Source organism: Theobroma umbraticum, unplaced genomic scaffold (genome assembly GCF_002168275.2).
Source record: "Theobroma umbraticum cultivar Fairchild unplaced genomic scaffold, ASM216827v3 scaffold_20.0, whole genome shotgun sequence".
Taxonomy (NCBI): Eukaryota; Viridiplantae; Streptophyta; class Magnoliopsida; order Malvales; family Malvaceae; genus Theobroma; species Theobroma umbraticum.
The window spans coordinates 5,806,408-5,913,278 of NW_018397266.1; the positions used below are offsets into that span (position 1 = coordinate 5,806,408).

The following is a 106,871-nucleotide window of genomic DNA, read 5'->3' on the forward strand; positions in this document are numbered from 1 at the left end:
AAAAGATATAATACTTAAAAAAATCACCTTCCAAAAAACTATTTAAAAAATCTCTTAAATACATTTTTTATTCTTTTATCGCATTAAATTAAACTCTTATACTTTTAATTTAAATCAAATAAGCTTTCAACATTATTGACATTGGTCAAAACATCATTTTTAATTTTATGCCACTCAGTGATGAGATTTTATAATGGATGGCTATATAATATGATTACATGACCATATGATAATTTTTACTATTCACATTAATATAATGTGGGTATAAAATGATAGGTGGTGTTTTAATTTATGGCAACCTTTAGCTATAAAAGTCTATTTTACTAGAAATAAAAATATATAAACTTACTTAAATATAATAAAAAAATAAAAAAAATTAAATTTTTTTAATAATTTAGAGAATTTCTAAAGTATTATACCAATGGAAAAATGAATAATTTTGTCTACCATTACCAAAATAAATGAATTTATTCTAAGATGTATTCTTTGCATTAAATTCTTAATTTTTATAAAAATTGTAAAATATAATATTTCTATTGTTTGTGCTTAATTTCTAAAAAAGAAAATCTGCATTTAACTATCAACTTTGGTGAATTGTGTTAAGAATACTTATTTTAAAAAAAGTGTCTATTTGGATTTATATTTTTTATACATAAAAAAATCATACATGGCATTAAATGTTAATTTAATAAACTTTTTAGTGTCAATAATAATTAAATTTTGATCAAAATACTCACCAAGTCCCTAGACTCATGCATTTTGTTTAATTTAGTCCATATACTCAAAATTGAAGTAATTTAATTTCTTAATTTTGAAAATTACTCTAATTTAATCTCTTTCCTTAACGATATCTAATTTTTTCATTAAAGGTGGTAACATAGCTCTGATGTGATACTTTGATGACATTGCAATGACATGTTGCATTGACATGATGATGTGGCAATGTTACATGGCATTAACATGATAACGTGGAATGCTGACATGTTGGTGCCACATGGCAATACTAATATGGTAGATTGAGAAAAAAAATTTCAAAGATAAAATCTATGCCACGTCATAAAAATTAAATTGAATACAAATTATAGTATAGGAATTAAATTGAATAAAATAAAAATATTTAAGGACTAAATTAAAAAAATTAAAAAATATAAATCTTTAAGTAGATGATACATATACTTATTAATAAGTCAACTATTTAAGTGTAAAAGATTTATGGTGTTAAAATATATATATATATATTTTCTTACTTTATTATTTGATTTCAAAATAAGTACATTAATTTATTTTCTTTTCAAAATTAAGTTTGAATTCCCTTTATATAAAAAAATTTCAATATTTCAGAAGCAAATTAATACCTAAAGCTAGATTTGGATGAATAACTTGCATTATATTGAAATAAAATAATATAAAAAACTAAATAAATTTTCCTTTTTGTGTTATTTATAACGGTATAAAAATTTAAAATTTATATTCTAATTTGACTTAGTTTTTAACTTAAGCTAAACTCAAATTAGTAAAATAAGTTAATTTAGTTACAACATTTACAATTTACAAATATCCATTCTTTTGGAATTATTAAACCCTTATCCAATTTACTTTTTACTTAAATTTACCTAAAGATTCTTATAAAATGATTTTATTTAAGTTTAAAAACCACAATCAAACTTTACTAAATTTAAATTATTAATTTGAATCTACAGAAAATTCATAAATAAGAAGTCAAATGGTACAAATATTTACAATTATATTTAACTCTATCAACTATAAATGCAGTCTTTAATTTAAAAAATTTCAACCTTGAAAATATAATCTAAAATATTAAACAAAATGAAAACAAAAAAATAAACGAAAAATTGAAAGGTTGAAGTAGGTCAGATTCTACGAGTGTAATAAAAGGACTTTGATCCCCAAATTGAGCAAATTAGAACAATGAATATTTTTATAATTCTTGTTAAAAAAGAAAAAACAAAAAAAAAACCAAGAACAATGAGGCTCATGTACACAAACGTCATTATGAGGGAGCTGTTTAATCTTTAAATTAAAAAATTTTAAGAAAAAAAATCCAAATCAAAATCGAGAAACATAAATATATCATTATTGTCCTAATTTCATAACAGTTAATTGATAAATTAATCTTTTAATGAGAAAAACAAAAAAAAGGAGAAGAAGACTTAGGGGTGGTTAAAGAGAAAAATAGTTGTTGCCTTTTATAACTACGAAAACAAAACCCTAGTTTTGAGCGTTTTAAGGGTTTTATGTAAATGATGATGTTGTCTTTTTATAAGTATATATTCAATATAAAATATTAGAATTTTTTTATAGAAGGGGAATTGAAATTTAATTTTTGTAAAGAAGATAAATTAATGTACCTATTCTAGAATCAAATAGTCAAATAAAAAATATATGTATATTTTAATGTCATAAATCTTCTATACTTAAATATTTGACTTATAAATAAGTATATATATCATCCACTCAAAGATTTATATTTTTTAAATATATTTTCATTTTAGTCCCTAAATAACTAAATTTTGTTCAATTTAGTCCCTATATTATACGTTTTTGTTCAATTGAATCCTTACGACGTGACACAAATTTTCTTTTGTACAACTTTTTTTATTAATCTGCCATTTCAACTTTGTCACGTGGCACCAACACATCAGCATGTTAGTGCCACATCAACATTGCCAAATCATCATGTTAGTGCCACTTGGCATTGTCACGTTATCATATTAGTGCCAAGTGGCACTACCACATTATCATGGCGATGCCATGTCACCAAAACTGTCACGTTAGTGCCACATCAACGTTGACATCATCACCTTTAACGACAAAATTGGATGTCATTAAAGAAAGGGAATAAATTGAAGCAATTCTTAAAATCAAGAGACTAAATTACTTCGCTTTTGAGTATAATAACTAAATTGGACAAAATGTACGAGTATAAGGACTTTGGGTGTATTTTGACCTTAAATTTTCAAATGTATGGAAGGCTTAAACTTTTATCAAAATCCTAAAGCTAAAACAAGCCCATTTTAAGTTTTTTGGGGCTTAATCCACATAACTTATGTAAGTATTTGACAATGAAGATGAGATAAATTTTCACAACACGTTTGGTATGGGGAATAGCTAAGCTATTCTCTCTCTATTCCTAGCTACTATTTGCTCTTCTTGTTTAGTTAGCAATTTGATAAAGAATAAAAATTCTTAAGCTTTACCTATTCCTTAAAACCAATAAAAAACCATCTTTAACTAAACCCAACCCCCTTTGGTATTAGTTATTCTATGTCTAATAAAATAACTTTCAGAATCATTAAGATGAAATTACCCCTTGTAAGTTTGTTGGTATCAAAAAGAGTGTTAAAGGGGGTGAATGGCAATTAAAAATATTTTTGAGCATATCTCTTAAAATTTAAAATCCGTTTGGAAAATTTACAGTGGATGGTTTGAAGACTTGTTGAGGTTGGCAAACACTAAGTAAAGAGAGGTCAAGAGAAATGGACTAAAACAATTTTTATAATGGTTCGGTCCACCTAACTTACATTCACTATCTTGATCTTCCCAATGAAGGATTTGCAACACAACTTTACTAGAACTAGTGGAATTAATAGCTTCTACCAAGCTTTTATAAGGTGAGTTTCTAACCCAAGTTTCAAATCTTTTACAACAAGTCCTAAGCTTACCCTAGCTTAGACTACCTTTTAAGGTGTCTCGCATATTTTAAATAAATAAGAAATAAAAGATAGAAGGAGGTATCACCTAACTGGTCTTACTTGTACAAGTTTCAGCTTAAACACTTTCATAAAGATATAAGTGAAGTACAAGTGTAAAAAAGAAGATTTGTGCTTTTCTAAGCTCTTCTAAACTCTTGGTACCTTCTTTCTATCATTTTTGACTATTAAAGAGGCTTTAAATACTTAGGAGATTAATTTTGGCTATTAGAGATAGTCTTTAGCCGTTATGTTGTTCTCTAACAGTTAAATTCAAATGTGTTGGTAATGATCCTTTAACTGGTTAAAGATAAGCTTTAATGAATTAAGCTCTCTCTGACATATAGTCTATTTCTTTGTATTAACTAGTTAATGGTACCTTTAACTGATTAAAAACTTTTTGTTTTCAAGCAACATTCTTCACTATCCTTTCTTTAATTGATTAGTCCTCCTTTTAACTGATTGAAGTTTTTTTTTCCTTTATCCTTAACTGATTAAAATAGGCTTCAACCAATTAAGAATTTTTCAACTTAAAATCTCTTGGTTTGGTGTATTTGAATGATTACTATTACTTTGAATTTGGATTTTGGCGCTTATAAGTACTTCAAACTTGTACTTTAATTGGTTAGCCCTTTTAATTAATCGATTAGCAACCTTTTAGGTTTAGTTTCTAGTGCCCACTTATTCAGTTAAGCCTAGTGCTAATTGATTAAGGCTTCTTTGTCTTGCTTTTATATAGTGCCCAGCTTTACCTTAATTGGTTAAGTTTTCACTTTAATCAGTTAATAATGTTATGTTTTCACTAATCCCTTTCTTCTTTCCCTTTTTAACTGATTAACTATTCTAATATCATGGCAAACTTCTTAACTTGCTTTCAAACAACATTTTCATTAAGGGATTCAATCTCAATCTTGCACACTTAAAAGTGAAGTTAGTCATCAAAGAATGAGGAACGGTTTGTTACAATAAAAAACATATGGAGTCAACATTCTCTATTTCTTATTTTTTATGATAACAAAACACTCCTAGATTAAGAGTACAATGTATATGTTTAGTATGAATGTTTTAAATCTTTATGCATAATGGGGATTGCTCCCCCTTAGTTAATATATCTAGTTTTCTTTAAAGATTTCTAATAAAATATTTATAATATCCAATTAGCTAAATAAGATATACAATATCTATAGTAACTAAGCAAGATATATTGAATATCTATAATAACTAGCCCATAATATTCAATAAAACCAAAACTAAGCAGCATACATATCAATTAAACATAAAGACCTATCAAACTCTATTTAACTTAATCTTCCTTCTCCCCCTTTTTATCATCATTAAAAAAGATATTCAAAACTCTCCTTTAATGAGTACATCTAGATTTTCTTTTAATTTTTAAATAAGACTTTAATGAATGGGAATTATAAGCACTCATACAACTAAGTCATACAAGCTTACAGATATAGTTCAATAACTTAAAAAGTTAAGCTTGTAACTATATAAGAACAAATGTATGGGAGTTAAACATTTCAAAAACTTGTTAAAGATCACTCAAATAATGTTCAAGTAAATTTAATCATTTTGTCATAATAAAAACTATAATAATTTTAAAGCTACCAAAGTTTAAAACATTACAACCTTACCCATATAAAATCATTTTTTCTCTCTCTTCTTCCTCTCCCTCATTCTTTTCCAGTCGCATTGTTCTCTTCCACCGCTTCCAACTCCGTTAGTCGTCAATGCCTCCCCTTCATCCACCTTTCCAATTGTATTACTCTTATCCACTATCCACTTTTCCAACTCAATTTGTAATCAGGTACTTGTTTGATGTATAGGAAAATGGGTTGAATTGAATATGCTCTAGTGCCTTGTTTTTTTGTTCATTGTATGATGTTCTGGGCTTATTTTGTTGCTGTCCTATTTTTTGTTCTTTGTTTAATGTCTTGGGCTTGCAACTATCTTTATTGAACTAACTAAAATTATTAAAAGGTGCATAACATTCAGCATAATGGGAAAAAACTTTTTATTTTGTGAGTTTTCTTTTTATCAAATATTGTACTTTAAAAAGATTTTTTGAAAGAAAATATTGCTTAGATAAGTTTCTGGAACCCTCAAAAAACTTCTCTTTCCTTTTTGTCTGTGCCAAGGTCGAATTTTGCATTAGAATAATAAATACAATGTGTTATTTTGATGAAAATAAATACTACTATAATAAAAAATATTTTTATCTTTCTATCACCTATTCTTTCCTTATTCAAAGTTATTTTTATTAATCGAATACTGTAATAAATCATAATAATAATTCCTGTTCTATTCATTTCACTAAATTGCATAATAACTACTCTATTCTATTTTTATCTTTTTTTATTCCCACATAATAACTATTTTATTTCATTTTTATCTATTTCGCTAATCAAATGTACCCTCAAGGTTTTAAAACAAAAGTTATAATTTGAATCTTGGCAAGATTAACCTCTTAAAGGGAGATTATGAGTTATTGAGTTGAATTGTGTGTCTCCAAAAATACTCATTAAAAAAAATAATTGAAGAACAAAATGCAAATATATATATATATATATATATCCATAAGAGGAATAATTAATTTAAAAAGATATAAAATCAATTAGTTTTACATTTTTTAATAACTCATGTACAATTAATATTTTAATAAATGGATCACTGGTTTAACCAATTATTCATAATGTATGTATTTTAAGTCAATTCGACGCCTTTATAATATCGATCGAGAATATTATCTTTTTTAATATATTTATAATGATCGAAATTTTATTCTGTAAAATAAATAGTTAGACATTTTTATATAACTTAAAATTTAGTGTGCATGATTTATGTGAATAGATTATGAAATATAATGGTTTGATACTCGAATAAAAATATATAAAATTAAATTAATTTTATACTGATATAGATAGATATCTTCTTTGTATTTATATATATAATTATAATGTCTGAACTTAAAAGTCCAACACACTTCTGGGCTCAAATTAAGCCAAGAGTTTTTTACATCCGAACTTGACTTAATCTAACTTTAAACCGTTTATTTTACTGAATAAATAACATATTTGATTAAAAATTTAATTTGTAAATATACTTGAACACCTTGTTCTGGAATTTCTGTGGAGATTTGTCTGAGCCTATTTTAGAGAAGTTTGATCATTTCATTGACAGCTCTAGTATTTTGATCAATTTTTTTGAGTTTTTTATAAGGGTCAAAGAGAGGGACTTATGATGAAAGAGGTGGAAAATCAATCCTTGTTGTTGGTGGTTCCTCTGGTGGTGGCAGAGTTCGAGTGGTTAATCCAAATGGATCATTTCGGTCTAGTGATGGAATCTATTTGGTTTCTTGGAGTAGCTTTTTCTAGGACCTGAGCTTCTATGTTTCTATTTCTTTTTATTCCTTATATAGTTAGAATGGAACACCTTATTCTGCGATTTTTGTGGAGACTTATCTGAGCCTGTTTTGGAGAAGTTTGATAATTTCATTGGCAGCTCTAGTATTTTCATCAACTTTGTCTTCAATGTTTTGGATTTTGTTTTGGATAATACTGACCTTTTGGTTGATTTCTTTCAAGAGAGAATATTGAGTAATTGAATTTGCAATTTACCAATCTAATGTTGCTTCTGCGGCATTGATTTTGATTGGTCTCCCCATTGCATCTGTTTGGAATGGAGTTGGGATTTTATGTATGTGCTTGAATTCTTTTTCTGTGAATTCCTCAAGAGGAGGAAAATCTTGGTCATAAGAGGGATCTGAGGGTTCAAACATATAGACTTGAGAGATTAATTGGGGAGTCTGGATTTATTGAGTACAATTTTACTTTTGTATCCATTTTTTTAATTTTTTTGTAGCAATGGAGGATAGGCTTTTGAGGATTTTGAGGTGATTGCTTTTGAAGAATCGATTCTGATAATGGCAATTTTGTCCATTTTGGGGGAGAGTATTTGACCAAATACTAGTATTTTCCTCTATCTTGTCCTAAAAGTACAACTAAGGGATCTCCATCTTGAAATCTTTTGTACATTTCTTGGTCAGAACATCTTGATTTCTTTTTTGACTTTCTCATGGATTCTTTGTCTGGCTCATAATTTGCTTTCAAGCTTTCTTCTTGGCATCCTTCACAATTACAATTAATATCCCATGGACAATGTTCACTGAATGGGTTTGTAAAGTGAAAGATAAGACTCCCTTTATGATCAAAGCTTTGGATGATTTGTTGTTCTGGGCTTGGTTCATATTCTGATGATTTGATCATGAGCATGGTGAAAAAAATTGGCGGTGCCGACTATTTTTTTAAGTGAGAGTGGTCAAATTTAATTTCAACCATTCCGTCCACTTTTTTAGTGAAATGGGTTTCTGTGAACTAAATAAAAGTTGTAACTTCTTGAAGTTTTTCATAATTGGTCAACTATTTTTTAGGAAAAAGTTTAACCAAATCATTTTTTGGAATTCTTTTAGGAATAAATAAGCAAATAGGGGCCTATGTTGTGTTTATGGTTAAAACTAATGCATCATCTGAATTAGTCTGGAGTTTGGAACATTAATGGCATGGTCTTGGACCCTGTAAACTATTTGGTCGTGAAAAGTAGCTATGATGGCTGAAGGCACTTGTGGAGCCTCTATGATTTGGATTTGAATTTTTAAAGCTGAAAGTATGTTGGGATCACATAGGGCTATAGTGAAATTTGGGACTAGTGTCACCATTACTGTTTCTGTGTTTATAGGGGGTTCAACAATTTCGATACATGCATGTTCATATTTGATGTACCCGGTATCAAGTTAAGCCATTCTTGCAACAATTGGTTGTCCATCACGTTCATGATAATTCAAGGCTAGTCTGACCGCTCTAAAGTGGATATGGGAGTATCCATGCTAGATCCATTACTAAGGACACTTAGGAAGTATTTACAGTGTAACAAACTGCTCCGCCTAGTCTCTTTGAATGAAATGTTTGTCAAACCTGGTAGATTGAATATATTCCTTTAGTGCTTTTAGAGAATGCCTTATGAGAGCTTTTTATGGATCTAACAGGCGAAAATGATGGTTTTGCATAGGCAGAATAGCGATTAGCAAGAGGAAATTGTGATTGTTGGGTTTTTTCTTCTTCAGGAATATAATCTACTTCATGCCCGTTTGGCATAATTTATATTTAACTAATTTACTGCTTAAAAGTAAAAGCTGGGCCAAATAGGATTTCGTAAAAAACTCTTAAAGAAAAAGTAGGTTTTTTTAAAAAATAAAATCTAAAAGAAAAAGTTAAAAGAAAAAAACTCCAATTAGAAGCTTTTTCTTTTTTTTTTTTAAAAAAAAACATGTCAACTTATTAACAAAGCTATTTTTTCCTTTTAATTTCCCTCTCTTCTCTCCTTTTGTGAAAACCATCATTCTAAGTTTTTTTTTTGTTCTTTAAAAAATTAAAAAAAAATAAAATTCAAAACTGCATTCAAATATTATTTCGACTTTCTATTTGGTTTTTATTTTATTTTCTATCTTTTTTTTTAGACTTTGAAAACTCTCTTTATTAGTTGATATTTCTTACTTTATTATTTGATATGACAGTTATGTGATGTTTATTTATTCTTAATTTCTTTATGGTGTATATAATATTTGGTGATTATGATTGAAATAATTAATTAAATAGGTTAATGGTTGTTGAAATAAATTAGATGAAAATTGAAATTATATTTGTTGATTATGGTTGTTGAGATCATATTGTTTATGGAAGTGAACTTTGTTGATAAGGACATCAATAACTAAATGTGATTTTTCTGAATTATTATTACCACCTTAAACTTTTCTTCTTCTTTTATGAGTTCTCTTCTATTGTTAGGGTTAAGGATTTTAGTAGTTGACTTATTACTTGTTTTCATCTATTTTTTTATTTAATTTAAATTTTCTCTTGGATTTATTTATTTATTATTATTTAATAAAAAATTATTTATGAATTATGTATTACTTATAAATTATTTGTTGAACTCTTTTTTTATAATTTATTATTAATTATAAACTTTATGTTATATAAAAATCTTTTGTATATTTTCAAAAATTTATTTTAAATAGATAAAAAATAAATTTAATTTTTTATTTTGAATAAAAAAATTTATGATTAATAAAAAGTTATTTATAAAATACACTTTATGGTAATTTTAACTAAAGTTAAAGTTTATATAAGTTATTTTGCCAAACAACTTATCTATAAAAAGAGCATATAAAAAGTAAATTTACCAAATAACTTTAATTTAATTCTAAAAGTTATTTTTTATAAAAGTTTTATAATAACTTTTAAGTTAAAAAAAAGCAAGTCGAACATACTTTTCATATAAAAAATCTAACTTGGAGATAAATTTTCTAATAAGGTATGGATCTAAAGAGATTGAAGCATTATTAATAATAGTAGATTTTTTAGTAGAAGAAGTCATAGAATAAAGATCTTTCTCAAGTATTATTAAAATAAATATCCACCAGTTCAAGGAGATTGGCTCTGATACCAAAACTAAAGAATGAAGCTGTGATTTGAATGAGTAGTATAAAGACAAATGAATTATTTCTAATAAAAGGTATACATTGGTCATACACGACCCTTTTGAGAAAGAATTAAAAAACATTCATAATCTAGAAAACATATTTGAGAAAACTCAAGGAAAAAGACTAATACCAAAAGAAGACTAGACTCCACAGTCAAGACAAAAAGTAAGAGCTAAAAACAATGATAATCAAAGTTGACAACTCTCTCACTTTTTTTTTCAAAGGATAGACAGAAAGTGCTATTTCAAAAATTTTTTCCATTGAACTGATATCGAAAGAAGATTAGACTCTGTGTACAACAACATTTATTGCCACGTTGGAATAATCTTCAAATGAGATTTCAGAACACGACCAAATCCTTCCACCCCGAAAATCGATAAAAATTTATGGCAGCTGATTCAGGCATAAAAGTTGAAAAAATGGATGTCGACAATGATCCTACATATATTCATGTTTTTAAAAGATCAGCAACACTAGCTGTTTCCAAATTAACATTTACTATTGATGTCATTCCGTCAATACGATGGGTAGAAAAGTTCCAAGAATTCCACTATTGGTTAAAAATCAAAAAGTTATCAAAAGACAGCTATTACACTATTCTAATAGAATTTGTGTCAAGATGTACATGAACATTAAGGAATTGGTGGAATACTGCTAACTAGGTGAACCAAATGCAATTTTTGGTCTTATAAGATTTTGAACAAATTGTCCAAATTCTCCATAGATACTTTCTTGGGAATCCTAATGACGTCAAAACCTTGCAAAGAAAAGAATTTTTCCAAAGAAAGTGCTGCTCCTTCAAAAAAGGTAATCTTGACATACATATTCAGAAGATGCAAAAACTGTTTTATGTTCTTGGTGCCCCTGCAAGCTTAAAGCAAGTTTTTCTCTTTTCATTACTAGATACAGTCTAGATAGCAGTCATCAGAGCTCTTCAACATCAAAGAAAAGATATTTTTGCCCTTACTCTTAGAGAAATACAATAAGAAGTTCATGTTGCTCTATAAGATATCTGTCATAAAAGAAATGTAGTCTAAGATTACCTCACAGGAAATAAAGAATTAGACAAAGCTTGTAAAAGGACAGAATGACAAATAAAATGTCTCAAAATTTAAGACTACAACTACAAGACAAAAAGAAAAAGGCATTTCAAAAAATATAAAATGATCAAAGCTTATCCCCCAAATCACAAATATAAGACTAAGTGGAAGTATCTCAAGAAGAGACACCTAGGCAAAAGAATGAAATCAACAAGGTGTTTCATCTATAATCAGTAAAGGCATTTTGTCAAACAATGTCCTGCCAGTAAAAAAAGAAGTGCAAAGATGTTCCAAGACATCCAACAGGAGACTAAAATCAATTTAAATGAAGAAGAAGATCTCGAATCAATTTTCTCAGTGGAAGAAGAACCCTCAAACAAGACCTTATTTGCCATCCAAGTTATCACTCTTGACTCAGACACCGAGACTGAAGACTTTTTTATGATACAACCCTAGCTTAACCTTCCTTTCCAATTGAAAATCCAAAATCTTTTCGATCCACTAGTACCCTCCGTACCAATTTTCATATACCCATCAAAATACAATCAACCAATCCCTGCAATAGATTTCTTTGACATTAGTGCAATAGAAACAGTAATAAACTCAAAAATACAACCCAAAGAATTTTGAAAACCCTATGAAAGGCATTTCAAGACAGCTTCAAACTAGACTTTTACTACTCATCTGATCAGCAAGCCAATCACTATCCAGTTTTTCCCTCAATGCTCTATCACAACTTAAGTACTTGTGTTAAGGCTACTTTGGAAAAATATAATCGTTGGATTTGACATTTATCATAAATGTTAGCATTTGAGAATCCTTCCAAATGGGATCAGTTACAAATACACTTTCAAACCCTTTGTTTTGATCTCAAAGTTCTATTCCCTCCAACAACCAAGAGAGCAAAGCAAGATGATAATTGAGGTCCTCAAACAAAAAGCATGTGCTAACTCCCACTTAGGATTTCTTTTGAAATGTGACAATCCTCTTTGGAAGAATCTTGAATTCTTTGTTAAGCTTCCATTCAAGATTAATGAAGATATTAATTCCACCAAAACAAGTCATTCACGCATGAATCCGAAACAACAAAGCTTAGCCGAAAAAGAATGTAAAGAATTATTACAGTAAGGATTGATTGAGCCATCAGATTCTCAATAAGCATGCCAGGCCTTTTATGTTAACAAACAAGCAAAACAAGCAAAAGGCAAACTTGATGACAAGTTTCCTTTACCCAACAGGAATTCACTCTTCTCAAACTTAGTTTAAGCAAAATTCTTTTCAAAATTTGACCTCAAAGTAGATTTTTGACAACTAAGAATCAGTCTTGAAAATAGGCCAAAAATCAAACTATGCATACCCAATCATTATTACCAACGGACAATTATACCTTTTGAGCTCAAAATGGCACCATCATAATTTCATAAGGCTATGATCAAAATCTTCCAACCTATTTTATGCTTTGTTCTTATCTACATAGATGAAATTCTCTTATTCAGCCTAATAGAAGAAAGCCATAAACAACTATTTTAGCAATTTTCAGAATTGGTTTTCAAAAATGGAGTCACGCTTTCAAAAAAAATTGCAAATATTCAAGTCTAAGATAGACTTCCATAAAATGCATACTTTAAGAAAAATATCAACCAAGCCCTTACATTTCATAACTGCTAAAATTTCTAGATCAAAACCTTACAAAAAAAAGTACGTTCAGTAGTTCCTTGGTATATTAAATTATCTTAGAGATTTTGTCCCCAAACTCTTAAAGTACACCAACTCTTTGAGAAAATTGCTTAAGAAAAATTCTTCAAACTGGGGACGAACCCAAACCAAAGCTATTTAGGATCTTAAACAAAGGTTACAAAAATTAGAACCACTACAGATTCCTTCTGATAGTAAAAGAATCTTGCAAACTGATGCTAGTGATAAATATTGGAGATCAATTCTCTAAGAAGAAAATAAAGGAAAGAGGCACATTTATGCATACAAAAGTGGAAAATTTTCAAACTCTTAGATGCATTATCATTCAACTTTTAAAGAAATCCTTGTAGTCAAGAAGGCAATCACGAAATTTGAGTTTCATCTTATTAGGCATCACTTCTTAGTAGAAATGGATGTCTTCTTTTCTTCAAATGCTGAAATTCAAACAGAAAACACTTCCATATCTCCAATTACTAAGAGAGGTAGAATGGTTTTCAAAATATTCTTTTGAAACCAAACACATCAAAGGAAAAACAAACCATCTTACAGATTTTTTGTCTAAATCCTTCCAAGAACCTAGAATCATGATGTTCAATCCAAAACCAAAACCATCCAGCTTTACACCAAAACCAAGAACATACATTATTGGGTCATCCCCCTTCCCTATCCCAGTAGCTCCAAACCTTCATCCTGACTACCTTCTTGAAGTTCTCCGACTAGTTCAAGAAGGAACATATCACAAAAAGCTAAGCAGATAATTTTTGAGTATCAAATTAAAATTTTTAGATAATATGGTGATCTTATCCTAAAACTTTATGGTCTTCATCCAAAATACCCTTTCATCCATCCTTTTCACTACGAGTTTATGGAATTTTCTGATGAATTAAAATGGATATTTTGGTACCTAACCCATAAGTACTACATTGGTATCTAGCTTCATATTATGGATTTTTTAGAATTCATAGAAAAAAAAAATGAATCAAGAAATTGAGGCATGGTGGAAGAATTTTATAGATATGTTCACATGGTTCTATACACTCTCACATTGGAAGGAATTAGCCATATCAAAAGCAAGAAAGAAAAAATAAATGGTCATCTTTATCTTTTATAAGCCACAATATTTTCTCACACATGGAAAAGCCACTCAACTTGGCACCATTCCCTTAGCATGGACATACAAGTCATTCCTCTGCAACATTAGAGAAATTGACAAGCAATACAAGGAGTTTCAAAAACGTATCTACCAACAAAATAGGATCATCCCAAATCATATCTAGCACTCATCAAAAGCAGAGATATCATGGGATTATTTTCTCGAGACCCTTGGATCTTATTATGACCAAATTATACCAACATTAAAAGAATACAATGAAAGAATCCCAAACCCTCGTGAATGTTCTCAAGACCTATGAGATTATGGAGAAATCAATGAAGATAAGATTGCACAACTCTCCATAAAGTCATCCGAAGACAAAATTGCACACCATTCGAAACCACCTTGTGAAACTTGCAAAAGACATTATGATATAGACCCAAAAGACTTTTCCCTGCACATGTATATTTGCACAGAAAAATAATAACAAAAGATAATGGAACTCAATCTTACCTCTGACCCAGAGACAGATTATGACTAAACAAGGCACTATAAGTCAATATGATAGCCTATCTATAATTACTGTCTTAACCTTGTTTGTCTTCGTCTTTATCTTTTCAAGATGTACAATAGGGATGTTTATCTTTTTACTGTAAGCAATCTTTATCCTTTTACTGTATAGGTTCTGTTGTGACTAAGTTCCTTTGCCTATAAAAGCAAAAAATCTCTTGTAATATGAGGTAGAACGCCTTCAAAAATAAGACCTATGTGTTTTTTCTAAATACGAGTCTCTAAATCTTCTCTCCCTTTCATAAAGGTTATTGTAAGAAAATATCCACAGTTCTCTCATAAGATCATATCCTTGAGTATGCTCTGCACTTACCATGTTTAATAGACCCTATGCATTAGAAAGAATTCTATTATCAAAGATGATAGTAAACCAGAATTGATAAAGTTGAGCAGTGAGGGGTCATTACTCTCTTCCCCATAAACCGGCTTATAGGGGTGTGCAGCACACCCGCTTATAAGGAGCCCAAGACCTCCCGTTCCTGTCTGATGTAGGATAGAGGTATTTTCCTTGTGACACTTTCACCCACTCGAATCGGCAACGCTCCCGTTGCCGTTGGCCACCCTGCCTACCCCGTTGGGCCCCACTGGACCAGCCCCACCGGGCCGGGCACTTGGCGTGAGTCAGAATGATGATCGGTCTGCTCTGATACCACTTTATCACGGGGTCATTACTCTCTCCTCCATAAACCGGCTTATAGGGGTGTGTAGCACACTCGCTTATAAGGAGCCTAGGACCTCCTGTTCTTGTCTGATGTGGGATAGAGGCACTTTCCTTGTGACACTCTCACCCACCCGAATCGGTAACGCCCCCGTTGCCGTCGGCCACCCTGCCTACTCCATTGGGCCCCATTGGGCTAGCCCCACAGGGTCGGGCGCTTGGCGTGAGTCAGAATGATGATCGGTCTGCTCTGATACCACTTTATCACGGGGTCATTACTCTCTCCCCCATAAACCGGCTTATAGGGGTGTGCAGCACACCCGCTTATAAGGAGCCCAAGACCTCCCGTTCTTATCTGATGTGGGATAGAAGTATTTTTCTTGTGACACTCGTTTAGAATCATTTGAGTTGTACGGTTAAATAAAAAGCCAATACCACTTTTGAGGCTAGAAAGGCTGTGAATTGTCAATGTATATTTTTTATTCAAAATAATTCATTTATCTCCACACTATCTGTCCAAATCACAACTTTAATATTTTAAGGCTGACTTGGGTAGCTCCCTGAGCTTCAAGTCCAAATTAGAGTTGGCTGGAGCCTGTCCAGGCCCAAGCTTAATTCTCTTCAACAAATCGTTAGGCCATCCCTTAAGAGGAGGTCTTCCATTTCTGGGCAAGTGGCTTAAGTCTATCAAGACGAGACCATGATCAAGCGTATCAAAGCCGAAGAATCAGATCAAGAAATCTGGCGGTCCCAATCGCACTTGTATTGCAGGGTATATGATCAAAGTTAGCATAGAACACACCTGATCCACAAAGAAATTTACAGGAATTCTCTCTCCCGTCTTTTTCTTTCTAACAACTTGTTCTACAAGTATAGAAAGAAAAAAAGCCCATATTTATCTGTCTTGCTTATACTAAAAGCACTAGAGAATACAGGAGTTCTGATCATCGTAATCATAATTATGGCTTTGCACTTGTCTTCGATCACTCTCTTCCTTCTCATCAGCTTAGGTAAACCAATAATTTCTCTGCATTTGTTTTCCATGATAGACGCCGTTATTTTTAACACTCTCTTCCTTCTCTTCTACTTTTGCAGTTTCAAGCAAGATAATACTGGAAGAGGGGTACACGGTGACCACAGTGATTGATGGCCACAAGCTGAAGATAAATCCATACTCAGTCCTTGCTCTTCCTGGCTCCTCTGATTTGCTGGTCCTTGATTCTTCCAACAGTCGACTCTACACTGTATCATTTCCCCTCTCTAATGGTACTCATCATCATTCATCACCAATCCTACCGTTTTCTTTTATATATATAATTTTTGAAATAATAAAAAAGAATAAAATGGTTCATGAATATCTTAAAAATTTAAATGATTTTTTTCATTAAAAAAATGCAGAAAGCGAGGTAAAACGGATATCATCAGGAGAAGTAAAGCCGGGTCATCAGGACGGAGAATTGGGTCAGGCCCGATTCAATAACCCGAGAAGCTTCGCACTCGACGCTAAAGGCAACGTTTATGTTGCTGACAGGGGCAACCACGTCATTAGGAAAATCACCCCCTCAGGTCTCAGTTTTTTTGTTGTTTTTTCCCATCCATAATTAGCGATCCGTTTTCTTATTAAAAAATTTGAATTTTCTTTTTTATTTATTTTTTCTTTAATTTTGTAAAATCTTTAGGTACCGCGACGACGATCGCCGGCGGTTACTCAAAGGCAGTAGGCAACAAAGACGGGCCAGCGCAGAACGCAACATTTTCTAATGATTTTGAGTTAGCTATAGTCGCGGAGAGATGCATTTTACTGGTTGTCGAACGCGGCAGTCAATCGGTTCGCCAGATTGATCTCAAGCCGGCGGATTGCGCCACAAGCTCTCCATCAGGGCAAATTTTCGGTATCAATTTCTTGTTTTAATTGAAGCGCCTTCATACGCAGAGAACATAAATTTACTGTTATAAAGTTGCTTTGCCGATTTGGTTTACAAGTTTATGCTGCCAAAGCGCAACCTTTCAGTGATTTCAAAGTGCGATTTGGTTTACACGGTTTGGTCCTTTCTTGTCTAAATTAGGGACCATCCACTGCCTGACTTATGTGTGTTTTTTCACTAACATTGTTGTTTTCGATAAGCAACAGCTTGTTTGTGTTCTTTAGCTGCCAAGTGTTTTTTGTTGTGTCTGCAGTAAGATGGATTTTTTTTTCTGTCTTCATCTACTTTTGTTTTCAGTTAAGGATGTTGCTGTCACGTCTGGCTGGAAAATGGTTTTTGTTTTGTTTCGGTTGACATGTTTTTGGATTATTTAAGTTTTTAAGGATTAGTGAGTTCTATCTTTTATCATTGCTTTGAGGTAGATAAAGAGAGACAATGAACAGCTTAATATATGCAGATATTTGATTTTCTCAAGATATGCCAAAAGGTTGTGGTCAGTGAAATCTTTGAACATTTCAACCATCATGGATTGCATATAATTAGTTGATGTAGATGCAAAAAGTGTTTGTATTTGTATGCTGTCCATATTCATGCCCCATCCACATCCGTCCATAGCCCTTTACGTGTCAATGCTTCATGAAATTTTTACAATTTTTGTGTAAAAATGCAACTTGATAACATCGTTTATGGAAGAAAAATTATATGTTATAGCCATGCTTTCTGTAAGAGCGCATACCAAAGATGCTTATGTGTCCTTTGTGGCAGTGTGCATGAGATGCACTTGCATTTAAGCTCACTTGGGATCCCAATTTTTGTATTTAACTCAAAAAATCAAATCTCAAAATGGTACAGTGGCTCGTAACATTTTCCCCCCTTGGGCAACATGTCAATAGCTCTTTATCTTTTCATTATTTCTAGAGAACTAGTGTTACAGGAAGGAGAGTCTGCCCTCTTGTTGAGAATTATTCTAACTTATATCAGATGCATTAATATTTAATACCAGTACTGACTTTAACCTGAAGGGATAATAATTTATTGTTTGTATATTTTAATTTTTAAGGGCTTGGAGCAGTTACAATTTGGACCCTGGGTCTGGGACTTTCATGTTTACTGGGCTTATTTATGGGGATTTTACTTCGCCCTTATATCATCCCCCATGTAAGTATCACTCATTACCATGTTATTCCACAGTACCAAAGGATTACTTACACCTTCTAACCAAGCTCTGTAGACAGGAAGGCTTCACCCTCATCAGATTCAGCGAGATATGGAAGCATTGCCTAATCAATTTGAGGAAACAAGTAGTGACACTCTGCTACGACATCAAAAGCGCAGTCGCTAACTCCAAACTTTATCTATTTACGCAGAAGCTCTTTTGGTTGTGCCTTTCTCACATGTCTCTTTTGTTTAGTGTTAATTTTGTAGAATGTCAAACTTCAGAAAAGGATTCTGTTTCTTTGCTTGATTCTGATGACTTTAGTAATCCTGAGGTAAAAAAGTCTCAGATATGTTCTGATCAACTGAAAGATTTGATCTGTTGTGATGAAAACCTAGAGTTGCCATACTCAACTGAGTTCATTTTCGAGCAAGGAGATGCGAATCAAAATGGCAGTACCGTGTTACCTAACTGCCATGGAAGGATAGACACATTGATACAAGCTAATGTTATGGAGTTTGCAAACGAAGCTGAAGAAACTACTGCACTAGTGAAGCCAGTTGCGAGCAGCTCTCGTCTAGTGAAGAGAAGATGAATGAGGTAGGAATGTAAATTCTCTATCTTAGATGCTTAGGTATAGTTATGGGCTTTGTAAAAACGAGAATCGGTGATTATCCTTAATAATTAACTATCTAAACATGGTTGTGGCCGATGAAACTAGTGTATATATTGCTAAATATCATTGGGTTTGCGCTTGCAAATTGCATTAGTTCATGAGGAAACGCATCAATTCGATTGATGTGCTTGTGAATACTCTATGTATGTATGTATGGTGCGTCTCCCACTTTCTTTTCTGAGCGGTGAAGCCTGGAGGGATAGGCAAAAATTATTCAGTGGTTTGAATTAGAAGGAAAATAATAAGAAAGAAGAAATGCTTCCAATATTGATTCAAATAGACAGGTGTTCACACTGTTAATGGGCTGCAGTTGAATGCAACTCATTAATGATGCATTTTTTCAACAGGATATGGGTAATGCATGTTGCCCTATACTATATACAGTAGCTGGGGTCGATGTGTGTATGGATAGAAAGTATTCTCTAACAATGTGATGGGTAAAGTGAGGGTATAATGTAGGTATATCCTTCATCATGCCATGATATAGTATTCCCCTTCAAAAGACTAAAACATGGTGGTGGATCTTCAACGGTCTAAAGTAACATGATTGTTTATACATATCCAACATATCGACCCATAATGAAATCACGTGCACTGCAAGTCTAAGACCCTCAATTTTTGTATTATTAAGTATGAGATGCTGTTCCAATATTTCTACCCCATAGACTGAACTCATTTGCCACAAAAAATTGCAGAGACAATTGGACAACTTTTATGAGAAGCTGAAGAATGAATTAGAGAAAAGAGAGTTTCATGATATTTTATACCAGTAGCCTTACAGTATTTAGGCCGGCCGAGACTGAACCCCAGGTAGCACTAAAGCTGCTCCACAGGCCACACACACTCATTTCTCCCTCAACAAATCTTAACTGCTATATCCTAAATTTTTAAGGACCAATATCATGCTTCTAATGAGGTAATTACTCCAAAATCTCTGTTGCTTGTGATTAATAACCCCCATTGTAAACCATGTTTGATCGGAAACGAATGTTGTGATGATCATACGTTTGGTCTCCATAATCAACAGGCTTTATGGCCACAGCTTCACACTTTCCTTCTTGTTCTTGAACTGCCCCAAAAACAATCTCTTTGGTTTTCTCATTGCTCTGCTCATAGTAAGTATGCGGGGTGGATGACCGATAGCGATGATGATGATGATGCTGCTGCTGCTGCATATCGGTATCCCATCCACTGTAGAAGGCCCGGCTTTGACGCAACTGATGGATCTTTTCTGCATCCTTGGACATGAAGGGGTACATTTTCTGTGGAGTGGGGGTTCGTGTATCAATTGAAGGGGGCTCATCTTCATCTGGTATCACAAAGCTCTCTTGTGCAGGCCAGGACATTGGGTGTTTCTGTTGTTGCTGGTGCTGGCTCTGATATTGATAGCTTAGTGGCTTCTTTCTAAGACCAGGAAATACTCCTCCCAAAATTTCTAAAGCAGAAACACCAGCATTGGCAAAAAGCCTCCCAAGGGATCCAAAGAAGCCTTCTTCTTGCTTCTCTGGTTCATCTTCAGTTGGGATTAAAGGTGGCCTGACTGATTTCAGGGGTTTCTGATATGGACTCGATACAGCAGCATTCACTTTTACTGATTCCTGATCCTTCATGGGCATAGTAACAAATGTAAGAATTTCACTATGTTTTAGAAGATTTTTAATCTTAATTTTAGATGACAGTCATTTTGCCATTTTAGTAATGAATTACACAATGTGAACTAGGGGTGAATTTCTTTTCTAACAAAAACAAAACAGCTATCATGAAGCCAAAAAAAGGAGGGGGGGGGGCGCCGATGTTTGCTGTCCCTCATCTTGGATCAAGCTTTGATCTCAAGCATCTATTTCTTCTGTTATAGAACAAAGCTTAGGATTGAGGAACACTTTCAGAGATTAATATTTTACATACAAGTCTCAGCCAAAGCAAAAGTCAAGCTAAAATATGCCCAAGGAGAATCATAAGTAAAGAATTTGCATATCAAAAATAACACTGAATACTCACATTCTGGGAAGATACAATGGTGCCCACTCTACGTTGCAGCAAAGCTAGCATGTAACCAAAGAAGCCAGCTGCGACAAGTACTGCAACTCCTGCAATGATGGAAATTATGATGTATAAACCTCCTATACCAACAACTAATTAAAGATCTTCGGGTGGATTATTTTACCAAGAGGAAAACCACTTCCATACTGATAAGCACAGTCATCAAAATGGAGTTGAATCTCTCTGATAGCTTGATTTCCTCTATCTATCACGAGAAGGGAGCAACTGCTTCCAACATAGACCACATCAAAATCATTAGAAAACTTTGCATCTTCACTTGGTCCATCTACATGTCCCCCTCCCCGGCTCCATTTCCCACCAGCAATTGTTGTAACACCTGAAGAATATTCCACTTCTATCAGCAATAGTTGACAACCATCCCTATTTTGAATGCTAGTACTGACAGCATCCTTTGAACATTATAAGACATTGAGAAAGTTTAAAAGCCACTAAGCTTGCCAGTAAAACATAAATAATCCAATTAACATTTTCTAGAAACATGATGGCAAATGTTTAGGACACAGAACAGTAGGGACATGGAGGTAAGAGGCAAGGAGCATAAAGTATATAAGACTCATATAGTCAAGTCAAAATAAGAAGTGCACTAGATATTACTCTTTAGGACAACTCGGTGATTACATTTCTTACCTGCATCACTTATCTTCCTGATTGCCATGTTCATAGTGTCTGCAATATAAATGTTCCCTCTGTCATCTATGGCTAGGCCTTTTGGATGGTTCATCCTTGCCTCTCTGGGCTTCCCATCTACATGTCCAGGGTATCCTTCAGGGGATCCAGCAATGAGCCTAGGTCTACTATCTGCAGTTCTCCCATAAATTTAAATGAAATAATTACAAGAAAAGACTTGGCCATGGGAAAAATCAAAAGAATAGCATGACTCTAGAATTGTATGAGTAGACACCTATACCTTTACACATGATCAATCTTAACAGAGGTTTTAAGTATGCACTAGAGTGAAAAAAGATTAAAATGTTTGAGATGTCACACAAGTGGACATAAAAATTGCAGTGAATGGGTTACTGCATCAAAACAATTTAATAATAATAAAACTGAGCAGGAGCGCAATAAGAAAGTTCCATTAATTCACCAACTGTCTATGATAGATAGAAGGACAGCATTTACCATTTACCAGGTTCAGATAGAAAAAGTTATAATCCTCCAAACGACAGAACTGCTTTCAGTGATAGATCTATTTGTTGCCATCTTCTTTCCAGCAAAATGTAATAATATTGATAAAACATCGGTAGAACAATTATACCATTTTTCTAAGGTCTGACTAATCAATAGTTTTTCTACTGGAATGTTATCTCTTATCTGGATCTAACATTCAAAACTTCAAATATAAAAATAAGCCAAAATGCATTTTGGATTACATTAAAATGCTTGACACATGAAACAACTAGCCCTAAAAAGGCCATGAAAATAAAAAATTGCACTGACGACTGAGATGGAAATGGGGAAGGTATAACAACTAGGCAAAAACGTGCACTGTCCTTCATGAGGCAAGTTGAGTGATTGGACTTGACTGCCAACAGATGCAAATACCTCATGTGTTTTCCATCAATAACAAGACTTGGAACATTCAGTAACCGAATATAAAGTAAAGAGCTCGATTAAACAAACAAAGCAAAACATTCAGCTACTAAAAGGCAAATGAAACAAAATTAAAACAAAGCCAACCATTTGAATAATATCCCAAGAAAGAAGAACCCACTTACATAGAGATAAGGAAGCAGAAATCCGATAAAGGTTGCTATTAGCAGAGTCCAAAATCAGCAGCTCACCACTAGGCAAAACCTCAACAGTGTGAGGCTCAATCCCAAGCTTACTTCCATCAAACACAGTCTCCACATTGTATCCACCCTCAAACTTCATCATTGGACGGCCAGTAATTGCTATATGCACATAAATCCCATGGACGCCACTCTATCAGATACCAATCTCCAAAGCCAAAGACCAAAAAAAAAAAACAAAAAAGGATATGTGAGTTCTATTAGTCGGAGATCTAAACCTGTTTTGGTGGTAGTTTTGAGTGACCATAACCATTTCATAAAAGCAGACAAAGCATTAGAGAAAAATCCACTAACGATCTCTGCAAAAAAAAAAAAATCAAATGCCATCAAAGCAAGGATTTAATATAAGCGTTAAACTAAAAGCAGATCAAAACGAAGGCAAGCTTCTTTTTTTTTTTTGTTTGGAGCTTACTTGCAGGTGAAGAAGTAGTAGGAGCTGAAGAGACACCTCCAAGAAGGAGCAGAAGTAAAAGTGCAACACCCAAAACCAGCACATTTTTAACCATTGCGACTTTCAAGTTTCAACAAGAAAAATGAAAAACCAACAAAGAGCCCTTAGATATGAAAAGAGATTCACGCTTTACAACATTAAGAAGAAACCCAAACCCTAGTAGGAATCTGGGTCTTTAGCAGAAAAGTGAATGGACACACTGTGAGCAATAGAAAAACAGTATGCTTTTTCAATGGGTGTTTTTGTTTTTTTTTTTTCCTTCTAGTTTTCAAAAACCAAAAAAAGGAGAGGGTGAGAGAGTAATGCGTATAGAGTAGAGTGAGTGTGAAGAGGAGGAGAGAAGGGAAAGAAAGAGACAAGAAAAGGGAGGAAAAAGCAGTGAGAAAAAAAAAATAAGCGAAAGAGGCAAAGGGGACTCACTGTGACAGTGAGAGTAAGAGAGACAGAGACAGAGAGACAGAGAGAGAGAGAGAAAGAGAATCAACATGATGTGATTATGTCTTTGAAGGCTAAAATGCTACGGAGTTTGGCTTTGTTACAGAAAAAGAGAATGGTTTAGCAACAACGTTACATTTATTCTCTACCTAAATCCCCGGTTGTTTTTTCTTTCTTTTTTTTGTGTGTGTATTTTTAATGGGCATTTTTGTTCATACGGCTGGCACTGATGTTTTGCTTCGTCCACCTCTCTATACACTTCCTTTCTCTTGTTTCTTTTATAGAAATGAGTAAAGAAATGGCTACTCTTTTACTTGTTTTTATTTTGGGAGCATTACCTAATGTCTAAAGTAGCCATTGTAATTTCGCATCTAGGTTTCCCACGGTTGAGCATTCAATAATACAGCAGCAAAAGCAAAGGTGGGCCTCTTTAAAGCTAAAGCATGCTGGACTTGTTTAACTTGTCAAATGTAGACTATGCCTGCCACTGCCAGGTTTCACTCAGGTTATTAAGAGGAAATTAGTCGAGAATAATGCTTACTTTACCCTAATGACTTTCATGACAGAATTTTAGTTGGTGGTCTTGTGGTCCAGCACCATCCTCCCTCTATGCTGCTGCTCTAGCTGAATTCACCTGACATGATTTGTATTCTATAACCCAACAGGATGGAGGTAAAAGTTTTGGGTGTGAAATCCCGAGAGAAACTAGTAGCAAAAATGGGCTGAGCAAGCCACCCAACCCATTTTCTTCTTCATGGACAGGCTTGGTGATAAGGTGACGAAAGTTAGGTTGGTGAGAGGATGATAGCTACCCCTGCCTGCCCCATAGCAAGCTGTCAATTTAAATAATGCCATGTGAAATAAGGATAGCTATCAAGTAGGACTTGGTCATCTTTGAAGTGATTGTACTAGTAGACAAGGCTCTTTTGCACTAGGGAGGCAGATTCCCCCCACTCTCTCCTTTCAGTTCTCTAATGAAATATAAGATTTTAGAGATGCTGAAATCAATTGCAACATGGCAGCTTTGTATCTTGTTGGTTGACAAATGTTTTCTGCTTTATTTTCTTTTCTGATTATGAATGCATTGGCAATGGCATAGGCATGGCCCATGCTTGTGTCTTGATCTAGGGTCAAGGGTTTGCCCTGCATGCCAAGAGACCAAAAGAAGGAACAAAGCAGAGCCGATGTAACAGCTTCCACTGTGCTTCTTGTTTGTCTTGACATCACAAAGAGAGAACAATTGCTACAGGTAAATAGCCGGCCTCTCCCTTCTTCTTCTTTTCTTTTTTTTTCCCCCTTTATTCGATTCTCTTTGCTTCGCCAAATCTGATCAATGATTCCCAAAAGGACTGAATCATTTTTCTTTCCCACTCAGAACCTTTAAATTATTGCGTTGGGAACAACACGATCTGGATATTTTGTCTATAAAAAGAGGCCCACGGCCTTGTAGGGCCTAGGTACATATTCCAGATATCCTACAACCCAAACAGCCCATTCAATCTTGAACCCACTAGCAACTATCACTTCACACAAATGTCTCTACTCTAGTTTTAAGATGTATAAATCCTTTTCTTCGGGGGGAACATTTCTCATGACATGCCATACTGAAATCAAATTGGCATTTTGTGTTGGAAAGCAATGTATCTATACAAGTTAACGGTGCCTCTACTCAGTAAGAAAACCACTATAAACAAGTGTGAACTGATCCCATAATTTTTGCTGGCACCATGACTGACATCACCATACACAAGAATAAAGCATATTTGTCAGCTCCTCCATCCCATTTAAATCTCCCAATCACCTTCCAGCCAAGTGTACCATTTCAAGAGCTGGTATAGCATTACAACTGAATCTGGCGAGTACCGACAAAGCTTCATATAAGTTATAATCGAGTATTCCCTTATTCAGGGAAATCCCTTGCAGCAAATCAGAGATTCCATCATACACAACTCGTAAATTCGTACCAGCCACTCTGTTTTAAGTCAAGCACTACTCTCAAAGGAAACCTGGGTCTCAGGGAGGCACCTAGGCTTTGAACTAGTAGCAGTTGCAAGACCTTGAAGCAATTTCAACACGTCAGCAGCATCATCAAGGTAATACTTCGCTTTGCTAGGTTTTCGCCCAACAGTGCATGCGAAGATTTCTGGAGCCACAGGCAAGGATGGATTAGAAACAGATGTTAATATGCTCTGAAACATATCTTCATCGGATTTATCATCACCAACACACATCACAAAATCAGGTGGCTTCCCGCCATTGACCATTCTCGACAGAACCTTTTCTGCAACCACCCCTTTACTTACTGCCTGAATAATAAAGAACATTTATTAGAAAGCTCAATTCAACAATACTATGAACATATATATCAGAGAGGGAAAAAGACAGGTGCCAGCATTTTGAATGGTAAAACAATTTTGTCATACCTGTGGCTTAACTTCAACAATATGCTGGCCTCTCTTAACAACTGCTGGTTCATTTGCAAGAACATTCTCCAGATGATCCAACAATTCCTTGGCTTGGCATGACCCAAAGTCAGGGTCTGCGTCCTGATGGTGCCACACCAAAGCACTCTCCTTAGTCTCTATGCAGGAGCCATCTGTTGCCTCTCTATACAGGCTCATAACAGGTTTCACAATCTTTTTCCATTCAAGGTCAGCACCCACAGGGCTGGTTTCCCATTCAGAGTCTTTACTCCATCTGCAGGAAGAGAATGGAAAAGACCTCAGTTTATTTTAAGGCATTTAAATTTAGCACTAGCTAAATGTTCAAAAAATTTTAAGGAGCATACCTTATGAAGTACCCATGTTCAGCAGCTATTCCCAGCATCTCACATGGAGCCAGCCAATCACTAAGTGAAGCTCTCCCTCTTCCACTAACAATAAACACAGTGTTCTTAGGATCGTCACAAAGAGTCTTAAGGATAGAGATAACTTCAGGGCTAGGAGTTTTAATAATGGAAGCTTCAGGAACAACAGTGCCGTCATAGTCCAGAAATATTGCTCTTCTATTTGTTCGCTTATAAGATGAAACAATGTGATCAATACCCAGCCTCCTAAAACTAGGAGAAAGAGAGACAACTCGGAAACCAAGGCCCAAACCAATGCCCCAGCAACGTTTACTATAATGATCTTGGCATGCTCTTTCCAAGTCCTGGGCGAAGCTGTGAGCCCAATAAGCCACATCATGAGTACTGACATACCGATAGTGTTTCTCATGTCGCAATTGCTTCTCAGACTCAGGGATGGTAATAGCTGTATTTAAGGCCTCAGCAACGGCATCAATATCCCATGGATTTACCCTAATCGCTCCACTTAAAGAAGGTGAGCAACCAATGAACTCAGACACAACAAGCATGCTTGTTCGTGAAGAACCTGACTTTATACCTAGAGCCTCATCCATAAAAGGAGTTCCCTGCCTACAAACAATATACTTGTAAGGAACCAAGTTCATCCCATCCCTCACAGCATTAACTATGCAACATTCTGCAAGTGCATAATAGGCAGATTTCTCAAAACGAGGAACAGGACGATCAATCAAAATCACTGGCTGATAATTGGGTGAACCATAAACCTCATTGATCTTTTTAGCAGTCAGATATGTCTCCTTCTTTGCTTCCTGAACATCCTTCCCAGAGCCCCTAGCAGGATTCACAATCTGAACCAGGACTATTTTACCCTGCAAGTCTGGATGCTGCCGGAGGAGCTGTTCCACAGCCAGTAGTTTTAGACTGATGCCCTTGAAAATATCCATATCATCTACACCAAGAATCAATTTTTTCCCTTCAAACTGCTTCTGAATCTCTTTGACCTTGCAAGCAGTAGAGGGAAGATTTAACACCGATTCAAGTCGACCCATATGAACTCCTACAGGCAGAATTTTAATAAACACCGTGCGGCCAAAGTAATCAAGACCAATGTGCCCTCTTTTAGATTCATAATCAAGGCCCAGCATTCGACTGCAACAAGACAAGAAATGCCGTGCATAATCAAATGTATGAAAACCAATTAGATCGCAATTCAGTAAGCCCCTCAGAATTTCATCCCTAACAGGCAATGTTCGATATATTTCTGATGAAGGAAATGGGCTGTGGAGGAAGAACCCAAGCTTGATTCTATGAAAGCGTTTCCTCAAAAATGTGGGAAGAACCATCAGGTGATAATCATGAACCCAAACATAATCATCATCTGGATTTATTACTTCCATAACCTTGTCAGCAAATATTTTATTAGCAGAAACATATGCCTGCCATTGAAAACGATCAAACCGATCACCATGGTCTGGACAAATGGGCAGCATGTAGTGGAAAAGTGGCCACAACTGCTGTTTACAAAAACCAAGATAAAACTTCTTCTGCAAATCTTGAGGTAGAAATGTAGGAACACAATTAAATTCCTCTAACAGTTTTTGGGCAACTTCCTCCTGTTCACTGGCATCTATATCAACCTTGAGGGATCCCACGTGTATAACCTCCGTTTCAGGAGTAAAACCATCCTTTAGTTGTAGTCGAAGTGAATCCTCATCCAAGCTGAAGCGCCATTTAGAGGTTTCTGCATCTCTTTTAGCATGCAAAGGCAACATATTTGCCACTATAATTTTGCGTTCTCTACAACCCGAAGAAGTAACATCTGAATCCCCATCATTACTGCTACAATAATCCATGTCAGAGATGATCCCAGGAACAGTCATCACCCGAGGGAGAGCTCTTGGAGTTTGAGGAATATCCAGTAGGTCTCCAGAAACCAAGTGTAAAAAACTTGCACATGATCTTGATGCCATGAAAGATTTTATTCTAGGAAGGCATACAAAAAAAAACCCGCACTACAAGAAAATGATCGGATTAAAATGTCAGAGAAAGAGCAAATATAGATCAATCGAGCGTTCAAACACTACTCAAACCAAATAACAGAGTAACTTTATTATTAACACTTTATAGATATCAAGCCCGGGTCATTCTTTCTGGATGTTTTTTCTTTACAGATGTGACTTTTCACAATATTCTACAACATTTTCTTACAGATCATTCTTTAGCATACTCATATTAATTGTTCAGTTTACTAGGATGGCCAAAACAAATAATAATGATAACAATTAGTACAAAAGAAGCCTTCAGAGTTTTCTTTGTCTTATTCTTTGCCAAAACAAGATCCGAAACCTTTCTTTGATCCTAGGTAATATCTCTACAAAAAAAAATAAACGATAATTTAAAATAATAAGAAACAAGAAGTGGGCCAATTGGATAACCAAAGAAAGGAAATCAAAGGAAAACTCGAAATCTTAGGTCACAGCTACGCACAAAGAACTCTAACAAATTAATATAGTTAAAACAAACAAACAAACACAGAAAAAATAAAAGAAACGAACACAACTGAAAAGTAATGATACAGTTCCTGGTGGAAGTTACACGCCAAGAATCTCAGCAGAAAATAAAGATTCTAGTTGATCGAATTTCTTTTTATCTAATTGTAAGAAATTATAAAGGTAGAACCGATCAACACTAACTATACGGTTCCTCGGTTCAACGTAACCAAAATAAACGATATTTAAAAAGAAAAGAAAAACATCGATTTGGTTTCTTTTCCCCGCATTTTCTAAGCTACCAAACAAGAGATAAGGAACACTCGAAGGAACTGAGAGTGAATCAATAACAGTAGATCAAGCAGAGGGAGGGAGTAAACAAAACGACGGTGCAACGGTCAAAATTCGGGAGGGAGCTGCTTACCTGGCCGTTACGGCGGTTGAAAAATCCACGGCCGATGAGAGGCGGTTTTTGGTGGTTAAAACGAAATCGGAAAGTTGGTTAAAGTTGAAGGAGATAAAGTAGACAGAGGAGGAAGGCGTGAGGAATGAGACAGCATGAAAATGGAGGGTGCGTTGGATGTTCAATAGAGATTAGAGAGAAATAAAGAATGCAATGAGAAAAGTGAAAAATTGAAGAAAATATATATTGTTTTTTTTATTTATTATTGAATTGCCATTTGCGAACAGGATAATATCAATGTTTCCCTTCTTTACCTGGGTTACTTTTTTAACCATGGTTTTTCTCTTTTTGGATTAGGCTCGTGTTTTTACATAAATACCCCTGTCTAGGCGGCGGTATTTGCCTATTACTAAAAAGGGGAGGAAATAGCATAAATTTTGACATTGTAGAATAGAATTCAAGTGATTAAAGTCCAAGTGAAATTTTTTACTTTTTGTTTTGAATTGAATTATGGTCAATTTTAGGCTATTTGATGGTCAAATATCTTAATTTTTTTTAGAATTAAAATTATAAGTAATTAAGCATTTTTGTTTTACTACTTTTATGGTTTTAATATCTGTTTGTGATTTTATTTTAAAATAACTTTTGCTAGAAAACAATATTTGTTTCTAAATGATTTTTTTTAGGATAATTTTATCAAAAAAATAACAATTTGCATTATAAATGCACCCATTTTTTGATTTGAACATCAAAATCTCAAAAAATAAAATCTTAAATTTTAATTGTTGAAATGTTCAATTGTCTAGTTGGGAATAATTAAAAAAATATGCAGAGAAATTTAACAATATTTATTTTACCTCAATATTGTATAAATTACATGCATAATTAATATGGAGATAGTTTAAATGATTTGGATTAATATTATTTGAATTGAAACTTTGGTTTATTTCACTGCCTTTTTTTTTTTTTGAATAGGTGGTTTATGTCAGAATTAGTGGAGCTTTTTTTTTCATTATCTTTTGATGATACGATTAATAAAAAATTATTATAAAATTAATTTGTGGAATTATTTGAGTGACCAAAGTCATGTTGTTTATGACTATATGAAATAGTACGTAGTAATACTTATTTTTAATTAATATATTTTCTTTTAGAGAAGAAAAGGCAAACTTTCTTCGGCGTCGATGTGGAGTGTGGAAATTAACACGAATTTACCTACTGTTAGGTTGGGACCTTAGGGTTGTGGTATGAAGAATATATACACATATATTATGCATAATTTATTAGAATGGAATTTGACAATTGAACAATAACGATTGTTTTCTCTCTCTCCTTTTTTGTCTTCTACATGAAAGATTTGGAGGTCTGGTTGAAAACAGTAATTATTCATTATCAAGGTTAAGCTATAATTATGAGAAAGTGAAGAAAATCCTGGTATTGATTAAGGTTGATTAGGGGTAGGTTCATTAACCGAAACAACTATATATATATATAAAAAAATTTAGGTAGAGCATAAAGAATATTATCCTCTAACACATTTTGCCTTGTCTACTATACTTTGTATTCTTAAATTAATGGACAAATCATAGGTCAAATGTGGAGAGATTAAGGCTAGGCAGCTATATGTTAATTATTATTTTTTGGATATAAACTCCAAGTCTAACTAAGCCCTACCTATTATAGTTATTGTAAAATATAGTATCCTTTGTGCATGGCTAATTAGGATTGCTTTCAATATCTTAGTTAAAGATGTACTTTATACAATGTTAGGTAAATTCTTATTCTATATCTTTTTATTTTTATAATTTTTGAATAATTTAAATTGCCTTCGTAAATAATTTTATCTCCCTCCTTAACCTATGGGTATTGTTTTCTTCATATTTAAGGAAGAGACTCCACAAACAATGCTGGTATTATAAAATACCAGTACCTAATTAAGCTTTAAATAAACCCTAGATATTTCTACACTTGTTATAAAAATCGGGTGCATGCATCAGCCGACAGGTCGAGAGGACAATCTTCGCAAACATCTTCCACTCTCCTCTTTTGCCCTCCTATTAATAGTAATATTACTTTTAAGTATTTATTAGCTACAAAACTGGAGGGGGTATTTGTTGTAAATACAAGTAATGACATGGGTAATTTGAAGTACGAGGCCAAAAGCATTAATTAATTGTTAGGAGTTGGAACTCGGGAGTGGAACAGACGGATGAGCTGTGTGCTAATAAATGACAGGCTGGGCCACGCGTTTGGTTCCCACAAAGTAAGTAATTATTGTATTAATAACTTCTTCTGTGTTTTTTTCTCCTTCATTCTTTAATATACTTACAAGCCTCAAAAAATGAAAAAAATAAAACAAAATAGACTTTGACTGGGGCGAGTCGCGCATGACCCCAGACAGCACGCCACTTCAGTTTCCTAGCTGGCAATTTGGATAAGCATCGGCAATAGCAATACCCTAACCCACTTCTATTTAAAAAATAAAAAAATCCCCGGCTCTCGTGTTTCGTGGCTATTCACCAAATATTGTTGGACCCCACAATCTATGCGTCCTTTCGCTCATTTAGTTGATTAAGGGTTTAAAATTTAAAATAAAATAAAATAAAAACTTTAGAATATGCAATAGAGTCCAATTATTCTACCAGTTACTTTTCTGTAAAAAAAAAAAATTGTTATTGTTTGATTTTTTTCCGATAAAATTTAATAATTTTAGTGAATTAAATGTCAAAAACGACATATTTAAAAAGTGTTTAACCGGTAATTAATTTAAAACTTACTTATAAAAAGTCAATCAATGATAACTTTTTGAAGTTAAAAAAGTATATATATTATATACATAATTAAACAGTTAACATTCAGAGGCAATAATGTTTACTCATAAAAAAGAAACAGGAATCATTTTTCATGTAATCCACATCCACACGTGGGTTTATATTTAAAATTTTGCTTGCCATGGAAGTATAGGGGATACCAATTTTGGTTTCAAGGCTTCTGTTGGGTACACCAACCTCTGTTTCAATAAAACGATGGTATGCATAACAAGGCACGGGGTTAGGTAAGAGATAATTGGTTAATATTTATTGTTGCTGGACATCACGTGCTAATTTGTTCTTGTTTCTTAATCCAAAAATGTTCACTAGTGAAGAGGGGGGAAAATAGATGCCGACAAAATTTATGAGTAACATCTGTAATATCAAGTAGTTATTCATTTTTAAAATGTTTTAAACATTGTTGTTCGGACGTTCATGGTTGACGACAGACACGTGTTTATTCATAATTTTGTAGGTACAGTTAGTATTATTTTTATAATTATATTCAAGTCTTCAAAATTTATAATATATAAAAAAATGCATTATATCCAACTAACATATCATAAGAAAATTAAATTTTTTATTTTCAAAAGGAAAAAAAAATTAAATTTTAGAAAAAAACAATTTGACAAAATTTCAAATATATGTTAAAACAACATTATTTAGCAATGGAAAATGATAAAATAATAAATAATTTTTCATTGAATCGAATTAAACTTGTTCAATTTGCACCATTTTTTTTCTGCTGTTGTATTTATGCGCCTATTAGTTCGTATCAATTAAAAATAAATTAATTTTATTTAGAAAAAGTATGATATCAAATGTTTTACTTGTGTAACTTAATTACTAGCACTCTTTCCAAATGTATTAAACATAATTCTTTTCCAAAGGTTCGAAAACAACATTTATGAAAAATCTAACTCTTGCTTTTACTTTGGATTAATCCGGTTTAATCTAAGTTCAAGATTAATAATTTTGGTTACTGAACCCAAGAAGGGTAGGATTTTACCTTTTAATATATGATGTCATATAGAATAATAGATGGTATAATTAGATAGTATTTTTAACATTTTAAAAATAAAAAAAAAAGATTTTTCAAAGATTTTAAAAGATATTGATATTTTTGAATAATGTATTGAATTAAATAAATACCATAAATGTAACATAAACATTAAATTTGTGAATTGTAATGAAAATGGATTTTTCACATAAACATTCACGTCAGCATATATGTAATATTCTTTCAATAAATACTAACCAATAATTTCTGGGTTTTGGATTTTCTGCCGAAGGTCTTTTGACTTTTGATCCAATAAAACGATTATGCAGAGGCGGCGCAAAGCATTTTCAGCCTGCAGTGGTATAACGGTAATTCTATGGAACACAGAGTCCTATTGAAATTAAAGATTAACATTTTTTTTTTTACATTTCAAGGGAAAACCAGATAAAAAATTAAAAATTCTTCTTCCATTTTCCTCGTCCCAAACTCAAACTCCCACCCACCGTCTCGTACGGACATCGAAACACGTGTAACACTCCCTCGCCTCCTCGCAACGGCCTAATTCCTGAACACGACGTGGGACCCGCCTAGGAACCGATTTTTGGGGCAGCCCATCTTATCTGTACACGTCTTCTCAATGTTGGAAATCGTGGTTATCTTAGCCTTCACACGTGTTTAGCACGTGAGGGTAGAAGTGAAAGGATTGGGACTCGAGGGAGGAGGGTAGGACCTCCGAAAGAGAAATGTAAAAATTTCGAACCATGTGTGGGGCCAGATTTTATCTGGTCGCCGCATTCCACGGATTGGCGAAAAATATAAAAGGGATGCCCATTTCGTCTCTATCCAAAACTATCGGATGGTCCGTCAACCTTTTAGCAGAGAATGTTCCTAGCGTATCTTTCACGCACCGATTTTTTCCTTTTTTTTATATATAATTTTCGATATAATTACAGAATTTTAGTTTGTGAAGCTCATCATCGATGTTGTAATTAGCACAAGCTATTGCACTGTTGGGCTCTAATAAACTTCCAACAAAGTTACTAGTTGCTATATATAAATAAAACAAATGAAATTTGATTAGGTAGTAACCCATATACAAGGCATCACCTATTGATTGTCAAACATCAAAAATAAAAATCAAAGAGATTGAAGAATCCTTTTGTCATCAAAAGGTTGAAACAGTTTGATTTAGATCTGCAGAAGATTATGAAGCTTGGGATGTAATCTCTGTCGCGTTGACTTTGATGATACAATCGTTTTATGCCATGATGGATTGGGCATGGTGGGTGCTGGATTGGGATGACCAAGAGTGTGGACGGCGAGCTTCTGTTGTTTTGTCAAGTATATATGGACTATATGATTGGGACTTGTATAAGTCATATTCTAATATTCTCTTCTTTCTTTCTTTTTTTCCCTTTTGGACGCGTCTAGTTTGATGTCGAAAGCCCTTACGACATGTATGATTAAGTATTGAACTAAGTTAATGCATTTGTTCTTATCCATTACAAGAATTATTCTCTTTTAATTCTTTTAGTAGTATATCTGGATGAATGGCAAGATCTTAGTTCTTACCAGAAAAGGATAACTCAATTATGATTGTTTAACCTTTATCTGAGGGATAAAGTTTTGTCTTCAATAGCATATCTTTTAGTATATATTGAATTAAACTATAATTATTACTATTAATTTGACAAAGGAGATTTAAATATGGTTTTTGTGTAAAAATTACGCGTACTATTGAATTTGATTTTTTTATTAAAAATTAAATTTATTTATTTATTTATTAGATAAATAAATTATTATATTAATTATCATTTTATATATTTTAATAAATATTTTATTTATTTGTGACATATATAATATGATCATAAATTATTCAATGACATTATAGAAAACTAATACAATTAAACCTCTATAAATTAATACCCTTGGATCATGAAAATTTATTAATTAATTGAAATATTATTTAATCGATAATTTAATAATTTATTAATTTATGCAATCAATTCATAAAAAATTAATTTATGAAAATATTTTTTATTTGTTTCCAAAACATTGAACTTTATACATGTATTATATTTTGTGATTATACGAATATTACCTACTTATTGAGTTACGAATTACCATTGAGCTATGTGTTTATTTAATTAAAATAAATTCATGAATGTAATTAGTCTTATTAAATAGAAGTCATGGATATATTCATTTGACAAGTACATCATGAAAAATGATAAAGAAGATGAATTTGAAAACGATAGTTCTGTACTGAAGTCTGTCTCGTGTAAAGATGCACTCAAAGTAACAATAACATTGCGTACTTTTTTCTTATAATACGAGAACACTACACTAAAACTTTTTATACATTAAGAAAGTTAAAGATGAAGTCCAAAGAAACATTAATTTTAAGAAAAAACTAGTAACATTTGAGTCATATTTTACAAAGATCTCTAAATTGAGTCATATATATATATATATATATAATTTTGATGTATAAAGATATTATTAATTTATATACTAAGTGGGACTTATGTGTTTTTTTTAAATGTATTATTTTATAAATTTAACGAATTATTAATTTACTATATTGGCCCTAAGTTGAAATCAATCAAAAATATTATTTAATCGAGGTTATTAATTTATTGAGTATTAATTTATCGAGGTTATATTGTAGTTGATAAGCTATTAAGTAGGGATTTATAGTTCTTAAATTCATTATTTATCAAAATTGTTATAGGTTATAAATGTAACAAAATGTTTACAACTTCTGGTTGTTATATATTTGCAAAAGATAGACTATTTTAACTTCACCATGTCAATAGTGGCTTTAAAACTAACAAATGGGTGTAGTGTTTGAGATACATACGTTAAGCATGGCCTTAATAAAAATTATCGTATAAGCTTTATTAATGTCAATAATTAAAAGAAAATTCAATTTACAAATTATTAATTGACCTTAGACTTGAGAGATCTATATATTTTGTTTAGTATTCATATGATTTTGATGTTGCCACATGTGGTTCTGAATTTATAGGTTATATTTAGATATGTTAAGTTATGTACATGTTAAATAAATTATACTGAATGCTTAATAAAAAATTTATATTCTTTATTGAAAAAATATATTCAAGCGATTTTTATAAGATCATTGGACTCAAGAAATATGATTGGCATGTTTAACAAAATTGATTTATAATTATATTATTTATAGTAAAATTATGTATTAAATTTTTTGAAGATAATGTTTTTTCAAAATCTAGTAAGAATAGAAATAATGAATTGATATATATTATATGGGTCGAATGTAACAATGAAAATTACTCATTCATATAGTCAACGAAGAATATGGTATAGTGAAAAACTTGTTAGTAAAGATTATAATGAAGGGGACTTCATTGATAATTTCTTTTATATAGATCAGTTGCAATTTTGAGAGATATTATTGAAATTAATGGATAAATAAGAGTTTTTAATTAATTTAAGAAATTAAAATAATAAAATTAAATTAATCAATTCTAAGTAAAACAATAGTTATGAGAAGACATTGATTTGGGACTACTAATGAAAAGGGGTCACATGAATATTCTTATTTTGAGTTTTTCTTTTTGGATTTATATTTGATGCACTTGTAGTGTATATCTTCTTATACATTGTCAGGCTACCAAAATGTACCACCTCATTAATGAGGTAAAATTAAAATCCATTAGGAACTTAAAACTAAATATTAATAAATTAAAATTTTTTTTCTCTCTCCAAGTTCCTCTGAACTGTTGTTTTCTTTTTTTTTTTATCTCTCTCCAATTCCATAATCATATTCTTCTCCTTTTCTTCTTCTATTAGGATTAAATTTGATAAATTATGCAATTTCAAGAGCAATGATAATTAAAAGTTTTTACTTTCTCTTTGAACTCTTTTTGATGAGTTTTTTCTCTTTGCAATATTATTATCTTTACTGGTTCCTAGATCTAGATCTAGGGCATTGTAGAAACAGTATAACATACCTAACTTATATCTATTACCGTAAGAACTAATTAAAATGCAAATCTTGCAAGTCTCATGTTTTAAGGAATCAAGATTGTTAAATCAATTCATGAGTTTTTTCATTATAAAACATATAAAAAAGTAATACCTCATTATAATTATATGAAAATAGCTAATTGAATCGATAACAAGAATATGGACGGAAGACTCTCAATCTTAAATCTCATACTCTAAATTGAAAATTTCATTGTCAATTTCAAATCTTAATCAATCACATATAAAGTAAAACTGAACTTGAATAAATTTTCGATTATTTAAAGAGAACAAGAGAAAGGTTAGTGGGAAGGCTGGATTAGAGATTAGAGAGAAAATTACTTTTCCCCTTTACACTTTGATCCTGAAAGAAAAAAACAACCTTAAATCGAAAAGAAGAAAAATAAGATTCTAAAGATTTTTGAGAGAGACGTGCAAGATTCGTAAAAATTTTTTACATCATAAAGGTTAGAGAGAAACGTGCAAGAGATATTAGAGAGAGTAAAATTTTTTTTAATTTTTTAACTCATTAAATGTTAAAAAGTTTTTAATATTTAGTTTTAGGTCCCTAATGAATTCTGGTTTTGTCTCATTAATGAAGTGTCACATTTTGGTGACTTGACAGTGTATATATATTGGTAGTGCATCAAATATAAACAATTTATATATTTATTTATTTATTTATCTTGTTAGAATATAAATTAAGTCAAGTGGACCAACATATATTAGTAGATCAACCTAGATATTATTAACTCCTAATTAGAGTTAACTTTAGGATCTTACTTCTAATAGGATTTATAAATGTGAAACACTTTCTATAATTTTTTTGCGGTAGATCTTTGATTTTTATTAAATTAAAAATTAAAATTTCGTATCTTAAAAAAACAACATTTTTTATATATCTAAAATGATCAATGTTGATTAGACTATGTCACTACATTTATCTAATAAACTTAGAATGAGGAGGCATAGTTTGGAGTATTGAGTCTTAGAAGTCAAGAATCATTTGGAGAGATTTATTGTTTTAAATATTGTGTCTACTATCTTAGTAATGTGAGTTTATATTCCTATATTGTTTTATGTTTTATTTTTTTAATTAATTTTAATTTTTTTATTTTTGATTTATTAAGGTATTTTGTGGTACTAGCTAGCCTTTCTCCATAGATGTCTAGTAAAAACCATTTCAATACTTGGATTGCCATTTTCATGCTTCTAAGGTAATGCGAGTTGTTAATGGCATAAATTAATAGTAACAGAGTAACAGAAAGCAAAGAGTATATAATCATTTGTTCTTGGATGCCTTCTAAGATATTTGCAACCTTACAATTCACAAGTCATTTAACATTTTTTGAAAGCTCTACAAATACTATCAAGGTGTCGTAACGTGCGGGTGTAGGAACCAAACTGCTAGACGTGAAAAATGTTGAAAGTCGTCACCAATTTTTTTATCTAAGTACAATTGGTCAATTATTAAATTTGTTCTATTCAAGAAGATCCTAAATTGATCTTAAGTTCATTTAAAGAACAACAAGCTAATTTGTGATTTTTTTGAGAGTTGGGTTTGGGAATATGGTTATGTATGGGGAAGGATTAACCCCCTCATTATACCTGTTCCATGAACGATACCATTTAATCATATGTTTCTTATTTCAACCTTAACTTTTGGATTTATTCCTATGTTTTGTTAATCAATATTCATTATTCCGTTCTTGATTTGTTGTGTCTTGTTTTTTCCTAATCTTTCTTTTTAATTTATTATTTATTATTTGTTTTGTTTTTCTATTTTTTAAATCAAAATTTGATTATTCGGCTTTATGGATGTATATTATGCAATTACGGAATGATGTCATATTTACCAATTTTAAATAATAAGAAACCAAAACCATGAATTGAAAAAATTATTCGTAAACTATCTCAATGCTTTAGTGAAGTTTCGAAGCTTTCTTTAACTAGGGATATCCTCGAAAGAATTTATCTTTACAAATTGTTCAAGGAAATCCCATCATCGGGGCTCTCAACCCATTAACAAAATAATCGTGTCGTATACCATATCGTAATACTATATACTATAATACCATATTGTATTACATTTGAAATCTAATTGAGTTGTTTTGAGAGAGTCAAAAATCCAGTCAAAGACTGAGAAAAAGGAAATCATTGTAAGTCTTAAGAGTAAGATTTGAATTTTTGAAGAGAGAGAATAGTTTAGGTTTTGAATTTTTAATAAAATATTAAATTATAGAAGAACATTTTTGACCTTTTCATGTAGAATTTAAATATTAATATATAAATTATTTAAATTTTTTTAAAAGAATAGTTATATATTATTAATATATATAAATTTGCTAATAAAATCTATCTTATGATCTCACTTTCTAAAAAATTGTAAAAAAATTAATAGATTCATAATATTATTAAATATATAAAACTTTTAAAAAATAATATAATAACTAAAATATTTTTTTTAATTGAGGACACTAGTCTCATGAACATGGGTCCGCCCATGGTTACAAGTGATCCAGTATCCAAGCCAAAAGGGGAAAACTAAAATCATACAATTTTACACGAAAAATTCCAAGAATCAAGAAAGAAAAGGAAAAATTGTTACCGTAAGGGCAAAATTAAAGGTGAAAAAAAAAAGATAAAATCTAAGGAGATTGCTTCCATGGCTAATTGTCACGAGGAAAGTGTCTCTATCTCACGTCGGATAGGAACGGGAGGTCCTGAGCTCTTTATAAGCGGATGTGCTGCACACCCCCATAAGCACGTTTATGGGGAAGAGAGTAATGACCTCGTGACAAGTGGTATTAGAGCAGACTGGACCTCATCTGACTCATGTCAAAGCGAAGCGTCTGGGCCCAGGGGGACCCAAGGTAGGCAGGGTGGCCGACGGCAACGAGGACGTTGTCGGAATCGGGTGAGAGAGAATGTCACGAGGAAAGTGTCTCTATCCAATATCGGACAGGAACGGGAGGTCTTGGGCTCTTTATAAGCAGGTGTGCTGCACACTCTCATAAACGCGTTTATAGGGGAGAGAGTAATGACCCCGTGACATAATGACCAATTGCTTTGTCATAGGTTTGCTTGTCAAATATAGCAATATATAGTTTGGTATGTTTTCACTTGTTACTACCTCCTGTTGGTCATTCCTATCTTCTGCTTGTTCTCTCTCAAAGGATAATGCAGTTGGATACTATCTTTATATTATTGCCTGGACTTTTTATTTCTGGCTTATGGCCATTTATGCTATGACCTTAGGTCAAGAACCTAAGACAGTTATGAATTGTATTACATCCTTAGCATCAAAACTATCCTCGGAGTTGCCTTTCCTTGAAAACTAAACCAACAGATGGCCCCTAGAATGGAAACCTCGGCCTGGTTCAATACTTGGGGTAGAAACTTTGCTTATATATGCCACCTTTCTCAAAACTTGTCTTTTAATCGATGCAGGAATGCTCAGCAAGCCGTCATGCTGTTGCAGCATTAACAGGTCCTCAAGCTCTCCTTGTAGACATGCACAGCCACCCCATCCACTGCATAGCATCAGGTGGTCAGTCCCTAATTTGAAGAAGTTCTTTTTTGCAGAACTGGCGCAGAGTCATCATCGATTTATCTTGTTGACTATATAATCAACACAGGATATCGGCGAGAGCCCGACATGTCCTCGGCATACTCAACTCTTTTCCAACAGCCTTGGTATAGCGCAAAATGCATTCTTCATTTAACGGCTCAATGAGGAGATGGTCTCGTTAAAATTAAAGAGAGAACTGTTAACAGAGCGAATTGGTAAACCCTTTTTTGGTGGGTGTAGATGCATGCGTGCATGTTATTAAGATGTATTGTCTTTCTTGATTTCCATCATAGTTTATTGTGTTATCTTTCCTCATCACAAAAGTTTGCAACTAACTTTCTTTCACAGGTTAACAAGATCACCCTTTTTTTCTCCTTTCTTTTTGTTTTCTTGAATCATGGCTGGCATTTAGGCCTCCTCCAATCCAAACAACTATAAAGAATATAGCACAATATCAAAAGCATAGATGATGGCACTACATCATTTCAAACCTTCTCCTCACAAGAAACATATATATATATATATATATATATATAGAGAGAGAGAGAGAGAGAGAGAGATTGTTAATTGAAAATCAGAGACTCATCCACGATTCCAAGATATTCCGACGATTAATTTTGATCCAGATGAATAGCGAAATCTGTGGAACAGAAAGATAAATAATTTGATGACAGATAAGTTACTGATTAATTCTTCATGTGCGGAATGGAAATGGCAATGCGCCAAATAGAAAACATCATATTACTAAACTGGAGATAGCATCACTTAAAAAAAACCATTTGCATATGATCCATTTGTTCTGTTTCTTACTACAACTTACAAAAATCCTTTCAGATTAGTAACCATTTAAACATCATAAACATTTAGCTTGCCTTTACATATCAAAACTCTTAAAACTGATTGCCATCTTCACAGCATCAAGTTGTCAACCAACTACGCTGCCACAGATCTCTCTAAGGTCTTCTTGATATGATTTGCATTCATGATCCTCTTTCACTCTCTTAGTTACTGACTGCAATTTTGATCACAAGCACGCAATGTTTGTTTACATGGAAAAAACACTATGGCATCTGCTCAACCCTAGATACAACTAGAGCAACAAACCATAAATTAATGCCGAACAAATATCATTTACTACAAAAACTATGCCTACCAATGTCAACACATGTAAAGAGTACTGATATGAGAGCGAGAGAGAGAGAGAGGAGAAAACATTGCACAGCCTTTAAAAATCTATTTTAGCTAACCTTTAGCCATTACCACACAAAGTCATAAAATAATTACCATAGTCTACTGACTCACCACCGTTCCTAAACATGCAACCGCAAGTAAAAATTATCTGCTTCCTCTTCATGAGATTAACCAAGGCCTTCTTGAACCTATTAGCTAGTACCTTAGCTTAAATAGTTTTACACATTTGTAAATGTTACCAACTAAACAAGGCCTAAAATCCTTGATATTCTAAACACCATCATTTTAGGTCTAAAAATCATTTTAAAAAAGAAAATAACTTGACACAAATGAATTCATGCCATTGATCTAGGATTTCTTCCTCTTCTTTTGTTCTTCTTCTTCTTCTTCCTTGGGAAAAAATTCCTTCCCTCTCCATTTTGTTAGTAAAATTTAAAGAAAGTAATACTTTTCACTCAGTTTAAGAAACAGAATTAAACAAATAAGTTAATAAAACAGATACATATTTATAAGACATGCAAAATTTCAAGAAGAATATTCATATATATGGAACCTTCTGCACATAAAAAATTTATAAATATAAAAGTCATCATAACTATAAGATTTTTAACCCTGCCTATTCTTCATACCACTCACATTTACCCCTTCGATCAACCTTTCTGCCAAACAAGAAATTCGCCTTCAAATCAATGAATTAAACTGGGTTTTTCAGTTGTCCTAAATTCTCTGCTATACCAACTTTAATAGAACATACTTAGTTGAATTAACTGAGAAAAACTTACCGCTTTAAACATGAATAACCATGCATCACAGAAATGTCCCTTCAACTCAGTTGACCACCAATCACTCCAATAAGACTTATACTCAGCTGTCAAAGAAAATGCACAAAAATATAGTAAGACTAAGTTACAAGTACAACTAATGCAACAGTAGCAAAACCAAATAAAAAAAAAAACCTTGCCCTTGCATTGCCAACAAAATATTTATTTACTTTATTGCATTGATCATTTATAATTAAAAGTGAACATGTAAAATGGAGGATATTTCCCAAACCAAACAGGCCCTAACAATTCTATTTCTGAACTTATTGCTTCTTTTTCTTCTTTTCCTATTTCAGCTTCTTCTTTTGAAACAAGTATTAATAGGGGGCTATAGAATGATAGCAGTTTAAAGATTCTAGATATAAGCAACAATAACAATTCCATTTCTAAACATACTTGATACTGAACATTAACAAAAGCATGATTTCCCACCCAGAGGCCTCCGCCAAAATACCTTGTCTGAATTCATAAAAATGTCTATTGACTATCTTTCTTACAGTTCCAAGAAAGAAAAGAGAAAAACCTCAGAGATTTCCCTTTGTGAGCAAAAACACCATATATTACAAGGAATCAATTCTCTGCTTGAATGACAAGGACAAGCTGAAGCAGAAGATGTGTGAATCCCTCTTGCATAATTATGCTAAGCATTGTTACAATCTTGGTGAAAGAAAGACAGTGAAAATTGAATTGAAAGTACTTGCTCAATAAAAGGGCAGGCTGTATTGCTTAAAGATAGATAAGCTTTACTCTTCATATAGCAACAAAGAAAATTCTTATAACCTAAACCGTAAGAAAGAATATGACTAAAGACATATATATCATGCGCACTACTCATCCATAAAAATTGAAGACAGTATTTACTTAAGAAAACTAAATAAATCATATACATTTTTCACATGCGACACACGCTTAACTTCACTTGCATGCATAATTTAAATTAGAAAACAAAAAGCAATTCCCTGTGACCTTAATTATCATATGCATGTTAAACCACATAAAACTACGAAACATAAAAAATACCCATTATCAATCAAATGCCATTCCACAAGACTTTTCAAGCTCTCTCTGATAAGTTTGGCATGAAGGAGCATCTTTCCCTTCATCCTTCCTATGGTGGATCGCACACTGCATTTATACCAAGAAAACGAGATCTTTACTTTGAAAAACCTAACCGCTAAAACGTGACAATAGTGGTGGCAACTTTACTCCCAAAAGGAGTTACAACTTGAAAATGTTATCTTTGCCTTATTCTTGTTAATATCTGAAAGTTACAAAGGTATTTTTATTTTCTACCAACTGATAGTACAATTCATTAAACAAATTAAAGAATGAACAAAACAAAATAGTAGTTGACTGGATTTTAACATTCACAGGCATGGAAGACTTGCATATACACACCCACAAAGAAAGAAAAGTACAAACCTCATGTGCAAGCAGACACAAACAGAGATTAAAAATCAACTATAATCAAATATACTTTCTGTTCAATTGACAAATACAAATAAACAGCAAAAGCAAAAAGGGAAAAAAGACATAAACATTAAAACCACCCAACAGTTCAAAGGCCTAGACCAATTTTACAAGGATGGAAAGCTACTTATATGAGAAGTTGTCACTTATTGCACAAGCAATACGAAATTTGCAATACCAGAAACCAGACATATTCATCCAACAGTTTGTTATAAACAATCCTAATAATCTTCCAACCGTTTTAAGCAATGGATTCAAATCCCATATTTAGAGTCAGGAAAGTTAAATGCTAGCAAATCTAAGGTGATTCAACTCAAAAGCATGGCCAATTAAGTTTCCAGGATGATCAAATTCCTGCTAATCCTCAAAGCACAATACATAAACATCTTATTCCAATAATGCATCATGACTCCTTCAGCAATTGCTGAAACTTTGAAAACATAGAAGATGATAAGGCAATGCATGATAGACAAATATTTAACTATAACACTATAATATATGTGAGCCTAAATTTCTAAAACACAACGTTTCTTGAGAACCATATATCTGGTAAGCTTCCACCTAAAGGACATCTTGTTATAAAATAAATCCAAAGTAATAAGCATTTCTAACCATATGAATGAATGAAGGAAACTTCTCTACTCAGCTAAGTTCCATCCTATACTATCTTAAGTTTAGGACCAATCAATGTGCATCCGAACATTTAGCTCATTGGTTGGTATATGATCCCCTGCCTAGAGAGCAAGGTTCGAATCCCCTTCTCCCAATTTGAAAAAAAAGAAAATACCAATCAACGTGAACTGCAAGTTATTTTTCTTTCCTTCTTTCCATAAAACAATCAAGCCAAACCATGCACTTAGTTTTAGGTTTAGACAATTTACTGATTAACTAACAACTTTCACAACTTCCTGGTGAGTAACAGCATATCGGAGACACACTCTGGCTGCAGAAAACTTTACCGATTCAAACTTCTGTACAATCCCTTTAAAGTGTTGAACTTGATGAGCGTCATCCCCTATCCACCCACCAGACCATCAACTATTCAAAGACAAAAATCCTTTCCTAGCAGCAGCATCATATACAGTGCGATCACCTATTCAAGGAAATGCATAAAATATAAGGAAACTACATTGCATGCTGCCTTTCTTTGGAAAATGCATAATATTGTGCTTCCACCCCCCAGTTTAGGAGTTACATTCTTACAAGTTATTTAGAGTTCATCAAAGACTAAAACCAGAAAGAAGTCTGCTATATGCTAATTACAACTTAGTGCTCCTTACTTTCTACGGAAAAATGAAAATCTAACAGGAACAGAAGGCTATTAAATACTAGCATTTTATTCATACAAGAGAAATAGAAGAACCCAAAAATTCTAAACGTGTTAGAGAAGTTGAAAATTCTGGCACATCACTTGAGCAAAACATCATCATAGACTCTGTAGGTTTCCACTATTTATAGTTCCAACAACAGCAAGACATAAAGTCACAAGGTCCTTTGCGATAGTTTCCACCCTTCTTCTCTGTTCCCATCCTTTATCACAAATTTATTTTTTCTCATTATTTTACATCTTCCTATGATATTAGTATAATGAAGAAGCAAAAATTTCAGAAAAGCTCTGTTTGTGAGTGAGAATAGCATAATTCACAAGGATTTCACTTACGCCCTGAATCAGAAGAACCAGACCCTCCTGCATAGTAAACACCATCAAAAAAGAAAAAGAAGGAAGGTAGGCTGAATAGTGTAAAATCAATATGACTCCATTACATATTATATCCGATACACCAGATAATTCTTAAACTATGTAAATGGGCTCCACAGCAAAAAAGAAGGCTGCCTAAATAAAAAAGCTTTTTTTTTTCTTTCCATTGTGAGGTGGGGGCAGAAAGAAGAGGAAGCCATACCAAAGGCTGCTTCTTTTTACGTTTTCAGGGTAGGGGAGGATAAAACAGCCAGGAGAAAAAGCCTTCAACCGGATTTTGAAGATGGTTTTCAATGAAAATCCTCCGTGTTCATGAATTGGTTGGTGAGAATCTTCCAATATCGGGATTCATTTTTATTCTCTCGCCTACGAACAGAAACGTCAATAGCCTTCTTCCAGAACTCAATTGACTGTCCAATTATTTCAATTGAAAACCCAAAACGTCGAATTAAATTATTAGAATTGAGTACTCTGTGGATGTTAAGTCGCCAAACGAACTATTGGGAAAGTACATGCATGAAAACAACGGATAAAAGAAAGGGCTTCCTAACCTCCGCCTCTGCGACCCATGCTTTTCCTGAATGCAGAATCTTGGACACAGATGCTTTGCTAAACAAACTACAAGTTGGGCTAGGTTCCAAATGAAAGTAGGGATATTTTTTATTTGATTTTTATTATACTAAAAATGAAAATTTCACGTCTCTCGACAGCTTTTTGTTCTTCAATGCGTGCTTAGGACCTGATTGGTGATTAGCTAGTTCGTTTGAAGAAAAGCTGCTAATTGAGTAGGCCCAAACACTGTGCTAATCCATTTATGGCAGCCCGATCCCGGTCTTGGGTTTAGAGTAAACAGAAATTTTATACATGTTTTAGTACGAAATGAAGAAACTTCAATGAAGAATTGTGGTTGTGCAAAGGAAGGAAGGAAGGAAGGAAGGAAGGGGCAAATTTTGCACTCTACTACATTAGAAAGTGGAAAGGTTACCATACCAGCTGGTGGGTGCACCATGCTAGAGAAAATTGCCATTTGTTGCTATTAAAGGGAAAGCATGTCTCTTTTCATCTATTGCACAGCATTGTAAAAATGTACATCATGACACATTTATACCATTTCTATATGACCAAAATTAAACATGGTTATCCCATTTAAAACAAAACAAAACAAAAAATTAAAAAGGTTTATACATGGTATATCATCCCCACCTCCAAAGTAGAAGCATGAGGAACGCTTAGTGCATAGGTGGGCGGACGGCTGTTTCTTCTCAAGAACTCATACCCCAAGTTAATTACAAGTTTCTTTATTAGGCTAGATCCTTGCTTCGCTCTAACGTATGAGTGCCCTAGTATGTAAGCTATCCCCGCTTCCCTAGCTTCCATAAGTTCCTGCAGCTCTTCCCTGGCACCAGAGTCTATCTGTGGGCTCTCCGGTACAATAAATCTTACTCTTTTTCTCGCCTTAAGCGCAGGTGGTGACCGTATCTCCTTCAACTCTGATGGTCCAGCCGCCTCTCTGTTGTCTGCATCATCCTCACTCATTTGAATCCCTTCTGTATGGCTAGAACATGTTCCAACCACCGTCATTTTATCATCATCCTTCACCACATCTTCATTAACACTGCCAGGTGCAATGCTTCCTGAGCGTATAAACTCTGCTATGCTGCAAACAAGATCTTTCTCAAACTCCATGTCATCTTTGTGAACATCACGATACCCGTATCGTACAATGCACCTATAGAGCCTGAACTCCCTAGGGCCAATATGACCCACCAGAAACCGCTCTTCAGGTCTAACATGAGGAACTGGGACAGATTTGATGCAAAGAAAGACTAGGACCTGGTGGAAGGCTGGAAGATTAGTGACAAAGCGGGAGAAGATTGCAGGGATTCCAGATACAAGCTCTGTGTGTACAAGTCCAATCCCACGAACCCGTACTATGCCTAGACTAGGACCCAAGCTAAGTAACCAGTTGATGGAGACCTTGTTTTGAACATCAAACTCATACTTTTTCAGTGTGCCATAGTGCCAAACACACATGATTATCAGGAAGATGAATGCAAGAGCAATTGGAACCCAGGCCCCTTCAAGGAACTTGATGAGGGAAGCAGTGAAGTAGAGTGCTTCAATTGTACCAAAAAAGAAAACAAAGCCTATTGCGAAGAACACGCTCTTTTGCCAGCATAACACAATTACCAATGACATTAGGCAAGTTGTAACCAGCATAACAGTTATAACAGCCAAACCTGTTCCACAAGAAAAAAAAAAAGAGTCAAAACAACTAGTAGAAACTCAGACAAAAAGAGGACCCAAGTTCTGTTTCATATTGAGATTCAGATTATCTTTTCAAGGAAAGAAAGATATGAGTTATGAGCCATGGTTTCTTGACGTAAAATAATAAGTGCTGAAACAAGCGACTGACTCTGTACTCTTATATGCCTCAAACACCAATTATTTTGAGCCAAAATTTCAGGCAAATTTTAATTATCTCTATTAGGTAGAAGTGAATCAGTTTTCTTTTTCTCTTTCAGTTTCTTATCTAGGCAATGCTATGATGCCAAATCCAAAGATACAGCTGCACATGGAGAAAATCCTGTCTACATAACACAAGTATATATGCACATAACTATTATAATTTCTTAGCACTTTTGGGGTTAGTGGAGTTTGGATGGTGATTAGGCTTTTAACCCTGGCAGTCTGAAAAATAGATAACTACTTATCAGAGAACCATTTACAGCTCCAGCATATGTTTCTTAGATAAATAAAAACGTTTAGTAGTGCCAAGCAAAGAACAGGTGTGAGAAGTTTCCTGAACTGGATCATTCACAAGCCAAAACACAATTTTGTATACAGAAGGAAATAATTAATCTGTTCCTTTTTAATGGAAAATACAATTAATCTATTGGGAATGAAGCTAATATATCAGAACCCTTGATCCCTCATAGTGATCAAATCTCTCTTTCATCTAAACCAAGATCAATACTTAGAAAAAACAAGCTCCTACAAAATGCAATCTACAACTTGATAGTCATACTATAACAATACCATATGTTTTGTCAGTTTTCACGTATAAAAGCCCGGTTCAGGCTAGAGTATGAAACTAAGATGCAAGATGCTCCCAAGACCCAAATTATACAGCCAATTGAACACATTTCTGCTAAGAGTTGTAAGAACAATACAAGTTAATATGGGAGCATTATCATACCCGATGCATTGCCCATGCGCTTTGTGTCTCTAAAGCCAACAGTAACTGCCAAGCATAATATCATGAGGAGCCAGTTAATCTCTGGAATGTAGATCTGACCATGGATTTTGGATGATGTGTGGACTATTTTGACTCTTGGGAAGCAAGCAAGAGCAGAACACTGTTTGATGATTGAGAACGTTCCAGTTATGATAGCTTGGCTTCCCACTACTGCAGCAAGTATGGCTATAACCAGAACAGGCCATCTTAACTTCTCTGAAGAATAACATTTGGATACTTCCAGTTAGCTGAAAACTCACCTATTATCCAAATCTTAGAGTCTTCAAGGAGTACAACTCAAGGTACCTACCTGGTACAGATACATAAAATCCAATTCGGTAATCACTTTCGATAATATGATGCCGAGATAGATAGGCAGCTTGCCCCATGTATGCAAGAACCAAGGATGGATAAACCAAAGAGGTAAAAGCAATCTGCAGAAATGGGAATTCCCATCAGATAAAAGCTGTTATTCACAGCAAAATTCAATGCTGAAAACAAGAGGGCGTGCATGAAACTGTCAAAAGAAGTTCTCTTGTGTGACAGTAAATGTTTCCCAAGTCCAAAATTTTACCAAAAAGCACTCAATTACTAAGAATATAGTAATTTGCACTTAAGAGTGGTCAGTTGCAAGCTAGCAAATGCATGCACGTGTTTCCTAGAAGATATATGGTTTTCTCTTGAATGGTCAAAACCACACCACAAAGTAAAAGGAATAAAGATGGCTCTGTCAACTGAAATCATAATTCGGCAGTTCAAACAACTTGTAACTACAAATTTGTTCAAAATTCCATCAGACATAATTGTCAGCTCTTCTCACCAACACAACTCCAACCATACCGACTTAGTTTAAAAAATAAATTCTAAACTGTCAATTAACCTTTCAAAAATATATACCTTTATTGACGATTGTGAAAAATGTCCAAGATCAGCAAACATAGCTTCTGAGCCTGAAAATTGAAAATGTAAATCAACTTAACAATCAACCTCTTTATTTTAAATGGCAGAAGAAAGACAATTATATCATCTGATATGCTCGCAGTCAAACACGCTTACCAGTTATACACAATAAAATACCGCCCAGGGACATCCAACCTCCTCTCTGTGTTTTCCTCAAAAATTTGTACATGTAATATGGAGAGAGTGCTTGATACACATGAGGATTCCAGTGAATGATATTATATAACCCAATGGCACTGATGCAAAGAAGCCATATTAGAACCACAGGTGCAAACAAAAACCCAACCCTGTGTGTGCCATAATGTTGAAGGGCGAACAAGCCTATCAGTATGATGCATGCAACTGGAACCTCTACATCTGCAAAAATTGTTGAACCTTTTATAAGAGGCAGTATAATGCTAGATGAATGACATATCAAAAGAAGAAGATGGCATAATGACTCATGGCATCAAATAAAGAATAACTCAAATGGAAGTCAAGCACTTAAGAGTAAAATAAAGTTAGTAATCATGGTCAAAACTTCTCCTAAGGCCAACTTCCCAAAACATTTCAATGTGGCCTTAAGTTTTTATGCTAAGATTGAAAAGAGTGATGGTCACTCGTTTACCAATAGAAGCATCAACACTGACAACTTCAAAGATAACATATTTTAGTTTGAAATTATAACTTTATCTCACTTAACACATGAGACCAAAGCTGCAGCAGCATTATGAGTCATGCTAATGGTCATAGGAGTATAGTAATAGCTTATCTGAAGTGCAATTAATATACTATGGCCAAGAAAAGTCTACAATTAATAAACATTAGTTCCAGCAACTAAAACCACACTGCAAATAGCATGAGTTCATCTTTTAGTATCAAACCTGAAACCAGGGTCACAGCATCAAATGAGTTCAAATTGTACAAGCTTCATACAAGTTGGCTTATTTGAAAACTTGAATCATTAAGTAAGTCGTTTCTTTATGGAACCGTAACTTATGAAGTAACAACAGTTTAAGGAACCGGATGCCTTGCAACTCCTAACAACTGAATATTGACAGGTAAAACATGCTTAGACATCCAGTATTCCAAGAAGGGCCAGTAGTTTGATCTAAACTGAAAGTTTCATCTGAAAGCAGTGTAGGCAAGTGGAAATATCACTACAGAAATTCAATCTACTAGATTGAGCAGACTATGCAACCTTACGTGCCCCAGTTTAGCATGTTGATTGATTAGTCTAACCAACTTGAGGTGACAAGTAAAACCATGGGTTCCACAACACAGTACTTAGTTTTGGGGTACGGCTTATGATGGACCAAGATTGGGAACTACAGATAATTGAGTTTGTCGATATAATGTACCATATCATTAGGTTGTTGAAGAATCCAAGGCCAACAGAGAAATAATGCAAACTTGGAAAAGCCTAGACAACCATCCTAAAATTGGAGAAATACTGAAGTAATCAAAAGGAACAATAATTTCACTTTATGATGAAATCCAGGAACTTACTTAACAGGGATTTGCATCATAGACTATTTATCTAAAAAAAGTACTGGAAAACTTTGCCCAAGAGCGCTAAACTACCGGAGCAAGGGTTTTACAATTTAACAATGATTTGTCTTTTCTGGTTGTCATCGAGAAGAAATTTAGGAGCTAAAGTTAAGTACAGCCAAACTAGGAGTGTAAGGGGGAAGGATCTTACATTTGTGATGCTCTTTTGACATCGAAAGCTCAAGCCCTGACACCGCAGAGAAAACTGCACGCACAACCTAAACAATCAATCAATCCAGTTCGTGACACAACTACCAGAAGAAATCAGGGGGAAAAGGCCCATAATTACCTGAAATAGCTGGTGTGAGAATACCGTCACCAATCACCATACAGGTCCCAATCAGGGCAAGAACAAGCAAGAACCTTTGCAACACCCTATGCTTCTCCAAAGTGGATTTCAAACTTGAACCAAAAGTTGATTTTGGTGCCACACCAATACTATCCTTCTTGTACTCAATTAATTCTTCGTCTGCCAATTGGCAATTGGGCAGTGAGTTGACTCGGGCGTGTCGACAGAGCAATGAATACAAGGCAAAAGTCCCTCCTTCACCATTATCATCAGCTCTAAGCACTATAAACACATATTTGAGCAAAGGCACCAACGTGAGAGTCCAGAAAACAAAAGATAAAACACCATAGATTTCTTCATTTGTCTCAGAGTGTTGAATATCTTCGGCAAATGTGCTTTTGTAAACATATAAAGGAGAAGTGCTTAAATCCCCATAGACAACTCCAAGGCTTTGGTATGCCAAAGTCAATACTGTTCTCCATGATTCCTTCTAAAACAACATAAAAAGAAAAAAAAAACCAACATCCCAATTAGAATCCTGAAATCAATGTCACTCTTTTAGATAAAAAGGCCAGGTTTTTTTTGATCATTCAACATTTGCTTTCAAAACTTAAAACTTTATCATTAAAAACTGAGATGGGTTGCTGTAAAAAATGGGTAACGAATACAAATTTTCTAAACGAAGCCATCTTACCTTAACATAGTTTCGGTAAACGCCAGTCTCCAGATCCATGACTGAAGAAATTCAATTCAAGGAATGCCCATTAATTTGCTAAAGAAGCCTCCCCAAGTATACACACACAGGGATACAGACAGGCAAAGCAAAAAATTGTATTAAAATAATAATAGTAGTATGGTAATAACAAGCCTAGAGCTGTCTTCTTTTCAAGTGACACAATCGTTTGTACGTAGACAGCAGTTGAACAATCATCAGTGGAGACACCAGCAAGAACAAACACCAAAACCCAAAAGGCAGAAGTAAGTAATAACCCTTAATAAAACTTGTGGTAATCACAAACCATGAAAAACAAGGAGAATTGGTATGGATTCTTTTGCGTGTGAGGAAGTTTTTGGAGAGAGAAAAGAAAGTTTGGTTTTTTTGGAGAGAGAGACTGTTGTTTGTTTTGTAGTTAGTGGGGGAGTTTTTGGATTTTGTTTTATTAATAGTACCTACTAATTAAATACATTAAAGAGAGAGAGAGAGAAAGAGATTTATATATGTGTAAGTAGGCAACGTGCTCTGCAAATTAGCAGGCAGTGCCAGGGGTGGCGTCTAATGCTTTGTTTATGGGTTTTTCTCACTGGCTCTGGCGAAAATGAGCGGTCTAGCGCTAGAAACTCTGCTGAACTGAAAGCTGCTTCAACACTAGTTTTCACAAGTTTCACTAATCACACAATCTGTCCCTTCATTCTTTAAGAACAAATACCAGCAAAATTCGTACTACTAACAATTGATGTGCCTTCACCATGAAAAACAATACTCCCAAAGTAATTAATAGCAAAGAGCAGTTCTTCAAATTTTTAAACTTCCAAATGAACTTTTATGAATTTACTTTACTAATCATATGCTAATTTGTTGACTTATATGGCTTGTTTAAGAATTTCTTTTAATTAGGTACTAATTTCATATACATATTATATTTGGATTATTGAGAATAATTCATACGTGTTTAAGAGTTACTTCATCATAATTGTCATATCCACTTATACCTAACATCATACGTTTTTTGGAACAATAATCAGATTTTCCTTAAAGTTGGGTTTCTTAAGGCATTATGATCACCTAATCTCTATCCCTTAAAGAACAACAACTTGCCACGAAAGTTCTTAAAATGAGATGGTAAAAGATTCAAAGCATGCATGGAATGCCTTTAAAAGCTTATACCATTTCTTTTTTAAATGTATATACAAAAAGGAAGAATTGGTGGGCTTAACAAAGAATTTAAAAGCAATGAAGAATTGTGGTTGTCATAATAAGAGAAAAAGAGGAAAGCAAAAGGAAAGGAGGATACCAACCCCTTTGATAAGAGGGTTGTCGGCTCATATAATTAAAGCTTTATATAAAGTGAAAATAATAGAGAGAGCATAGCAGTTATCATCTGGGGCTGATTATTAGTCAAACCTATGCTTTGATTTTCCATGTAGTTGACTCCTCTACCTCTTATTGGCTAATACAGCTGTTGCCATCAAAAATTGCATAGTTAATTAAGAATTTAAACAACATTTTGAAATATATATATATATATATATGTACATATTTCTTGAAGCTTGACATAAAACAGGTTGCCCATGTTTTCCTCATTTCTTTTGTCTCTTTACTGAAATGGAATCTTGAAGGGGAATGGTAGAATCCTTCCAAGTCTGGAATTGGTAAAGTTTTAATTATTTTTAAAGAGAAAAAAAAAAGAAATAGCAAAAGTGTCTTTCATTTGAGTACTATTTCATGGATGTTTGATTAGAAGTTTATATCTTTTCCATCATTGACATAATGCACCAAATCAACTGTGTGCTTTGCTTGTCAATTGATTTATTCATATGTGCCCAAAGATAACAAGAGGGGAATGGGAAAGATTGTTTAATAAACTAATAAAATCTTTTTTTTAAAAAAAAATTCATATATAATTTAAAAAATACATATATTTATCATTAATTTAAAAGTTCGATATATTTTTTACGACACACATTTTTTATTATAATAACAACTTAAAATTTGATTAGTTGCTTGCATAAACAACATTGAATCCTGATATAAGTTGAATTCTACCAGAAATCTGAAGAAATATTTCTCAACCTTAGGGGAAGCTAAATGCCAATAACATGCCGAAGAAGATTCTAATTCATGTCTATCTAGTCAACATAACCCTTTCCCCAAGATTCCAATTATTTTATAATTCTTTCTCTTCAAGTTAAACTTCTTTATAACGATTTAATTTGCTAGATAAACTTGTTAAAACTCTATTTAAGCACCATTTTTGCCATTTCTTTTGTCTTTTTTATAGATTTTGTTCTATAATATAAGGAAATAAAAAAACTATATTATATAAAATTATTAAATGGCCAAATATGTATAATCTATTCTTATATATATATGGAGTAATATCCTATTTAATCAATGTACTTTAAGAAAATATCTAAAGTGGTGAATGCACTAAACAAAATTCAATATTGGATAGGTAATAATAAATATTTAATATATGGTGCTTGTATTAATTTTAATTTTGTACATCAATCTACTTGTTTTATAAAATTATTAACAAAATCTACTAACATAATATAAGATCAATTGAAATGTGACATGTAAAATTAAAATTGTGATGTCACATGTTGGTACCATTTCAATTTGGATACGTAAATGTCACGTCACTGTCAAGTGTTATAAAATTATCGATAAACTTATGAGTGAGCATTTGGGTGGGTTTGATAGGTTCGGTTTTATAATTTTGAAAATATCAAATTTTCATAAAAATTAATCGAAATCGGTCAAATTATAACACAATTAAAAAAATTGTAATCGATGTATCTTACAGATTATTTCGATTTGAATATGAGGTATTTTTAATATATTTTAAAAATATTGATATATATAATATATTTTTGAGGTATATTTAAAAATATTAATAATATAATATATAAAAATATATTTAAAATCTATATCATATAATGGTTGGTTTAATTATAAATTTTAAACATTGAAAACTATGGAAATAATTAATTTTGTTAGATATCCGTAATGAAATTATATAGAAATGATATATAAATAAAATTTACTTTTTTAAAAAAAATTGATTAAATTATCTTTTTAATTGATTAATATCGAAAAAAGTGAAGTTGTTATGAAATAATCAAATTTAATAAGTTTCGATTAATTATTTTGATTTGAATCGATTAATGCTCAATCATGTATAAATCTATTGCAAAAACTTTATTAGCGTAAGGTAGAAAGGAAAAAAATAAAAAAAAATTAAAAGACCTTAATAAACTCAACTCGAGAACCCGAAACTTAATCCAAACTTGTTTCCTTTGTCCTTAGAAACTAACAAAACTAAAAAAGGTGAGAGATGTGGTCTGAGATTAGGAAAAAGAATTGAAATATGGGGGTGTAAGAAAGTGAAGGAAAAGACTTGTAAGCCAAAAAAAAAGTAGAGATTATGGAATTTGAGTGGGTTTTGAGATTTCTATCAAAAGACTTGAAAGTTTTCGTAATAGTTACTGTGTTTTTCATATGTGGCAACAATGTGGTATCCACGTATCCAACTTAAAATGATTTTAAATATGGACATGACATGTTATGTAGTGTGTTACATTCTAATGAATCATCTATTATGTATGTAGAATTAATATATATAAAGTTGGAATGACCAATATGTGTGGATACCATGAATATGTACAGAAGAATGACATTGGTAATTATAAGGTCAATTATTGGGTCTCATGAAAAAGCAAATGCAATTTGGATAAGCAGGCACCATATACAATTTTACCTTATGCTCGACTGAATATTGAGGATGATGAGTGAACTAGACAGTAGACACTGACCCCCTTGAAAGTTGCTCCTTAGCTCCCTAAGCCGATAACAATATCTATGCCAAGAGATTCATATATCTCTCTTTCTGACCAGCCCTTAACACATTTTTTAAATCTTTCTCATTAATTTTATTATATCATTTTATTTCTCCAATATCTCTAACTTTAACAAATTAATTAAAGATCAAATGTTTCTTGCCCACCCTTAAATAAGATGACAAGCAAAGTCACTTTCTATTCTCCGATGCCAAAGTCTTTATTTAATTAACTTGATCAAAACCCCAACCCATGCGCTGCACAAGGGAGAGGAAAAGAAGCCTCAGGAAAAATCAAAAACAACAAAAAACCATCTCTTTCTTTTGGTACAAGACAATAACTCTGAGAGAGATAAAGATTATATATATATATATATATCTCCCTTTGGTAAATGCTAATACATATATATACACTAGAGAGACTTCCCATTCTTGATTCCTATATATGATCCAGTGCTTCTTCTCCACACACTGCTGTTCCACGTGGCACACGCATATATGCACGTCACTATATATAGCTTCAACTACTTTAAATTTTTTTCTTTTCATTTGATAGAACCCTAGCTTCAATTGCTTCAAATAAAACAAATTTTGAACCATATCATAGTTCGGGTTTTCACATTTAAGACAAGTGTATTACTTGCATATGAAGTATGCAAAAGTAACTTTATAATCCAAAAGTAATGTCACGAAGGCATAACTCGGGAAAGCAAAAGAAATAGTAGCAATTCTCTTTCCCCTTATTCAAAAAGAAAAGGGATTAAAAGGTGCATCGAGATTTCTATTTTTCATTTTATTTCCATGACTTATGCTCTTGCTTTGAATTCTAGGTTGGTTTGATATTTTATGTTGGGAAAAAGGTGTGTATATGTCTAATTTTTCTTTGCAAAAGGTGGTAGATATAATTAAGATATATATATGGCCAATAAAGATGCATGCATGCATTCATTTCCTGAAGGTGAAAAAAAGGCAATGTGAAGATCGCATCGTCCACATCCAATTGCTTATAAAAATGAAAGGAAAAGAGACAAAAAAGGAGTAGGATCTTATATATAATCTGACTTCCAAGAGTGTGAAATTTAATAATAATCTTTTCCTTGCAAGTAAAGTAGCTCTTTTGGGTGTACATACATGGAGATTCTATATTATTTGCCTCTAATAGCGAGAGGGCAATCTCCTAATTACATTAATAGTTTCTTGGGTCTATGATATGTGCTTGAATATTGTTACTTAAATGTTTCAAAATTACTAGTACTACTATCATATATATTTATAAAAAATTGTAGCACTCATGAGAATAGTGATCTCAAGAAGGGATTTATTTGTGTTGATATTGTTGCACATGATTGTACGAGGATTCATAAGTTTACATGTGAATTTTCGCCTTCTTGATCAAAGTAGAGAAGAATCCATCTAACTCTGTACTTGGCATAAAATTTCCTTAGGGGCATGAGTCTGCCGAAATATGTTGTACCTGGTCTCCATGTTCCATGCATCTTTGTGCATGAACCTCAAGTTGTCTTCTTTTCTTTTCTTGTTTATTTTCTTGTAGCCATGATTGATTATATATACTTTATAATTATAGAAAGTTCTTTTGGTAGGAAGAGAGGACATGTTGTAATGAATGAACCGAAATGGGCTAGAGGCAACAGAAAGGAAGACTAGAGTAGTCCTTGAAGTGTAAGTGCTTTGGTGGCAAGTGGTGAGGGATAAGAAAAAGTGAAGGAAACAAAAGATTACGGCGAATGGGAAAGGATGAATAGAAAGAATATTTGGGGAAGTCATGAGAGAGCTTTTAAGACAATCTTTGTTGGGTTTCTAATGATTTTTCCTTATTTCCCAACCTCTAAGGCTCTCGTATTTGTACTAATCAGGAGCACCTTCTTAGGAATAGTTGGCAGAACATGTTCAATTATGGGAGAGCATGCTTATCATGGAAAAGTAGTTAAAAAATGATTTATGGGATATTAAGAAAATAGCAATGTAGCTGAATAGTGGGTGCAAGTTTTGGGTAATAGAATAGTGACATTTGATAGTGTGTCACGTTTATTTATAAGGAAAAAAGAAAGAAAAAAGGGGTAAAGCACATGTACTTCAAGGAAAGGTCAAGAGGAAGATCTCTTAACGATCTCCATATCTGAACCACCAAACCAAACTCTTTAGAACATCCTAAATGTGAAGGTAACTTATGAATCTTATCACTCGTTTTGAGTTACTTTTACTTCTCTTAATAAATAGCCGTTCAATGCTTGTTCTTGGGTGTTTTTGCCATTGGAAAGCCCTTGGGTGTTTTTGTACTTGGAACACTCTTAGGCATTTTTGCACTTTGAACACCTTTAAGTGATTTTGTGCTTGGAACCACCTTGGATGTTTTTGCATTTAGAATGCTCTTGGGTGCTTCCACACTTGGAATACCTTGGGGTGCTTTTGCACTTAGAACACCTTCTGGCGTTTTTGCACTTGGAACACTTTTGAGCATTTCTACTCTTGGAATGCCCTTGGACGTTTATGCATTTAGAACACCCTTGGGCGTTTCCACTCCTAGAACGACCTTGGGTGTTTCCGCGCTTGAAATGCTCTTAGGAGCTTTCACCCTTAGAATACCCCTAGATGCTTTCTCGCTTGTAATGCTTTTGGGTGCTTCAGTACTTGGAAAGTCCCTAGGTGTTTTTGCATTTGGAACACTTTTGGGCTCTTTTGCACTAGGAATACCTTTGGATGATTCCCTACTTGGAACACCATTAGGCGTTTTCGCACTTAGAACAACCCTAGGCGTTTCAGTATTTAGAACACCTTTAGGCGTTTTTACGCTTAAAACACCTTGATGTACTTTAAAAATAATAGTTGGCCAAAATTGGGCATCTACATTTAGCTTTTTGTATAAAAATTCTTATAAAGAGTTTCATGCATAAAATAAGGAGATGTACATAGTAATACTTTCTTTTTTAAGGTTTTTCTAAATACTACTCACAATACTTCTTCTTCTCCGAGATGTGTTCCAATACAACTCGCAATGCTTCTTCTTTTAAGTGTTCTAAATATAACTTGCAATGTTTCTCTTAGATGTGCTTTGAATACAACTCGCAATGCTTTTTATTTTCATGTGTTGTATTTTCCAGTGATATGTTATAGACTCAATGCTTTTAACACTCATTTGGAAAACTTTCATGGCATTTTAGTTTGGCTATAAAACTCGAAACTTTTGAAGCATATAGATGGCTTTAGTGAGAGATTGGAAGATGGAGTTGCGAATAAGATTTGACAACCTTTCCAATTTTGAGAAGAATAGATCTTCCTTAACTTTGAACTTCTTGTTCTTGTTTTTTTTGTAGACTAGTTTTCTTAGTAAACACTTATTTTGCTTTTTCCATGATTTTATTTCTTCACTTATAAACTGAGATACTTTGTTCCATATTTTACTCTTTGCAAACATATGAATGTTTTACATGTATCATTGTGTGCGGCTAAGAAGGGATTCTCAACTTCACATTAATGAGAATAATCCTCAACTTAGTATGAAGGAGAATAACACATCCTTTATATGAGCATAAAGCTGTGACCTATTTGTGAATAACAAGTTATGGCCAAGAAGTGAGTGATAAAGTTTGCAGCCAATAACACAATATTATTATAGCTAAATTATGAGCATTAAAGCTTATGACTGAAATATGAGTGATAAATTATTTGGTCAAAGAATGAGCAATAAAGCTTGATCAAATGGAACAATAATGTTAGAACCAAAGCAAAAGTGATCAAGCTTGCGATTGAAATATAAGTGATGAATTATATGGTCAAAAAAAGAGCGATAAAGCTTGTGACCAAGTGCAACAATAACATTACAGCTAAAGTAAAAGAGATAAAGCTTGCAGTTGAAAAATGACTTTTCTCTTTTGCAAATATCAAATTGTGAATATATGAAATAATTAATAGTAGAAATCATAGACATATCATGGATGAGTCAAAAACAAGTTATTTGAGATCATGTTGTTTCCAACCATTATTTCTCTCGATTGCACTTTCTTATAAAATATTTTATGCAAATCTCTACATTCAGTAAGTGAATGACCAACTGTATGGTGATAGTCCCAATATCTTAGATTGGACTTTTCTTTTATTGTTGGTAGTTGTGAAACATAAGGTAAGTTCACTTGTCCATTTTTTATCCATTCATGGAGAAGCGTTCTCACTTTAGCTAGTGAGATTGAGAATGGTGGTGGAGAATCAATCTCATCTTTTTGTCTTTTTTTTTAGATTGTTTCTTTTAGGACGTAGAGAAGGTCAATGGTTTCTTCTTTCTCTACCTTTTCCTTGAATCGCATTTACTGTTGGGGTAATTTTCCTCTCAAAATGACTAACTCCGTGCTACCTAAGAATCATATTGTTGGTTCGTCGTGCAGCTTCGACTAAGATGGCAAAAGTATGAAACGGTAAGTTTTCCAAATGTACTTTATATTCATCAAACATATCTTGGATGTAGACTTTGATTAGCTTTTTGTTATCATGGGAATCTTGCATGTCCATCATCCTTTCTTTAAAGCATTGAATGTACTTAATAAGATCCTCTTTTACATTATGATGTTCTCTCCCTAAGTTAATAAGGGTCATATTCTCTTGAGTAGAAAAAAACTTTTCCTCAAACATCATATATATCTGGTTTCAAGAGTCAATTGAGCTAGGAATGAGATTAATGTACCTAGTATAAACTTTCTCAGTAAGGGACTTAGAGAACTCTTTTAGTTTTAAATCCTTGTCCAAGCCTATGACACCCAAGGTTTCTACAAACTTCATGATATATTCTTGAGCATCACCAGTCTTGCCATTAAATTGTTTGAACTTCAGGCTGGTGTAATCCTTGGGGTATGGCTTAGCAACTATTTTAGCAGGATAAGATAGTTTCAGGTCAAACTTTGAGAAGTTAAGATTGTTGTTCTTGTGGTCGAGCATTTTCTCCAACTCTTCCTTTGTGATAAGACTTTAAGCGCTAGTGGAAGGAGTTATTGTAATAGAATTACCTACAATAGAGGGATAGGTGGTATTAAGTCGTGGGTCTATTGTGCTCTTTCTATTTCCTCTATTTCCATTATTGTTGACCATGTTAGCAACATTTTCTATTGATATAGGTGGAGGTTGAAAGGTTGTGGCGATTGAGGATGCAAACTAGGTGATGGTCTCCATCATCTACTTGTTGTTTTCGTCCAATACTTGCATCATTTCTTGGGAAGCTTGGAGCATTTTCATGAGCTTCTAGACATAGGTGGGAATGGCCATTTCTTGGTAGTCGGGAGAACTCTCCATATTTTTTAATATAAATTTTTGGCTAATTTTTCAATTACTGTAATCACTTCTGTCTAATGGAGTCGTTAAAATGTAGAAGGTTCTTTTGGTAAGAAAAGAGAACGTATTGTAATGAGTGAATCGAAATGCGCTAAAGGCGACAAAGAGAAAGACTAGAGCAGTCTTTGAAGCGTAAATGCTTTGGTGGCAGGTGGTGATGGATAAGAAAAAGTGAAGAAAATGACGGATTACAGTGAATGGGAAAGGCTGAATAGAAGGAATGTTTGGAGGAGTCTTGAAAGAGTTTTCAAGATAATCTCTATTGCGTTTTTAATGATTTCTCTTTATTTCTCAACATCTAAGGCTCTCATATTTATACTAATCAAGAACACCTTCTTAGGAGTAGTTGGGAAAACACGTTCAATTATGAGAGAACATACTTGTCATGAAAGAGTATTTAAAGAACGGTTATGGGATATTAAGAAAATGGCAATGTAATTGAATAATGGGCATAAGTTTTGGGTAATGGGATAGTAACACTTGATGGTGCACCACATGAATTTTTAAGGAAGAAAGAAAGAAAAAGGGGTATAGCACATATACTTCAAGGAAAGGTTAAGAAGAAGTCCTTTTAACTATCTCTATATATAAGCCACTAAGCCAAGCTCTCTAGAACAGCTTAAATGTAAAGGTAACTCATGAACCCTACCACTCATTCTGAGTTACTTTTATTTCTTCGAATAAACAGCTATTCAATGCTTGTTCTTGGGTGCTTCTGCACTTGAAAAGTCCTTTGGCGCTTTTGCACTTGGAACACTATTGGATGCTTCTGCACTTGGAACACCCTTGGATGCTTTTGCGCTTGAAACCAACCTGGGTGTCTCTTCACTAGATACCACCTTGGGCGTTGCTGCTCTTGAAATGCTCTTGGGTGCTTTCACACTACGCTTAAAACGTCCGTGGGCAATCTTGCACTTGAAACACTCTTGGCTGCTTCTACACTTATTACACTCTTGGTCGTTTTTGTGTTTGGAATATCTTTGGGAGTTTTTGTGATTGGAACACCCTTAGGCATTTTCGTTCTTCGAACGACCTTAGGCATTTCAACGCTTGGAACCATTTTAGGCGTTTTCATGTTTGGTTTTTGAAATGATCATTTCAAGATGTATAGAAATAGTTATTACATATATCTATTTTAAAAATCAGGTTCTAATATTTTTTTCTTCAAAAATAAAATAAATACTAATTATATACAGAGTATTTCCACAATACAATGAGGATATTTTTTAATTTAATGATGAAAAAATTTTACACCCGCAACAACGCACAAGAACAGTTACTAGTTTGTATGTTAAAACATATAGAAACCATAGTCATAATAATTATATATTTTCTAATATGTATGACGTAATTTCTACACATGATGGACAGAAATCAATAAAAAAAATTCTACAAATTGATATTTAGATAAAGAAAATGAAAGAGCTGGAAAAACAAAACCTGACAAACACTGAAAGTAATTAGATAGAGTAATTGTGTTATTCATGGTAAGAGAAAGCCTGCATACTGATATCATTGCGTAAAATATATATATATAAAAAGCAGCTTGAAATAGCCAAGTGTGTGAACAAATTAAAGCCGGTTCCAACTTAATCCGAATGGTTTAATTAAATGGGAGTTCAGATGACATCAGGAATTAGGTTAAGCGTGATGGAAACTGCGATAAACAATTTGGGAAATCAAAATTGTTGTGGTTATTAGGTCAGGGAGCATTAGGCAGTCTCTCTTAGCAAGTTATTTAAAAGAATACCTAATCTGGGAGGGTAAATTAATTATGGTCATTGGACAGCTGTGGATGATGGTCCCTTTCTTCTTTCTTTTCGTGGCCTAAACTTTGGTCCCCTACGGAACCATTCAAAGCAACTGCTTTTCCATCTATCTAAACGTATACTACATATATATATATATATATATATATATATATTATATATATATTATAAAATCCAAATTGACAAATCAATCTTCCCAACTCCATTCTTTGTTTATAATGTTAATTTATTTGAATGTAGTCGAAGGCATGATTAAGTAGGCAAGAAAAATGTGGTTCCAGCAGTATACACCAAAGATATAAAGGAGGTTAAGTGTTTGTTTGATTCAGATTTTTTTTTCAGTTTATTTATCTCTTAAAAATAAAAATTGGATCAAATATGATTTTAAAATTTTTTAAAAAAAAGCTCCAAAGAAAAGATTTTTTATTTTTTATTAAAAATACGTCAATTTTTTAGAAAAATATTTTCTTTTGGTTTAAAAATATCTTAATTTATTAAAAATAATCTCAACATTACCTTTCAAAAAAATACTTCCTTTCTTTCTCAATTATAATTTATATAAATTGTTTTACGAAATAATTTATGTATATAAAAAAATTATAAAAATAAATTTACTAAATAATTTCAATTAATTTTAAAAATTATTATTTTTAATAAGATTTTCGTCATAATTTTTAAGTTAAAAATAAATTAGACTAAATAGGCTCCGCATGTTTAAACGTGGTCTTGTTAGGAGGAGGGTCGCATATGTATTTTCAAAATTAAACGTGAAAAGACAGAATTGAAATTTTTTTCTTGTTTTATTCCCTGAATCTTTTGCCCGCACGAGGATTGAATCGAATCAATCAACTGATGTAGGACCTTAATTAATGTACCAAGCCAATTTGGGTCAATTATTTGATTGTGATGTACTATTCCTTATCTGCTATTTAATTATTGGCCAATATAACTTGTGATTTGTTCTATTAATCCACGAAATTTGTTATTATGGGTATACTTTAAGTCATCAGGCAGGGTTTTATATATTTACAATTTGGGTAGGTTTCTATATTAAATTTCGCTAGAAAATTATAGCAAACTTTTTTTAATATTAATTGTTGGGTATAAAGTAATTGTTAAACGAGTTTATTAATAATGGGAGAATCATTTTGTGTTATATAGTGAAAAATAGATATAATGTTTAAAAAAAGTTTTTGAATTATTTATGAAAATTTAAAATAAGTCTTTATTTTTCTATTACATTCAATTAAATTTTTATATTTTTATTTTAAGTTTGATAAGTATTTATAAATAATAATTAATTAATTATCATTAATTAAAATGATATCACATTACATAAAATAACAACTGACATCTTGATTAATAACAGTTAATTAAAAAATTTATTTGATTTAAAATCAAAATATAAAAATTATAAAAAATAAAAATTAAATTAAAATTTTTTGAATAATTAAAAAACTTTTTAGATATTATACCTAAAAGGTATTATGATCCAAATCTCATGGACCTTTGCATCTTTACCATTTTAACTGTATAAATATGAGTGACACGTTGGTGTTATATATATATAACACTTAATAATTGAATAATATTTTTTCAAATAATTATTTAAATTTCTTTTAAAGGTTCTGAATTGTATAGTGCTTTCCAATTAATGAGCAAGTCCATGGTCCATGAATTGGACAACCTAACCATTTGAATGAGTCATGAGTCTGAGTGGCCGTCTTGCCCACCAACATTGTGAAAGTCAACCAAATGCCTTGAACCTTTAACCTGTGTATTGCATGCAACATTTGATTATTTTTTATTAATACCCAAAATTTGAAGTAGACTTAAAGTTATTGTACTTGAGTTGGATCACCCAAAAGTTTCTCCATATAGATGCCTACCTAATTGTCCCACTTACAAACACAAATTAACAAGATTACAACTAATAATAAAACCCATCAATTTTTAATCATATTTTTGTGGTTATTATCACTCATTTTAATGAAGCAATATTTTAAGTTGGGCATGCCTTACCCCCTACTCCATGGTAAAAGGTGCAAATGAATCCTCCGCGAAACTTAATTTTAAGATTTGTACAGAGAGCTATCATTAGCGAAATTAACTATGATTAGTATGTAATTAAATAACTTGAAAGCAAAATTGACGAGTCTCTGATGTCCCTTTCCTCATCTCAACAACTGTTTCAGCACCATGACGTGCATGCAGACAATTTTTCTGGAGGCAAGCAAGGCACTGTCATACCGACACGTGTTGAATTGAAGTGGGATGGACCCACTTTTACATTGGTCCCAATTTCTCATGTCAGTTCCCCTGCTTGGAAGGCCACCCACCACTTTGAGATAGAGATTAACCTTTTGCTTTAATGTTATCTTTTCTTGCTTTTCTCAAAGTTTCATAACCTTGGGATTGTCCTCTCAATTTAAGGCATCTACGTCTTTTCTATGCCAAAATTATTTCTGAATATATAATTTTAAATTAGACAATGAAATTTAAGTGTTTGAAATTACTTATTACATTTAATCAAATTTTTATATTTTTATTTTAAATCATATAAATTTATAATTATTAATTAATTAATATTATTAATTAAAGTATTATTTATTATTTTATTTTATATAAATATAATATCCACGTGAAAGGTAAAAAATATCACATAATTATATTATTATACCATATCATATTATGTCATCATTTATTATAACATGTCAGTGTACCACGTTAACGTCATACAATATGTTATTAGTTTAAAAACTTTTTTAAGTATAATGACAAAGAAAAGTAAGACTTTTATTTGATTTTATTCCAACATTGAACTCTAAAATTTCTAAATTAAGATTTTAAATTATAACAATGATAGTATGCTGATAAGATACTGTAAAAGCGAATTGATGATTGTATATGCAATAGTTATGATAAATTGGCGTTTGTGTGGAGGTGTAATCAGCAGGAGTTTTTGTTTTGGAGTTTTTAGATTATTAAATAATAATTGCAACGGGTGAATTATTGGTGCTTTGCTTTGGCCATTCCAGGGAACCTGTCATTAACCACGCCAGCAGAAGAGAGAAACCGACATCCTCCACTCAACAAAGCAAAGTGAGACCAGGAAACGTTTTATTTTTATTCATATATATATATATATATATATTATTTATTGAGTGGCAGGAGGATGTGAGCTACCACCTCAAACAAGACATAAACAAGGAACATCCCATGGAAAATTGCAAACGTGAGCAACCCAGAAATCCTAAATCCAGATTCGCCCATGATATGATAAGAAGCAAAAAATATTGTCCTAGCTAGTTGCAGTTGTAGATATCTGCAACTTTTTGGGTTTCGCTGTTGATATCTTTGGAGAAAAGAAAAGGAAAGGTGAAATCCCCTTTAATGGAAGCTGCCTTTTTGCCTTTGGTTCTATTAAACCAGACATCACAAATTGACCCCAAAGTGCCGACTTAGGATACGCCACCCCATCGAGTTTCAAGTTGGAGGAGCAGTTGAGGGAGAGGCTAAAAAAACCAATTCTAGTTTGAACCAAGTTTTGAGGAATTTGTTTGTGCCAGAGCCCACATCCATTGAATTAAGTTGGGCGCATAGATAATTGGCCTTCTTACGTTCTTGCACAACTTGTAGACGCCACACCGTGTAAGGAGTGACTTAATTAAGCTGAAGATGAAACGACTCAAGGGGCCACACAGGCCAACAGGTTCAATATAAATTTTCCATTGGCAGCCAATCCTGATGTACAAATATTTATCATTCTTGGCTCTAATTGAGGTGATAAATAAACAATATTTGAACTTGCAATGGGGGGCAGGTCGATAAAATGGCGGCTTTTCATATGGCAAGCAAATCAGACCATATATGTCATGCCTACTTGCAAGATATTCATGTGAGGTACACTCATATTTGCAGCCCCAGCTCGACAGTTTCTCCTTAGGAATGCATAGAAGTAGTTTATGACAAGTTTCTTAAGGAAAAAGGAGTTCTTTTTGGCCCTCACATCTCCATGTGCTAGAAAATATGTAAATCCTGAATCTATAGCTTCTCGCAGAGCTGAAAGCTCATATTCCAAACTTGGGTCTTCATCCGATGACATGACACTAGACGGCAATGCCGCTGAAGCTTCTTCTGAGGTAGAAGTTCCTGCTTCTTCCAATCTTCTATCATGCATCAATGGGATTTTAAGCTCCTCATTACCATAAGAACCCTGGGTTCCATAGTCCCTTGAGCTCACTGAAACACTATCAATGTCCATCTCAGTCAAACTGCTCTCCAAGGCAAGATCTTGAGCCTCTTTTCTCAAGAAATTCTCAAGGCTTTGAACCAAAAGTTGCTCAAATGCAAGGTGATCCTCCTTTCGGATATCTTTGTAACCATATCGAGCAATACATCGAAACATATGATAGTCTTTCGGGCAAACTCTTCGAAAAAGAAATCTCTCCTCCTGAGGGACCACAGGAACAGGGACATATTTGATGCAAACAAACACAATAGTAGAATGAATAGCAGGTAGGCTAAGTAGAAACTGCCCAAAAATTGAGGGAATGCCATGGACAAGCTCGTTGTATAACAAACCAATCCCTGGAACCCTCACTGTCCCAAGTGTGGAGCCAAGTTCATGCATGAAGTCCATGGATATTTTCTCCCTGACCTCACTCTGGTACTTCAGCACACTTCCATAGTTCCAAATGTACATCACGGTCAGAAAAAAAGTAGCAAAAACAAGCGGAAGCCAACCTCCCTCTAAGACTTTTGATAGAACAGCAGAAAAGTAGATAAGCTCTATTGATCCAAATACAAGTGGGAAACACAAAGCCATAAACAAATTGGTCTGCCATATTAGAAGCATTACCAGTGTCACCAGGGTGGTTGTGACCATCATAACACCAACTTCAGCTATGCCTGCACAAACATTTTAGACAGGCATTAGAGAAGTTACCATCATAAAATTAGTAATAGAAGCTACAAGCTTAATCAGCTCTTTCTTTGCCCATAAGTCATTCTGATTATGGTGGAAATTCAGGCATCACTAGTTCTACTCAATAGCGTAGAATAATACACCAATTTACAATCAATTAGGTACCACAATCAACAAATAAGACAAAAGACAAAGACAACAAGAAAGGTCAGGACAAACATTGACTAAATAAATAAAATCAAATAAGAGTTCAAAACAAAGTGGGAGGTGTTGCTACCATGACATGGGGAAGTATCAAGAGACGGAAGGCCATTATAAATGTGTAAGTTCAATATTATAGAAACTGTTGCAAATATTTACACTAACAAAATAGTAAATGCAAATCTTTGTGAAATACAAACAGTCCACATTTACTGAGTAAAAATTCTGAATGCTGCAGAACCGAAAGAAGACACTCAAGTGGAGTAGGAGAAGCACCCAAAAAGAGCATGTAAAAGCATGGGTTTATTTTTTGTTTTTCATTGTAAAAAGATAAGGCACTACAACGTTTTGAATAAATCAAAAAGACACGTTTCAGGAATGAGAGGAGCAAAAGAGCAAAAAAGGAGTTGGTATAATTAAAATTACTCACCATATGCATTGGCGATATCTGTAGTGCTGCGAAAGATGGAAACAACAACTACACACATGATCATTAAAAACCAATTGATCACAGGGATGTAAATTTGACCCATCAGTCTCCTTGAGGTGTGAATTATCTTCAGTCTTGGGAAGCATCCAAGAGCCATAGACTGCTTGACACATGAAAATGTAGCAGATATCATTGCTTGGCTGGCAATCATGGCAGCAATGGTGGCTACTACAAAAACTGGCCAGAAAAGGCTATCTGTTTGTTCATGAGAAGTAGTGAATGAAGCGTCAAATAAGCACTTAATAAAAACTAACTTTTCTTCATTATAATTTTGAATTTATTAAGTGAAACTAGATGAAGATAAGCAGCCAGTTGGCAACTGTAACCTGGCACAGAATCATAGAATATTCTTCCTGAGGAATCAGGGTATTTCATTAGATACGCAGCCTGGCCCATGTATGCCAAGAGAAGGCAGGGAAACACTACAAAGGTGAAAGCAATCTGTACAGGTAATAGAAATTAATCATAAGAAGCATTTAGTCAATGAAAATCCATGGTCATTCTTCAAGGAAGTCATAAAGATGTATTCATGAAAGAGCAACCTGTATGGCTCGTACGGAGAAATGCCCTAGATCCGCAAACATTGCTTCAGCTCCTGTAGTGACAAATAGAAACATGTTACACCACTAATATATGTATTTGTTTCTACAAATTCATATGAAGAAGCCACTCATCTCAACATTAAATAAAAGTATTAAAAGCTATATTACACAGGTTAAAAACATGAGTTTAAATAAATCAACTAGTTTAAATGACTTCAAGCAAAAACAGTTCCCTGCAATGTGATGCTCTCTAGCATGTCCAGCTTCAGTGTTCCTCTATTATCCTAGTGCATCATGAAAGATATAGATGTTTGATAAACATTGCCCCTATACTCTCAGGGTCCACTATGTAAAAGCGTAATGTACCTGTAATGCACAGCACGCAACCTCCAAGAGCAGACCAGGCATCTCTGCTGTTCTTCTTGAAGAAAAAATAGATATAAGCTGGATTGAATGCCTTGATGACTGTAATATCATGCTTCACTAGATTGTAAATCCCTATTGAACCCAGAGAGAAGAACCACAAAGCAAGTGCTGGAGCAAACATGACACTAACTTTACTGGTACCAAACCGCTGTATGCTGAACAATGCTACCAAGATTACAATTGAAACAACAACCACTGCAGCTGTGAACAAAATAGATAGATGAAAAAAAATGATGACAGTCCATTGCTCCAAAACCTAATTAATTAACAGGTCAAAGCCATGATGATGGTGCACATTTATAAACATCAATATAAAGTGATTAACATGATATTCAGCCAGCCCGGTAGAACCTTGATTTAGGAATCAAACTCAAGGCTCCTCCAGTTCCCCAACCCACCCATCTAGAGATTTTTTTTTTTTAATTTTATTTATTCTTCGATGCTCCTAGAAATAGATATGAGAGTAGACATCAGGTTCATTCTAAATAATCAAGAATCAACTGAAAGGAAAGAAACAATGGAATTATATGATGGCTGCCTTATGCCCCTATCGTCCATCTACTATCAATTCTTGAACTCTTCAGTTCTTTCATAGAAGGACCCTCTACAATATATATATATATATATTTATTTATTTATATGGATCAAAGAGAATGAAAATACCCACTTGTAGTAAATCCTTTTATTTCACCCTGAAGACCACTTACAGCAGACATAACTGCAACAGAAATTCATCACAATCTTACATCAGTATTAACCCAGGTGTATAACATTGAACTCATTCAATATGTCAAAAAGATCATGCACATTTGCTGTCATTCCAGCAGGTGAAAATAGGAGCCCTTCAGTTTTTAAGAAATTGAAAAACACATACAAAGCAATGGAAATCAATTCAATCAAGCAGAGAGATTTTTTACTATTTACTGCATGCTCATCAATTAAACCTACTACAAGGACAACAAAAACAGAAAATTTGGGTTTCACTGTCTTTGCTAGGTGAGTACATGTGAACTCAAACATGCAGCTTGAAGACTTGAAGTTCCTTACCACACTTTTCACTATTAAAAAATTAATTAGATCAAGAAGTAGATGCATGACTTTGACTTTGAACTTCTTACAGCGTGCAAATTGTATGGCGCAGACAGCAAACGAGGTCAGAGATATTAAGTGCTATCAAAGTAATGTCCTAGGGACCTTTACAGTTTGTTTTGACACAGATGCATAAGCAAAAGTGTAGAAGTCATATATATGTAAACCTGGGACATTGAACCTTGCTTGATGAAATGAATGGCATATTGATAAGTATTCATGGCATATATTTATAAGTATTTGACACAAATGAATGGCATATATGTAAATCTTAAAATCAAATTCAAGTTTCAGCATATTTCAAGGTTTGAGTACCCTCCGATAAAAATTCCAAGTATTCATCTGCCTATTCAACTGCAAAGACTCGCAAATTGGTTGTCTATATGGAATCCTTAATGCTCCCTTACTTGTGATACATGGATGAAGCTCCGAATTAGGTCTATCAAATATAACCAGATCCAGAAGCTTGCTCTCTTAGTAGCAAGTGGCAACTTAAATTTTTTGAGGTCTTCACCAAAAACTGTCACATGGAACTAAGGGACTGTATCAAATCCTTTTCTTTTTCTTAAGTAGAGTTTATCATATCATTCAACCATGAGTTGCCAAGTATTTTCCTGAACCATATGAATCAGAAAAGGCCTCACTTCTTAAGATATCTTGAGTTCTAATTGTGGTGAGACAAATTTTTCTGCAACTAAATAATTGCAACATCCAGGTTCAATGCATCCAATATACCATTCAGCTATTCATTGAAATGACCAAGAACAGAACAATGAAAATAGCCCTGCTTTTGTTAACTTCAAGGCAAGATATCTACCTGATATTGCTGGTGTTAGAATACCATCTCCTATGACCATGGAAGTTCCCATCAAAACCAACAGCAACAAGAGGGTCTTCAAGGATGATCTTCTTTCCAAAGTCTCTTTGATGTTTAAAGCCCTTTCTAACTCTGGAGTGGGCAGTTTAAGCTTAAAACTTGATATCTGTTCATCAGCTGGCTGATGATTTGGCAGCATGTTGACCTTAGCATACCTGCAAATCAGCGAGTATAGTGCAAATGTTCCCCCTACAATTGCATTGATTTATGTGTTAATATATAAATGATCTCCGACATAGCCTGGTAAAAGTGAGGAGAATAAGAATCCTAATACAGCAGCCCTTACCTTCCCCATTATCATTGGCTTTAAGCACTACAAATACGTATTTTGCCAAGGGGACTAGAGCAATTGTGTACATCACCAGTGATAAGGCCCCCAAGATATCCACATCTGATTCAATTTTTACCTTGCTGAAGACATCACTGAAAACATATAAAGGGCTTGTTCCCATGTCACCATAAACGACCCCAAGTGTTTGAAATGCCAATGCAAGAGTTCGCCAAGTCGAAAGGTCCTGATATTAAAGTCATATATTTTAGTAAGAGAATATGGTAAAGCTTATTGACATGTAAATTCCTTCAAAAAAGGATCAAACAGTTCTTTATTGACAGTGCCCTATCCTTATAGTTGATTTCTTGGAAACAAGTTAAGGAATTCACTTCAATGGATAAATATTCATGCATTTTTAATATAAAATGCTAAACAATATGGAAAGCATAGAAACTTGTATAATTTCCTAGCTATCATATGTAAAATCCTAATCACTTTCTTCTTGATTTATTACAGGTTTGAGTACTATTTACTACCCATTCTTAATTGAAGACACTATTTGCTCCATGCACCAGTTATTTACATATTATTTCTTCACTTAAAAACAACAAAAAGTTGCTCAAATTTGTAGTACATGATACGTAAGTTATAAATGGGTCAAGCGGCGCCAATGGAAGATATGAGAAACTTGAGGACATCTCAATCACAGCACTTCCTTTCTAGTATGCTAAGAGTATATGCTAAACTTCTTTATTGGCTAAGCTTAAAAAGGTCAATATAAGAAATTGGGAAAACATAGTCGTTCCAAGCATCGAATTTTTATACCAATTTTTCAATACATTAAGCAGTTGGTTGGTAATAATAATGTAATATTGATACACCAAAACCCCAAAAGCAAAGACTTTAAAGGGGAAAAGAATAACATTATATGCAAATATTCAAAGTGTAGAATTTTCTAGGAAATGGAGATAATCAAGTTAATTACCTTAAAGTGGTGACCATAAGCACCTGCAATTTCCATGGCTTCAACATCAAATGAATCAACTCTCTTGGGCTTCTTTACCAGTCTCCTCCTCAATGATCCATACCCTTCTTTGCCCTCATTTTCATCAAGCAATGACCAAGGAGGTGACTCTGAGTCCACTTCACTACCATCCACCCACCTTGACTCACCCATCCCACCACCACTGTAAGTTCTACCAGTCAGTCTCACACTGCTACTCTCTTCAATCCGATCTCCTTCTTCCATAGTTTCAAAAACCCTGCAATACCCACTTCCAGAAGACCTTAGTCTCTGTAAAAAAAAAAAAAAAGACTATCCTTTTTTCTTAGATAAGAACAGCCTCAGTCCTCAGTCTTTGTACAAAAAAAGAATATCCTCTCTGTGTCTAGTGCTTCTTCTTCTTCTTCTTCTTCAGAGACAGCATTTGGTCTCCTGTTTTCTTCTATGGTTGATCTGGGTGATGCTCTATCTCTTCCTAGCGTTTTCACTGGTCCCTTTAGAGCATTGATTGATTAGGATAGGACAGAGAGTAAGAAAAAATATTTAAAAGAATAAAAAAAGAGAAAAACATTTACTAGTATTATATTTAATGAAAAACGTTGTATTTTCATTGGCTTTTGGTAACGATGAACGGGGCTTGTTAGGCCAATGAAGGAACTTTTCCCTGATGTTAATGTTTTTTTATTTGATTTTTAGAAGTTACTGTGTAGAACTTAGAAGACTCAGAAGATGACGGTATCTTGACAGATAATTGAAGAGAGATACTGGGAGAAAGGCAAAAAGATTGTGTTTCTTGCACGGAATGGGGAGTTGCCATACCAATGTCTGACGGTTCACGCTCCACGGCATGTGAGATGGTAACCAAAGTCTACAGTTACTGCCAAAAAAAGGGTCTAGAGTTCAGGTTTTCGAATATTTGACGGGTTTTTAACCATATGCTGCCCTTTATATATTATATATATATATGGGCAAGATTTGATTTTACATTAAAAAAGGAATTATGTTTGGCAAGTAATTTACAAGAAAAAAAAATATTTTCCACTTAGATCTTAAAAAATTGTGTGGTTTGTTAGAACTAACTAATTAGTTTTAATTTGATTAAATTTCCTTACATATGATGCCTCAATGAAATGGATAATGCTTTAAGCTTATTAGAGGTACATTATTTGGGGCTATTTATTATAATTAGAGTATGTCCGTACAATGCATTCATGTGATATAAATAAAACAATATTTGTTGAAATATATTTACATTTTAGTAATTACATGATGCTCACTTTACATAAACATTCATAAAGCTATTTATCAATTATAATGTGTGTAGAAAAAATCAAAAGTTGCATAATTATTGTCAACTGTAATGTGTACAAAAAAAATAAAAAATTACATAATTGTTTAAATGGTAATCGTTGTAAATGTAGATTGTAGTATACAGCTTAAGAACACATAAAATATATGATAAGTGAATTTACTCAGTGATTTCAAAAATCAGTCATATTTGGCTTTTGTGAAACTTCTTTTCTAATAGTGATAATAAGCATTCCATCTTACATAAAACCTTAAATTTGATAAGTCTTTGCATTATCAGGTAACTTGAACCTACATATGGAGTGGTAAATGATTATTAATGTGGAAACAAAATAAAAATTAAAAAATATAATTAATTGTAAACTAGTATTTGGATAGTTTTACCTTCACCACACTCGACTATACATTAACTATTAGACAACTAAGCCCGAAAGTAAGAAACAAATAACAGAGTCAACCATTTTTTGTTATGAATGTAAAATGTAGATTGAAATAAAAGTCTTAGTAGTTAGCAAAATTCCATTTGACTAGCTAAGAGAGAATCTAATCATAAAATCTCAACAGTTATAATCAACAAGAGACTCAAGTTGCAAAAATGGTGGATGAAAATTAAGGTCTAACAATACAAATTAGTTATGGTAATGAAATAGAAGGAACATAACAAAACTTCTACAAAGGAAGCAGAACCGTCATGGCAACCGTATATCATGCTAAAAAGATAGAGATACCAACATAAATACTATAAAAACTATAAACCATGATAAGCTACAACATAGTAATTTTTTTGTAACTTCATTTAATTTATGATTCTCATAAAAAATTCCATGAAGTTGCAGACTATGATATAAAACATAATTTAGCAAAAATATCATAAAAATTGCATGCCACAGTAAAAAACAAAAATATTTTCATAATTTAATAAAAATCTCAAAATTAGCAGTTTCAATCAATAACAAACTAAAATTATTTTTTTTGTAAGTTCATTTGGTTTATGATTTTTATTAGAAATACTATAGAAGTTGCAAACTATGCTTAAACGCATCATTTCAATGGAAACATCAAAGAAATTACACATCATAGTAAAAGAACAAAAATACATTCATAAAGTAAAACACTAAATAACAGAGATATGTACAACAAAAATAACATAAATGGTGCATACGACACTAATAAGATAGAAATACCCTTACAATTTTATAAATCTTTCGGAAAGACGTCGATAGTTATAATCAATAGTAAACTCAAATTCTATAGATGGTGGGTAAAAATACAAGTTTAAGAAGTTAGATCAGATATCGTAATCCAAGCTAATTCTAATAATGAAATAGAAGAAACATAACGAAATTGTTACAAACAAAGCAAAATTGCCATAGATTATTGTCTAAAATAGAGAAGAATAACCATATACTTAATTAAATGAGATAAAAAAAATTTAGAAACTTACTTGAAAGGTTTTTGATTTCTTTATGGAAGCAATAACATTATAAAAATACAAGTAATAAAGAATTCAAATAATAAAAGCTTGCATAAACAAATCAAATGAGATAAAAAGAAAGGAAATTAGAAACTCAGAACAAAGGTTTTTGGTTTTTGTATAGAAGCAATAACGTTATAATAAAGCCCCAAATAATAAAACAAGATAAACAAAAATCATGGAATTAATTATTCAATTAATTATTTTATTTTTATTCTTACCATTTTTAAACTAATTTTATAAATTTGAATTAATGCATAAAATAAAATTAAATAAATAAAATAAATAATTAAAAAGTATAACAATGGGTAAGGAAATAAGATGAAGAAGAAAGGACAAAAATAAAAAAGAAGCGAATTTATCTCTATCTAATCTGTTCAATCAATTAAAACAAACACAAATTTGAATTCATATTTGTATTTCTACTCTTGACCCTTAACTCTCTCTCTTATGCTTGATCTTCCTTTCTCTTCTTTCCTCACCTCATTCTTTCATTTTTTTCTATAGATTCTTCCTCTAAGCAAGAGAGAAAGCGAAAGAACACTTCAATGAAGAGAAGAAAATTTTGGATCCATGGCATTAGGAAAAGACGAAAATGCCTTGGCCTTCTAAAAACACAAAAAACCATAAAAAACCTCAAAGTAAGAATAAATAAAAAAAATTAAAAACAAAAGTATACATAAACAAAAACTATTAGAATAAATAAAAAAAATCAAACCTAAAAAATAACAGTGAAACAGAAGTCAAACAATAGAACCTGTAAGAAAAAAAAATCAAACCATGAGTATATGAAAGGGAAAAATCAAAAGTAAAATACAACTTGAAGAACCAAAACATAAAACAAATTAAGATTGTCAAACCAAAGCAACACAAAAACCACAAATCAACTCCATGGTAGAAAAAAAAAAACAGCAAAGCAAGGAAAAATGTTAGACATTGAAAGTACACACTTGTGCAAATTTCTCTAGATAGAATAGATTGCAAACTACGAGACCCATTGTTGAAGTAACCCATGATAATAGATGCATCTGGTCAATATTTAGCTTGTAGTAGTTGATCAGTCAACTGGCCTTCCTAACAATGAATACATTCAGACACTCAAATTCTGATTACTAATTCATTCCTTTTGTTTTCCAAAAGATAATATAGAGAAGAGAGAATTCATGTATCTGTGGGAAGAAATAAAAGCAAGTTGAGAAATATAGTTAAGAAATCAAAATTCTAAGAGCAAAAGACCATAATCCACCTCCCAAAAACCATTGATGAACAATCTTAAAATTAGATAAACCAATCTAAAACTAAGACCAATCAAATCAACATTAAACTATATTATTGAGAATTTCTTCCAACAAAGCTTGAAAACTAGGCTAAGATAGAAAATTGATCAAATATCTAGATGGACAAAGACCTGAAAAAGAAAACCTAGAAATTCTACTTGGAAAGCAAAGGTTAGAGATTACAACTTGCAAAATGAAAAAATTGACCATGAAAGAATAAAGAAATTCTGCTCACCTGTACTGTTGACATAAAAAGGCAGGAGAAGAAAAATGAAATGACTTAACTACCAGTCTTATTTAATCTAAAGATGATTTAAACACAACGAAAAAAAATATAGTACAATATCTATATATTTGTTTAGATTACTAAACCTGATAACTAGTGGGGGTTATTTCAAGGAAGAAAACTTGTATCTACATTTTTAACTAAAATAAAAGAAACTGTATCTACATTAGTACATTGTACGTAATTTAGGTGATGGGGTTTTAATTTCATAGTTTACCATTTCGTTCTTTAAGCAACAGTTTTTCCTATTTCAAAGTTGAGGTTAGTTTAAACAGTTTGACTCAAACCAAAAAAAAAATCATAAAAATTCAAGCATAAATTCTTCAAAATCATATGCCTCATCAATTAAGAAAGAAACGAAAAGAACCGATTAACTTAAACAAAAAAGATCAGGCATTTAAATTAGTATCCGTATTAAAATATTACATAATAACAAAAACCCAGATATCAAAATATGTTTTGGGCTTTGATTTATTCAAGTAAAGGGAGCTAAGTAATCAAATAATTTAAAAAAAAGAAAATCACTTACAAAAAAATCTTTAAAAAAACAAATAAATATGCCAAAAAAAAAAACAATATTCAGGATTGGCTGTTAAAACAAAAATCGATTCAAAGGAAAGAGGGAAAAAAAATTTCACAACCTTCAAAAATAAAATTATTTATGCTACCTGACGAATTTAATCCCTAAAAGGTTCATGTTTCTATTGAAGAAACCTTCTTACCATCATATTGCTAACAAAAGAAATAAAGAACAATAGGTACAATAGATTGAAAGGGAATAAAATAATGATACAGGAGGAAGAGAAAAGGGAAAAGCAGGAAGTTTTTGAATAGAGACGATGGGTCAGCAAAGGGAGTGAGTAGATTGAGCTAGTTGTGCCGTGAGATAACGAATATTAAAGGAAAAGAAGGTGTCACTGGTTTGGAGACCGATTAGTTTATGGATGGAAAGAGCAAGGAAAAAAGGGAAAAAAGAATCGAAAATCTGAAAATAACAAATGTAGAGAAAACAAAGAAAGAGTAAAGGAAGAAGCACAATCTATCTAAGGAAAAGACAAAAAATACTAAGAAGAGATAAAATGAAAAATAGAACCTTGACTTTTTAAAAAATGACAAGCATATCCAAGGATTTACTTAACCATGCCATGTGGCCAGCAATTAGCCCATCAATTGTCCTTCTTTTAGGATAACTTGTAACACATGTAGATAAAGACTCAGACATAAGCATATGTTAGAATAAAATTTACAAATTTTCCTCTCATGTAAAGTCGAAATTTGACTTATTTTCCATTTCCAAGCCTACATCAGGTTGGATAATGCAATAATAGTCCATAATCCAAATACTTTCATTTATTTATTTAGTTTCTTGTCCATTTTTTGTTCTTAAATCCTAGTTTATTGGGTTGGTTAAACTCAATTGCATGTCATACTTTATTTGCATGTAAGGCATTCACATTTCATCATACTTAAAACTTTTCTCCATTCTCTCCATGCACGTTAGTAGGTTAACTTGCCAACAACCAACTTCCTTTCATTTTGCTTCATATCTTCATTGATTTTCATCAGTTTTTTAATGGTTTTTCCATCCATGTCATTGGTTTTCATTCATTTTTCTTAATCTTTTGAGTATTGGTCATCAATTTCTTCATTTTCGTGATTTGTTCACTTGGAATTTGGAGTGGATTCCTTATGCTTTCTTCAAAATAAGGCCTAGGATACGAATTTGGATTTCAAGAGATTAAGAGCATCAATGGTTGCTATAGTTCTTGACAAAGAATCCTATGACCTTATAATAACTTAGGAAGCTTTGTCTATGGAGGCTCAAGCAATCAAAGAAGCAACGCGTGGTGATGAATGATCCTATTGTTGAGGTAGTCATAACTATTTATGTTGATGTGGCTATTACAAAGGAGAAAACAAGTGCTGATTGGAAAGTACTGTTTTCTTTTTCTTCATTGCAATCTTTATACTTTTTTTCTCCAACTAAGAGTAATGGTAAGATCGGGGTAATATTACCTTCTGCTGTGATTGAAAAAGGAGTAATGCGATGGCAAAACTGTTTGGCGGCTTAGTTCTTTGGTAAAATAAAAAGTCATGAATTTTTTTCAGGACAAAATTGATACTATGGATGTGAAACTTGCTGGCCATAACTTGTTAAAACTTAAGACTAGGTTTTAGAGGTTAGACCATGGGATATTTAGAGTCAACCAATGGTTCTATGTAAATGGATACTTGGACTTCAATTTTTGTAATTTGACCTTTCCAAACTTCGAGTATGGTTTAAGTTGGGAACATTCCATTGAAGCTTTACATTAGCATTGGTCTTAGCTATACTCTCATTGAGAATCCACTTTACATGGACAAAGTTACTACTAGCTAGTTGATCTCATTTGACATTTGCCAAGGTCTACATTAAAGTAGAGGACATAGAATCCATCTCTTTTATTGTTGAGATTAAGTTGTAAAATGGTTTTGAATTTACTGTTTCTATTGAAATACCTTGGAAAGTTATCTATTATTGCACCCATAAAGATTTTAGACACCTAAAAGCAACTTAATATACTTGATCTCCAAATAAAGAGATCTAGAAATGGATGCATAAGATTGTTGTTGTAGCATAAGTTTAGAATATTGCTATTAAGCAACACGTTGAGATTTTAACTATTAGATAGTTTGTAATATTAGAAGTCTTATTCAAATGTGACTGTTTAAGATTAAAACATAACTCTTAAAATAAAAAAAAGTGTTTTCAACAAACACAACTATTGAAATACATTTACTAATTGTTCAATGTTTTCAACAAACACATTTGTTCAAGCACAACAGACACAACATTTTAGTTTTTATAAAAGGAAATGTACTTCCAAAACAAACTTTATCTTTCAAAAGCATTTTGTAGTAGGCTTATTGTATCTTGAAAAGTCTTGTTTGCAAATCCCCATAGTGGGCAACAACTCTTTAAAGATAATATGTTACAGCACACTTCAAGCTTTCTTTCTCCTTATCTTATAATATATATCTAATAATTTTAAAGAGTTGTTCTCAATAGAGTTTAATTTAAATTCAAGATTTCAAATAATAAATCAAGAATTCATCAAACTTGATTGGTTTGACAAAATCAATTTCACCCGTTGAAGGGATATGATGGTGTTTTTGCTCACCGCATTGAAGATTTATTATGTTCTAGATCTGAGTCTTATTACACTTCTTGAACCAACTGATATGCCTTGGATATATCTTAAACACTATGATAGATTGTCTATATGATCTTTACTACTAGTTTCACCCATTGGAGGGATAAGATGGTGTTTTTGCTCATAACCTTAAAGATTTATTATATTCTAGATCCGAGTCTTATTGCAATTCTAGAACCGATGATATGTCATAGGCATATCCTAAACATTTTGACAAATCATCTATATGACCTTTACTCCAATTTAAAGACTCAAAAGGAAATTTGGACAACCTTGGAGAATGTTTCAGCCGTCTGATTCTAATGCACTATTTCAGTCATCTGACTTCAATGTGAATTTTTTTTTAATTAAAGGAAGGGGGATTTGAACTTTACTCGTTAGATAGGGGATCATGCACCAACCAATGAGCCAAATGCTTGGATGTGATTCTAATATGAATTATGTGAGTCAGAATTTCAATAACTTTGGAAAGAATAAGAATTTTAACAATTTTACAAAATCCAAGTTATTTGCTCTAAAAGTTTCAAGATAGGCCTTTATGAAAAAAGATAAAAAAAATAAAAATTGTTCTCATTGTGAAAAGAAAAGCCATATGATTCATGAATGTAAATCAAGAAAGGCAAGAATGAATTTTGGTTCTAAAAATCATGACAAAGCAAATGTAGTAGAAGAGGCTAGCAAGGAATTAATTGCCCTGGTTTCTATAATGAATATTGGAATGGTAACAGAATTGAATATGATTGTTGGTTCCAATAAAAGTAAAGATTGTTGGCTAGATTCTGATGCTACAATTGATGTATGCAATGATAGAAACTTGTTCAAGACTTACATGGAAGTTAATAAACTAGAAGATGTTTTGGTGGGAAATCGTGTTATGGCCAAAGTTGAAAAAAAAAAGGGACTATAGAGTTGAAATTTACTTTTGGACAAAAGCTGACATTGCTCAATGTATTCCATGTTCTGGAAATTTGAAAGAATTTAGTTTTTGCTAGTTTGCTTACAAAGAAAGGATTTAAAGTTGTAATGAAATTTGACAATGTAATAATATCCAAGGATGGCCTATTTGTGGGAAAAGGATTATTTTGTGACAGCATGTACAAATTCAACACTGATGAAATAAATATGTTTTCTATTTATGCTTTTGAGTCTAATTCTTTATTATGGCATGCTGGACTAAAATATTTAAATTTTGGTTCCATGAGATTTATATCTAAAGAATGGATATATTGCATGGAAATATGTGCACTTAAAAAAGTGTTAAATATGAATACAAGCAAAAATGACAAAGAAACTTTTTTGTAATGTATAAAGAAACTCACAATTATTAGATCATGTGCATTATGATATATTGTGAATTAAATGAAAAATTAACTAGAGGAAGAAAAAGATATTTTATAACTTTCATAAATGATTATTTTAAGTTTGCTAATATCTATTGAATTAAAAAAAAGATGAAGTATTTTAGAAATTTAAAGAATATAAATCTATTGTGGAAAATAAAAAAAAGTAAAAAAATCAAAATTCTAAGAAGTATAGGGGAGGAGAATATTTTTCTACAGAATTTGATAAATTTTGTGAAGAACATGGTTTAATACATAAAAAAAGTACTTTATATTCATCACAACAAAACGGATTGGTTGAAAGAAAAAATAGAGCTTTAGTTGACATGATAAATGCTATGTTATTGAAAGCATATCTATCTTATGATTTATGGGGAGAGGCTTTATTAATAGTACGTCATATACTAAATAGAGTTTTTTTTAAGAGTTTTAAGATTTCACCTTATGAATTTTGGAATTGAAGAAAACTAAACTTGGAATATCTTAAAGTGTGGGGTGCTTGGCCTTTTATAATCTTCCTGAACTAAAAAAAAAAAAAATCTTGGACCTTGAGCAATGAAAGGCATGTTTGTTGGTTATACACAACATTCTAAAGCATATAGAATTTTAGCTTTTCAATCAAATGTTATTATAAAGTCTATACACGTTGAGATTATTGAAAATAAAATTTTTATAACTTTAATAATAAATTTGATTGTGAACAAAATGTTTTAATTCCAAATTGTGATCAAAGTGATATGATTTTTCATGGTATATCCAGTGAAAGAAAAAGGGATGATACTTAAATTGAGCTTAAAAGAAGTAAAAGAGCTAGAAAAAGAAAGCACTTAGATCCATATTTTATTTACTCGTAAGCATTAGCATTCCTTGTGGAAGGACATAGAATCAAAGAGTATAAAAAATGTCAATTTTATTAAATGTTGAAAATGATCCAAAAACATTCAAAGAAACGATGTCTTCAATGGTTATAGCTTTTTGGAAAAAAACAATAAATCATGAAATAGATTCAATCTTGTCAAATAGAACATGGGTTTTAGTTGATCTTTCTCTTAGATCAAAACCCATAGACTATAAATAGGTTTTTGGAAGGAAATATAACACAAATGGTTTGGTTAAAACTTTTAAGGCTAGACTAGTTACCAAAGGTTTTACACTAAAAGAAAGCATTGGTTATTTTGATACTTATGCTTCGATACCAAGAATAACATCTATAATAACGATTTTGGCTTTAGTGTCCATAAAGAGGTTCTTATGATAGAAAAAAGAAGCATTGCAAACAAGTAAAGATGTACCAGAGGTGACAGAGAGGAAAATTAAAGCAGCTCTTGAAATGTTGAGTATCATAATAGGTGGAAGAGAATAAGAAGAGAATAGGTAGAGAATGTGTAAGAGGGCTAGAGACAACCTTTGAGTGAGAGTAAGGTAGTTTAAAAAAATTCCTTTCAATGAATTGTGAAATTTCTATATATAGTGTAAAAAATGATGGTTACTCAGGAATGAGTTTTAATACATGTAATGAATAATGATTTTAATTTTGGGTGATCGTTTTTGAGTTTTTATTGTTGAGTAATGGTTAGAAATCTATTATGTGCATTTTGGTTGCCAATGGAACTCTCCATCTTTTCTAGTAACATAAAGTTGTAGTAGTAAAATTTTTATTTAATGTAATCACTCCTCCTCAATGAAGTCGCCAAAATGTAAAAAAGGTTTCTATGATAAGAAGAGGAAGCCTTGTAAACAAGTAAGGAATGTATCAGAGGCGGTGAAAAGGAAGATCGGAGTAGTTCTTGAAATGCTGAATGTAATGTTAGGTAGAAGAGAAAAAGAAGAGATAAAGAATGTGTAAGAGGGCTACAGAGAGAAGCTTTGAGTGAGAGTAAGGTAGTTTGAAAAAAGTCCCTCCAATGAATTATGAAAGTTTTATATATAGTATCAGAAATGACAATTACTCAAAAATGGTTTTTAATGCATATAATGAATAATAGTTTTAAGATTGGGCGATTGTTCCTGAGTTTCTATTGTTGAGTAATGATTAGAAATCTATTATGTGACTATTAAAGTAATGGATTTTATGACCGTTAATAACTTAATAATACTTATTCTTGAGTAGAGAGTAAATGGAAGAGTTATACAAGAAAAGCTATAAGAGAACAACTTAAAAGAAAAATGTGTACGTGAACAAGAATGAGAGAAAAAGGTAAGAGGGAAAAACACTTGTACTTCAGGAAAATATTGAGAGAAAACCTTTTAGTTACATTCATATTTAAACCACCAAGCCAAACTCTCTGAAACATCTTAAGATAAAAGTAACCAGTGAACCCTATCACTCATTCTAGGTTGCTTTCACTATCATTCGTATGAACTAATTATTCCACATGAAGCAGTACTTCACTTGTTCTAGTTATTCTGCGTGAAGTATAACTTCACTTATAATTACTGTTCTCATTATTCTTTATACAATGTTATGTAGTAAAATAATTATTAAAAAAATAAGTATTAACCAAAATAGACTGTCTACAGTGTTTATTCATAAATTACACGTACATCAAATGGATGTTAAAACTGCCTTTTTAAATGGAGATCTTAATGAATAAATATATAAAGAGCAATATGAAGGTTTTATACTTCCTAGAAATGAGAAGAAGTTTTTTAAACTACTTAAATCTCTTTATGGACTAAAACAAGCTCCAAAGCAATGGCATAAAGAGTTTGATAGTACTATACTTTCAAATGGATTTATACATAATAATGCAGATAGGTGTGTTTACTTTAAATTTACAAAAGACTATGGTATAATCATATGTCTTGATATAGATGATTTGTAGATCTTTGATACAATATGTGTAGAATTGTTGAAACCAAGAAATATTTGACTTCAGTTTTCAAAATGAAAGATCTCAATGAAATTAATACAATCTTGGGAATCATAGTCAAAAGAGATAAAAATGTGATTTCCTTGAATCAATCACATTACATAGAGAAAATTCTTCACTAATTTAGTCATTTGGAAACTAAATAGATTCTAGTATAAAATTAACTAAGAATTGTGAAGGAGTTATGGCACAATTAAAATATGTTAGTGTCTAGGCAGTATAATGTATGTTGCATATTGTAGTAGACCAGATATAGCTTTTGCCATTTCCAAACTTTTAAGGTTTACAAGTAAATCTAGCAAAGATCATTGAATGGCTATTACTAGAATACTTGGATATTTAAACAAAATAAAAAAATTTGGAAATTTGTTATGTGGTTTTCCTAGTACTTTAGAAGAATTTTCAAATGTTAGTTGGATAACTAGTATTGATGACAATAAATTCGCATCAGGATGGATTTTTATGTTAAGAGGTCGTACCATTAGTTGAGCATCTAAGAAGTAGACTTGTATTATGCATTTCGCAATGGAATTTGAATTTTTAGCATTAGCAACTACTAAAAAAGAAACAGAATGGTTAAGAAATTTGTTATTAGATATATTGTGATATAAAGTTGTGGCGACAATGAATGCCAGCCATTTCCATATATTTTGATTGTGAGGCCACAATGTATGTAGCTCAGAATAAGATTTAGAATGGAGAGTCTAGACACATAAGTCTACGACATATCTACATAAGAAAATTAAAATCAAAATGGCATTATAACGATAGTTTATGTTAAATCTTGCAAAAGTTTGGCTAATCCACTTACCGGGCCATCTAGGTCGCGCTTCCCTCTTGCTGAAATTGCCTTCCCTTGAACGTCGTTAAAACTTATTGTATCTTCATCTCATTCCCCGATCTCCAATATCGCTAGTGAATTCCTCCAAGGATGGCCTCGTAGGGATTGATAATAAAGGCCAGTAAGGTAACAAACTTTAATCATGTCACTACGTAGAACTCCTTTTTCGAGAACTGGGCTTTTGTTTTGCTTATAGCAAACCATAACTCACCTTCGATGGCGCTAGGTTCATTAGTTCTGCATAACATTAGGTTGTGCACGAGATTAGCACAGAATAAACTCTTCTCTGATTCAACGTCCATCATATGCCCAAAGCATGTTCTATTCAAAGCTTTTAACTCATTTACTTTGCACAGCATCTCTCGTATCTCATGCAAATACGACCACTTACAGTGGATGTTAATGCCAATGTTGAACCCCCACTGGTGCCTCGGCACACAAAACAAAGATCCCACATTATCCTGCTATGTTCCTACGTTAGCCATCTGCAACATAAAACACATAACATTCCCATTTTAGTTACTACGATCATTGTTGATTAAAAAAACAAGAGGAATTTTTTAGAAATAACCCTTCTCAAAAGCTCACTCTAAAAATGACACTTACAATAATTTTAATTATTTTCAAAAAACTCTGAAATAGATTAATTAATGCACGTGTCGAGCATGGATTATCAAGTAAATCAATATATACATATTAAAGCATTATAGTTGACCCAAAATAATGCAAAATGAACGTAATGTAGATCATGCAATGCCATATAGATATATTTTATGTAGTTATAACATTCGTGCAATTTCATATAGAAAACAGTCACTTAATTACTAACATTAAGTCATGCAATGATCTATCAACAAGTTACACAATACTAAGAACAACTAAGCCAATTACGCACGCATTAAGTGACGCCATGTTTGAATAGTATTCATGCAGTGACCTACCAACCACTCACGCAGTGACTAATCAACCACTCACGCAACAACATACCAACTAGTCACTCAATGTTAAACCCTAATGCAATCACACACACACTAAGTGATGCCATGCTTGAATAATATTCACGCAATGACTTATCAACTACTCATGCAATGACCTATCAACCACTCATGCAATGACATATCAATCAGTCACGTAATGTTAAACTCTAATGCAATCACGCATACCCTAAGTGATGCCATGCCTAAACAATATTTACGCAATGACCCATCAACCACTCACGTAATGACCTATCAACCACTCACGTAATGACCTATCAACCAGTCACACAATGTTAAACCTTAATGCAATCACACACGCCTTAAGTGATGCCATGCCAAAATCTAGTAATGCATAAGGTGCCAACCATGTAAGTAAGCCCTCAATCACACAATACCTAAACCCTGAACCCAATTCTTATCAAAGGATGATAACGCATACATATCAACCAGTCACATATACCTTGTCACCTTTCAACCCCAAAAACACCAACAATACCACCTTTATGTTTATATACAATAATATCAAACAATAAGAATATCAATATAAACAAGCAATATGCATAAGTTTATGCTTTAAAACAATAAAGGAAAAACATGAAGAATAACAATAGCCCTAAAAACATTTCTCCTCATGTTTCAAAATATAATAAAAATATATTATACCTTTCTCTGCATAATGTGAACTTGCTGTCACTGCTCAATACGTGAACTAACTTTATGCAGATAATAACCACTCTAAAATACTTCTACCATTGTAAAAAATGCTCGAAAGTTGAACTGACGAGGAATGCTTTCAACAGAATTCTTTGTGTGGAGATGTACGATTTGTCAATGAGAATTGAGGAGTTACACACCTTATACACATAATTGACCCAGTAATAGGTTTCAGGTTGAGATGCGGAGCCAAACAAATGGGTTGATTTCATGAAGGACAATTTTATCCTAATTTTAATTCTCTTGACTAAAAACAGTTAAAATTATGGGGATGCCAAATTTCAAAAATGCTTTATGCATGAGACTCATTTATAAAAAGAACTCTATATCTAAAAATGAAATTAGAGACACTATATTCTAACTCCGTAATAACAAGGCTCTAGCACAAGATGGGTACAATACTCACTTTTCTAAAGTAGCCTGGTACATTGTAGGTGAGGATGTTATTGTTGCTGTTCTCCACTTTAACTCAATATATTTGCTACATGGTTTCAATTCTACAGCTATCACATTGGTTGTAGAAAACCAAAATCCAGGGAGCATACTTAATTTCAGATCTATTTCTTGTTGCTCCATCTTTACAAATGTATATCCAAAATCTTGGCTAATAGACAAACGCGATGTTTATGTGCTATAATTAGTAAAAATCTAAATGCATTTGTGAAAGGTATGGATATTATTGATATTGTTCTAATGGCACAAGAGCTTGTCAATGGTTATCATAGGAGGATCTCTCTCGTAGATGTGCTTTGAAGGTTGATTTAAGGAAGGCTTTTGATTCTCTTAACTGGAGGAGGTGCAGCTTACTCATTGGTGCTTTGCAGATGATCTAATTGTCTTTTGCAAAGGGTCTTTGAGTTCAATTTTAGCCATTCAAAAAGTTCTTCATAAGTTTTACCTTGTTTCTGGTCTTCAACTTAACAATTCTAAGTCAGAATATTGTGCTTAATTATTCAGATTAAGCAGTGGGTTTAAGCTAAGGACTTTACCAATAAGATATTTAAGAGTTCCCTTAACCACAAGGAAGTTGACTACGAAAGACTATGGTCCTCTCTTGGAGAAGATTTCAAGCAAGATTAATAGTTAGACTGTGAGGAACCTTTTCATATGCTGGAAGCTTGCAGTTGATAAAGTGAATGCTATTCACCTTACAGAACTTTTGGTGCAGGAATTTTATACTTCCTCAACAAATCGTTCAAAAAGTGAATCAAATGTGTGTTGGTTTATATATATATATATATATATATATATATGTAAGTATAAGGGAAGAGATAAGCAGAGTACTTGTTTAAGGATGAGTTGGCAGCAAATCTGTCAGTCTAAAATGGAAGGCGGTTTGGGGTTAAGGATTTTATGGCTTGGAATATTGCATGCATTTTGAGAAATCTTTGGGCACTACTCACTCAGTCGGGATTTATTTGGATAGCTTAGATGCAAGCATATGTTCTCAAGGGTAGGTCCTTATGGCATATTCAACCTTCTTATAATAATAGTTGAAGCTGGAAGAAATTGCTCAAACTAAAGGACACAACCCTTCCCTTTGCCCAGAGTATGGGGACTGGATCAATTCCACTCCCAAGTATTATGTAGCCATAACTAGGGATGAAATCAAGCTTAAGCTGATGAAAGTGGATTGACACAAGTTAATATGGTTCAAATACGCTATTCCTAGGCATTCCATAATTGCTTGGATGATTACTTTGGACAAACTTCCTACTAAGCATAAATGTGCTCAAGAGGAATCTCATATGGTAACACAACTGTGCTTTTTGTGTAGAGGAATTGGAAACCGGGAATCACTATTCTTCAATTGTACTCACACTAAGTAGGTATGGGCTTAAGTTCTAAAATTGTGCGGAAGTCATAAACATGTTGGAGATTGGCCTAATGAATTCAAATGGGTGTAGCAAAGACTTAAAAGGAAAAGCATTTATAGCACGTAGGCTCAGATCACTAGCTTGGAGTGTCTGTATTTACTTTGTCTGGTTGAAGAGAAATAGGAGGCTTCATGATGTAGAGGCTAGTTCCAGTTCAATATTGCTGAATCATACCAAGGAAGTGGTAAGATGCAGATTTGAAAGATTGCAGGTTGCGGTCTACACACTGGGGATTAGAGGAACACGTGCTTGTATAGTTTGTGTTTTTACTCTAGATGTAATTACACATTATTTTGCTATCATATGCAGTTTGCACATACTGTACTAGGCTTGCCTACGCCTTCGGATGAATAGAAACCTCGTTTAACCAAAAATAATTTTGCTCAACGTTGCTGTACGTAATCATCCTGAGATGTGTTATATGTTTGCGTAGGTTACGTAACTAAGGAACTTATCTGCAACATTTTTGTTCAACAAAAATTAAAGTTAAAAGGCCACATATGGGCCTATGAATTTTGAAGTGTCTGGGCCTTTGGGGATGACTATTAAACGACCGACTGAGAGATGAGAGGGAGAGACCGAGAGAGATGTCGATACTGTGGGAAAAGAGCGAGACTTGGCGGTGGCTGGTGAGGAGGACAAGGGATTCGAAGCCCTTCTTCTTGGCCTTCGCAACAATATGCGGCGTCGTTCCGGGTGTCATAGGCTACGGCGTCATGCAGCTCACGAACTCCCGCAACCCTCAGCTGGAGGCCCAGCTGCGCCAAAATGCCCGCCCCGAATCCCTCGTAAGCACCCCCTTTTTGTCTAACCTAAACTTGGTTTAGATCCATGCTTAATTCTTCGACTAGTTATCAATTAAATGTTTTACATAACTTAATTCATGCCTACCTGCCTGTCTCATTGGCAAACCTTGAAACATGTCCCCCCATGTTCAAATAGAGAGAAATTTCCATGATAGTAAGTTCAATTTTTTCTTTCCTTTCTGGGTTAATCAGATGATGGGGAAAGTAAACCAAGAGCGATTGGCGGAATACCTTGGGGAGCTCCAGCGGAAAGAGGATACCAATGACCGATATGTAGCTGCTTTGAGGGGAGAGACATTGACTAGGAATCCTTATCAGCGAATTCAGCCAATTCCAAACCAGAAGACTGAAGCTGACATTCACCGGAAGAAGACCGACAAGGCTTAGCCATGTAAACTCGAAGATGAAGGGTTTACTTTGTCATGCTTTCGTGATATGCTTGCTTACATCACTTTGCAGGGAGAACCTGACCTGAAACAAGTCTGGGTTAACCACATCCTTGGATAATGTTTTTGCAATACTGTAATTGGAATAGGTAGAGTGAGTAAATAGATTCAATGTTCTATGTTTGTTTCTTGACAATAAGGTTGTTTGAACTTATAACATTGGTTCTGAGTAGCCTCCACTCTACAAAATTGTTTCAGCTCCAAAGGGTGTCCCGATTTTGTTCTGGCTTGCCGTCTTAGGCTCATGAAATTGGGAGATCAACTCTGTTGCTCATTTCTTAGTGCTATCTACTTAAGTTTTACCCACTTTTGTTTACCCCCGTGCCTTATCGTTCGGAACAGCTCTCTTGTTATGATACTTCACTGCATCTTAGTGCTGACAGTTTCTTCCCCCAATTATTTCTTGTCTCTCTGCATCACTTCCCCTACTCCTCATCGGTCCCTTTACTTGCCACGTACCAGGATTTGAAGACTGATAAAAGGTCTTTTCTAATTGACGATTCAACCTAGTTTCTGTGAAATTTGAGGAAAATAGTTACATGCCTTTGCAAACAAATGTAGTTTTACATATCCTCTCAGAAATATGCGAGCTAAAATTAATTAATCATGTGGAGTGACAAATGTGGAAGAAGAGGGTAAATCGGGGCATGAATCTCTGAGGAAAGTTCTATGTACACATAAGGCAACGGCTAATTAATCAAGTATAAAAGCCAACTGTACAAGCTTAAAATAATTAACTAACTTCTTCAAGTAACTTTTAAATCCTAATTAGTGAAACGGTGTGTAAGTTGGAGTAGCTTGTAGAATTTCTTTGGTAACAAAGCCTTGGTAAAAAATATCAGCTACCTACAAGTCAGTAGGTGTGTAAGTCGGAGTGATTATACTTGCCAATACTTTCTCTTTGATGAAATGGCAATCCATTTCTATATACTTTGTTCTTTTGTGAAACACTGGATTTTTGCTTATGTGTATGGCAGATTGACTGTCTGAATATAGAACAATTCGATCATCATGATTTATCCCAAAATCATTTAGTAAATGTTTTAGCCTTCTTAATTCGCAGCATGTTGAGGCCATAGATTTATACTATGCTTCAACAGAGCTTCAAGCTATTACAGCTTGTTTCATAGACTTCCAATTTATAAGAGTGTCTCCAATAAACATGCTGTATTCAGTGATTGATTTTCTGTTATAAGGCCATCCTGCCCAGTTACTATTTGAGTAAGCTAATATCTAAAAATTTGACTTTGCCTTCATTAAAATCCCTTGTCCAGGACCATTCTTCAAGTATTTTAACACTCTATAGGCTGCCATGAGATGTACGTGGCCAAGCTTGTTCATGAATTGTGAAAATGTTTGTACTGCATATGAAATGTCAAGTTTAATAAATGTGAGATATAGCAGTTTACCTATGAGCTGCCTATAGCTAGTTGGATCAGTAAGCATATCTTCATCATGTGCTTTTTGTAGTTTGTGATTGTAATCAATTGGGGTGCTTATTGGTTTTGCTCCTAGCGTACTGTTTTCCTCAAAAAGATCTAAAGTATACTTTCTTTGACTGATAGTGATTCTTTCTGGTATATCCATGATTTCAAGTCTAAAGAAGTATCTGACATCACCAAGATCCTTGAGATTAAACTGTGAATTCAGAAATTGTTTTATTTTTGTTGCTACAAGAACAGATGTGCTTCCAATCAAGATGTCATCTACGTAAATTAAAAGAGTTATAAATTCTGTAGTAAAAGTTTGCATAGTAAATGAGGAATAGTTTACTGATGACTGTTTGAAACCAAACTGCAAAAGAGATGTTGCAAGCTTGGCATTCCATTACCTAGATGCATGTTTCAAGCCATCAAATGATTTGTGTAATTTGCAAACAAGTTTAGATCCTCTAGGACACTCTTTCTAAACATGATAACCTTGAGGTATCTCCATATATACCTCCTCATCCATATCTCCATTAAGAAAGGCATTGTTAACATCCAGTTGTGACAAGGACCAAGCATTTGCTGCAACTAAAGCAAAAAATACTCTGATAGTTGATTGTTTTGCTATGGGGCCGAATGTTTCTTGGTAGTCTAAGTCTGCCATTTAACTGTACCCATTGGCCACCAATCTTGCCTTGTATCTCTCAAGTTCACCATTTGCTTTCAACTTGACCTTGTAAACCCATTTATAGCCAATTACATGTGAGTTTGAGGGCAAAAGTACTATGCTCCATGTTCCATTGTCTTGCAAAGCCTTCAATTCAGGGTTCATGATTTCTCTTTAATGAGAATAGCTCACATCTTGATGATAAGAGTTTAGTTCATGTATATGTAATAAAACAATAATGAATGCCTTATGTGCAAGTGATAGTTGTTTGGTGATTGGATAAAAGGTGACAAAATTGGTTTGGGATGGCTTGTCAACAAAATAAGCATCAAGATACTTAGAAGGTTGTTTCTATCTTATGCTTTTTCTGATAGGTGTTTGTATTTGTTCTGAATTGGTTACACTTGTATTGTTAGTGTTTGTAGGTAGTGACACACTATCATTGGAAGTTGAATTTTGGGAAATCTCAGTTGAATTAGATGCCAAAAGTTTTGCAGAAAATGAATGTGATTCAAATGAGTGTAATTCAGGTGATATATGGTGTAAGAAGGTTGATTTGGTGTATTGGAATCAAAATAATCAAAATATTTTTCATGTACAACATGTGTTTGATGAAATGCATTTAGTTGTGAGTCATGGTTTGATGAGTGGAATGGAACCACATATTCATGAAAAACAATGTCCCTTGATATTAGAACCTTTTGTGCAGAGAAATCATATACCCTATACCCCCTGGCATTAGCCAGATATCCTAGAAATATGCACTTACTAGCTCTTTTGTCTATCTTCATTTTGTTTTGTCTTAAGGTGGAGACAAAGCATAGCATCCAAAAACCTTGAGGTAGTAACAAACAGGTAGTTTTCATATAAGAATTTGAATAGTGATTTGTTGTTAAGTATTTTGGTGGGCACTGTATTTATTAAATGTATTGTTTTGAGGACTGCATCTCCCCAAAAATGAAGAAGAATACCTGATTGGTGTAGATATGCTCTTACCACAATCAGAATGTGCTGGTGTTTTCTTTCAACCACACCATTCTATTGGGGGTTATCTACACAAGATAGTTGATGAATGATTCCAGATTTGGTAAAGAAATTAGTAAGGCTAAATTCATTTCCATTATTTGATCTTGCACACTTAATTAATGAATCAAACTATTTTTGCACATACATGTTAAAATAAGGAATGATTGTTGAACCTCAAACTTGTTTCTCATTGAGAAAACCCAAGTAAAATGAGAAAAGTCATCTACAAAGAATCTTTGTTCTGACGAGGTTGGTACCTCATAAGGTCCCCAAATGTCAGCATGTATCAATTGAGAAATAGCATTCATACTTTGAATATGAATAGGAAAAAGAAGTCTTTTTTTATTTGCCAAAAGACAAATTTCACAAATTAAATCATCTAAACAATTGATCGTTGGATAAAGCTAATGAATCACATTGATTCTTTCTATAAGTGCATGGCCTAGCCTAAAGTGCCAAAGATCAAACCCTTTATATTTGTCCGCCAGTTCACAAGCATTAATAGAAAACACCGAAAGAAACTTTACAAATTTATCGAAACAAAATTTTGACATGTTTTGATCACTTTTTCTATTTTGCATTAGATATAACCCTGAAGATGCCCTAACAATGCCAATCATTGTCCAAGAGAGAATGTCCTGAACAATACAATGTGAGTTAGTGAATAGTACATAATTTTCTTTGGTGTAGGTATGTTTTCCTACTAAGATTAGATTGAATTTAAAACTCGAGACATAGAGGACATCATATAAGACCAATGAAGAGCTTGTTTTGACTGACCCTATCTGAGAAACTAATGCTTTCTTATCATTAGGTAACTGAACAAAATAATTTTCTACTGGATTAGCTTGGTTGAAACTGTCTTGGGAATAAGCTATATTATTAGTTGCACCTAAGTCCATGATCGAATGTCTTTGTTTAATCATGACCAGGTTAACATGCTTGAATGCATTTGGCAAGTTGTTGTGTCTGTTAAAATAACAAATATCAGACATTATACCTACAAAGGCAGAATTGACAAGTGAATGTTTGCTAGGTTGAGTTTTTGTAGGGATGCTTTTACCATCATTACTGATCAAACCATTCTTGTTTAAAAGATCCATTAACCTATTAACCTGCTGCTTAAACATAAACATTTAAGAGATCAAACTAGAACTTCCATCCTTCCCCACATGATTAGCTTGAGTGTCATCTGTCTGCTGCTTAATAATTGTAAAAACATTGTTCACAACTGTTCCTTTCTTGACATATGGCTTCCTTTTAATAAACTTGAAATCTTTTGCAAAACCAATTAGCTTGTAACATTTCTCCTTCACATGCCTTTTTTTACCGCAGTGAGAACATGTCGAGTCCTTTCTTGGTTTCTTCTTAACATCTATGGCTACAAGCATTGCTAAGGATTCAAGAAAAGGTTGAGATTGAAGGAACATGTTTCTATGTGCCTCTTCTCTAAGGACCATGCTATAAACTTAGTCTAGTGTAAGTATAGGGTCCATAAGGGTAATATGAGACTTGATGGTAGAGAAGGATTCATTCACACTATTTAGAAACCTAAATACCATGTCCGTTTGGTATTGATCACAGAACTTTTTAAAGCAATCGACATTGCATTTTCCACACTCACAATGTGATAATGGCTTGTAGTTTTTTAATTCTTCCTGAATGCCCTTTAATTCTATAAAATAATGGTCTATTATCCTGGTTTCTCGAGTTACACTTCTTAGTGTATATTGAAGATTACAAACATGGGTATTATCAAGTTAGGCAAAGTTCTATTTCAAAGTGTTCCAAATTTCAGTAGCAAAATCCATGAAAAAGATGGTAAAAGCTATTGGTTGAGAGATATAGTCTAATAACCAAGCCAATATAAGATTGTTGCATCTATTCCATGCTAAATATAGAGGGTCAATTACTAAGGGCTTGGGTATAGTGCCATTTATGAATCCAACTTTGTTCCTTATGGATATAACTAATAGAAAAGAGTAGCTTCAAGTTATATAGCTGTATGAGGACAGTTTGGGGTTTACAATCACTAAACCAAGATGGTTGGTATGATGTAGGTAATATGGTGATTGAGGGTCATTTGCTGGTGACAGTTGGGTGAATGAAGCAGAAGCAATGCTTCGTGGTGTAGATTCAGATGATTCAAACATGTTCTCAACTATTAGGCAAACAAATGCAAGCTAAGATTGAAAATGAACAAATGAAAGGAAAAAAAGACAACAATTAATACCCTTACTGATATATATATATATGAATAGCACAAAGTAATCCAAGAATTCATTGTTGATTAAAGCCTTATTTGTTTGGTTGTGAGTCGTACTGTTCTGATACCTTGACAAATATGGAAGAAAAGGGTAAAATAGCACATGAATTTCTATGGAAAGTTTTCTGATTCATCACAGAAAAGAAAATGCCTTTCACAGTCTTATATACATAGGGCAATGACTAATTAATCAAGTATAAAAGCTAACTGTACAAGCTTAAAATAACTAACTTCTTCAACTAACTTTTATATCCTAATCAGTGAAACAATATGTTTAACTTAGTGTATGTCTATTCTTTCTCAAAACATTGCGTATCAACTATGCTTTCTTTAATTGAAATGTTGCACTATGCAATTCTTGTCCAGCTTTCTTCTTCTTGGCCTAAGTTTCATTCTATTATTCTTTTTCTCTGTTCTTCCCTTAGGCCATGATGATTTTTAGACTTATTTCTTGGACTTTATTTGTCATGGAGGGAGAGGGAGAAAAGAGCCCAAAAAATGTAATTATTTTTAAACTTTTACTTACCTTTTGTTTATATTTGATAGCAATATTAAGATTCAATCTTTATTAATGTATGTAATCTCTATAATTAAATGTTATTCATGGGTAAAATCCAAAAACCAATTCTAATCATTCTAAAGGGATACTTTAATCTCTCTTGTTTTAAAATGATACTTTTAGTCTTTCTACTATTAACATTGTTAGTCAATATCACATAAATACTTTAGGCACAAATACCTTCATTTATGGAAAACAAAAAAAAAAGATAAAATACCTGTACCGCTTAACTTTTAAGTATAATTTCATGCAGATCCATTAATATTAAAAATAGATAGTCTAACTCAAACAATTTTGTTATGCTAGACAAAGAAATCATATAGTCAATCTTGCCATCAACCTCCATTTATTTGATGAAATTTATGATAATTTTACCCCTCTTTCCATGTTCTTGCTGAAACTAAGAAGCCCCTCATACCAGAAGTTAAAAAACCAAATTTTTTGTTGAAATCACATAAATACTTTAGGCACAAATACCTTCATTTATGAAAAAAAAAGAGTAAAATACCTCTACCCTTTAACTTTTAAGTATAATTTCACGTAGGTCCATTATTGGTAAAAATAAACAGTCCAACTCAAACAATTTTTTTCTGCTAGATAAAGAAATTATATCGTCAGTCTTGTCGTTAACCTCCGTTTATTTGATAAAATTTATGACAATTTTACCCATTTTTCAATGTTCTTGCTGAAACTAAGAAGTCTCTCAAACCAGAAGTTAAAAAACTAAATTTTTTGTTGAAATGTTATAGATTTCTTATTGATTTTTGACACTCCACAAAAAAGAAATGATGAAACTAATCAAGGAAAAAGATTATTTCAAGAACCATTGAGGATAAGCTAAAAATCTAAATTTATTGGTGAAATGCTCAAGAAATTTTACAGATTTTTAGCACTCCACAAGAAAAGAGACGAAAGTAATGGAGGAAAAAGAGTAAAAACTAGAGGTGGATTCTGCCATTCAAGCTTTTGTTGTCTGCAGTCTTGCTGGAGCACTTTCATTTCAAAAACCACAGATGGATGTTATGGAAGAGTAAGTGAGTGTGGTAGCTTAAAAAAAAAAACAAATGCTATAACATGATCTCTAATTCTTCCATAACATCCATCTGTGGTTCTTGAATTGATTCAAAGTAATTCAAAGTAGGAACGAAACTTGGGAAAAAAGGAAAAGAAAATGAAGATTAAAGGGAAGAGAAAATAAAAATTGAAGATCTTCCCTAATGGTGTTTGATAAAATGCCCAAAAAAGGTTAAATGAGTAGGAAAAATAAGAAAAGTTTAAAGCTTTTAAATGTTATTTTGTTTGATAAAAGTTGTTGGAAGCTATGGAAATATTGAATGAAAAAGTTGTAAGCTGTTGAAATATTAAATTCAAAATTATTGAAATATTGAATGGATATAAAAATAGCCAAGCACTTCAATATCTTGAGTTTTTTTTTCTTGCCAATTATCTTAAATTAATCATAATAGACTTGAACATAACTAATGTTGTAAAAGCTAATGCAAAGGCTTTTTTTTGCAAACAAGTAGACTGATCTTTGCATTGATTTTCAATATGTCCTATACAATAATTCCATTAAGTCTCTTGTGCACATAAGGTGCATTTTTTCCTTAAATCTTTATGCACATGAGCGTTAGAAGTTTTACAAAATGAAGCTTGCAAAGAAATCTCGACCATTACTAATGGGCCAATATCAAAGTAAAGCACTTATTCTTAATTCCCACATAATGACAGACAAAAAAAAAGACAAAAAGTTATAAAGCATCCATTCTTAATTTACCCTTTTCTATCCATCCAAACACTACTAAAAAATCTTAATACATGGTACATATTAACATTCACATATAAATAACATGAGAGACACTAGTTTGTGTCCCTTCAACACCATTGGAATTCATTTTCGAAGCAGAGGCAATAGAGGCAGCAAAGGTAATAGAGGTAGTAGGGATAGCAGAGGCAGCAAAGGCAGTAGGTCAAGGAAATGGAGGCCTTTTTGCACCACCTTGAGCAGGGACAGATCTAGCACTACCACAACACCATGACCAAGTCTTGAAGCATTAGTAGCAGTAGGTCTTTTTACAAGTCTTGAAGCATTAGTAGCAGTAGGTCTTTTTACACATCAGCGGGTCCTCTTAAATTTTTGATGCAACAGCTCTTGATGAAAACCTAATAGTAGCTCCTAATGAAGAACCAAGAACTGTTGATGAAGACCTAAGCAAGATATTTTGCTACAATTTAAAATGTAAAGAATGTAATAGATGCAACAAATTTCATATGTAATGTAAAATACTAAATTGCATAATTAGCATCAATTACCTTTTCTATTAAGTTGCATAAAAACCTTAGAACATGTCCTTCTATTATGAACAAGTAAGGAGCATTAGAAGCACTTAACAGTACTACACCCCCTAGCATTGCCATGTCGAGTTAGCCCTTACCTAAGTTCTTTTTTTTTTGTTTTTGTTAAGCTTGTCAAGCATATAATGAAGTATTAGAGGCTCCACTGGATCTATCTGCTTTCTGAACTCAACCATGGTGATGTTAGGTATGGGGTGAATGTACTCAATGTATGCCTACATGAACTTCTCCTTAAAGTAGTAGTTGTCACAATATTGCCAAGAATCATCCCTTATGTGAATTATATAAGCTGCTACATGGTTGCAAAGAATACCTAAAATGCAACCAAACAGAAGTTAGTAAACTCTGAAATATGCAACCAATCAGTGTATACGTGAAATATGTCCCTAAATCTTTACCTGAAATATTCCAAACACCACATGGACAAGTTACATTACTTACCCCTAAGCTGACAGCATACGTCTTGCCACCTTGAAACACACAAAACTCCAAATTTCAAGCAAACACAACCCTGTAAAACCTGACCCTATACTTGGCCAAAACTAACTTTTTCTTAATTTTAGGTGTCACCTGCCTTTCCCATGTGCAAGCCTTCTCATACCTATTAAAAACCTTTTCATTATTTTGACTTTAAAATCTTCAAACAAAACTAGAATGGAGTTACTCCTCACAAGCCCAATCTAATGGTTGAAACTCTCGGCCATGTTGTTGGTCACATGGTCACTTTTCACACTTTGGTCAAAGGTATACCTTGCCCAAAATGTGAATGGGTTTTCCATCAACCAGTTGTATGCCTTTACATTCTCAACTTAATTCATCATGGCTTCATTCCAATCTTATTGAATGTACGTTTTTACAACTTTCTAGAAGTTCACCTTTATGTCTAACTCTAAAAACCTTTGCCTAAAATTGCTATAAAGGTGCATAATACATCTTCTTTGAGTGGCATGAGGCATTATCTTCATTATTATATCATATAGGCCTTGCTATATAAAAAAAATAACAGTTAATAAGTAATTAAAATTAACTAATTAAATGTAAACAATAGATGTTTAGGGTTTACCTTTGCCCATCACTCATCATTACTAATGGTTTGTTGAAGTCCCTAATGGCAGTATTAAGCACGTTTAAAAACCAAGATCATGAGTCACCATTTTCCAACTCCACCACCACAACAACAATAGGAAACAGACCATAATTCCCATTAATGGCAATAGTAGATAGTAAAGTCTCTTCATATGGACTTTTGAGGTGGTAGCCATTAACCTTAATGAAAGGCTTAAACCTTTTGTCGAAGCCTTTCTTTAAAGCATCAAAAGACAAGAAAAACCTTTTGAAAGTTAAGTACATGCTTAACTCAGGTCTTTTTAGCTGCATGATGGCTATGCTCCTAGGATTTGTATCCTTCACCATCTGGGCATATAGGTGCATGTAAGAATGGGACCTATCATAAGTCCCTTCAAACTCCTATCGAGCCCTTTTCTTTGTCCTATACAACTTTTTAGAATGACCACTCACTCCTTAACTCTTTTGTAATTCTTACTGCATCAAATTGTATGACATATTTAGGTCAGATTGCAGTTGAGCAGCAAACTTGTTAACAATCCAAGCACTTGTAGCAGCAAGATTATTGTTAATGATCCTAATGCAAAAGTGTTCATACATACATATTTTGATCTTAAAGGTTTTCTTATCCTAACATATATTTTTCTTGAACGATCCAACCATAGTGTCTTCTACTTGGGGATCCACTCATGCAAGGGTTGTTGAAAGTTGGAGGACTAGTAGTGTTACTTATGAGAGTGTGGAGAATCTTGGTGAGCATGATTATACACAATGGGTAATGGAGAATGCAAGCGATGTCACCATTCGAAAGCAGAAAAAAAAATGTAATGGAACGGGAATCTAAATTAGTGGTCAAGGGTGGTGGCTTTTAACTGTCGAAGGGGAACATCTAATCGACTGAAAATGAGATAATCTAGGTCCTAGTTGCATGCCTGTGAGAAAAATGGTGAAAAGCAGTGATGAAAATATCCCAGCCTTAGAGGTCGATGTGGGTTTATGTGGTCTCAATAAAAAACTCAGTATTATTCCTTCCCATGCAAACACATCCCATGAAGATTTTGAAGTGCCCCTAATGGTTGTGCACTTGCAGTTGGGATAAATATTCATTCCTCTTCAGATAAAGCAAGAGAAAGTAAAGAGAAAGATAGAATGAAAGAAAATGATTCCATCTCAATAGGCTTCCCAGCCCAAACATTTCCATGATTAATGCTCTGATATGGAATGTGAAAGGCATCTAGGTAAGGTAGTTCAAAGAAGAATTAAAAAATTACAACTCATGCATAAAATTAAAATCTTGATCATTTTAGAACCCATGGTGAGTGCTTTAAAAGTAGAATATTTTAAAAGAAAAGTGGGGTATGAGAAGGTTGTAACAAATTGCTCTAAAAAAATCTAGCTTTTTACTCTTATGATATAAGTTGTGAGGATTTATTGAATCATTAACAATGCTAACATGTTCTATTTTCTTTCCCATGGCTGGAATCTCTTATTTTTGCTATTTTTTTATGCTAACTGCACCAAGACAGAAAGAGTAATGCTTTGGGGCAGCTTGAGAAGTTTTTTTGAAGGCATTCATGCACCATGGCTTGTGGGTGGAGATTTTAACATCATCGTAAAGAAGGAGGAAAAGTTATATGGTGCCGTTCCACATGGTGGGTTTGAAGGAAATCATTATACATGGACAAACTCTCATATGTTTTAGAGACTGGATAGGGTGGTATACAATCACCAATAGGCAGCTTGTCTTCCTATCACTAAAGTACAGCACTTAAATATGGATGAATCGGATCATTGCCCATTATTAATCTCATGCTCAAAGCCTTTTGAGAAATCTCCTTCATCTTTTTGGTTCTTGCATGCCTGGGTCCACCACCATGAGTTTAAAAAGTTTGTGGAAACAAACTGGAAGGTCCCTATACATGGCATTGGTCTGAAGGCTTTTTGGGGAAAACAATTAAGATTGAAATAGCACCTTAAATGGTAGAATAAAACGGTATTTGGGGACATCGTTTATAACCTAAAGAAAGCTGAAAAGCAAGTTGAAACTAGTGAGTTTAAGTTCCAACAGGAGCTCTCTTTTGAAAATAGGGTTACTTTCAAAAAAGCATATTCTCAACTTAATCATTATCTCAGCATAGAGGAGGCACTTTGGCAGCAAAAGTCTAAGGTTAAATGGTAAGTTGAAGGCGAGAGGAATACCAGATTTTTCCATATAAGAGTACAAAAAAAGAGAATAAAAAGCCATATCTTTAAAATACAAAATCTGGATGGAATATGGATAGAGGAACCGGATTTAATACAAGTATCTGCAGTAGAAGTTTTCTCCTCCCTCATGAAAAAGGAGTAGTTTGATATGACCAGGTTTAATAATTCCTTAATCCCTTCCATTATGTCCAAACCTAACAATATTAGTTTATGTACAGTGCCGTCCATGCAAGAGATCAAAGCAACTATCTTTGATATTAACAAGAATAGTGTCGCAAGTCCATATGGATTTTCATCATATTTCTATCAATAATGCTAGGATATTTTAGCTAATGACCTTCTTACAACAATGATTGATTTTTTTTTCAAAGAACGGACTTACCATAGGGAATTTCTTCTACTACTCTTGTCCTCCAACCTAAAACTAGTATTGCATCGAAATGGAGTGATTTTACACCTATTAATCTTTGTAATGTTTTAAATAAAATCATTACAAAACTTTTGGCAAACTGGATTGGCTAAGATCTTACCTTCCATCATTACAGAATATCAAAGTGGATTTGTTGGTGGCAAATTGATCAGTGATAATATTTTGTTAGCATAAGGGTTAATAGGGAAAATTAATCAAAAGACAAGATGGGTAATATAGCTCTTAAGCTAGATATGATGAAGACCTATGATCGGCTAGATTGGAACTTTCTCTATACAGTGTTACAAAAATTTGGTTTCAACTCACAATGGATTCATATGATTCAACTGTGTCTCTCTAACTGTTGGTTTTTTGTTCTTATTAATGGCAAGACAGCAGGATATTTTAAATCAAAATGAGGGCTATGCCAAGGTAATTCCATCTTTCCTCGATTATTTATTTTGGCAGCTGAGTACCTATCACAAGGATTAAATTCTCTCTTCTCCCAATATCCTTTTATTCATTATTCTTCTAGTTGTCCAATGTTCGTGAACCACCTAGCATTTGCTAATGATGTTATTATTTTCACTAATGGTGCTAAATCCACTTTACAAAAAATTCTTGTATTTTTACAAGAGTATGAAGACGTCTCTGGGCAGAGAATTAATCATCAAAAGAGTTTCTTTATTACTCATAAAAATATCGCAAACTCTAGAAGATAGATAATTTCATAAACCACAGGTTTCACTCATCGGTGCTAACTTCTCACATATTTAAAGGCACCTCTTTACAAAGGTCCTAAAAAGATAACCTTATTCGATGATCTGGTAATAAAGATAAAGGAGCACATTACAAGATGGGAAAATAAAATTCTCTCCCCTGGTGGTCGAATAACTTTATTAAAGAGTGTACTATCTTCCTTACCCATTTATTTGTCTCAAGTTCTTAAACCTCTTATGTGTGTTATTGAAAAAATTGACAGATTATTTAACAGCTTTTTATAGGGAGATTCGGCAGGTGCAAGAAGATGTCACTAGACTTCATGGCATAAGATTACCCTACCATATTCTAAAGGTGGTTTGGACATTCAGGGCCTAGGTGATGTGTTTGAGGCCTTTAGTATGAAACTGTGGTGGGGATATCAGACTTGCAACAACTTGTGGACACAGTTTATGAGGAACAAATATTGTACTGGCTAGGTTTCAAGGTATGCTCAGTCAAAACTTCATGACTCATAGACTAGGAAGCATGTGTTAGCTTATTGTCTCGTTACGGAGCAATACAGGAAATGGCAGGTCGAAAAGGGTAAGTTATTTTTTTTTAAATGACTACTAGATCGAAGATGAACCATTAGTAAATTCTTTCCCTTCCTTTAGTTCAAACATGACACAAATTTGGTATTTCTTTACTAATGGTGAGTGGAATGTGAATAAGTTGAGCATAGTACTACCTGAGGAGATTGTTGTTGATATTTTGAAAACACCAATTTATACATCCAGTGAGGACATTACTTGTTGGGTTCCCACTTCGGATGGACAATTTTGTACTAAGACCAATTGGAATTTAATTCAGCAATGACATTCGGTAAATCTTGTGTTTAGGTTTGTTTGGCACAAAAGTATTCCCCTTACTATGTCGTTCTTTTTATGGAGGTTATTGCATGATTGGATTCCTGTGAAGATGAGGCTGCAAACAAAAGGATTTCAGCTTGCTTCTAAATGTCAATGCTGCAACTTAGAAGAATCTCTTCTACATGTCATATGGGACAACCTGATAACTACACAGGTTTAAAATTATTTTGCAAAATTCTTCCAAATCTATGTTATGAATCCATAAAATGTTTGTCAAATTCTTTAGGCATGAGCATATTCTGGTGATTTCACTAAGCAGGGACACATCCAAATCTTAATGCCTTTATTCATATTTTGGTTCCTATAGGTGGAACATAATGATGCTAAACATAGGAACCTAGACATGTACCCCAGTAGAGTAATTTGGAAATTTTGAATATTATTCACCAGTTGTTTCACGAGAGGCAATTACAAAAATGGCAATGGATGGGAGATATGCAGATAGCTCAAGTGTGGGGATTGGAGTTCTAGAGGGGAACACCATCTCTACCAAAAACATTATCTTGACATAAACCATTGGTAGGTGAGTTTAAGTTGAATGTTAATGGTAGCTCTAAAAATAATTTTCAGAATGCTGCAAGTGGTGGAGTTTTACGTGACCATAAAGGTTCACTAATATTCGATTTTTCTGAAAATTTAGGAGCCTAAAATTCTTTACACGCAGAATTATTAGCCTTATATAGAAGACAAGTATTATGTCGAGAGTATAACATTTCAAGGCTTTGGATTGAGATGCATGCTTCGGTGGCAATCCGAATGATTCAGAAGGACTAATGGGGTTCACATGACAGCAGGTATTTATTAACTTTTATCAGGCAACTGTTATCCCATTTCTCCTTTCAACCATCTCATATACACATGGAAGGTAATCAGGAGGCAGACTTGTTAGCCAATATTGGACATGAGCATCAGGATATTCAAGTATTCATTAAGGCACAAGGGAAATTACGAGGAATTTTAAGACTTGACCAAAGTAATCTACCATATGTTAGATTTAAATAAATGTAAAGGAGTAGTACTCTTCTATTTTACTTTTTATGCATTTATTTTAGATTTTTGTACACAGGTAAATTACTCATCTTTTGCACTAGAATTTTCACAAAGATAGTACTTCCTATATTAGGAATTTTATGTCTTCTCGCTCTTATAATTCTAAAGGTAAGTCTCAGTCCCCCTTCCTACTGTATTTTATTTTTATCATTATTAATAAACTATTATAGGGTAACTGGGCCCTGTAAGAACTTCCAGCAATAAAACATAAAACCTTGAGCCGGAATGATAACCCTAAACCCTAACCAAATTAAAACATACTTTGAAAACCCTAAATTCAAATATGAAAATCCCAATTTTTAGAACCCTAAACCCTAATTCCCTAATTTATTGATTTAGACTACTGAATTGGCGATTTACGGATAGTTGATGACTTTATGATATAGAGTTGTTTGGGCTAAATTTTGATAGTAATTTAGCTTAGCTTTTATAATAATGCATAGAAATTAGTAAGTTTTATTTCATTATTTTAAATTAGTTAATATAGGTGAGTCAATCTAATCTTAATTAATTTTATGCTTGATTTGGTGTTAATGTGATTAAGATAAGTTGTTATTAATTTATTTGTACTTTTGTAGGTGTTTTTGAAAGAAGGATTTAATGAAAGAAAGAGAGCAATTTCAAGGTGTAGACCTTGCACATATTTTGGTATTTTGGCTATAACTCTTTCTATAGAGCTCCAAATGAAGTGATTTTTAAACCATTCGAAAGCTAAAAGAAAAATCTACTATTTTACCTAGTTCAGCCTGAAATGTGGTAAAAAATCTTATTGAAGTTGAAGCATTATAGTAGTCCTAGAACAATTACGATTTCTGCTATTTAAATTGTTAAGGCTATAGCTTTGGAAAAAGTAAGTCATGGCCCATGTAGTCTAAAGGAAATCCTGATTGGAATTGACTTCTTTTTTCACCCAACTTGGTTTAACTTCAAAGCCTTATAAAAATAACATTTTGGAGGACTTTTAGGAGAAAAACGAAACACCATATTGACAACTGAGAGTCAAACCATAAAGTCATTAAAGCAAGAATTTAAAGGATTCAAGGAGATTGAAGATTAAGAATACAATTCTTCAGTTTTTTTTTTATTCTCTTATTCTCTTGGTTTTGTTTTTTGTCAGTTAAAATTCTACTACGCAAGTATACGTATCAAATAGATAGTATATTAGCAAGCAGAGTATCGATCCCACAAGAAATTGATCTAAAATTTTACTAAGTACTA

At 33.1% G+C, this 106,871-nt stretch overlaps 6 protein-coding genes and 1 long non-coding RNA gene across 27 annotated transcripts; 3 read left to right on the top strand and 4 right to left on the bottom strand.

Moving 5' to 3' along the window:
* Positions 1–15,929: 15,929 nt before the first annotated feature.
* On the top strand, positions 15,930–19,898 carry LOC110423080 (NHL domain-containing protein). 2 transcript variants are annotated; one of them, XM_021437199.2, is made up of 7 exons: positions 15,930–16,317; positions 16,403–16,573; positions 16,706–16,873; positions 16,987–17,199; positions 18,293–18,390; positions 18,468–18,988; positions 19,760–19,898. In XM_021437199.2, exons 1-6 carry the CDS (start codon positions 16,269–16,271, stop codon positions 18,981–18,983), a joined length of 1,215 nt encoding a protein of 404 aa, XP_021292874.1. In that variant the 5' UTR covers positions 15,930–16,268; the 3' UTR covers positions 18,984–18,988; positions 19,760–19,898. The 2 variants fall into 2 exon arrangements, with proteins under 2 accessions (XP_021292874.1, XP_021292873.1); XM_021437198.2 differs by lacking the exon at positions 19,760–19,898 and having other exon boundaries at positions 15,934–16,317; positions 18,468–19,160.
* A 113-nt stretch (positions 19,899–20,011) lies between these two features.
* LOC110423079 (uncharacterized) lies at positions 20,012–25,252 on the bottom strand. 4 transcript variants are annotated; one of them, XM_021437197.2, is made up of 7 exons: positions 24,351–25,252; positions 23,137–23,217; positions 22,844–23,020; positions 21,753–21,923; positions 21,229–21,441; positions 21,063–21,151; positions 20,012–20,668 (listed from the first exon to the last, which is right to left on the bottom strand). In XM_021437197.2, the coding sequence occupies exons 2-7, from the start codon at positions 23,174–23,176 to the stop codon at positions 20,012–20,014; spliced, it is 1,347 nt and encodes a 448-aa protein (XP_021292872.1). In that variant the 5' UTR covers positions 23,177–23,217; positions 24,351–25,252. The 4 variants fall into 4 exon arrangements, with proteins under 4 accessions (XP_021292872.1, XP_089640870.1, XP_021292871.1 ...); XM_089784744.1 differs by having other exon boundaries at positions 24,346–25,252; XM_021437196.2 differs by having other exon boundaries at positions 20,012–20,662; positions 23,331–25,252.
* A 151-nt stretch (positions 25,253–25,403) lies between these two features.
* TPS9 (trehalose-phosphatase/synthase 9) lies at positions 25,404–29,750 on the bottom strand. Its single transcript, XM_021437193.2, has 4 exons — positions 29,524–29,750; positions 26,593–28,622; positions 26,228–26,501; positions 25,404–26,110 (listed from the first exon to the last, which is right to left on the bottom strand). The coding sequence occupies exons 2-4, from the start codon at positions 28,578–28,580 to the stop codon at positions 25,787–25,789; spliced, it is 2,586 nt and encodes an 861-aa protein (XP_021292868.1). The 5' UTR covers positions 28,581–28,622; positions 29,524–29,750; the 3' UTR covers positions 25,404–25,786.
* An 11,909-nt stretch (positions 29,751–41,659) lies between these two features.
* Positions 41,660–53,464, bottom strand: KUP6 (K+ uptake permease 6). Of its 16 annotated transcripts, none has more exons than XM_089784707.1 (13): positions 52,787–53,464; positions 52,093–52,582; positions 51,955–52,008; positions 50,370–50,630; positions 50,211–50,263; positions 49,624–49,747; positions 49,275–49,529; positions 46,627–48,315; positions 46,278–46,485; positions 45,336–45,469; positions 43,927–44,031; positions 42,868–42,953; positions 41,660–41,906 (listed from the first exon to the last, which is right to left on the bottom strand). In XM_089784707.1, the coding sequence occupies exons 1-8, from the start codon at positions 52,823–52,825 to the stop codon at positions 47,255–47,257; spliced, it is 2,337 nt and encodes a 778-aa protein (XP_089640833.1). In that variant the 5' UTR covers positions 52,826–53,464; the 3' UTR covers positions 41,660–41,906; positions 42,868–42,953; positions 43,927–44,031; positions 45,336–45,469; positions 46,278–46,485; positions 46,627–47,254. The 16 variants fall into 16 exon arrangements, with proteins under 16 accessions (XP_089640833.1, XP_089640826.1, XP_089640823.1 ...); XM_089784700.1 differs by adding an exon at positions 43,430–43,506 and having other exon boundaries at positions 41,660–42,953; XM_089784697.1 differs by adding an exon at positions 43,430–43,532 and having other exon boundaries at positions 41,660–42,953.
* A 13,395-nt stretch (positions 53,465–66,859) lies between these two features.
* Positions 66,860–76,436, bottom strand: LOC110422937 (Potassium transporter family protein). Of its 2 annotated transcripts, none has more exons than XM_021436998.2 (9): positions 73,563–76,436; positions 72,593–72,821; positions 72,247–72,495; positions 71,008–71,058; positions 70,281–70,535; positions 69,915–69,967; positions 69,699–69,813; positions 69,313–69,567; positions 66,860–68,665 (listed from the first exon to the last, which is right to left on the bottom strand). In XM_021436998.2, the coding sequence occupies exons 1-9, from the start codon at positions 73,824–73,826 to the stop codon at positions 67,614–67,616; spliced, it is 2,523 nt and encodes an 840-aa protein (XP_021292673.1). In that variant the 5' UTR covers positions 73,827–76,436; the 3' UTR covers positions 66,860–67,613. The 2 variants fall into 2 exon arrangements, with proteins under 2 accessions (XP_021292673.1, XP_021292672.1); XM_021436997.2 differs by having other exon boundaries at positions 70,281–70,541; positions 73,563–76,433.
* LOC110422939 (uncharacterized) lies at positions 68,677–69,261 on the top strand. The gene is made up of 2 exons (XR_002445792.1): positions 68,677–69,003; positions 69,121–69,261. It is a non-coding gene; the product is annotated as an uncharacterized LOC110422939 (long non-coding RNA).
* A 13,869-nt stretch (positions 76,437–90,305) lies between the features above and the next one.
* On the top strand, positions 90,306–91,371 carry LOC110423370 (centrosomal protein). Its single transcript, XM_021437587.2, has 2 exons — positions 90,306–90,529; positions 90,740–91,371. The coding sequence occupies exons 1-2, from the start codon at positions 90,329–90,331 to the stop codon at positions 90,932–90,934; spliced, it is 396 nt and encodes a 131-aa protein (XP_021293262.1). The 5' UTR covers positions 90,306–90,328; the 3' UTR covers positions 90,935–91,371.
* Positions 91,372–106,871: the final 15,500 nt, after the last annotated feature.

Bases quoted from the DNA above. Each gene is read 5' to 3' on its own strand.
- LOC110423080 (XM_021437199.2), top strand. From the start codon at position 16,269: ATGGCTTTGCACTTGTCTTCGATCACTCTCTTCCTTCTCATCAGCTTA. The intron at 16,318-16,402 runs GTAAACCAATAA...CTACTTTTGCAG, and splicing joins CTTCCTTCTCATCAGCTTAG to TTTCAAGCAAGATAATACTG. The intron at 17,200-18,292 runs GTATCAATTTCT...TTAATTTTTAAG, and splicing joins TCCATCAGGGCAAATTTTCG to GGCTTGGAGCAGTTACAATT.
- LOC110423079 (XM_021437195.2), bottom strand. From the start codon at position 23,424: ATGGTTAAAAATGTGCTGGTTTTGGGTGTTGCACTTTTACTTCTGCTC. The intron at 23,021-23,136 runs GTTTAGATCTCC...ATGTGCATATAG, and splicing joins CAAAACTACCACCAAAACAG to CAATTACTGGCCGTCCAATG. The intron at 21,442-21,752 runs GTAAGAAATGTA...AATATTCTTCAG, and splicing joins CAGGAAGATAAGTGATGCAG to GTGTTACAACAATTGCTGGT.
- TPS9 (XM_021437193.2), bottom strand. From the start codon at position 28,580: ATGGCATCAAGATCATGTGCAAGTTTTTTACACTTGGTTTCTGGAGAC. The intron at 26,502-26,592 runs GTATGCTCCTTA...CTCTTCCTGCAG, and splicing joins GAACATGGGTACTTCATAAG to ATGGAGTAAAGACTCTGAAT. The intron at 26,111-26,227 runs GTATGACAAAAT...TTTATTATTCAG, and splicing joins TTGTTGAAGTTAAGCCACAG to GCAGTAAGTAAAGGGGTGGT.
- KUP6 (XM_021437846.2), bottom strand. From the start codon at position 52,825: ATGGATCTGGAGACTGGCGTTTACCGAAACTATGTTAAG. The intron at 50,264-50,369 runs GTAAGCGTGTTT...TTCAATTTTCAG, and splicing joins TATTTTATTGTGTATAACTG to GCTCAGAAGCTATGTTTGCT. The intron at 48,316-49,274 runs GTATGATAATGC...CTTGTGGAACAG, and splicing joins GCGCATGGGCAATGCATCGG to GTTTGGCTGTTATAACTGTT.
- LOC110422937 (XM_021436997.2), bottom strand. From the start codon at position 73,826: ATGGAAGAAGGAGATCGGATTGAAGAGAGTAGCAGTGTGAGACTGACT. The intron at 72,822-73,562 runs GTAATTAACTTG...CTTTAATATCAG, and splicing joins CTTATGGTCACCACTTTAAG to GACCTTTCGACTTGGCGAAC. The intron at 69,814-69,914 runs GTTGCTCTTTCA...TTACCTGTACAG, and splicing joins TCTCCGTACGAGCCATACAG to ATTGCTTTCACCTTTGTAGT.
- LOC110423370 (XM_021437587.2), top strand. From the start codon at position 90,329: ATGTCGATACTGTGGGAAAAGAGCGAGACTTGGCGGTGGCTGGTGAGG. The intron at 90,530-90,739 runs GTAAGCACCCCC...TGGGTTAATCAG, and splicing joins ATGCCCGCCCCGAATCCCTC to ATGATGGGGAAAGTAAACCA.